This window comes from Peromyscus maniculatus, chromosome 9 (assembly GCF_049852395.1).
Source record: "Peromyscus maniculatus bairdii isolate BWxNUB_F1_BW_parent chromosome 9, HU_Pman_BW_mat_3.1, whole genome shotgun sequence".
Classification (NCBI taxonomy): Eukaryota; Metazoa; Chordata; class Mammalia; order Rodentia; family Cricetidae; genus Peromyscus; species Peromyscus maniculatus.
The window spans coordinates 66,769,340-66,913,518 of record NC_134860.1 but is presented as its reverse complement, the minus strand read 5'-3'; the positions used below and the strand labels follow the sequence as shown (position 1 = coordinate 66,913,518).

Sequence of the window (144,179 nt, the reverse complement as noted above, 5' to 3'; positions counted from 1 at the left end):
TAGGTAGAAATTTCTGTCCCACCAGCAGCTCCCAAATAAACACACTAAGGCTTATATTAATTATAAATGACCAGCCAATAGCTCAGGCTTGTTACTATCTAATTCTTACATTTAAATTAACCCATATTTCTTATCTATGCTTTGCCACATGGCTTGGTACCTTTTCTCAGTATGGTGTGCCTATCTTGCTTCTCTCTGCATCTGCTCGTGACTCCAGACTATGCCCTTCTTCCTCTTAGCATTCTCAATTTTGCTTGCTTGTCTAACCTTAACCTGTTCAGCTACTGGCCAGTCAGCTCCTTTATTAAACCAATCACGGTGACATATATTCACACAGTGTAAAGGAATATTCCACACTTGAACTAAATTAAATTTTGGGGTTAATAAAGACCCTACTAAATTCGTTGCCATCCTCAGAAATCCACCATTCTGTACCCAAGGTATGAACTCAAAGTTTAGTCAATCATTACTTTTTGTCAACAGCACATTGATGTACAAAACAACAATGCCAATACACCCAACAAGGTCTCTGAATGAAGAAGCTTGATCATTCTTAAGACAAGTAAAATCTTCTTTCATTAAAATAGAGAAAAACACATTATAAAGAAATAGTTATAGGCCCATATTGGCTGATTAAACTGGCTTTTATTTATGAATAAAAAGAAAGATAATAAAAAGCCTAGATAGATGATAAGTGTAGGTAAAGTATACAAGTGTGCCCTATAGGCAGCAGATCAGTCCACTAGGGAACACAGATGGGAAAGGGCACTCTACCAAACAGAGAGGAAAATGAAGTATGTACCTTTAGATAGAAACAGTGGCAGCTCTAGAACATGGTCTGGGATCCTGGTAGCAGAAGCACAGAGGTAGATGATTGAACACTTATGATCTCCTTTCATGAATGGAAATTCCCAAATTAAAAAAAAAAGCACAACTTACTTATGTACTTCTTAACTGTCAGGACCTGGTACATAAATAAAAAATAGATATGTGTATGTACTTGACAGGGAAGCTATTTAAATGAAGAAGCCTATTAAACTCATTTTGTTTTCACATTAGAAGAAAAAATGGGCATTTCATGAAAATAAGACTCATCAAAGACCTATGCCAATAAAGCCTTGTGGTGCAATACACAATGGAGAGCTAGTTTCACAAGGGTCTTGGACAATCAAAAGAGCTTGACCCCTGAGGTATGCAGGCAGGGTCATGGTGTCTAGTCTATTGTAACTCTGGCTTCTTCTGTAATATTAACAGAACTTGTAGTTGAATTGCCTTATTTTAGAATAACAAAAAAAATATTTTACTAATTACTAAAGCATAACATTTCCAGAAGTTTTCAGACATCTAAAATGTTCACAAACTTTCTTCCTCTCCTTCTCCTTCTCCTTCTTCCTCTTTTCTTCTTCTTCCTCCCCTTCTTCTTTTCTTTTTTTTGGGGGGAGGAAGAGAATCTACACTTGACAGTAAAGTCACAGTATTATTAGTGAGGACTGTGATATTTATTTAATGTTCCCATTTTGATTCAGACAATCAACCCTGTCCATCTATGACACCTAAAGTTAGATCTGGCTAGAGTATCCTTAAAAAAAAAAAACAGGTTACCTTCATTTATCCACTGCAATTAGATCCCATAAGATGGGGGAATGGAAGGAGACCATAAAAGTAAAATAAAACTACTTTCCCCCTAAAAAATAAATTAAAGACCATCCACACTTCTGGCAGCTAATCCTTGCAACTACTATCATTCATAATGCTTTCTACTTAAACCATGATGTGGAAATGAATCCAAGTAGAGAGCCACAGCTTCTAAGCATTTCACAGTGACCTAGAAGATACTTCTTGCCTCTGCTCATGCTTTACAACAGTGAATCAGGACAAGACATAGATTTGCTAATGTGCATGTAATCACCAAAGATGGGGATACCTGGGCTTTTATTCTGTAATGTTTCTAAGACTGTGTTCATTAAATGCAAACAAACAAACGAAGAGGAATAAGTCTTGTCAGAACAGGAGAACTGGTGTACACCTGATGATCCCATCGGCTTAAATATTCCTGGCACATGCCAGCACTGTTTCTATGGGTTGGGCTCCATTGGCCTTCCATTGCTTGGCTGCAGCATTTACTAACAGATCATTTGGATTAGGTGCACTCAACAAAGCCTGGATTGATAGCAGAACTATGCGGATCTACAGTTCTGAGGACCACTTATCTTTCAAAATATCTAAACAGATATTTAATAAATGAAGGTAACCTCTTTCCATCTTGTCTACATTAGGATGACACATTTTGGTCATGCAGTATACCTTAGATGCTGCCATTAAGTATTCTTCTGGAAGGAATAGTTCAAATTTAAAAGTCCTTCCCTCCAAGAAGGAATTCTGCAGGCCAGCAATGACCACATGAAAATAACAGGTGTTGTTCTCCTCTTGTTTTACTTTGATGCCAGGAACCTGTTCTGCCAGCAAACGCTGGTTTTCCTTGGTAATTCTGAGAGGCACCCTGGGCATCTTGTCAGATTCCGAGTTCGGTTTCAGCTCTTGTCTCTGGCTCTACACACCTCACAAACGAATCGTCAAATTGCTTTTTGATGTAGTACAGGTACAATTAATGAGGTTACTTCAAGGAGAATTTTTTAAACTAAAATCATGATAATATTGGTAATCATCAAATGTAGGAGATTAAATTAGAACCTCTATAAGGTGTTTTTTTTTTTTCAACTGAACTTGATAGGGCAAAGGAGATTCTTCATTTAGTTAATTGTGACTTTATTGGTCTACTGAATCAACTCATAGATACCCTTCCTGAAGTGCCCATTGCAGTGGCAGAGGGAGGTAACATGCATGCTAAGGTGGAGGAAGGTTACAGACAAGTTTGCACTGGAATCTTCCGGAATTGCTGATAAACTGGATGTTTCTTTAAAGGTATATACACATCTCTTTAGTGATGTAGATGACTTGAGTAGTTGTGATTTATTTCATTCTGTAAGTGTGTGTAAGAGAAGGCAAACACCTGAACAACTTAGCTTTACTATGCTTTGACCAAGAACTGGAGGGCAAGCATAGAATGGAATTTGTCAGAGCTGGAATGTGAGCAAACTGCTTTAACCTTTGAGGATATGTGGAGGTTTGGATGTTTTTGACTCTTGACTAAGACAAGATCAATAACACTTGTGGTGTGCTGTTTAAGTGTGAACTATCCCCAGCAAATTCTAAGTTTCCCTTCTTTATTGGTGGCTAAGTACCAGGTTTGATAAGCCTGCTCTGATGGAAAGAGCTGGTGGAACTTTTTTTAGGGTACCCCTTAAAGTCATACACAATCCCTTGAATAGATCTTTGTGGTTCAGACCATATGCACAGCCTAGTTCTGTGTGCAGGCAGAGCCCAAGGGAGTTTTAACTGTCAATATAACTCAGACTTCTGGTATGTTTGTTTTCATCTTTTCTTGCTATGATGCATTTGTCTTGAAGTAAAAGCCTCCTTTGAGTATAGTATGTAGAGTTTGTAAATGCTAAATATCCAAATGAGATATGCACGTGTAAAAGATGTTTTGTTGGAAGAAGGTAGAGATTACCACAGAAGTTCTTGCACAGCACACATTTGAGAACTATTTCCTGATCAGAGCCAATAATGCACAGGACTAGATGGGTTTGGGGTAGGGCTGCTATAGAAACTTCATCAAGCAGAGTACTAGCCTAGGGAAATTAAAACTAACAAAATTTTTATAGCCCTCTGGTATCAATATAAACTGGTAAAGTCACCATGAAATTCAGTGTGAAGATTCATCAACAATCCACAAACCGAACTACCATATAACTTACCTATACAACACCCTACTGTGTACCTGAAGGTCTAAAAGTCAACACAGTACAGAGATAATTACAGATTCATATTTACTGCTGTACCACTCACAACAGCCAAGGTAGGAAGCCCAATCTAGATTTCCATTGGCAGAAGATCAGAGAAAGAAAATATGACATAAAGACAAAGTGGAGTCTTATTTAGCCATAAAGAAAAAGGAAATGATGTCATTTGCAAAATAGAAAGGATGGAATTGGAAATTATCATGTTAAATGAACTTAAGCTTAGAGAGACAAATATTGCCTGTATCATATGTGAAATCGAACTTCAAGCATATGTGCATGTGTGTGTGCACGTAGGTGCACTTGGTAAACAGAAATGGAGGGAGAGATAAGGGCCTAAAGAGGAATAGAGAGAGTAAAGGGGACAATGCAGTGCATCATGTTTTCTGTCGTATGGAATTTGGATAAACAATGTGTTTATCCAAGGGAGGGAGGGGGAGAGATGAAAATATAAGAGGACTGCTAGGGATAGGTGGCAGGAAAATGGAAGGGGAAGGTAAAGGTGGAGAGAGAGGATTGGTATGAACAAAACACAATTCTTTATATAACTACTATCTTAGTCTAGTTAAATCCACCTATTCCTTATGAGCTAAGAATCCTGTTCAGAGGCATGCTATTCCAGAGGAACTCACATACCTAATGCATCAGTGCTTTTGGGTACTGAAAATGATGAAGATGTTTGTTACCAAGGGGGCAGTTAGTAAGATGTGCTAAGTGAAAGGAGTTGAAAATAGTGTAGTAATGAGCAGATATAAAATGGAAAAGCATGCTTTATAAAACAAGATCCAATTTATATAAGATGGGATTTAAAAACTTACCTATCTTGAAAACAATCAGAAATGTTTTATAAGAACAAATACAAGTAAAATCAACTCATCATTTTTAAAAGGTTGCAAGTTGAAACAAGACATCGAAAGATATGGGGAAGATTGGGTGAATATACAAATGGAGAATGGATGAATGGGTGATTTAAAAACCCAGAGAGCAGTGAGTGCCCTACAAACCAATGAGGGCAACACACCATAAACGGGAGAGTATTGTCTTTCTTGACAAAGAATTCCTCTCATCACCTCCACCCAACATACAGATACAAAAATGCATATAGAGATTTCAAAGAAATAGTTCATCTTCCTTCCCACTCAGTATCATGACAGAACTTAAAATTGTTTTTAAGTTTTATACAACACATGCCAAATCTGCTCAGTTACACTCACTTGACCTTGGAAATCAGGTGTTGGTCATGAACATAACTGCTGAGGTAATTCCCGAGGGCAATGAGTTTGCTCATTTGGCTTCTGTTTCTGGCAAAACAGAAGAAAGCCATCTTCCTACCTTAGTTCAAGCCCTCCTCTTCAGAAAGGGGCTTATGGATGTGATTGCTCGCTATCAGGACTCATTGGTTTCCTGTTCATGGATGCTGTATTCCAGATGTTGTTCAGTCTTCGCAAGGTGTTTTCAAAAACCCATCACTTTCTTGCATTTATCTCCAGCAGAAGGGGAAGCTATGGCCAAGGTTCCTAGTGCCATCTGTGCTCCGTGCTGTGGAAATCATAGTCCTCTTTCTTCTGTGCTCTTGTATTTGAACTACAAAAGTCCTTTCCTTTTGTGCCGTAAGAACAGGGTGAATTTACAAAATTTCACATTCTGGTTGTCACTTTGCTGGTACACTTTGTCACCAGCAGCAAGAAGAAACTACATTGTGCTTGCTCGCTCCCTTCCTTCCTTCCTTCCTTCCTTCCTTCCTTCCTTCCTTCCTTCCTTCCTTCCTTCCTTCCTTCCTTTCTTTCTTTCTTTCTTTCTTTCTTTCTTTCTTTCTTTCTTTCTTGTCTTTTAGGTAAAAGTTATTCTCCCTACTTTCAATTAACATGGTATTCCTTTTCTGGCTTTCATTGTTCCTGAGGGGAACACAGCTGTGAGTTTTATGGGGTTCTGTTTTATGTGGGGTCTTTTTCCTTTTCCTTTTTAAAGTATTTTCTTTCAGTATTTTTCTACAGTATGTTCAGACATGGATGTGCAGAATTAAGTTTTCCTAAATATTTCACGCCTTTTTTTTGTCATTTCTCTTATTTTATTATTTTTGTAAAGTGTTTGCTGGTACAAATACTGAGGGATATCTGTGTCTCTGAGGCTCTTCATTTTAATTCATTTTTCTCTTTGCTGTTTGAATTGCATGCACATATTTTTTTGAGTTTGTTGATTGTTTTTGTTGCCATTTCACATCCATTATTGAGCCCCTCCAATGAACTTTTATGATTATTTGCCTAAATAACTCTGACATTTCCATTTTGTTCTTTCTTAATAAATTTCTCTTTTAAGTGATGTCATTCACCTAAGTACATTTCCTGTTGCTGTAACTGAATACTAGAATGTAGGTAAATTTATAAAGAAGAAAGGGCTTATTTAGCTTACCTCTGTAGAAGTCCAAAAGCACGACACTGACATCAGGTGATGGTCTTCCTGCTGGGCCATAACACACAGCATAGGAAGGTCAAGCTTGCTAACTGGGCCTGTTTTCTTCTTTTTACCAAGCCCCTAATGCTATGAGGGCCCCATAGTAGGGATCACCTAATCATCTCTCCAGTGTTCTACCTAAAAAGACTATTAACACAGGACTTTAGGAATTCAGTTTTGTCATAGAGTTTGGAAGGAGCAAGCACCCAGACCATGTAATCATCATGTGTTTCATGACTCACAGAAGTTACATCTTCCATAACTTCTGTCAGTATGGCTTCCTTCAGTTCCTCAAACATATCGTCTGTGTGAAAGTCTTTGTCTGGTAATTCGGATATCTGCACCTTCTCAGGTCTCAGCCACTTTCTGCTCCCTATCTCTGCTCATAGCTCTGTATGGATAACACATACTTGTATCCTTAGTGAAGTGGTTCTCAACCTGTGGGTTGTGACCCTCTTAGGGTCACATATCAACTATTTACATTATGATTCATAACAAGAACAAAAATGCAGTTATGAAGTAGAAATGAAACAGTTTTACAGTTGGGGGTCACCACAACACCAATTCTATTAAAGGGCTGCAGCATTAGGAAGGCTGAGAACCACTGCTGTAGCCGGAAGCTTTCTCAGGTCCTGCCTGGCCCCGAGGTCTTGCAGTTGCTTATAAAATAATCACCCAGAGACTTAATATTATTTGTAACTGTTCAGCCCTTACCTCAAGCTTATTACTGACTAGCTCTTACACTTAAATTAGCCCATAATTCTTATCTATGTTTAGACACGTGGCTTGGTACCTTTTCTCAGTTCTGCCTTGTCATCTTGCTTCCTCTGTGTTTGGTTGGTGACTCCTCTCTCAGCCCTTCCTCTTCCCAGAATTCTCTTAGTCTGCTCACCCCACCTATACTTCCTGTCTGGCTACTGGCCAATCAGCATTTTAGTAAACCAATGTACAGGAGCATTATCCCATAGCACATTGCTTTATTATGTCAGACTTTGTTAAAGACTGAACATTGTAGTACTTATGTGTATGATTTAATTTTCTGTTCCCTGGAGCTTATTTTTGTTGTTCTCTTGCTTATTTGTTTTGAACTGTGTCTAATCCATGTTAGTGAGCTCTGTTTTCTCCCATGATGTGAAGTCTTTGATATGTTTACTAGAAAAGCCAATCAAGCCATGGCTTTGTATAGGTCTCTGTGAGGATAATTGTTTTAGCAATGGCTTTATTTCACTACCTCTCTTCTCCTAATTTCCTTGTCCAACTGTCTCCTTTATTGGATATGACCCTTCAACTCTTAGTCTGCAGGGATAGCAGGTGGGCTTTTCTAATTGTTTTTTTTTTTTTAATTCCCCAGGGAAATAATGGTTCAATAGTCTGGACCAAATATATTTATCTGGCAAGGATAGGCTTCAGGGCTGGTGAGTGAGGTTGGTTGTATAGCTGCTAAAACCATCCTGTGTTTTTAGACTCGATTACTATATTTTAACATAAGAATGTGTTGGGCTGAAGAGATGGCTCAGCAGTCAAGATCACATGCTCTACTATTCCCAGCATCCAAAGGAATGACTAAAAACCACCTATAGTACCAGCTTCATAGAATCTAATGACTGTGGACTCCTTGGGTACCCATGCTCACATGCACACACATGCACGAGTGCACACACACACAGTGATAGTTTAAAATAATTTTTTTGCAAAATCAATGTGTTGCATTGTTATATATACATTATATATAATGTTTTTTTTTTCTTTTTGGTTTTTCGAGACAGGGTTTCTCTGGGTAACTTTGCGCCTTTCCTGGAACGTGCTTTGTAGACCAGGCTGGCCTCGAACTCACAGAGATCCACTTGCCTCTGCCTCCTGAGTGCTGGGATTAAAGGCATGCGCCACCACCGCCCGGCTATATAATGTATTTTGATCGTATTCATACTATCCCATCATTGCCCTCTCTTGTTTGATGACTACTATGTCCTTCCTCTGCCCAATCAGTCCATGCCCTACTTCATCTCTCTCTCCTCTCTCTCATGTCTGTCTACCTGTCCGTTTCAATATGTTTAATAAGGATGCCTCACAGGAGCATGGACCAGAGGTTGTTTACAAGAGCCTGGACATCAGTGCCTACACCACTGAGGAAAATATCTTTACTTATTTAGCGACATTAACTCAGTGAAGCATTCTTAGCTGTGGTTTTCTCTGTCTCTACAGAATTGGTGTGTTGTTGGCAGTCCTGGTAGTTTGAATCATCACCTTACCCTTGAACTTCCCATACTATTTCAAACAAACAAATAAATTCATTTCCTCTGAAGAGAGGTACCGAATCTTTTCCTCAGAAGCCCCTTCTCTACCTGTTCAGCCTGTGAGCGGCTGTCCTGGGTGCTGCTGGAGGTAGCCTCCAGTTTCTAGCCTTGCCTGTTGCTCATCCTGTAATGAAACTCTTCTCTACAAATGGGGTGTAGAGAGGAAGATCAGGGCCTGTCTTCAACTAGTGCCTGAGGTTTTGGAGTGGAATATGGGTAGTTAGCTCTAGAAGTCTTGATTAAACTCATCACAAATGCATCTTCTTCTACTTGGAGTACAGAAGACAAGAGTTGCTGTTGATGGGCCTTGCCTGGTTAGAACAGGGTAAATCTTTGTGTGTGGGGGGAGCTAGAGAGGGAATCCCAGCAGCTTGACCTCTCTGCCCAGGATGGAGAATCTATCAAGCTGAGCATGGGAGGAGGGGAAGGCAGGAGCAGACTGTAACACAGATGACAGGCTCTGGTTAAATGTCTATTTCAAAAACAGTTTACTTAAGGAGATTTGTATTTGGGAGTAAGGGTAGGGAGATAACATTCACTGAGATCTTCAGAATGTCCCTTTTGGGTGTTTTGTCCCTCCCTGTTCCTCCATTCTGCCTGCATTTCAGTCTGGAAAGGTTTTTGTTTGTTTTGATTGACCTATGTGCAATCTCACTGTTTCCTTCTTCAGCCATGGCCCTGTGCTGGTGAGTCCATCAAAGGCATTCCTCACTCCTCTAAAAGTGTTCTAGATTTGGAGCATTTCCTCTTGGTGTTTTTTCTTTCTTAGAGTTTCCATCTCTCTGATTGCATTACTCATTTGTGCTTGCATGCTACCCACTTTTTTTTCCATTAAGGACCTTAGCATATTAATCATAGTTATTTTTAAAGCCCCGTCTGATAATTTCAAAATCTCGGCAGTATCTGAGTCTAGTTCTGTTAGTTACTTTGTCTCTTTGGACTGGAGTTTTATTACCTTCAGCATTTGGAGTTAATGTTGAAAGTCTGACATTAAATATTAAAAAAGACAAACTGAGCTTAATAGGTCTTCCGTGTGTACACTATATTCATTTTGATAGATAGTACTGTGATTAAGTTTTGTTGTGGCCCCACAGGCCATTCTTATCATTTCTCTAGTTTGTCTTTTTATCTCCCTTTTTTGACTTCAATCTAACCCTGCCTGACCTGGAATTAGCTATATAGACTAGGCTAGACTTGAGTTTGCAGTTCTCTGCCTACATAGTGCTGGGCATGTACCACTGCACATGACACGGGGAAATAATTTTTTTAATATTGTGTAGAGCAATAAAGGAAGGCACCAGGTATCCTGCTCTGGCCTCAACACGCCTGTGAAAGAACATGCATACCTATACAATCACAAAAATCACATCCATAGCCCCCTCCAACAGCACAATTTCATTCTCTGGTTGGCCTGTGTTTCTGGGCTATGATCTTTATGGGTGTTTATTAGCTGTCTTTGTCCTCATAAGTGAAATAGAATCTAGAGAGTGACAGGGCAAGAGAAATGCACTTCTCCCAAAGTTATGCTCTGGGGAAGGCTTGCTTTCCCCTGCGGAACACAGCAGATTTTGTGGAGAATATTTTAATCAGCATAATTAATATCTAGTCTTGCTCTTTCTTTTTTAGTGTGTGTGTGTGTGTGTGTGTGTGTGTGTGTGTGTGTGCCCATGCACGTGGAAACCATAGTCTGATGTCATCAGACCTCTTCCTAATATCACTCTCCACTTTATTTCTTGATGAAAGGCTTTCCACTGAACTTTGAGCTCACTGGTTTACAGGAATCTCCATGAATCCAACTGTCTCCACCTGGTTCTCTGGTGACGGGGTTATAGGAGCATGCTATGTTCATCTTTTTATATAGGTTATAGGGGTTTAAAACTCACGTGGTCATGCTTGTGTGACAAGCGCTTTGCCAACGGAGGCATCTCCTCAGCTCCCAGCCTTGCTCTTTCCTTACAAGTGCTATGAAGAGAGTTCCCTTAGCTCTTTACCACCAGAACAATGTGAATTGTTAGGAAGTAAAGCCCAGGGAAGGCCTATAGGATGACTGCCACCAAAAGGCCTTCTCCTACAGTCTGTGAAGATGAGTCTCTACAAGATTATCAAAATTGCTATTCACATGCTGCTACAGTTTATAGTTCCAGTAGTAATAAACAGATCTCAGCTGTCTTTCTCAGAAACCACTTACTTGACTGGTTTTATAGTTGGTAATTTTCTCTGCAAACTCAATGTATTAGTCAGTTTTTCATCAGTATAAAGCAATACCCCGAGGCAATTGACTTACAAAAAGGGAAGGTTTGTTTTAGCTCACATTTTAGAGGTTCTGGTCCATGGTGGAGGGGTCCCATCGATTTTCACATCTGCAAGGCAGCACATTATGATAGAAGAAAGATGTTAGCCTCATGAACCAAGAAGCAAAGCCAGAGAAGAAGAGTAAAATATTAGAATTCCACCATCCCTCTTGAGGGCCTGCATCCAGTGACTGGACTCCTAAAGACAACTCTTCTCCTAAAGACTACCACCTCCCAATTTCATAACCAGGGCAATGAGCCTTCAATTCCTAACCTTCGACAGATGCTTGTAGAAACCATAGCTTTCAGTTTTCTGGTGGTCCCAAGAAAAACTGTCAATTTTTAGTGGAGCCTTTTCTTATTATAAAGATGAAACGATGACTGCATGTCAGAGAATCTGGAAGAGACATCTTGACATGTAGATTGCCACTATGTGGCTCTTTGTTCTCTAATGTCCAGGCTGAATGCTTTATTCTCTTTACAAATGCTTTCTCTCAGTTTTTCCTTTTGTTTGCAGGTGGCTGACAGTGCTATTTATGCTACCATTTGGCTTTATAGCTAAAATAGAAGGGTTTGAAGAATGGTGAATTTTTCTAGATGTGTGGGACAGAATGTTTCACCTAGCCTTTCTTTAGGTCTCCACCTGCAAATAAGGTAACTTTTATCTGGAAGTGTGGATCACATTTATAGATGATCAGTTACATGTACTACATATAAATAAAACATTGCCTCATAAAAAAATTCTTAATGAATATTGATTGCTATTAGTTTCCCAGAGATGTGTGCATGTTTCTTTCTTGGTGAAAGAGTATGAGTATGTGTTTAAGAATTCTTGCTTCAGAATTTAGAGTCCAGGAAGATTGGCAGCTGATATAAGTCACCAGGCACTTTCAAGTCAGGAGGCCAGGCTATAGAAATGAGTTTTCTAAGGGACACGCCCTTGTCCCTGACAACACGGGCAAAAGTCCAAAGCTTTGTTTAATGCTGTTGGAATTATTTTGCGTTTGAAGAAGTATCTTCATGGATAGTTTATAGATTCTGGAAAACTCCCCATAAAAATACAACTTTGATCCGCATGTGTTTGTTTTTCATTTTAAAAACAAAACAAAGACAAAATAATCACCAACATAAAAAATTGAAAATAAGACAGGAAAACCAACACAGAACTGCAAAGTAAAAATTTTGAGGCACTTTGACGGCCCGTCCTCCTCATTGCTATGATTAAACACAACTGTATCACTATGACTGGGAATAAGATCCAGGTCCTTGAGGAGCAGTGGCGATAAGGATCCTGTGAAGGAAGGCTGGAGAGTTCAGGGTTCTGAACTGAATGGTTCCATACTGGCATTTTGTCCATCCAGGACTGCCTAAAATCAACTGCGAGGTTTCAGTTTGTCTTCATGGGACCTGGTCTTCAGTGCTTTCCTTGTGGGTTCTGTTGAGTCTTCAGTTCTGTAGCTGCTAGCCTACTCAGTAATAAAATCTCATAACTGCTCCTAGGTACTTGGAAAACTGTGAAAGATTCATGTTGCATCTATGAAGTGTGATTGTTTGCTAATATTCAGAGTAAATGGAGATATGACATGGTCAATATTCACTGTCAAATTGGTCACATTATGAACCCATTTCTCACATTATTAAAATGCACCTCTGAGGGTGTCTGTGAGAGCATCTCCAGGGATGAGATCATAAGGGCTCTCTGACCTAATCATTAGTTTCGTGTCATGATACTTCCCAAATCTGAACAGACTAGTGGCAGTTGGGGAACTGTGACAAGTGGGACCTTGTTGAAGGAATTGATTGCTGTGGGCATGCCCTACACTGGAATAACTTGACCCTGGCCCCTCCTGTCGTTTCTCTTCATTTCAGTGACCTCCACAGACGTCTGCTGCAGTGACGTTCTTCTGAAGACAGTGAACTACAGGTGGTAACCACTAAAACTGAACGTCCAATTAAGCCTCCCTTTCATTTGATTTTTTCTTTGGTCATTGCAGTGGAAAGCCTGGCTAAAACAAGAAGTTATCCACTATGACTGGATTCGAGCCCAGTAATATAGAGTGTGAATTAAAAAAAAAAAAACAAAAAATGAAAGATTCATTTCCTCCCAGCAGTGGAGAAGTGATTGTAGAAGGCTCTGGAGGTCAGGGCTAGCCTTGGCTGTGTGAGGAATTGGGGGTCACATTGTCTTAAAAGAACAGCAGCTGCAGATTATTTCTGGATCCAGCTCCTAGATCATTCTGGAAGACCTTCCTTGCTCTTCCTCTTCTGTTCTGTGAAACTAAAGCCACAAGGCTTATTCAAGGAAGCCATGACCACAGTGCTGAAGGAGATTGGCTCCAGGATGATTTCCTGGAAGAGTGCAAATTTATGAACCACGAGTTGGAGAAAATCCCCAGGACTTTGTATATCACAACACAACTGTTATTAGGTGAACTCTCTAGGTGTTAAGGCTGTTGCTGAAGCTATTGTTAAATTTACATACAGATGGTAGAGAAAGAAATTGCAGATCGCAGAAATAACCTATTCCAAATTGTGACTTCATGCCAAGACTAAAGCTACAAGCTTATGGTCCCTAATTTAATGTCTTTTATGTTTAGTATACCTTTCCTGCTCTTGTCTCAGCTAGCTAGAAATAAAACAAAGGGTTTAAATGTACGAAACTACCACTGGATTATTTGATATATAGTAATTTCGCTCAGTTACTGCTTCTCTACATTTCATAATTTCTGAATTGCAAGGCAGTAATTCCTTTGGGCACTTGGTGCTGATCATCTCAACATGTTCTCTAACTGATGATTTAAAGAGACACTGCTAAAAAGGGAAGACGTATATAGACCTTAGACAATTACTGAAAATGTAAAGTGTTATCCCTTACTTTCTCTACAGACTCAGCCCATTTGGGGTTCCCAGAGGTCACGTCTTTGGGTTCAAGTGATAGTCACATGGGTCTATGAACCTTTTTAATTCCATCCATGGCTCCCGTCCATGCCAATGAGACGAGTTGGACGGTTAAAGGTATCTGACTAACGGAAATGACTTGGGGCCAAAGTAAACTGTCAAAATGAAGCTAAATTTAGCTTTGCAACAAAGCAGATGTAAATCTCAGTGGGGTTCTCACCGGCAGCTAAGAAAATAACAAAACATCTGCATCCCACAGCAGCATTAAAAAAGGTTGAAGACAGGGTGAGGCTGGTGACCTGTTTCCTCTCAGCTAAGGGCTGAGACCAGTTCCAGTAAATGCTGACTGTTCCTTGAAGAAATCTGACTTGTTTAACAGCGGTGCAAAAAAGGGTTCCCAAGCAAAACTCTCCCCTTCTGCAGCTTGAAAGTAGATAGCTGCGTGTGAATCAAAGAGCATGCCAGCCTGTGTCAGCGTGCCGTCTCCTCAGATGCTCCAGGGAGCGTCTGAACACTGCCAGGGAGAGAAAGAGCAATTCTCTTTCCCAACTCCCTTTTTCCTGCATAGTGAAATATCTGCATACAAGTGACTCAATCGAAAGCGAGCTGATTGTCTGTTGTTATGAAATCCTAACATTCTTCCACAGTGGGAGAACAAACGAAAATAAAGCAAGAAGGAAGGACATTTTAAAATCTTATAAACAAACAAAAAATACTAATTTTTCCTTCTTCTGCAAACATTTTTCCTTAAGAAATGGCTGGGACTCTGCAGCTGTGAGGAACTCTATTTTGGTTGTGATAATAGGTTTGGTGGGGTGTGCGTTTTAAGAAACAATCCTTGTTTGGTGCCTGATAGTTCTTGTTTAACATTTGTGAAATAATTGCACAAAATAGCTTTAAAAAAATATTTCCAGACACCTCTGCCAAGAATCTCCAAGCAACTTTTCCCACTGTTGTTATAAAGGTCTTTCTTCAGAGCTGACAGACTTCCTTAGTTGCCCCACGGCAGGGCCATGTGTCCAGGCAAATGTAGGAAGACTTCTGAGATGTGTTTGTCTATGTAACTTTGGCATTGACCTAAAAATAGATAAACAATATACTACATTGTTTCTATATAGCTATTCTCCTACAAAAGATATCTATATAATATAGGGATAATTACACACAGATATTTCATCATAGAGAATGCCCTAATATGAGCCTGGGACCAAGGATCATAGAATATGTGTGTGTGTGCGTGCGTGCGTGCGTGCGTGCGTGCGTGCGTGTGTGTGTGTGTGTGTGTGTGTAATAGGCATGTCATATATACATGTATATAGCATTAATTTAAGCTTTGATTTGAGTTGTGAATAAGAGAACACAAACATCTTATGTTCTGTTAAAAGTAAATGCTATTTTCATTCAATTTTCTGAACATTGGAGGCCTTGCGATACTTAACCCCCAGTACTGCAGATGCTTATGTTGACTTTGGGCTTTGAGCTAGAGGGCAGGAGCTTTGGCCAATCAACTAAGGAAGCAGCCTCAGTTAGGACAAGCAGAAACCCAGAGGAAAGACACGCCTGTTCTCCGAGGGAAAAACAGATGGTGAATGACATGATGGACCTTCTCCCATGGCCATTGTCCGTCTTTTCTCCGCCTTGTGTGTTATTCAGATATAGGCGGTCCCCAACTTGTAAGTTCACCAAGTTCATTCATCAAGAACTCAGAACATAACGTCCCATGAAATCAGTGTTGTGCTGGTGGTTACTAAGGTTGATGATGACTTTTTCTTCTGCCTCAACCCCTCCCTTTTTCTGCTGCAGACCAGGCCCACTTCTCTGCCTCCCGTCCTGTGTTTCCCGTTGCTTGCCTCTGTATCCCTGACCTCAGCTCTTTCGCCAGGTTCAGCGACTGGCCAAAGGAGTGCACTCAGTTCAAGTTGGGGCAATTGTATAGTTCTCCCTTGGTGGCAGGTACATTAAGTTACAGGGACTGGGAGCTGGGCCGGGTGTGTGTGTGGGGGGGGATACACCCACCTTCTCTGGTATGAAACTGTGAGGTTGTGAACCCTTTGCTGTCAGTCTTCAGTGTGAAGACATTGGCTTATCGTAAGGAAGAAGAAAACCAATAGGCCAAGAGCAACATAAGATAAGAGAGGAAGGGCAGGGAGTGTGCCGACCCCATCGGACCCTGGGTTCTCAGGGCAGGGAGTGTGCCGCCCCCATCGGACACTGGTTCTCAGGGCAGGGAGTGTGCCGCCCCCATCCGACACTGGTTCTCAGGACAGGGAGTGTGCCAGTGTGCCGCCCCCATCGGACCCTGGTTCTCAGGGCAGGGAGTGTGCCAGTGTGCCGCCTCCATCGGACCCTGGGTTCTCAGGGCAGGGAGTGTGCCAGTGTGCCACCTCCATCGGACCCTGGGTTCTCAGGCCTGAGGACAGAGCAGTGTGGAATCCTGTTTTCCCGTGTTCACTGCTTTAACTCTCTCAGCACAGAAGCCCTAGGTTGTCTCAAAACCAAACCAAACTTACCTCCCCAACTCTTTCTTTTTTCCCAAGGTCTATTTTTTTTATGGTATTTCTGCCTCTTAGGTTCTCTTATTAAGAAATACTTGCTCAGTTTGCAGTGATTTTGCAGGATAACATCGAGAAAAGCCCACCCTACGCACGCTATAAGAAAAGCACCCACTAGGGTTTGAGTTTAACAGCATTAGGAGCTCAGGCCTGGACTGTGGCCCATCACTCTCTGTTACTGAAACCGTAATATAAACTATTTCCTGAGACTGGAATGTCCAGAGCCACGATGCTTCTCCCTTTTGGGGTTCTCAGCTTAAGGAAAGCACCCCCAAAGAGACCTAGAGTCCTGCTGGCAGGCTCTTCACAGCCCAGCATGCATGAAGGGCACGTGGAATTGTGTAAATGACTAACGTGGCTGCAGCTGGCATCATCGGCTGAGGTCTCTCAGGGCACACTCACTCATTTGTACTTTTCTGTTTCTTAACATCTGAGTCATCTCAAGGCTGGAAATGGTTTTTTGAAATATTGCTCAAAATTGCAATTACTGTGTGGTAAGGGTGGTAGCGAGTGTCTAATCAACACTTATTAGATTAGTGCATCTTGGATGAGAATATTGGTCATTTCTTTAAAACTATGCATTCTCTAAAGTCCTAAGACATTTGTCACATTCTAAAACAACACATGTGATCATTTTAACTGCAGATGTCTATGTTTTATGTGGAGTACACCTGTGTATATTTTAAGTGCAGATGTCTATGTTTTATGTGGAGTACACCTGTGTATATTTTAAGTGCAGATGTCTATGTTTTATGTGGAGTACACCTGTGTATATTTTAAGTGCAGATGTCTATGTTTTATGTGGAGTACACATGTGATCATTTTAACTGCAGATGTCTATGTTTTATGTGGAGTACACCTGTGTATATTTTAACTGCAGATGTCTATGTTTTATGTGGAGTACACCTGTGTACATTCCCTTCCTTTTTAAACCAGTCTCCATGTTTCTTAGTGTATAACTGCAGAGAAAATAGCATCATTTTATCACCGTGTTCTGATTCTCTATCCAATGGATGGCTTGATTTCTCTAACAGATATACTCATTTATTTGAAAAGGAACTCTGGGATCTAACGCTGGTTGTTAGGCAGCTACTATATGTACCTACAAAAATCACAATGGCCCTGAAGTGGGCAATTTGACATACTATCTTTGCTTATGCAATAAGACTAATGTTAAAAATAATAATTAAAAAATAAAAACAAACTCTAAAGTGTTTGTTTTATATTAGATGCTAAGCTAGACTCTAGTCATTCAAGAGTTAAGGGAGCCGGGAGGTGGTGGCGCACGCCTTTAATCCCAGCACTTGGGAGGCAGAGCCAGGAGGATCTCTGTGAGTTCGAGGCCAACCTGGGCTACAGAGTGAGTTCCAGGAAAGGCGCAAAGCTACACAGAGAAACCCTGTCTCAAAAAAAAAAAAAAAAAAAGAGTTAAGGGAGTGATTGGCAATAAGTTCTCAGCCTACTCACAAGGGGCTGCTACACAACTGCAGACCTTCAACAGTTCTATTCAATGTTGAATACACAAGAGGGCATCTCACTCTGACTTCAGTCATTCAAGTACACACACCAGAAAAAGTGGTGGCTTAATTGCCATTAACAGGTTGAGTGCAATTAGTTATGACAAGACTATGAGAGTGGAATACTCATAGTCACGGAGGTGTGGCTGGAAGAGGAAAGGGGGACATGCAACTTAGAGTTAGGACACAGGAAAGGGAAAGTAATGTGATAGGTACAGTGTCTGTCAAGCAGTGCAATGCTGTTGAAGAAACGGTAAATGTGAAGTAGATCAATGCATGTAAAGTCACAGACAGGGTGGATCTGGGTAAGATGCCAGAACTTCCCTTGTACACCCAGGTTCATAGGCTGGGGTATATCTTCTCTGATTCTGCAGAGGACCCATGACGATTGTAAAAATAACCAAAGTTGATAAACCCAAAGTCAGCAGAAAAAGAAACAGAATTAACTTCTCACTTAGGCATTAAAACTCAACTTCATTTATAAAAAGGAAGTTAAAATTTCAAAGAATCATTAATTTAACCTGTTGATAGAGATTCAAATACTATGATCATTCTTTGAGAGTAAGAAAATACTAGACTAGTTGTATGTGTGATACATTTTTAAGTTGGGAAAGTATAGCAAAAAAAATCTAGGTATTGAATTGCATTTATTTTTTGAATCATGATTTTACTTCTAGGAGCTACAGTATACTTCCATGTGTAAGGAGATTTCATACAAGAATCCAATATATATATATATATATATAATCAAAAGATCAAGATCATTTAAGAAAGGATAGTGAATAGTAGACAACATGTCTATATGATGGAATAGTATATCTCACTAAAACAAAAATTGAAAGCTTTTTGTTGGCGAGGGAGAGGGAATTACCCCCCCAAAGTGATATTTTCATAAGAAAAACATATGCTAGAGTATGCTTCACATGCCTCTAGACCAATGGAATTATGCACATGAGTATGTAAGTGTATAGAATATTTTTGGAAGAAAACACAGGATATAAGAAACAGGGTGATACCAGTGAGAGACACGTATAGCACATATTTGGTTATGGAGGTGATATTTCTAACAGCAGTTAAAACAAGAGGGCTAAGGAGAGGACTCGGTGGTGGGAAAGGGGACAGCAGTCTCAAGGTCAGCAGTCCCACAATACAAAATTAGCATAAAACTTAGTACCTTTTCTATGACCAATAGTTATTTTGCTGTGAAGAAAGTCAGAAAAGAAAAACCTCATTCATAATAGATCCAACACGCCTGCATATAAACCGAACTGGAAAGTGAGAGGTCTGAACAACGGAAACTTCAAAACATTGAAGAAAGGATTTGAAGGAGACACCAGAAGACTGGAAGACTTCCCATGCTCCTGCATTGACAAAATTAACACGAAAACGGCCAGATTATCCAAAGCAATACAAATCAAAACAATCCCCACAGGTGCTCACATGATATCTTCACCGAAATAGAAAAAGTAATCCTAAAATTTGTATAGAAACACAGAAAGACCTCCCAAAGAGCCAAATCAATTCTAGTTAAAAAGAGCAATGTTGGAACTATCACACAACTAAGCACAGGCACCTACAGCCACCTGATTTTAGCAAAGTTGACCAACACAATTAAAGTAAGCTTCTTTAACAAGTGGTACTGGGAAAACTGGCTAACCATGGACGATGCTAAGTCCCTGTATAAAACTCAATTGAAAATGTATCAAAAAGCTTAAGACCTGACCCTCTAAACCTGTGGGAAAGCACTTCATGATGTAGGTACAGACAGGGACTTTCTGAAAGAAACCCCGGTTGCTAGAATGGATAAGCAGGTTTGTGTGACATTCCCAAAGGAAGCAAGGAAACAGAGGAACGAAATCAGCCTGCAGAATAGGAGAAATCTTGGCTGAGTCTACATGTGATGGGGACACATATCTAGAAAACAAGCAGAAACAATTTGACAACAAAAGGCCAAAGCATCAAATCTAAATTATAAGTAAAACTCTAAAAAAATGAATACAAATAGTCATATAAATATATGAAAACCATTTGAACATCCCTAGTTCTCAGGGAAATGCAAAGTTAAACGACACCAGCATTTCATCTTAACTACAGTCCCGATAGCTCTCATTGATAAAAACAAATGAGAAATACTGGTGAGAATGTGGGAGAAAAGAAACCTTGGGCACTGGTAATGGGGGGGACTACAGGAAGCAGTTTGGTAGTGCCTCATAAAATGAATGTAGAGCTACCATATGGTCCAACTCTCCTTCTTCTGGGTATATATCTGAGAGAATCTGAGTCAACATACCACAGAGATACATGTATGTAACCCATAAACAAACATATGTCTCTGTGTATTGGAGCACTGGTCACAAAAGCCGAAGTGTGGAAGTAGCCTAGATGCTCATCAACAGAGATAGATTGAAGCAAGTATGACATACCACACTGGAATTTTGATTCAGCTGCAAAGAAGAAAATTATGAAATGGGCAGGAAAATAGATGAAACGGGGGTGGGGGGGCAATATGAGTGAATAAAGCAGACTCAGACAATTATTGCATGCTTTCTCTCAATATAGAATCTAGATTGAAGCCCCAAACATAGAGTAGAATGGGTATATTACAAAGGAGGATAAGAGAGAGTGATGAGGTAGAGAGATAAATATCAAACATTGCCTCTCATGTGCAAAATACAGAGTGAAACACACACACACACACACACACAATGGACAGAGAAGCAATATGAATGGAGTAAACATATATAAAGCACAATAATGTACATATGTGTATACATATATATGAAAATATAGGGAAACTCATTATTTTGTATACTAATGCATATACAAAATAAAAATACAGATTTTTTTTAAATCCAAAAAAGAAACCCATTATTTCATACAATGAATACACTAGCACATACAAATCCATCATGGGAAAGAAATAAATGGGGGCTCAGGGGATGGCTCAGCTCTTGCCCAGCATGCCTAAGGACTTGATAGCAGACCTCCAGTGTCCACATAAAGCCAGATGTGAAAGCATCTTTATAATCCTAGCATGTTTATGGCAAGATGGCAAGTAGGGATGCAGAAGCATCTGGTAGAAACCAGTGTAAGCCTATCAGATCCCAGCAACAAATCCCCCAGAACAAAGAGGGCATGGCCTGAGACAAAGCACCAGGGAGCAAATTGCCTTGGTTGAGAGTCAATAATAAAATTAGGTCTTCAATATCACACAAGACAGCCAGCCAGTCAACAAGAACACTTTTTTTTTAAGGAATTAAAACAAAAAGATGACTGTTATGGTTTGAATATAACATGGCCCCACAGACTCATGAACACTTGTCCCCTATCTTGTGGCCCTATTTTGAACAGTTATGGGAACTTTGGAGGGGATGGGTCCTAGAAGATAGAAGTAGGTCAGCAGGGGTGGGCTTTAATGGCAGGCCACAAGCTCTTATCTTGCTTTCTGATTCCTGGTCTCCGGTGATGTGAATATTTGGTCACATCATCACACCTTCTGTACCATGAACTGTGCTGCTCTGCTATCCCTTCCCCATGACAGACTGGAGACTTCTGAAACCACAAGTTAGCCTTTCCTTAAGTCTTTGGGTAATTTGGTCAAAGCAAGGTGAGAAAACCAATGCAGTGATACAGACTAAGGAGGTGTAACACTTGGGCGCTTTACACTATGTGCTATCATGGGCCACCAAGTAGCATGACTCCATTATGTTTTCAATCTTATTTTTTGGCAGGGGGAATTCTCCCACCTAGTCAAAAATCAGGATTAAAATGAATAACAGACTTGAAGTCAAATAGAACTTCTAGATTAAAAAGAGACTCTAGAATTAATAGAAGGGGGTTTTAGAGCCATGAAGGAGATCATAAACATACTTATTATCACTTCAGAAAATAATCTTCCATTCTATCAACTGAAGAAGTTAAAAAACACTGCTTTGGAAGAACACCAAATAATTACTTTATCTAACATACATTTGTGTGGCAAAAAAAAAATACATTAAATTTCTTAAGAAAGTTAACAGGCTTATTAAACAATATATGTCTTAATTTTTGCACAGAAAGCATCTTTATAGCAACACAAAAATATGTGAAGCTATAACTTTCATAGGACTATATGTTGACAGATTATCAAGCATGATGAAAATAAACTATTACTTTGTCCTGAGTTTTTGTTTATGAGCTAAATACTTTGGATGCATGATATACAAATGTATACATAATCTATGAATTGTAATAGGTCCACAAAATTATTTCTCTTTTATTTATTTCAAAGGTTCACTAGTTTAATAATAAAAATAAGACATAAAATTTGACCTTAGGCAACTCTCCATCTTGAGAAATTATAAAATCTGGAAATGATTATAAAATTTGGAAATAGAAAACTCCCCATCTTGAGATATTATTAAGCTTACAATATATTTAGACATGAATGAGGTCATATGTGATTATTTACTGTTATTGTAGATAAACAATGTTTAAACATTTTAACTAAGTCTGATGTTTTTTTTTTCACTAATGAGATTCACTATTTCTTAGAGTGATATTATTATTATTTTTATTTACTTCACATACCAAGCATGGTTTCCTTTCTCCTCTTATCCCATTCCCTCCTCCATCTCCTCTCCCCCCCCCCCAACCTGCATCCACTCCTCAGAAAGGGTAAGGCATGGGAGTCAACAAAGCATGGCATATCAAATTGAGGCAGGACCAAGCTCCTCCCTGCTGCATCAAGGCTGAGCGAGGCATCCCACCATAGGAAATAGGTTCCAAAAAGCCAGGTATGTGCCAGGGACAGATTTTGGTCCCACTGCTAGGGGGCACAAACAGACCAAGCTACACAACTGTCACCCACATGCAGAGGACTTAGGTCAGTCCCACGCAGGCTCCCAGGTTGTCTGTCTAGAGTCCAGGAGCTCGGGTCAGCTGTCTCTGTAGATTTCCCTATCATGATCTTGACCCCCTCCCCCTTGCTTATATAATCCCCCCTTCCTCCTTAGAGTGATTTTTTTAAGTAGTAAAGTGATATAAAGGGGTGGTCTATCAACACACATAGGTATAAATGAAGAGTAATATATTGATTAGTCAGAGTTCCCAATAGACAAGAATCCGTAGAAAGTGGTAGAAGCCTAAACAGAAGCATACATTAAAAAGATTTACTCACCACTTTGGCTGGGATTGTGAAGTCTCTGAGTCCCATGACATGCTGTTTATTAGTCGGGAAAAAAAAGAAAAAACAGTGGTATAATTTGTTCAAGGCCAGAGGCCTGAGAGTCTTGGCAGCCATAAGCCGGAGCAGAGAGGAATTGGTATAATTTCTAAACTTTGACAGATACACACAGAATACTTGCTTGACCAATTATCTGAGTATCCTTTATCCCAGTCAAGACACTACAAAATTAACATCCATACACAAAAATGTTCGTAGGTGTCCTTCCACCACTGTGCGCAAATGGTGCTGTCCAGGCACTGCTAGGCACGCAGAAACCATGTCCGGAACAAGAGAGAGTAGTCCTAAGGTGTTAACTGGGAACGCGCTGTGCGATGAAAGAAGCCTTTGTATCCGTTCTTGGAGGAAAGGGGCGTGGAAAATGGTGTAAGCTTCCTGTCACCTCTGTCTTCCACACTCAAACCCTGTCTACTAGCCTGTACCACATAATGTTGATGATGGCTTCTGTGCAACCCACAGAAACTCATGACAGTTCAACTTAATTGTTTTTTTTCTTTCCTTTTCTCTCTCTGCTTTCTTTCTTTGTTTCCTTCTTTCTTTCTTTTTTAAAGTTTTATTGATTCTTTGCAGATTTCACATCATTCATTCCAGTCCCACTTATCTCCTCATCCCCTCGCATCTGCCCTCTGCCCTTGCAACCTTGCCCCTGAAACAAAACCAAATTTAAAAGAAAAACCAACCAACCAAACCACAAAGGAACAAGACAATAATCTTGTGGAAGCTGTACTGTTGGTGGTAGAGTCACACAGTTTACCCTTTAGTCCATTCCTCTTTACTTGCAAGTGTTCATTGTCACAAGTTATTGGTCTGGCTTGGGGTTTCTGGCTTCTGCTGGGTCACTGATAAAGGGTTCTTACTGGGATTCCTCTTGGATATCCTGTTGTTGCCCTGTGTTGTGGAGATCCTGCTGTTTGGGATTTGTAGATTCGTTTCTTTCACCTGCCCCAACAGTTAACAGATGAGGTAGATGTTGGGGTGGGCCAACTCATAGCCTTGGTTCTGGGCCTGGGTAACAGCTGGGCTTGGTCAGCCCACCAGCTTTCCCTCATTGTTACTACCTGGGCGAGCTCTCCAGCACTGCCTCAGCTAGCTCACCCAAAGCAGCCTACAGCAAGGGGCCGGGCTGGTTCTCCTGCTCTCAGGTCCTCAGATCCCTGTCACCCACATTCACACCACCAAGGGCCAGCTCTACTGTTTTGCCCAGGCAAGGTGCAGGGCCCTCTCTTCCAATTGCTGTAGAGGGTATACAGGAGGTGGTGGTGGAGTCAACTCTCCTGCTCCCATGACCTCAAGGCTGGACAACAGGGTCAGCTCTAGTGTGCTGTCTAGACGGGGTGCAGAGCCCGCTTTCTTGTGTACTGCAGTGAGCATCAGGGCTAGCTTGTCCACTCCTGTGACTTCAGGGTCAGCTCTCTCACCTGCAGCAGGTGGTTATGGGTGAGGGGGGAGGGCATATGTCTCTCACTCATATCACCACATGGTAGTTGGGGGGGATGGGAGGGTCAGCTTTTCTGCTCTCACATCCTCAGAGCCCTTTCATCTGCGTCCCAACTACAGGGTCAGCTCTAGAGTGTTGCCCAGGTGAGGTGCATGGGTGTAGCGAGGGGTGGGGATATCTTTCTCCAGTGCAGAAGGGTGAGGGGTGAGGGGGGTGGTGAGGTTGGGGAATGGGGGAGGTTGGGGGGTTAGGTTCTTCCCTGCCTGGCAAGACCAGCTCTCCTGCTGCTGGGCCAGCTATCCTAGGGCCAGTGAAGGGTGGGATTGGCTCACAGCATGGTTCCCATGATTCTCTGTGCTAACACAGCCACAGACATCATCACAGCCCACAGCGGCAGTAAGACCAGGGACCCAGACCTGGCCCTTGGAAGCAGCTTGGGTCCAGATGTCACTATGGCCCCAGGGGCAGCAAGGTCCTCAGGCACCAACATGGTCTCAGGTAGCTGACCAGACCCTGGCCATCTGCAGAGCCCTCAGTCGTAACAGGATCCATGGATATCACCCCGGACCCTGGTCACTGCAGGACCCAGACATGGCCCTAGGCAGCAGCTGGGCCTGGATGCCTCCATGGCCTCAGGTCACACAGATCAGTATGGCCCCAGCAATGCCATGGTCCTCAGACACCGACCTGATCTCAGGTGGCTGACCAGACCCCAGTCATCCCCATGGCCCTTGGTGGTAACAGGATCCATGGACATCAAGTCAGACCCTGGCTGCTGCAGGGCCATGAACCCAGACATGGCCCTTGGCAGCAGGGGTGGCCCAGATGACACCATGTCCCTTGGACACCCACAGGGCCATAGGTTGCAGCCCTGACCTTGGGCATCTGTGTGATCTTTGATGGCAACATGGGCCATGGACATCGATGCAGATCCCAGCTGTGATAGGACCATGGATCCAGATGTGGTCGTAGGCAAATTGCTTTTTTTCCCTAAGGATGCATAAAGGTTTCTTGCTGACTAAATGGCATTAATTTTAAGATCAGATATGTAATTATAGATTACACCATGTTGGCACTGAATATGGAATCCCTAGTGACAATAATTCTTAAATGTACTCATGTGCTCCTGTGTATGTGAGTGTGTATGTGTGTGTGAATGTGTGTGAGTGTGTGTGTGTGAATGTGAGTGTGTGTGTGAGTGTGTGTATGAGTGTGTGTATGAGTGTGTGTGTATGTGTATGTGAGTGTGTGGTGTATGTGAGTGTAAATGTCTGTGTATGAGTGTGTGTGTATGTGTGTGAGTGTGAATGTGTGTGAATGTGTGTTATGTGTGTGTGAGTGTGTGTGTGAGTGTGAATGTGTGTGAATGTGTGTGTATGTGTGTGAGTGTGTGTGTGTGTGAGTGTGTGTGTGAATGTTTGTATGTGTGTGTGCACGCACACGTGAGTGAGTGTGTGAGTGTGTGTGTGTGAGTGTGTGTATGTGAGAGTGTGTGTGTGTGAGTGTGTGTGTGAATGTGTGTATGTGTGTGTGAATGTGTGTGTGTGGTGTGCAGGTTGATACACAGGACTTGCTAGAGCACGGGATCCAAATCTGGAGCTTCTTCTGACTGTGTCTTCAGCTATGCTGGTGATTAGAGCGATGGAAGAACGGGATGGGGAGAATGGAGAAATGCTCTGCTAAGTGCAAGGAATTTTCTCAGAAATGAAAGAAGACATGAGCATGTCAGATTCAGGAAGCCTTCGGAGCCCAGTGAAGGGTAGACAAAACTATATTTAAGTCCATGCGTTATAATGAACTTCAGGACATCAGGAGGAAAAGGGTTTTTTAAATACTCAGAAAGGAAAAACAAATTTCCTGAAAAAAAAAAACACCTTACTATTAGCATATGCTTGAATAGATAGATGATATAGACATATAGGTAGATATAGATATATAAATATAGATAGATAGATAGATAGATAGATAGATAGATAGATAGATAGATAGATAGATAAATAGAAGTATTTATTTCTGAGAGGAATATAAGAGACTCCCTTTTGGGAGGATGGAAATATGCACTATGGTGACCACGGGAGTGGGTAAACATAAGGAAAATATAAATGAGCATTAGCTGTACAGAGTTATAATTTTAATAGATAATATACATTAGCCAATAACTTGATATGAAGGGAAGATAACTGCAAGAAAAGCAACCTAAGACTCTTCGATGTTTGGGGAGACGAGTAGAGCTTATGATCAACATCAGCCCCTGTTTAGGATATTCATGCTACAAATGTGGGGCAATTAGCTAGCAACAGAAATAGAATGCATAAATGTTTGGTTTACTGACTTAGAAACAGTAATAAAAAAAAGCTCCCCTGGAACCATCATCATATGCAAAAACACAAAATAATGTTAGCTAAACACCTGGCAAATTTAATAGGAAGACATGAGAGAGAATGCCTGTTGAAAAGCACACCCCAAACAAAGCAAATAAAAAGATTCACCCTGGACAAATCGTAGGAAGCTAGGAAAGTTGTAGCACTATTAGGAGAAATATTTTAAGATCATAAAACCATCATCTAAAAACCATGCATTGTCCTGCATGGGTGATGTGCCCATTATCCTTTTGATAAGGGTACTTCTGGAGACCTGCACAAGATTGGGCCCATTAACATTTATCATGGAGCAGAAAGGACCCCTTCTGGGGGATGTATGTGCAGCTGGTGGTTGCTAGGAGAGAGCTCTTTCCTTCAGCGGTACGGCTGCTCATGTGCAGTCCATGCTCCTGTAAGTAACCCCAGTTAACCTCCCTGGTTCTCCAAGCTGCAGGTGTGTGGAAGAGTTCGTCTCTGTTGTTGGTACAGTCTCAGGGGTGAGTAGCTATGTTTCCAGATCCCCAGAAAAAAATCCGTACATCTTAGAAAGGTCAACTTAGCAAGATGCAAATTTGTTTGTAACTAAGAATAAAACTTCAACCTGTACAAAGAAAAGATGACAGAATTACAGAAAAAGTACAAAAGCATCACCATGGTGACAGGATTAGAGTATGTTCCTGAGAAGATTAAAAAGGTCTGTCAATTGATATTCAATTACATGATTCCAACAGTCTTGATGCGATTCAAACTGGATATAGAAAAGCAAATCCATCAACTACAGAGTGTCAGTTCTGCTGAGCAAATGTTCAGTGGGCCCAGGTGCCTGCTGTGCAAGCTTGAGGCCCTGAGTGAAAAATCCCCACCCCAAGAAGCCAGGCAGGGCTGCATTTTAACAATAACATTTTGCATTTATTTTTGGGAATTGCATATGTGTATACAAAATATTTTTGTCATATCTACTCCCAAACTCCTTTCTCCAACTCCTCCCAGAACACCCAGCCCAGCTGCCTCCTAACCCCATATCCTCATTTTATTTATTAGTGGTTATAATTCCCTGAGTCTCATTAGTGCTGATCATATACACATGGGCATGAAGCCATTGACACTGGCATGAGCAACCTGCCAGCCAGTGGCAACATCCTCATCTTGGGATAGAACCTTCAGTGGCCTCTGCTGGTCCTGAGGATGGTTATTCCCACTTGCATAGCTGTTCTGAACAGCTAATAGTGAAGTCACAGTGGACAGTCCTCACAAAAGCTTCAGGCATTCAAATGCATCTCCTGGGGAAGCTGACCTTCAACCCCCAAACTCCTTTGTGTCTACTTTGCACAGAGTCCCCTACCAAAACCTAACAACCTACAGCTGGGATTGGTTGAGCTGGTTTAATATGAGCAACTTTTGGAAATCCCAATCATCCTGACCTAGTGCAGAGGGCATTTTACCAGATAATTCAGGAAGCATGGAGAAAAACTGAGGTTGAGGAAGCATAGGGCTCCTGAAGAGCAAAGAACAGAGACTAGGGAGAGACTGAGGTCACCTTTACCTGAGATTTACACTCAATTGAATTGTAATTTAGATCTCTAAATCTTACGCTGAAAATGAAGGTATAGGAGAAGGGGGAAGGGGAAGAGGAAGGGGGGAGGGAGAGAAAGGGGGATGAAAAGGGGAGAGAGGGGGGAAGGGAGAGGGAGAGGGAGAGAGGGGGAGAGGGAGAGAGAGGGAGGAGAGAGAGAGAAAGAGAGAGAGAGGGAGAGAGAGAGGGAGGGAGAGAGGGAGAGGGAGAGAGGGGGAGAGGGAGGGAGAGAGAGGGAGAGAGGGAGAGGGAGAGGAAGAGAGGGGGAGAGGGAGAGAGGGGGAGAGAGAGAGAGGGAGAGAGAGGGAGAGAGAGCAGGAAGTAGGAGAAGATGGAAGAGAAGGGGACAGGAGTGAGTAGAGAGAGGAAAGAATTATTCCCACAGAAAGAGTCAGCCTCCTCCTGTTCACAGCCTCTTTCACCTGCACATTCCAGTTTTTAGACTCTACACCATACCCAACTTCAAGGTAAAACGGTGTCATAGGCCAGTGACTTGGGCCCTGCTCTCTGCTAAAAGAAATTTTCTCTTTGTCACCGGCATGTTTCATTCTTTTTTCATTTGACATCCAGATTCCCAGAACACAGTTGTGTGTTTTCAAAGACATAATTTATTTTAAATTATGTGTGTGTGTGTGGTGGTGGGGGCGGCTATGTGTACTTGATTGTAGGTGCCAGCAGAGGCCTGAGAGGACTGTGAGATGGAGGCACAGGTGCGTGTTAGCCTCCCAGGGTAAGGGCTGAGAATCTAACTCGGGCTTTTACTGCAAGAGCAGTAAGCACTCTTAAATGCTAATTCATCAGTTCAGTGCCCATACTAAAAGGAATTTTAATTATTTTTGTGACTGGTAGCCAGCTGCTACTGTTACTGTTCCCTTCTGCTATGGAAGTAATAGCCAGGCTTGAACGGCTCAGTCCCTGAGGTTGACTGAGTTCGGGCCATTTGGGGTGATTTAAACACACACCATCTCTGTCATCATTTGTGCTAGTATCTCTGGATCCCAACATCAGCCCCTCCACATCTTGTCTTTGAATGTTCTCTCTCTCTCTCTCTCTCTCTCTCTCTCTCTCTCTCTCTCTCTCTCTCTCTCTCTCTCTCTCTCATCTACACACAATTTAATTCTGATTTCTATGTGATTTCTGTTTTCAGTTGTCAAAGATAGTCTCACATGCAGGCCATCACACGTTTACACACATTTTGTCTGTATGTGTAAAGTATGTCCAGTGATCTTACATCTTAGGGATCCCCATGCATTACCTGCGGGTGTTGTTCCAAGACTTACCCATACTCTCTTGACCAGTCTCTAAATTACTTGCCTTGAACAAGTCCTCTTTAGTTCTCTGCTCACAAAGACCACTTTTATTCATGCAACACAATGTTCAGTCTCAGACTTAACACCGTGGCTGGGCTGAGCCTTTCCTTTAGCAATTATTGCTCATAAAGACATTTATTGGTGTGGGAGTGTATGAGTGCCATGGTTAGTATGCGGAGCATAATGAATGAGTAGGGGAGGGGGTAGCAGCCCTTGAGGAACAGAAAGGTAAGTGCTCCCAAGGCCTTAGAGAAACAATGCCATTGGCTTGGTCATGTCTGTCATGGCAAGAAACTGAAGCCTTCAGTAAAGATTTAGAAATGGTCTGGTCGCCATAACAAGGAGGGTCATTTTGTGCTACAGTTCGGAGCTCGCGTGTCCTCCACAGGCCCATGTGCTCAGTAGGCTTAGTCCCCAGCCTTCCCTGCTCCTGGGAGGTGGCCGAACCTTTAGGAGATGGTGTCTAGAGGAAGAAAGACTGTAAGAGATGTGTGCAATCTCTTTCTCTCCCTCTCCTTCCTGGTGGACAAGGGGTGAGGAGGACTTTTATTTTATTTACTAATTATCCCTATGACTTACCGTCCACTGTAAATTTCTCCTTTCCTGAGTTCATAGATGCAATGACCCAGGAGAGCTATTTCAAGGTTTATAGGGTTTCTAAGAATGTCTTCTGCTTTCCACAGATACTGAGTGTTTCCACTGAGTAACTTTCACCAAGATCACATTTTCCTATTAGACCCTTCGGTGCAGGCTTTTAGATATCACTCAGGTCCCAATTTAAGTTACCACAGCTCTACAGCAAGTGGTAAAAAATTAAATTATTACAGTTTAGCTTTGCCAGGCCATGCATCCTAAACTTTTGGTGGAAATAGAGGGGGAGAATTCTCTGTAGGCAGGTTTTCTCCTGTGCTAAAAATCTTTTTATTTATTTATTTTTTTTATATAGCTATTATGTTGCCCTGAATATGACCTCCCTGGTCATATTCTTCTCTAACTGACTAACCTCATTAGCAGCCTGCTGGGTATCACTCCAACTTTACCGAGCAACTCCAGGAGTAAATTGAAAATATGAATTTCTTCGTTCCCTAAGTGAGACTAAAGTCTGCTTCTAACAGTTGCCCTCACGGACATCTTCCCTTCTGCTGCTTTATTGCCTGAATAGAAGATGGTATTGTGGTTGCTAGGCAGCGAGCGTTGTTTTATCACTTTTTCTGTTAGGAGGAGAAGGCGAACAGCGGCAAGACTAGATGCTTCTATGCTTTCTAAGTCTGCTGTGAGCTTATTTCCAGTCCCCTTCAGGGTCACACAGGGCTAGCGTGTGAAACTACTCCTTTGTTTCGAGTGTCAGCACACATTTTCACTTACTTTTATTCATTGCGATAATCCCCCACCTCCACCCAAAGGAGATTGACGGCGACGGCTAAGACACGATTCTTTCCATCTTACATTAAATATTTTTAAATGTTATTCACTGGTGGTCTTTTTTTTTTATTTCTAATTAATGATTTTGGAATCCAATTCCAGTCTAACACCAAAGTTATTCACTTAGTTCCTGTGTCAGAATAAGCACGTTTACGCTTCAGTCATCGACGAGGCAGCCGACGAGTGGCGCAGCTGTAGTATTTTATTCGCTGGGCCCGCCCTCGTGTGGGTGGCAGCAGAGACTGGGTCCCACAGTGTGTCACGATTAGTCTTTAGTTCTAAACCACGCACTAAACCTTTAGTCAGCATGGCACAGGGGTTTTGAAAAGGGGACATTTCCACCGGCCCTCAAAGCTTTCGGTAGGAAACGACACACGTGACTTCCAATTGCATTTCATTATGCTAACCAAGTCAGGGAGATGTGATCTGTCCTGTGCCACAGAGCAGGAGGAGTTAGCTTGAGTATTTGCGGACTATCTTAATAGCTACCACATTCCCTATCCTTTTTAACCTTTGCAATCATGCCAACCCAAACCTCTAAAGATTTTCTTTCTTTTCCACAACACAAAATGCCAATGGCTTCTCTTTCTAGCTCACTGATTGTTTTATTGTATTTTCCCCCAAGCTCTTTCTTTTTGCCATGACTTAAGTGCAGTAGATTTTTAAGTGCCCATCCTGGTTCATATTTCATTTTGTCTTTTCTCTCTGCCCTCGAATGACCCTATGATTATACTCGGCTAGAGACGTACCCTCCCAGTCATCATTTGTGGACTGTGCATCACGTGACTGACTTGGTCAATGGAACTTGTGAATAAGAACATTCCTACCTCCAGGGAAGTCCCAGATTAGCTGGACAGATGAAGGTCAGACAGTTCTAGCAAAATGAGCTGCATGTTCTACCTTATGTGTTATGTGATAGACAGCTTTGTAATACCCAGGAAGCTGAAGCAGGGACATCACTGGGAGTCTGCAGTCAGCCTGAGCTATGGAGTAAGACCGTGTCCTCCCCAAAAATCTAAAATTCCAATGCGTGCAATAAACAAAACTTTGAAATCTGATCAATTCAAAATTACTCTTATAAAACTCTACTTAAAATGATGATGATGATGATGATGATGATGTTAGCTCTCAAAGCTTGAATGAAATCTTTTGTGTGGTCACTTTCTGGTGACATTTGCTCTACAGATGTTTGTACATCAGAACTCTGGGGGAGAACCATTGCAAAGAGGGAGGACCAAGGAGTTGGACATTTTTATTTTGATTTAAATAACATGTGAAATATTTCCCAGCTGAGAAAAAAATTTCAAATCGGCAAGTCTGAAATGACAGATGTTAAAGTTTAGCTTTTCTTAATTTTTCTCAATTGATTAAAAAAGTAACAATTTGTTTTGAGTTATTGTGTGTTAAAAACTCTCAATTCATTTCTATGGTAATAATTTTCTTTGAGACAGTAGATGTGTTGAACTGGATTAAAACATTACACAGTCAGTCTTCATACTTATCAAACCATTTTATGGTACTCTATAGACATAGCTAATGTATATATTGTTATGTATCAGTTAAAAATTAAGAAAAATCCATTTGGAAGCCATGTGTGATGGTACATGCCTGTAAGCCCAGAACACTGGAGGAAGTATAGAGGACTGCTGTGAGTCTGATGTCATTCTGGTCTACACAGCAAGTTCCAGGCCAGCCGAGGCTAAATAGTGAGACCTTATCTACTTAAAATAATTTAAAGAATTATTTTAGAAATGAAGTCAACACAGAATATAAATAAGAGGAATAAGCATTAGTTAAAGAGACTCACAGGCTGGAAAGGTGGCTCAGTGGTTAGGTTGGAGCTATCACTGATTTTGCATAAGATTCTGGTTTTTTCCTAGAAACAAAGTCCAGGGCCAGAGTGCTTCCAACAACCTGGTAACTCCAGTTCCAGGGGCTCTAATATCCTGTTCCAGCCTCCGTGGGCAAATGCATTCCCATGCTCATATACCCACACAGACACACATTCATACCCATAATTCCATAGTCTTTCAGAAGTAAGAGCCTTCGATGAGAGATCTGGATCTGTTACTGGCTGTGTCAGGACAACTTTGCCTTGCTGTCACTTGGTTTTCCAGCATTAGCATTGGTGAGGTAGGTGATTTGAAGTCATGTTTGGGTGACAAAGAGATGTTGACATGGTGGCACTTGTTTCTTCAGCTGTCAGGGTCTAACATAATAATCCTATTCTTCTGAGTCAAATCCTTCTCGTAGGTCTGTGTACAGAAAGGAAGGGAGACACAAAAGGAAGGAGGGAGGGAGAGACGAGGGACAGAGGAGAGAGAGAGGGAGAGTGGGAGCAATTGCTGCAGTCAGTTTAAGTTGGAGTCAGACTTTACCTAAATCAAACCAGACCTCTGAAGTAAGCACCCAGATAAATAAAATAAAACCCAAGAAATCTTTGGAATTCCTGAAATTCAGTAAACATGGCGGAGGAAAAAATGATTACTCATAAAGAACGACATATGCTTCCTACTTTAGGACACGGAGTCTTCGAATTGTGTAATTTCATGAAGCAAAGCTCAGTTCACCTCGAACATGGATTGTCTATCACTTTTGGACAACCCCTTTTAGAACAGACCTATATGAGGAACCTATGAACTGTTTAGGAACCATATTAAAGAACCTTCTGAAATTTAAAGAAAAGAAAGTATTGGTGAAATCAGAGGGTAAATCTATTGGGATTATGTCTATAAAGGGGTAGTCAACATCTGACATCCCAGTTGTGAGATAGACAAAACATAGCTAGTGCTGTAAGGGAAGCGGGGAGCGCCGGTGTGTGTGTGTGTGTGTGTGTGTGTGTGTGTAGACTTTCTATTAACAGGTGTGATGGCTAATCTTGTCAACTTTACAGAATCTAGGATCTAGGGAGATAAGACTCTGAGTATAACTGTGAGGGAGTTTCTAGATTAATTCCAGGTTAATTGATATGGAGAAACCTGCCCTAAATGTTGGCGTTGCCTGTCCATGAGCTGGGGACCCAGACTGCAGATAAAGAGAAAGTGAGCTGAGCACCAATGTTCTTTTCTCTGCTTCATGACTGTGGAGGCAGGGTGACCACCTGTCTCTCCTGCTGCCCCATACCTGAGAGCCCAGATCAAGCCTTCCTTCCTAAGCTGCTTTCGGAGGGCCTTTCCTACTATAGAGACAAGTATCATACAGTAGATGCTGCCCTAAGTGACTCGGGAGGAAAGGAGACATCTTAATCATGCCTCACCCACCATTCCTCGCAGATGTTCTCATTGGAAGCACTCACTAGGCAATATGCCCACGGTGACCAAGCACAGACCTATTTGTGTATTAATCAAATCTGGGTTACCTGTCACAATGATTCTCTACTAAACTATGTTGCCAAGTAGCATTTTCTCTGTGCAATAAAGATTTATTTAGCTTTTAAAATAGGAGTTCATTGTCTTTGTGTGTTGTTAATTATTTTGGGGGTCCGTTTTGGCAGAGTGTGGATGAACAAGGAGTACTTTACATTAAATTTTTAAAAAGATTTGCTTAAAAATAAAAATTTGCTTAAAAAAAGGATTATTTACATTTTTTTAAGATGTACGTTGGAAAGTGATATATTCAGCTTGACAGACACACAATTTATACAGTTCTATTTTAGTTTTTCCTTGGCTCTGATATACGTGATCCCTCCCTCAATGAGTAGAATTTAGAAATCTTTCAGTTTAACCCGTTTCAGTTTGGGGCTCCTGACTTCTAACCTTATTGTCTCTAAGGAAATGACCAGGAAGGATCATACATCAGCGTTTCCGAGTAAGAATAATGAATGGGCATTTGGAATGAGTAAGAATTAGTCTTCCACTCTGTCCCACCTAGGCCACGTGTTTGCCTTGTGCCTCATTTCCCACAACTGGAAGCTCCCAGCTGAATAATCATATCCAAACACGCTGAGCTAATTGAAGAAAGGTGCTATGTAAACACTAGATACTGTTATTATGGTCATTTTCCCAGACCTTGGGCTTCCCACCCACTTCCTCTACAGTGACTGGCACCACAGCCTCTTCCTTGTGGACACAAGATTGGGAGCAGTCCCTCTGCTGCCCCCTAGTGGTGTCCTTTTATGTCGCTGGAGTCTGACAAATTCTCCTAAAACATGCTAATTTTGAGGGGAAAGGACACATAAAAACTGTCTAGATCGTTTTTTTAGATCTCCATTTCCTACCTTCTCCTCCTCCCACCTCCTGGGACACTGGAGGCATATAGGAGTGTGCCGTAGCACCAGGTTTAAGTGACGCTGGAGACTCAATCCCGAGCTTCCCATGGGATAGGCAATTATCAACTGAGTTAAATCCTTAGCCCTAGATTAATGCTTTTATTTTTTAAGATTTAGTTTTAAATTTTACTTCCGTGTATGTGTCTGAGTATGTGCACATGAGTGTAGGTGCCGGATGAAGTCAGAAGGAGCCAGCCCCTGGAGCTATAGGTACAGGCAGTCGTGAACCCCGTGACTTCAGTTCTCAAAACTTGAGTACCCGCAAAAGCTACCTGCATTTTTAACCCCTGATCTCTCTCTTCAGTCCCCTAGGTTAATATTTTTAAACAAAATTATTTTTCTCTGTGAAAATGCCGCACAGCGTTTGCAATTATTTAAATGGGACTCCAGCCTTCTTCTGCGCGGTGAAGGTACAGGCATTTTTCTTAGTAATCCAACCACTGAGACTGTTAAGGCAAATGTTTTGGCCCTTAAATGAGAATCTGTGTTACAGACAGTTTTAGGGGACATGAGGTACTTGTTAAAGAAATAATGTTTTCTGCATGTTTCCTGGAGTTCCATCTTATCTCTGTTGTACCACAATCCAGCTGCGTGAGACCTAACAAGACAAGCTACTGGTCCCCACCGACCCCAAAGATCATTAAACTCTTAAAAGAAAAGCTTTGAGATGAATGGGGTATCAAAGCTATTTACTGCTTTTGACAAGCATGGCTCTCTTTTTTTCTCAAAGGACCGTGAGCCATTGTGGCTCGGGGCTCCGGAAGCCGAGCCTGGCCCTGACCGTCTGCACCGCTTTGTCCCAAAGGTTCGAAGAACGCTAGAGCTTCACGGAAAACAGCCTAAAGTCCACTGGCCTAGTTAGCTTTGTTTTTCACCAAAGACCCAATTAAAAGGCTTCCCATGAATGTGCCTGCGGGTAGTGAGATCTTCTATAATACTTTTCTATTACTCTAATTTAGTAAATTGATTTCACTTCAATCATCAGTGATGCAGGTAATGAAGCAAAAAAAGAAAGAAAAAGAAAGAAAAAAAAGGAACCCGAGCCCCCTCTTTGCTCCTCCTTTTGATACTTTCTGACTGTACAGACACTTCTGCTGATAGAGCAAACTCGGGAAGTAGCTGGCTGAAACAAGGCCATGCAGCACACAGTATACACAACACACCAGATGACACTAACGTGCACCTGAGTGCTGAGATTCGGCTACTTGGACTTTTACAGCTGTTTAGAGGGTGGAGACTGGTGGGTTTGACCCGGGCCTTAAAGACTTGGAATGGACAGCGAGTATTGGAGTCGGATCAAGCCATTTAACAAACCCAGAGCAGGACTGGGCCTGACAGGGTGGGGCTGTGTATAGAGAGGAGAGATAACAGTTTTGGGACTGTGAACTCTGATGAAGAGTCAGAGGGAGAATGTTCAGACACAGACTATCAGGTGCCCAAACCCATTCATTTCTTCCCCTAAATGACGATATCAAGAAGAATAAGTCCACTCATATTATTTTTAACAGGTGAAAGATGGAAGGTTATATTTGTTGTCATTTAAGTTTCAAGCTTTGCTATGAGCATATACTTTGGGGAAGATAGTTCTGTTTTACTCTTGGCTATCCGATGTGAAGAGATGTTTTATTTTATTCAAATGCGAGTGAGTTTATTCTGCGAATACTTTCTCCCTACCAGTTATACATGCATATGGCACTGTGCGTTCCAGGCTAGCAACACTCTATACAGACAGCATCAGTTACCAGCTAACAGGCACCCAAGAAGTGAAATCCAAACTTTCAAGTATACGATGGAAAAGCAACTTTTTAAAAAGAGTTCTTCCTGTGTTTCTGTTCATGGGCCACCTTCAGGGACAAAGCTCACTCAGACACCTAAGAGGCAACATGGAAGGAGTTAATTCCTGTGACAGAACCATAGATCTATTTTCTTTAGTGAGGGAGCACAAAAAATCTCGTTCCCAGGTAACACAGTTAATTTCTACGGCTTGCTCAGCTTTAGTTGCCATGGTTACAAGTTTCATTCCGTGCCCTGGCTCACAGGCCTCTGGCTCTGGATGGGAGTGGACTGAGAACAGGAAACAGTTCTGCCCGCCCTGTTTCCTCCCAGCTCAGCACTAGGAAGTGCTGAGGACATGAAGGTGTCAATTCAAGTCAGCTCCTGATATTTGCTTACATCAGTTTAGTGCCCTGACTTGTCTTGGAAAAATATTGTGCTCCCAACCAAGGGGGGGAAAAACATCGGGTGAGGTCGTCAGTTCACATATATCACTGTAGTTAGGCCAAAGGAAACACAAACAGGGGAATCCCAAAGATGCTAGAAAGTTATCTGAAAACAAGATCTCAGTGTCCACATTTGAAAAATATTTTAGTACCCTTGGAATTAAAATATATTCAAATAAACATTTTTTTTTTGCAGGAGAAAATGATATAGAAATATTTAAAAGGAGAAAGTCAACACAGATTAAATATCAAGCAAGAATTTAATCAAGAAATTACTGGAGCCTAATGTGGTAACTCATGCCTGCAATCTCAGTACTCAGGAGGCTGACACAGGGGGATTGCTAGTAGCTTAAGGACAGCCTAAGCTACATAGTACATACAGGGCTAGCCTGGGTTACAAAGTGAGATCCGGTCACCAACAAAAAACAAACAAACGGGGCTGGAGAGATGGCTCAGAGGTTAAGAGCACTGACTGCTCTTCCAGAGGTCCTGAGTTCAATTCCCAGCAACCACATGGTGGCTCACAACCATCTGTAGTGAGATCTGGCTCCCTCTTCTGGCCTGCAGACATGCAGGCAGAACACTGTATACATAATAAATAAATAAATCTTAAAAAAAAAAATGAATGTAAAACTAAACCATGTCAACCAAAAAAGAAATTTGGTGACTCTTTAGAGCCGATTTGATTGTAACACTTGTACATAAAAATTGGCAGATATTCCTATTTGAAAAGCAACAACAGTTCATCATGCGAAGGGGGAAATATCCTGTGAAATATAGCTTAGAAAACTATTTAATAGTTGGATCTTATCTTAGAGAAAATGATTTCAAAGGACAAAATTAGTAAGGAAAATATACTTGTGGGACCACACCTCTAACCTGGAAAACTTGTTTCCTCACATTTGGGGGTGCAGATGATAAAAATATTTCAGTAGCTATCAGAAACTCTCCACCTTGAGCTGAATTTGAGGCTTTTCAGTTGTTACCACCTGTTCAGATTGTCCACTATCAGAAGTAAGTAGTTCACCTAAAATGCCCAAGAATTTCTAGCTTTTGCTTCCTCAAATCCACCGGTGCTCCACCTCTAAAACTTGATGTTCCATGGGTCGAAGGTCACAGGGGACCTTAACAGCCCATGCATAGCGTTCAGCCCTTAATTGTGTGGATATTTTTATTTTTATTCTAAAGCATCAACAGTATGGAAAATGTCATGCAATAAATCTTAAACTTTATCAACTTCCTTGGTGGGAAAGTTCTTGGTTGTAATCATTTCCAGGGGTAACTTATTTATTAGTTCAGTTGTAATCTTGACTATCCAATTTATAACACTGGATATCCAAGAAGAAATTCTAAGCAAAGGACTGAAGCATTTATGTCAGGAAACAAGGATAGGTGAAGAGTGTGGTAGTGGAAAGTGTCTTGGCAATTAGAATCTCCTTCCAAAAATTAATCTTTTTCATCTCCAGCTTTGTCCAGGGAATCTCATGTGGGAATGAACATGGCCTACCTCACTCATCTATTATATTTCTATATTTGCCTATGTATGTCATTTTATTGATAGTCTGCTTATTTGTAAACAATTACTTGGTTCTCTTCAAAATTAGGACAGTCATTTTTATTACATTGTGTGTGTCTCTGTGTGTGTATGTGTATGACTGTGTATGTCCGTGTCCATGTCCGTGTGTCCGTGTGTCCGTGCGTGTGTGTGTGTGTGTGTGTGTGTGCGCGCGTGTGTGTGTGTGTGTGTGTGTGTGTGTGTGTGTATTTGAGTATGTGCATAGCCAGAGTATGTGTCTAAGCCAGAGAACAACTTGAAGGAGTCGGTTCTTTCCTTTTACCACAAATCCCAGGTATCACACTATCAAACCCTAGTGATCAGGCTTGGCAGCAAGTGTTCCCAGCCTCCGAGCCATCTTCCCAGAACCCCTTCTTTCTATTTTCTTATAAATCACTTCAATTATTGAAAGCATTCTGGTTTTACTTACCTGAGAATGTTTTGGTTTCTCATATATTTTGGATGCATTTCTCAGATGCAGAATTCTTGATTGATGGTCTGTTTATTTTTTCAATACTTTCAATGTGGTAGCCTCATCTTCCAGCATCCTCTGTTTTGATTTAAAGAGAGAGAGAGAGAGAGAGAGAGAGAGAGAGAGAGAGAGAGAGAGAGAGAGAGAGAGCCGGGCGGTGGTGGCGCACGCCTTTAATCCCAGCACTCGGGAGGTAGAGCAAGGCTGATCTCTGTGAGTTCAAGGCCAGCCTCGGCTACCAAGTGAGTTCCAGGAAAGGCACAAAGCTACACAGAGAAACCCTGCATCGTAAAAACAAACAAACAAACAAAATGAATGGGTAATTTCATTAGCAAGTCCTTGTACATGATGAGTTAAAAATACCTTCTCCTTCAAATTCAGCTTTTGTCTTGGATTGGCAGCTTATGGTTTTTCAAAGTTTGCTTTTGAGAACTGACTGAGCTTTTTGGATGGTAACATTCATGATTTTTACCACGTTTTGTGGATTTGGACTCTTTTTTAAAAATATGTTATTTTATTTTTTTCATTTCACATACCAATCACAGTTCCCCTTCTCTCCCCTCCTGCTCCTCTGACCTCTCCTCTCCCCCACCCCCATGCACTCTGTAGCACAGACACCGAGAGCAACAATTAATAAATGGGATCTCCTGAAACTGAGAAGCTTCTGTAAGGCAAAGGACACAGTACATAAGACAAAATGACAGCCTACAGAATGGGAAATGATCTTTGCCAATCCCACTTCTGACAGAGGGCTGATCTCCAAAATATATAAAGAATTCAAGAAACTAGACATCAAAATATAAAATAACCCAATTAAAAAATTGGGTGCAGAGCTAAACAGAATTCTCCACAGAAGCTTCTATCTCAGATGGCTGAAAGACATTTAAGAAATTGCTCAACATCTTTAGTCATCAGGGAAACACAAATCAAAATGACTCTGAGATACTATCTTACACCTGTCAGATGGCTAAGATCAAAATCACTGATAACAGCTTATGTTGGAGAGGATGCAGAGCAAGAGGAACACTCCTCCACTGTTGGTGGGAATGCAAACTTGTACAGCCACTTTGAAAATCAGTGTGGCAGTTTCTCAGAAAACTGGGAATCAATCTACCTCAAGACCTAGCAATACTACTCTTGGCCATATACCAAAGGATGCTCAATCATACCACAAGGACACTTGCTCAACTATGTTCATAGTAGCACTATTCATAATGGCCAGAACCTGGAAACAACCTAGATACCCCTCAACCAAAGGATAGACAAAGAAAATGTGGTACATTTGCACAATGGAGTATTACTCAGCGCTAAAAACAATGACATCATGAAATTTTCAGGCAAATGGATGGAACTAGAAAAAAAAATCATCTTGAGTGAGGTAACCCATATCCAGAAAGACAAACATGATATGCACTCACTCATAAATGTATATCAGATGAAAAGCAAAAGATAACCAGGCTACAACTCATAACCCTGGAGAAACTAGGTAACAAGGAGGACCCTAAGAGGCACAGGTATGAAATGTTCTGGGAGGGGGAAATAGATAAGATCTCCTGGGTAAACTGGGAGGAGGCCGGGGGAGAAGATGGGGATGGGGGATGAGAACATGAAGGATTTGGACTCTTACACTTCTTCCACAATTCTATTGATTAACTTATGATGGTAAGAACAAAGAACCATAAAGCTGACATTCAGCTAACATCACAGAGGTGAGTGGGTCATTCTGATGGGAGTTTTGAAACCAAGAATGCTAACACAACTGCGCTTAGAATAATTGAAGGATTGGGCTAGAGGCCATTCATGTTCTATTCTGATTAATTCAGCTTGCTGTTTGTCTTTGCCCTGGAAATGTGAGTGAGGCTAAACTAAAAAGTAATTGCTTGGTGAAGGAAATTCAAAGACAGCATAGCATTCAGGCTGTGGCATACTTACTGCATTTACCTGGAGTTATCATGTGATTCACATGAAATGTAGTGGGGAGACATGAAAACATGCAGTTGGGCAAAGAAAGGAGTATGAACTTAGTTAAAGTTGAGGACAGGGTGGATTTGGACCGAAGTACCTATAATTATTAAAACACTTGCCAGTATAGCTGTGCTAGATAGTTTTATGTCAACTTGACACAAGCTAGAGTTACTTCAAAGTAGGAAACTTCAATTGAGAAAGTGCCTCCATTAGATAGAGCTGCAGGGCATTTTCTGAATTAGTGCTTGGTGGGGAAGGACCCAGATGCTTGTGAATGGTGCCAATCTCTGGGCTGGTGGTTCTGGGTTTTGTAAGAAAGCAACATGAGAAAGCCATGGAGAGCAAGCCAGCAAACAGCAGCCTTCCATGGCCTCTGCATCAGTTCCTGCCTCCAGGTTCCTGCCCTGTTTGAGTTCCTGACTTCCTTCAATGATGAACAGTGATGTGGGTGTGTAAGCCAAACATTCCCTTTTCTCCCAAATTGCTTTGGTCACTGTGTTTCATCACAGCAATAGTAACCCTAATTAAGAGAGTAGTATTGCTCACAATATTGCAAACTTGAACTCGGCCAGTTCTTGTGCTGTCTTCAGAGAGTTCCAAGAGAATAAACTTTATCACAGTTAAACATGTAAATAATGTCTTACTTCACAAAAAAGAAATTATTTTTGTTTATGCATACATGCTTGTATGAGTGAATGCCATATGAGCAAGTTCCCATGGAGAAGGGAAGAGGGTATCCGATTCCCTGGGCTGGGGTTACAGGCATTTGTGAGCTACCTGACCTGGGTGCCGGGAATCACACTCAGGGATTTTGGAAGAACAGCAAGTGTTCTTAACCACTGAGCCATTTCTCCAGCCCAATAATGTCTTCCTTCAAAGTGAGATTTGAGGATTACAAGTGTAATTTGTCTTAAGCACAAAGCCCACTGCAAACCACAATAGAGAATGCACAGACTGGGAGTCATTCCTACATGTGTTGATGTGAAAACTGCCAAAGTAAGGTGAAAGCATGAGAATTTGTGTGCTATTAATACTGCATGCTTTAACTTTTTTTGGATCAATAAATCTCAAACTTTATTTGGGTAGCATCTATGCATGTTCCAAAGAACCGGATGTGTGGTTTATGTCAATAGTTACTCAACACATTATACCCCTTCCCCACTTGGAACGTTCACATAAGCCTAAAAGTAAAGATAATTTAGCAGTTCTTAGATTTCCCTTATCTTGGTGCTTCTCATAAATATTTGCACACTAGGTGGCAGCAACATGTAGAAGATCTGACTGGTGCTGGGGAGGTGGCCGCTTCTGTCTAGGCAGTCAGGTTGTCAATCTCCCAGTCTTTGCTATAAACCCCAGTACTTCCTGTCAGTGAGAATGCACTTCCTGGCAGGTGCCCTCAGAGTCTTTCTAACGCTTCCACAGCAGTGTCAGCATGCCATTGGGAATTTCAGATGTTTTCAGTGGCACATATTGTCACACAGGACACTTGGGATGCTTCCATTTGACATGACATGCTTGTCCATTGTTGACTTATATTTTTATAGCTGTATCATAAGCTTTTAATGGGGATGTTTCTTATAGGTTTTGATTTATGTTTTTGAGACAGTATTTTCTATTAAGCCCTGTAAACTCAACTCACAGTCTTCCTGCCTCCTGTGAGCTGGGATTACAGTGTCTTTTTCTGTTTTGACAAAAATGTTTCCATTTGTTTTCTTAGGGGTCATCCCTTAGTTTAAAAAAACAAAAACAAAAACAAAAAACAATCCACATCTGACCTTCATAGCATACCCTTACCATACTCACTATTACAAAAAGTTGTACTGAAAATCTGGGCCACCCTGCCTTTCACATTAATGAAACTGTGGTGGCTCCTAAATAAAGTTTCAGAAGACGCTCAGTCTAGATGGTCTCCACTACTGTATACATTGTGGGCATCTTCCTCTGCTCCAGTGGAAGTTATTTCTGCCTCTTGTCTTTCTTTAACACAGTTCCAATCTCTCCTTTCATCATGTCAGTGCTCAGTGGATCATTTAGGGGTGGACAGAGTCCCTTTTCAGGGAGGACGTAAGCAAATCTTGGGATTCACTTTTCTCTGTGCTTTGAACTAAATATTACAGCTGCTCCTGAAAGCATCCAGAAGCAGAATGTAGGGTCCAGAAGCAGAATGTAGGGTCCAGAAGCAGGATGTAGGACTCAGAAGCAGGATGTAGAATCCAGAAGCAGGATGTAGGATCTATTGACTGACTTTGAGTGACTAATGTCATTCGTATAGATGGAAGGGACTGATCCCTTCTAAGCCACAAGCTAGAATAACGGCACTCAGGATCCTCTGAATACTTTAAGCAAAATAAGTCAGTTAACTGTCCCTCTTTACCGTGCCTCTCATTTCAGAGTTGCTCAACTACTCCCCGCCAGTTTTTACTTCTTCATGTCTTCTCACTTATAGCTAACCTTTTCTCTTTACATTTTCAGTAGGATTTTTAAAAAAAATATGTTTTTCCTTATTACCAGGACCCTTCAAGAGGAATCATATCTAATATGCTGGATTTTACTAACCAGGAACTAAGCACGTAACTACTGAATAGAAGAGTTTTCATCAGTGCAAATAATGGATCTTAAACTACTTGAATTGTGAAGAACTGGGCCATAAGAGTAGAAGTATCTCTTAGATAACCAATTCCCATTCTGTTCAGGGACTGAAGGGGATGTGCTGGGCAGTACTGCTCCAGTAGAGACTATCTTATGGGTTTTAATGGGTTTAGGGACAAAACTTCTTCCCAGAAAGCACTGTGTCTGCTTAAACCTGATATCCTCAATGACTTTCTCAACCGGAAGTGGTCCTGCTAGAGTTCTTCCTTCCTCTACACAAACATCCACTCACCGGGAATGAAGCCACTTCCCATTTCCTCCCCAGATCAACCAAAATAGCTAGGGCTTCACTTCAACCCTTCCAAGAGATAGTTCCAAGTATCCCAGGTATTAAGAGAGCACCCACTGAGAGCCTTACTGCTCAGTATTGGCTTTATATCTTGGTAATTTCAAGTCTGGAAAAGGGGGTTTCTGAGACCTAAGATATGAAGGTTAACAGCCAAAACCACTGTTCATAAGGTCCTAAGTCTTCAGTAATATTCCCCAAGTGGGAGAATGTTCCCTTATGGACAATGTGGAGAATCTATGTTGATGTTCACAAATAGACAATGATGGTAGTGCTGACATCTAGAGGTTAAAGTCAAGAGGCGCAGGTAAATATACTACAAAACACCGACACCTCCAACAAAGAAGTTCACAGTTGTAGATAAGGAGACAGAAAACACAATTGCCCCTTCTTAGGACTGCCTTGGAGTTGTCCGTGTTCCTGTAAGTATACCTTCACTCATACCCATGTAAGTAACCTGACAAACCGATTACTTAGAAAAGACAGACTTCGGTGGGTTTTGTCCTCCCCCACCCTTTCATCTTCCTCCTGAGCTTTGTCCTTTTCCACTAGGTGACTTTCCTTCTCACCACACCCCCAACAACACACACACAGCTTTTATATATCTATATAAAACTAGAACTACGTAGAGATTCCAACTCACCATAGTCAGAATGGCTATCACAAAGCAAACAGAACAGAACATGAGAGTGGGGAGGTGGGGAAAAGGGAACCCTTATACACTTCTGTTGAGAACATAACTTAGTCCACCTGCTATGGAATTAGTATGGAGGTTTCTCAGGAAAGCTAAAATTTGGACTTTCATATAGCCCAGGTCCAGGGTACATACCTGAAGGACTCCAAGCCTACACATTGCACAGATATTTGCACATGTGTGTTTACTAGGGAGTATTTGTAATATCCAAGGTATGGAATTGGCCTAGGTGTCCATCAATAAAGAAAATGTGGACCCCTCCTCAAGGAAACTGATCTTTGCAACAGATGGAGACTATAACAGAAAACCACAACCAAGCACAATGCAGAGTTGTGGAACTCTGTCCCAATAGATACAAAACAATTTCTGTACCTCTGGCTCAGGGAACATAGAAAGACTATAAGAACCAGAGGATCGGGAATTTGCTGTGAGATTGCCTCCTAGTGATGTCAGAAACTACATCAATGATGTCTCATCAACATGACTACCTAAACATGAGAAGAACAAGGCCAACAATAGACATGTCAAAATGGACCGGGAAAGCTCGAGAGGTCTGAGCGTTACTCAAAGAACTACAGGCAATTAAGAAATACTGAGAGTGGGAGAAATAGTCTTGTCCAGGGAAGAGCATAATTGATTATCCAATACATGTTACAACAAGTAATGAAAAAGAGGCCATGAATTAGAAAGAGAACAAGAGGGGGTATATGGCAGGCTTTGGAGTGAGAAATAGGAAGAGGGAAATGATGTTATTATATTATAACCTCAAAAATAAAAAAAATGTGGTAAAAATGCATAATGGAGTTTTATTCAATTACTGTCTTCAAAGGTGTTACATGGTAGTCGAGGCTAGAAATAGCTCTCAATGTCGATGCCACTTTAGGAACTCAAGTTTGCAAGGAAAACAATCAGTATGCTTCCTGGAGTTTCTTGATGAAAGTGTAATAGTGAAGCACTTCTGGAATTGTGATGAAGCGTAGCACAGCCATACTTGTTTTCTCCTGCAGCCAAGAGTCAGAGAAACATGTTTGTCAAGTAGGTGAGATAAAAGGTTGAGGTGGCCTTAGGGAAATGTGCTGAGTGTTTCAGGTGGGGTCAGGGAAGGGAAGGAACAGAGTCTGTCACTGGGGTGGTTCCTTCCACAATTATTTTTATACTCCTAACTGTGTTCTTGTCTCCCATCACAACTAGATATTTATTCTGTAATGTTACCTTTCCAAGCTGGAAAGAAATCTGGCTTCCAATTCCAGAATTGTTATAGCATAAGATGCCAAAGCATCTGGACATTGTGCCTTGTGCGTCAACAGTCACAAAACCATTCCTGACTCCTCTCCACCCCCTGACAATTACAGAGGTGGAACTTTCCAACCTTTTGTAATTTTCCGAAGTCTTGTGAAGCTAACTTTTCTGCTCCTAGTTGTCAGAGAGCCACTGGGCATTTATGTAAGCTGTTGCCCTCTCAGAACTCCATTCTTAAACGTAGAAAGAAGAAAGACACTTACATATTTTACTACAAAGCAACAGACACGAACTCATCAAAGGCCATGTGGAAGAAAAAGAACCAACTCTGAAGCGAGGACTTAGAGCTGAATGAAGCCTCTGCTTTGCTCTTGAGTACTCGCCTGACTGATGTGAAGTCCTGAGTGGGATCCCTATTTCCTAAAGCAAAACAAAACAGGAGAAGTATCTTCCTACATCTATGCACTGTTAATTGGATCACTAGTAAAATATATTTTCTTGAGTGCTGAGTCAATGGTTCCATCAGCAAAACGCCTGCAGTATGAGCAGAGGGTCTTGAGTTCAGTCTTCAGCATGGAGCATAAAAAGCCAGAAGTGGTGGCAGGCACTTGTCATCCCAGCACTGGGAGGCAGACAGAAGGATCCCTGGTCTCACTGGCCAGCCAGCTTAGCTGAACTGTCAGGCTTTAGGCTCCAGTGAGAGGCCCTGACAACCAAGGCCATCTTCTGATCTCCACAAACTGTACACACATATGCATATGCTTCTGATAGAAGCTTCTTGTAGAAGAAAGTGAGCAATTGACTCCAATCTGGTAGAAGATTTTTGGTGAGTTTTGGTTAAATCTTGTTTTGATACCAAGATATCCAGTCGATTTTTAAAAGTCTTCTAACTTTATGTAAATAATTAGGAAATACACTAATGAATAATCATTAGCACAAAATTTCTAGAGGGTTCTTTCTTTTCTCCCCCCTTTTTGCTTCTTGGGGTCTAGGATGTGCTTTTATGAGTGTGTGTGTTGTCTCATAATTGTGGGAGACATTGGTAAGGATAAAACATAAAACATTAAATGGGAAGCAGGGTAGACTAGAAATAAATATGAGAGAATGCTGTTTAAGAACAAAATTAGTTTTGCTTCTTTCGTTTTCAGTAAGATTACATACACATCTCTGATTGTTCCTACTCCTTTAAGAAGAACTGGCATTTCTGAAAGTGAAAAAGTCCATGGTGGACTGTGCATTGCAGGAACTATGAAGCCCGTACGTAGCTGGCTCATTTGTGCTCTTCTCTCTTGAGGCTGTAGCCTCAAGCCTGTGACCTGGAGAGTCACATCAGTGACAGAAGGCAGGACTTGAGGCTTTCTAAATTCTCAAAATGTTAGTAAACGGTTCTTGTGAAATAGCCTGGTCTTTGTGTACTGGAGGACGTGTGTTTTTACACGTCGGTTTTCAGTTTCCACCTGGGAGACTTTCCCAGGGAGGTGGAAGGAGCCGGCTTTCATTCGATTTCACCCTCGGAGTCACGTCTCTGTGTAGTCCACAGCACAATCTGGGAAGGCGTGACAGTGTGAACCAGGGAAGCAAGAGCAATGGATGGCACCAGTAGTGGGTGTTTACAAAGTGAGGTGAAGAAGCAGAGAAGCAAAACCATCATCCTACATTTTTCAAAAACTGGATACTTTGGCCAAGTACACTGATGGGCCAAAAGACTGAGATTAAGGACCCTCAAATTGGGCTGAGTGTTTAACTAATTCGGGGAGCTTTAAATGCATACAAAAATCTAACTCTCACCCCTGGGGTTTCTGATTCAGTTGATGTGCGTGATGTCTGGGCACGGGTATTTTTAAGAGCCCTCCAGACAAATAGAATGTGCAGTCAGGAGTGAGAATTACTGGCCTTGGTAACTGTCTCAATTGTTCATGTGAAATAACCATGTGATATACTCCCACTGCTCTTTATTTGAGTTTTTACTGGAAGTTCAGATTAATTGCTCCTTAACTTCCTTCATTTCCAGTAAATGATGTCCTTTAAATACACAAACACAATAAAATTCTGGGATGATTCTGGGCTCTAGATAAATGCAGAGCATTTGATCCTTAGCAGGGTCTTTAAGGGTGGTTGCTCAAATTCTCCCTGAGGGAACAGTTATTTCAGTAATAACCACTGGCCTTTGATAAGCATAGGACTGCAAGGGTGTTCTTCCAAAATCAGACAGTAGTCCAAGTCCTTGGCCGGGGGGGGGGGTACAGGTAAGAATTGGCAATTATTTTAGCACAGGCTGCCAGTGTCCTATTCCTCATTTCTTCTTGAAGGTGCAGCGGTGACATGAAAAGTGGAAGTGAGCAAAGGGGTGAGGTGCAGCTCCCATCTGCCCTCCCCACTGGGAAAGTGCTATAGCTCAAAGTAGTGGGAGCCAGGTGTGGCTGCAGAGCCCTGGGGAACCAGTCTGTCAACAGCAGAGCAGAGGAGAAGTGGAAAAGTAGGATTAGAGTTGTGGGGTTCAGTATGACGAGCAAGATGTTGGGGTCCAATGCCTCAAATTTTCAAATATTTATTTTAAAAATCATTTATTCCTTAAAATTATAAATGTTATATATATACACATATATGTATGTATATATATTTATGTGTGTGTATATATACATATATAAATGTTCTAGTGTTATAACACTATTCTATAATTTCTTTAGGAAATTCATTGAATGTAATTTTTACATGGGAATGGATCAACACTGTTTCCAACAACATACTAGAAGGTACCTGAAACTCATTGTGTGTGTGTGTGTGTACATATATTTAATAGAAAAGTATTTTGAGAATAATATAAATATGGTGTAAATATTAGTATGAAATAAATAACAAGGAATGATTTCATTCACGTGCACTATATTCATAGGAAGAAAGGCATGAATTGACTACAGTCTAGCATACAACTGGCAAGGAACTAAGCAGGTGAACTATTTAATACAGTATATATTTCTCTCACAGTGCTATAATACCCAGTCTTTCCTGTATATTTTTATTTCATTTTAAATTTGAAGCCTCAGTGAGAACTCTGGTGTGTTTATTTCTAGTTCAGCTAAAGTCTCTAGCACATTGACTGCAGATAGTCCAGTAAACAGTCTGAAGTTACAGAGACATTTATTGACTGAGAAAGAATAAGAAAAATAGTTTTCCCCAAATTGAATGGCTAGAGGCAGAATTATTAACAGAATAAATGAGTTCAAAAATGATTTTGTTTACTTACTCATTATTGCCAAGCTGAGACACAACATTGATGTCTTTATCAAGAAGAAAATGAAGTTACTACAAGATATAAGTTCTACTGTGTGTTTCTATTATGTATTTCTTATAGTCTCTCCATTTTCCTCATTATTGGAAAGTTCTACTTTTGATTTAATTATTCCTTCTTCCAAAAATACCATGAGATAAGTTTCTTTCTGAAACTTGAGTAATTCTACTCCACAATTATCGCTAGTCCTGAGAACAGCTAGTTAATAAAGAGAAGCATCAAAACAGGTTGAGTAGCTCCATGGCATCGTGTGTTGTTTGGAATGTGGTGGGAGATGGTCCTGAAAGAGCCTGGGAATAATAGATTTCAGACACTTTAAAGCTATTTAGGCCAAGTAATCCTTAGAGAGATGCTGTGGATATCACTCTGTATAAATAAAATGCTGATTGGCCAGTAGTCAGGCAGGAAGTACAGGAGAGCGGAGAATTCTGGGAAGTGGAAGGCTGAGTCAGGGAGACTCCCCCAGCTGCTGCCATGAAAAGCAAGATGTAAGCCATGAACTATGTGGCAACTTATAGATTAATAGAAATGGGTTAATTTAAGATATAAGAACTAGATAGCAAGAAATCTGAGCCATTAGACCAAACAGTTTAAATAATGTAAGAGTCTGTGTGTTTATTCTGTAAGTGGGCTGTGGGACTGCCGGGGCTTGGCGAGAGCTGGAGAGAAGCTCTCCAGCTACAGGGAGACTAATACCCGACATTGCAAATTTCCTTATGAGCTTCCAGAATTAGCTACTGAGAATTTTTTTAAGAGAAAATTCCAGTACTTACAATTTGATTTTGGAACTGGGTTCCTGTTGAATCACGTGTTTTTCATGGTTGGCTTTCCTCACTTTTCATGTGTTTTCTTGACACTAGCTCTGAAGACATGCTTAAAATTATCCAGCAAATGCAGTCTCTTGTTTTAATGTCAGTGATGCTACAAGTACACGAACTGCCACATCAATAAACAGACATTCTTCTCTCACTGTGAGAATAAGACTCACATGTGCTTTTACAACTTGCTGGACACAAGTGTGCAGGTGTGCTGTGTGCTTACTGCTGGTGACCTAAGTGAGTTTGACATCCAGGACCCACGTGGTGGAAAGAGAGAACCAGGTCCCACAAGTTTTCCTTTGACTTACACACACACAATAAATAAGTAAATGCAAAAAATTAAATTTTCATTTTAATGTAAATCTTGTAGAAGTTTTTGAATTGATACTTTGAATTTTTATTTCTTATTTATTTGTTTATTTATTGCACAGGACACATGACATACTTTATCAGGCAAGAAGTGAAGTTACAAAGAAATGAACAGCAAAAGAAACAAAGTGTCCAAGGATGAGGATTTTTTCTCCGATTTTCATGGTCTTTTTAACTTACACTGGAAGAGTAAAATGTAGAATTAACTATCAAGGATGCATTCTACAAACTTAAGTCAAATTAGAAGAACTGTCAATAAAGCTTTGTAAGATTACATATGGCTATCTAAATCTTAGGGTCCTTATAATAGGTGTAATTTATAGAAATATTGGTGATATGGATCAGCTCAGGGCACAAGTTAATTCTAATACAGACAGACAGCCACCTTCTTGGTGCCTGGAGGGATGCTTTGTTTCATTTTCAGGAGGTAACATATTTTATCCTTGTGCCACTGGCTCCAAGACATGGAGTTGACATATTTTAAGTGTGCATTTGTGTATGCATGTGTGTATACATACATACTAGATACACATATACACATATAATATATGTGTGTGTATATCTTATAAAAAAAAGGACTGTCATTAAGTTTGTTATCACCTTAAGAGTGACAGGGAACTGTGTCTATTGCTGTTTCTGTTTTGGAAAATATTTAATACCAACTTCTAACTCACTTTTGAAACATAACAAAAGCTCACAAAAATGTGCACTTGACTACCTCTCCTGTCGGTTAATTCTATGTGACTATCCAGACTTAGGACTGGCATCTTCTGGAGTCATTCACAATTCAAAAAGGGAAATTTAAAGTCATCTTAAGGCTGGAGACAGCTCAGCATTTATGATCACTTGTTGTTCATGCAGAGGACCTGGGTTCAATTCTGAGCACCCACATGGTAGCTCACAGTTCCTGTAACTCCAGTTCTAGACAATCTGATACCTTCATCTGACCTAAGTGGGCACCAGGCATACATGTGGCACACAGACATACATACAGACAAAACAATCATACACAATAAAATAAATACATCTAAAAACAAAACAAAACAAAAGCCCTGATTTAAAATCATTTCATCTGGATGCATTCATGTCCAGAAAGAATTTTAAGACAAACAGGTTAGTTAAAGTGTCTAAAGTCATATGGTCACTGCCCTGAAGCAGAATCCATATCAAGTCAAAATTTGACGCTACTTAAGATCTTGACTTTCCTCTCTGAGTGTACAGAGCTACCTGGTTTTTGAAAATGACTGAGTAATTGCAGTTAAGAAAGAGGATGTCCTAGGAAATGGGTGAAATGATCCAAGACCAGTCCCCCAGGCCTAGCAAATCTCCTGACAGGAAGCTGAGTGGGAGTCTCTTTGGAAGTCAGCCCTCACTCTGTCCTGCCTGGCTGGTTTGCAGGGGTGAGGACATTAACTACAAGCTGGTTGCAGCAGCCTCCTGTGTTTGCCTTTGATACCCAGAGAGTGTGTTCCAGAACACTGATTTAAAAAAAAATTATTTTTCTTATTTTAATTATGTGTATGTGTGTGTGTGTGGGGGGTATGTGCACATAAATGCAAGTGCCCACTGAGGTCAAAGGTGTGAGATCCCCTGGAGCTGGGGTTACAGGCAGTTATGTGCCACCTGATGTGAGTGCTGGGAATTGAGATCAGGTTTTCAGGAAAAGCTTCATGTGCTCTTCACCACAAATCTACCTTACCAGTCTCCAGAATGCTGATTTTGAGATGTGTCCACAGATGGACATCATGAATGCAGCCCTCCCCACATGGAAGTCTATGAAGCAGCCTGTTATTTTTTTTAGGTTTGCATTTATGTGAGATGATGTCCACAGCATTGTTCTCGTTTTCTAAGTGTTTTCTGAACCAAAGGAGATTTCACCGTTACTTACCCAGACATCAAGGGCAACTGAGCCGTGTTGCAGAACTGAAGCTCAAGCGGTCATCTTCTGATTTCCTGGTCTCTTGATGCTATTTTATGTGTGTCAATGTGGTAACCCCATTCAATTTCAAATTCTCAGCATTGTCATAGTGTGTCTCATCCTTCTCAGAACTCATCTCAAGAAGAAAAAAATCATTAAAATTCTGCACTTCCACCTGAGATATAGATGCCCATTAGCATCTATAATTCCCTATCTACTCTTCCCTGCAGAGTTAAGCAGGAGGTCAGAGGCAAACCGGCAGCTTCCTGCTTTGGTAATGAGAAAATGTCCTCCATGTGCCTTGTCTCTTTGCCGCTTCTTGTTGAGAACAATTTTAAGCCCTGTAAAGGGGGCTTAGCCTCTTCCTGTATTTATGCATTAACCTTATATACAATTGGGAGACAAGAAAGAAGTTTGATGTTTCTTTTACACACATGAAAACAGACAAACAGAAAATCCAGAGGAAACAGATATGTCTGTTCAAGTTCTAGGGGAAAAAAGCAACATATGGTAGTACTTGGAAATTTGAAGAGTTTACCAAGGGAAGTGTAGACAGACAGAGTTGAAGGTGACTAAAGTCTATGCATGTGTTTGGTAAAAGCAGGGAAGCATTTCTGCAATAAGCTCAATGAGGAAGGAGAAGAGTTCACTGCAGGAACCCACAGAGAAGGGTGATGAAAAATCTCCCACAGAGGTGGAGTCTCCAGTAAAGGGCTGCAGCCAGCTCACAGAAGCCCTGCATGGAAGGTACAATGGAAAATCCCCTGGCTACACTCTCACACCATCTTCCTATTTCCTACCAGTGCTTTCCTTGGATATCTCCCTGTAAGCCAGAAACAAAGTTCATCACTGGAGGCCTCACGGATCAATTTAGTAGGAGACACAGCAGAATGGAGCAGGTTATTCAGTGGATCTGAGCAAACAAGATGCACAGTCTAGGGAGCATTGTGATTTTATAGAAATAATCTCAGGTGCTGGACAGGGGTCATGAGAGGCATCGAGAGTAGGAAAAAATTGAAGGAGTCAGCAAATACAGTATGAATAGGGGCTAAGAAGACAGGGCCAGGATCTCAGCTCCAGGGGGTGGGAGTAGAACACAGAAAGATAAAGTCCAGTTTCAGAGAAACTTTCCCAATGGAAGGTAGGTACTGTGATGAAGAAGAGAGAATCCAGCCATGACACAGCAGCAGCAACAGTGACATGAGTTCATCCCAGCGGGCAGGGGCCCCCATCAGGGGTGTGGGGTGACACCAGGAGACATCATCACTCTATCCAGCTATCAGTCAGCTCCTCTCAGAAGTCAACACCCGTTTTCACATTTGTCCTATGGGAGGCCAATTGCTTCCAAATTGCTCGGGAATCTGTCTTAGCAAAAGCTTTATCCATGACTTTGTAATACATTAAACTTTGCATAATATAAAATTGATTGTAGATACCTCATCTATCAGGGAAGTGAATTTGACCTTAATATCGTCTTGATGATAGAAGGATGGGGATATGTGTGGTCAGATATTTGTAGAGAATGTTAATGCTCAAGTCTCTGAATTGGGCAGGTAAACTTCTTCTAGCCATTTGCACAACTGAAAATCTGTCTGAAAAGTTGGTCAAATATCTTGTCAGAACTTAAATTATAATGTAAAGAACAGTATAGTAAAAAACAAACAACACAGTAAATTCAATATGGATTAAATACTGTTATATTCAAATCTAAGAGCATGATTGTATGAAAAGAATTCAGTTAAATGTATTTTAATTTTTTTATTTTTCATGGATTGTGTCTGAAATGTTCTTTAAGAAGGTAAGGAATAATTATTCTCAGGGGTTAACTGAGTTTCTAGGCAAAGGTTAGAGGGAGAGTTACTTTTAAAATGTAGTGTTTTATGTCATATGTATTAGCTATTTAAAAACTATTCTATAAAACAAAAAGTTTTAATTTCCTCAGAGGGCTAGAGAAAGGTCATTTATGACAGAATTTTACCCAGTTCATCTCAAACCCAGTAATATGAGCTGTAACCTTCCATTCTAGAACCAATGTCCCTCCCTCCCTCTCTTCCTCCCTCTCTCTATCCCTCCCTTCCTCTATCCCTCCCTCCCTTCCTTCATTCCATACTCTCATTATCTCTTCTCTCTTTCTTTCTCGGATTCTTTTGGGCTATAATAATTTTCAATTAGAGGGAAATGTTAGCTTGATATTTCTCCCACCCTTTAAAGCAAAGCTTTACAAACATTATGTATTTATGAACAGTCTCTGCTCAATGTGCCTCTCCATGGAAACTGTCTTTGAGAAAGACATCTGTGGCCATCTCATACTCAGTTTCTGGTTCTATAGTTAATTTGTTGGGAGATAGCTGGTGCTGCTGAACACTTTATTTGTGTAGGAAATGTCTTCTGCAAATCCTCTCCCTAACTTCTTATCACTTTGACTTATTTATTCTTTAGGGGTTTCTTCAAGGCTCAGTTTCCCCTCATTGTATTCTTTAAGTGAATGCAGTTGTTGGATGCTGTCATGAGTATTGTTATAGCATGCTCATTTTCACACCCAACAAATTTCTGAATGTGATGGATGGGAGAATATTTGTGAAAATATTATGTACATCTTTTCTGGTTTTCATCTTAAGTGGTAAAAAAAGAAGCCTGACAACTTATAAGGAGAGTGTTATATTCATGATATACTCTATATCAATAAATACTTCAAAGAAAGAAAATCAACTGTTTGGGGGCAATGCATGGATTTCCATATATATGGTAATTACAGATACTTAAATGCAAAATCTTTCACAGTTAGCAGAAGACTGGAAAATCAAGAAAGGCTAAGTTTAGGTCCACAGGAGTTCCTGACTCAGGGAAGTCAGTTTTGTTGTGTTAAGGCTTTCAGCTAATTAGACAAGGCTCACTTACAATGAGGATAAAAATCTGCTCTGCTCATAATCCACTAAGTTAAGTCTTAATCACATGTTAAATTATCTTCACAAGCTTCTCACACCCAGAGTCCTGCCTCTAGGATCTAGGCCCTGGGGTGCAACCTGTGCCCAGGAACCCCCACCCATTGCTGCCCCAGTTGCCAGCCAGCAGGGAAGACTCCTGCAGACAGGTTTCCCCATCAAAACCCCCCATCAGACCCTGCAATCTATAAGACCCACTCCTTACCGCCAAACCACCCATCCAACTGCAACCTCACTGGCTTCCTGAGACAAAAATCTGCCAGCTCCAATTAGACCAAGAGCTGCGATCGGACCAAGAGTGGCCCCTTGAGACACAGACACAGGAAACACAGATTGGACCAAGAGCAGCTTGCTGAGACACAGGCACCTCTTGCACCTACTGGAGGAAGAGATGGGTATATGCCAGTGCAAAAATATATTCAACAACATAAAGAGCAATGTGGCACCACTAGAACCTAGTGGTTCTAAAACAGCAAGACATGAACATCACAACATGGAAGAAGCAGAAGAAAACGACTTTAAAAATAACTTTATAAAGATACTAGAGGTCCTTAAAAAGTAAATGAAAAATCCCCTTAAAGAAGCTGAGGAAAAGACAAACAAAAATTGGAAGAAATCAATAAATCCCTTAAAGAAAGCCAAGAAAACCATGAAAAAGCAATTAAACAGGTTAAGGAAACAATTCAAGACCTAAAAATTGAAATAAAAGCAATGAAGAAGACACAAACCAAAGGAATGCTAGAAATAGGAAATCTGAAAAATGAACAGGAACTACAGATGCAAGCATAACCAACAGAATACAAGAGATGGAAGAGAGAATCTCTGGTGTGGAGGATACAATAGAGGAAATAGACTTGTCAGTCAAAGAAAACACTAAAGCCAAAAAAGTTATAATGCAAAATGTCCAGGAAATCTGGGACACCATGAAAAGACCAAACCTAAAAATAATACAGATAGAAGAAGGAGAAGAATACCAATGCAAAGGCACAGAAAATATATTCAATAAAATTATAGAAGAAAACTTTCCCAACTTAAAGGAAATACCTATAAAGATACAAGAAGCTTATAGAACACCAATTAGATAGACTAGACCCCTCCAAAAAGTCCCCTCACCACATAATAATTAAACCACTAAACATACAGAAAAATGAAAGAATATTAAGAGCAGAAAAGGAAAAAGCTAAGTGACTTATAAAGGCAGACTCATCAGAATAATACCTGACTTCTCAATGGAGACTAAAAGCCAGAAGGTCCTGGACAAACATAATGCAGACACTAAGAGACCACAGATGACAGGCAAGACTACTATACCCAGCAAAACTTTCCATCACCATAGACAGAGTGAACAAGGTATTCCAAGACAAAGCCATATTAAACAATACCTATTCATAAATCCAGCCCTTCAGAAAGCACTAGAAGGAAAACTCCAACCTAAAGAAGTTAGATGTACCCACAAAAACACAGGCAATAGATAACCCTATAGCAGCAACTCTGAAAGAAGGGGAAATACACACATACTACCACCACCACCAGATAACAGGAATTAACAATCACTGGCCATTAGTATCCTTTAATATCAATGGATTCAATTTGCCTATAAAAAGACAAGGGCTAACAGAATAGATAGGAAAACAGGACCATCCTTCTGCCGCGTACAAGAAATACACCTCAACTTCAAAGACAGACATTACCTGAGAGTAAAAGGGCTGGGAAAAGTCTTTCCAGTCAAATGAACTAAGAAGCGAGCTGGTGTAGCTATCCTTATATCGAACAAAATAGACTTCAAACTAAAATCAATCAAAAGAGAGCAGGAAGGAAATAAGACAACAAAAAGAGTTCAACTGGATACAAATTGGAAAAAAAGATGTTAAACTTTTGCTATTTGCAGACAATATGGTAGTATACATAAGTGAGCCTAAAAGTTCTACCAGGGAACTCCTACAGCTCATAAACTCCTTCAGTAATGTGGCAAGATACAAGATTGACTAAAAAAAAAATCAGTAGATCTCCTATATACAAATAATAAATGGGCTGAGAAAGAAATCAGAGAAACATCACCCTTTACAATAGCAACAAGTAATAAAAAATACCTTGGGGTAACTCTAACTAAGCAGGTGAAAGACCTGTATGACAAGAACTTTAAGTCTCTGAAGAAAGAAATCAAAGAAGATATCAGAAAATGTAAAGATCTCCCATGCTCATGGATAGGTAGGATTAACATAGTAAAAATGGCACTCTTACCAAAAGCAATCTACAGATTCAATGCAATCCCCATCAAAATCTCAACACAATTCTTCACAGACCTGGGAAGAACAATACTCAACTTCGTATGGAAAAAAAACCCCAGGATAGCTAAAACAATCCTGTACAATAAAGCAACCTCTGGAGGCATCACAATCCCTGACCTCAAGCTCTACTATAGAGTTATAGTGATAAAAACAGCTTGGCACTGGCATAAAAACCAACATGTGGACCAATGGAATCAAATTGAAGACCCAGACATTAATCCCTACACCTATGAACACCTGATTTTTGACAAAGAAGCCAAAACTGTACAATGGAAAAAAGAAAGCATCTTCAACAAATGGTGCTGGCATAACTGGATGTCAACATGTAGAAGATTGCAAATAGATCCATATTTGTCACCATGCACAAAACTCAAGTCCAAGTGGATCAAAGACCTCAACATAAATCCAGTTATACTGAACTTGATAGAAGAGAAAGTAGGAAGTAGTCTTGAATGCATTGGCACAGGAGACCACTTTCTAAATATAACACCAGTAGCACAGACACTGAGAGCAACAATTAATAAATGGGACCTCCTGAAACTGAGGAGCTTCTGTAAGGCAAAGGACACTGTACATAAGACAAAACGACAGTCTACAGAATGGGAAAAGATCTTTGCCAACCCCACATCTGATAGAGGGCTGATCTCCAAAAATATATAAAGAACTCAAGAAACTAGACTGTGGTGATATTGTGTCCCCCAATATATTGTGCACCCTTATCTGGGGTCAGAGAACAGAACAGCCACTAGATAGACATAAAGGCCAGTAAGTGGTGGCACACACATGTTTAATCCTATCACTTGGGTGGCCGAGATCCATACAGATTTCTGTGAGTTCAAGGCCACATTGAAAATAGCCAAGCATGGTGACACACACCTTTAATCCCAGGAAGTGATGGCAGGTATATAAGGTGTGAGGACCAGGAACTAGAGGCTTTTAAGCTTTTAGGCTTTTAGCAGCAGTTCAGCTGAGATCCACTTGGGTGAGGACTCAGAAGCTTTCAGGCTGAGGATTTGTAGAAACAGAATTGGATGAGGAGTTGTCAAGGTGAGGTTGGCTGTAGCTTGTTTTGCTTCTCTGATCTTTCAGAATTTACCCCAATACCTGGCTCCTGAGTTTTTTTATTTAATGAGACCATTTAAAATTCATGTTACACTACACATCAATATACCTAACAATCCAATTTAAAAATGGGCTATAGAGCTAAACAGAATTCTCAACAGAAGAATCTCAAATGGTTGAAAGACAGTTAAGTAATTGCTCAACATCCTTAGTCATCAGGGGAATGCAAATCAAAATGATCCTGAGATATCATCTTACACCTGTCAGAATGGCTAAGATCAAAAACACTGAAGGCAGCTTATGTTGGAGAGGATGTGAGACAAGGGGAACACTCCTCCACTGTTGGTGGGAACGCAAACTTGCACAGCTACATTGGAAATCAGTATGGCGGTTTCTCAGAAAGTTGGGAATCAATCTTCCTCAAGACTCAGCTATACCTCTCTTGGGCATATACCCAAGGAATGATCAATCATACCACAAGGACACATGCTCAACTATGTTCATAGCAGCATTATTTGTAACAATGAGAATCTAGAAACATCCTAGATGCCCTTTAATCAAAGAATGGATAAAGAAAATGTGGTACATATACACAATGGAGTACTACTCAGCAGTAAAAAACAATGACATGATGAAATTTGCAAGCAAATGGGTGGAACTAGAAAATGTCATCCTGAGTGAGGTAACCCAGACTCAGAACGACAACAACCCACAGCTCCAGAGAAGCTAGCTAAAAAGGATCCTAAGAGGGATCCATAGATCACCCTGGGAAGGGGACATAGATGAAATCTCCATGAGTAAACTGGAGATGAGAGAGGGCAATGGAGGGTAAGGGATAGGGGATGAGAACATAAGGGAACAGGATGGTTGAGCTGGAGCAAGGACAGAGTGGGAGAGCAATGAAAGAGATACCATAATAGAAGGAGACATCATGGGGATAGAGAGAAACTAGGTGCTAGGGAAGTTCCCAGGAATCTACAAGGACGACCCCAGCTTAGACTACTAGCAATAGTGGAGAGGGTGCCTGAACTGGCTTACCTCAGTAATCAGATTGGTGAATACCCTAACTGTCATCATAGAGCCTTCATCCAGTAACCGATGGAAGCAGATGCATCTATCCACAGCCAAGTACCAAATCGAGCTCCAGAAGTCCAGTTAAAGAGAGAAGAGGGATTCTATGACAAGGGGCATCAATATCATGATGGGGAAACCTACAGAGACAACCAAACCAAAGTAGTGGGAACTTATGAACTTTAGACCAACAGCTCTGGAGCCTCCATGGGACTGAACTAGGCCCTCTGCGTAAGTAAGGCATTTGTATAGCTTGATTTGCTTAAGGGGCCCCCTGGTAGTAGAGTCAGGGTCCATCTCTGGTGCATGAGCTGGCTTTTTGGAGCCTATTACCTATGGTGAGACACTGTGCACAGCCTTTATGCAGGGGGAGGGGCTTGGACCTACCTTAACTGAGTGTGCCAGGCTCTGCTGATTCTTCATGGGAGGCCTTACCTTGTTGGAGGAGGGAATTGGGGGTGGGTTGAGGGTAGGGAGGCTGGAGGGGCAGGAAGAGGGATGAGAGGGGGATATGTAGCTGGTATATAAAATGAATAAAAAATTCCTTAATTAAAAAAAAAGAAAAAAATGTCATGTACTCTCATTACATTTTGCATTTTTGTTTATTGTTAATTGAAACTTTTTATGGTTGGAAATTATTTTAATAAGGTTTTAACTGAAACAGAATTGTATAACTTCCCCTTTTCCTTTCTTGCCTCTTGCCCATCCCAGCTACCCTCATTTGAACCTATCCCATGTCCCCCTTCAAGTTGATAGCCTCTTTTTCTTTGATTATTGTTACATACATATAGATGTATGTATGCATATGCCCAAATATATATAAATAAACAAAAATATATACAGAAGAATATTTGACCAAATATCTGAATATCAAGTTGATTATATGAGACAAAACACCACAGTTTCATGAGTTAAATTCTAAACTTTATTTTTTCAAACTCTTCTCTCAATTCTTAATATTTGGTTGCATTTATTTTCTCTGTTATTGAACCACTTTCAGAAATGGCTTTATTGTTGCTCAATTCAAAATGAATAGAATTTATGAATATGTCAATATCTGTCATCCATACAAGATGCTTGCATAAATATCACATATTGACTGGAGAGCATGTGGACAACTTTGGAGAAAACGAGACACAGATCAGAAGGGATGATCCACTCTTCTATTTGAATTCTCTCTACAACTTACTGCCAGCCCCATTCCTACCTAGACACACATGACACACAAACAGGTAAGAAGAGAATGCATTTATGCAATACTTGTGGAACATTTACATGCTGGGTTTATGATTAAAAGAAGGATAATTTGAAAAAATTAGAACCAAAAGACCCCAAGTCAAGAGCTGTTGATTCTCAGAAGAAATGCAGGGAAGGGACTGTGAGACTTTCACTAGCAAAAGCAATTTAGAGCCTTACCGTTTCTTGTTCAAATATAGGTTCCACCTGTGGGAAGCTGAAACTATTTGATTTTCAGCTTAGTAAATACATTTTTACAAAAGAAAGCCATGAGACTTTGTTATCGGCTTTCAGGTACCTGTATTTGCACAAGCTGATACTTTCTTGCTTAGGCTCTAATTTTATGATTGGCCAACAAGCCCTCAAGCCCTGGATTACAAAGCTAAGTATTTAGCCATGCCACGTTCCATTGGGTCCCCTGGAGGAAGACAGGACTTCTCTGATTGTACTATGTTGGTTAAATCTTGGTAGCTGGTAGCTGATCAGCAGAGATGCTCTGTATGTGATCAAGCTGACACATCACTTACATCTTGGCAGAACACTGCTATCTAGAGTGAGGGTGGATGTTGTCCATCCACAGAGTTGTGATACATTTGTGCTCTCTTCCTTCATTCTCAGGTGGTAGAAAGGCACAATTAGGCCCAATATTATGAGCATGTTGGTGCTTTTGAATCCGGAAGGGAGCAAGATGGCCTAACCACAAGTTGTACTCCATCCCCACTCTGTTCCCCAGAGATGTGGCTCTCTGGTCAAAGAACTCCCCTTCTCAGTTCCTGCTCATTCATGAATGCTGGGATTCAGTTCCATGCCAGCTACAGAACTACTCAGGTAAGTCAGTCACAGGAACTAGGCTTCACCTCCCTTTCTGATGCTAAAAGTCTTCTTCCCACAGCTCTGATTGATCAGCATTTCCAAGTAGGCTGGGTGGCCCTGCATGGGATATGGTGTCCTACTCCCTAGAAGGTGAGACTATGGGACATGGACTGTGTGGATCTCACCTGCCAGTCCCTAGAATGTCCTGTGTTCAGCTGTCTCCTTTATCTTGTCCTCACCAACAGGACACACCAAACACATGAGGTGTTATCCTGTACTGTGCAATCACCTGTCGTCTGCCTCAGGGAAAAAATGGGGGTCAGCTCTTCTGGTTCAGGACATGAAGCAGTTGGTCAGAGGTCAAGATCTTTCATTCATCTAAGCCAGTGGTTCTCAACCTCCCTAATGCTGAGACCCTTTAATACAGTTCCTCATGTTATGGGGACCCCCCAACCATGACATTCTTTTTGTTGCCACTTCACAACTGTAATTTTACTACTGTTATGAATTGTGAAGTTAACATGCAATATACAGGATATCTGATATGCAACCCCTGTGAAAGGGTCCTTTGACCCCAAAGAGGTTGCAACCCACAGGTTGAGAACCACTGATCTAAGCACTTAAATAGTTGACTTTGATAAGTACTTTAAGCTCTTAAAAGTAAACACACAGAGAACACAGCACAGCAATATGCTTGTTGACCCAGAGCTAATCTGTAAGTCTTGAGAAGTCAACCCAAACTGGGCCAGTTTTTCCTTCGCCGTTATCTTCCCACTTCCAGGTTCGGGGAATCGTCACAAATACAGTGCATTTAATTTTGGTTTGGTTTGGCAGGGAAGTGCCCTCTACGGGCTCATGTGTGTGATTGCAAGGTCATCAGCTTGTGCCTTTGCTTTGGAAATTTTGGGGGAACTTTAGGACATAGGGCCCCAAAGTGGATATTAGAGGGGTCTAGCCTAGTCCCAAGGCCAGCCTGAGTTCCCCTTACTACGTGAGCCAATGAGATGCGAACAAAGCACACCACCGTTTCTCCCTGCTGTGGCTACTCCAGTCACGATGCCTTTCCCACTAGGATTGAACCGGACGCTCTAAACTATGAGCCACAACAAATGTCCCTCCCTTTGGTTGTTTCTGTCAGGGATTTTGACACCACAACAGTAACAGTAAACAATGCAGACCTTGAATACCCTTTCTCCACTTCTCTGGGTCTTTCTCCAGCAATTTGTTTCTTGAGATGGGCACCAGAAAGGGGGAAGGGGGGGCGAAAGGGGCCTTGCATCCTACGGCAGATATTGTGTTTCAAGCCTGCTTTTCAAAACACAACAAAATGCAGGTTCTTAGGTCAGGTATGCACAGAATGACTCCACAGCCTCAATTTCTCTCTCCCTTGTGATGTTCGCAGGGTGATTTCTCTAGCATGAACATCCCAGCCAGCATCCCCGAAGGACTGTCTCACAATGACCTCCCAGGGGACTGTACCTCTTCAATGAGGGGAACACGAGCTGGATAGACCCTCTGATAAGTACCTCAAACTCCTACAGTGCCACTGGGACTCATTTCTCCATATGTCACCAAGGTTTCCAGTATCTGAAAGCTTTCATAAGCATGTGGTGTGGGACTGGAGAGAGAGCCCCACAGTTAAGAGTGTTTATTCTTCTTTCAAGAGGACCTGAGTTTAGTTCAGAACACCTAACCCTGGACACACACAACCTCCTTTAACTCTACCCCCAGGACATCTAATGCCCCCTTCTGGCCTCAGTAGTCACTGCACACACCTGGGATACATACATACATATAAATAAAAAACAATATAAAAGAGTTAGTGAAATTACAAAAATGTACTCCAAATGGCACTAGGCACGTATTGAAGGAGGTGGCTTTCCCAGCATTACCTACACAAATTACAGCAGACAAGAAGCTGTACTATTGCATCAGCGTTTTGAAGCCCTGATGACCTTTACATCCAGGTCTGGTTTCATTCCACTGTTTTTAAAGTGATTCATGAAAATGGGTCATCTTGCAGAAATCTTTGTTCAGATGACCTTTAGCTCAGAGAAGCTGGTGTTTACAGGGACTTACAGGGAGTCATTTTATAAATACTTGTCCAATGTACACTGCCATTGTTCCCCCATTAAGTCTTTTGAATCAACTTTTCATTGAACGTATTGTGCAAGATTGGAACTCACTATTACCTATTGAGATTGAAGACAAAGTAATTCAGGGAAACATGGAAAATGATACAGTGAAGAACTGAACCCCGTATTCATTTTCGGAGAGCATGTGCTCCTTCTCCTCCTGCTGTTGAATCAGCTTCTGCACCCCTCTGGCTTCTGGGGAGGTGTGAAGAATGTGCATTTGCAGCACCATGCAGGGCTCTGGCACTTCTTAACTCTCCCAAAGGTGCACTTTGACAATTTCTGTCCTTATTCTTCCCCCTCACTTTTATCCATCACTATATTTTTATAAAATGGTAAGTTTAGCTCAGTCTGGAACTCTGCTCTGACAACATCTTACACTGTAACTGTGGAACACTTCATCATGGTTCTAAGTAAAACTAGTTTGTCCTATGTCAGAAAAATGCTGGGCAATGTTACTTCTGTGTATGGCTTGACTCCTTTAAGACAATCAAACCAAACTTGTGGGAACTCATGAACTTTGGACCGGCAGCTGTGGAGCCTCCATGGGACTCGACTGGGCTCTCTGCATAAGCAAGACATTTGTGTAGTTTGAACTGCTTGAGGGATGCCCTGGCAGTGAGATTGGGATCCATCCCTGGTGTATGAGCTGGCTGTTTGGAGCCCACTACCGATGGTGGGACACCTCAAACAGTTTTGATGCAGAGGGAGGGGGTTGGCCTGCCTCTATTGAGTAGACCAGGCTCTGCTGAGTCCCCATGGGAGGCCTTACCTTGTTGGAGGAGGGTATGGGGGGTGGGTTGGTGGGGAGAGGCTAGAGGAGAAGGAGGAGGAAAGAAAATGAGACTGTGGTTGGTATCTAAAATGATTAAAAAATTCCTTAATTAAAAAAAAAAGAACATGACTTTGATCTGGTATCAGAGGTCTGTGTACTGAGCCAAGAAAGCGATCGTTCCCAATCTCCCCTGCTTATGAATGACTCCATATTCTTGTTCCTGTAAGAGTTACAGTTACTGAAGTAGTTGTGTGGAAGAAAACTTCATAAAAATATATTTTTTTTTGTTTCTCTTCTTCCACCACCTCCTCTTTCTCCTTTTCCTCTTCCTTCTCCTTATTGTCATGATCATCATCATCATCATTATTCTTTAGCTCAGGATGGCCAAGAACTCACCATGGAACCCAATCTGGCTTCAAACTTGTTGCAATCTTTCTGCCTTAAGCTCCTTAGTGCTGGTGTTATAGGTAGATGGAATTTTTTTTAAAATGTTTAGTAAATAAAGCATTGCCCAGCTCACAAGAGATAATGGGTATTGATCCCAGTCAGGGATGTTGAATTCTAACTGAAGAAACACTTCTTTATGTATAAAATAACATCTCAAGAAAGCCCATTCAATGTAAGATGTGAAAGTAGAAGCGGCAGTGTCTACAAGAACAAAGATGACTAACAGTGGCTTGGAAAACCCTGGCCTCCATTTTCCCTGCTGCTACTGGAGGCAAAAAGAGCCCGGGAAGGTGTGTACTCAATATCCTCTCCTTGAAAGGAACATTCTGAGTGGTCCCTGAGTGCATCACCTTATCTTGTTTTGTTTTGTTTTTTTCGAAGGGATTATTTCTTTTGCCTGCTCTCTTGCTCCAACAAGATAGTAAGCTTTTGTGCTTTCAGAGGTTTTGCCTCTATGTTCAGAATGTTATAGCTAAGGCTAATTGCACCAGTTAGTTCACAGTAGACACTAAATAAGTATTTAGTGAGAAATCTATGTCTCTTTAATTTCTGCTCCACTACACCTAGCTGCTAACTCTACTACATTTGTTCTCTAAGTACTTTTCAAATTCCTCTGCTTCCTTCCATCTCTTTTGCCCATATTCATGCTTCTTTCATTTTGACTTGCAGCTAGTTCCCTCTTTTTTGCTGTAGTCTAGCGTCAGCCATTCTGTACTGATGCGAACTGATTGTTTTTATGTTCAAAACTTGGATGCTAACGTATGCTTTTCCTTACTCTACTGTAGTATTTTGTGTTTACCATGTGAATATTTCTCTGCTCTAAATGTCCTCTTCCTCTTACCATTTATTTTATATTCTCCCAGAATTTAACCAACAAAGATGATAAAATATATAAGTAATAACAACTATTTCCATTAGCAAAAAGAGAAAGGGAAAACTAAGCTGGCCATCAAAACTTATCCACTCATCATTCATTATGCTTACTTGGCACATCTTCTAGCAAGTAACGGCAAAGTGGAGAATAAAACTCATTTGGATGTTGGTGAAATTCTTTGCTATTGATGGGCTTTGTAAATATAGCTAGCTCTGAAGATTAATTCAAAACTGAAAATTATAGCTGGAAAGAAGTCTGATCAAAAGCATGTATGATCATAGGAAGTCTAAAGAGTACTGAAGAATAATTGACAGTTTAAATGGCTACGCATCACTGTGTTTCTCCAGGGTGTTCTTCCAACACAACCAAGCAGATGAACAAACTAATCCATCTGGTCTTTATTCTCTACAGGGCCAAAGTCCAATGTGAGCCATTTTATTCTTAGCAAGATCCCTGTTCCAGGTCCCCATTGCTCCAACTGCTAAAAAAAATGACCAATCCTAAAATAATACATTGTAATATGCACATTTCAGAGTTTCTTACAGTTAAGTCTTCACTGACCATATTGTTCTAGACCCCAGGAAGTTCCTCTTGCACAGCTGATGAAGACCTCTGACCTCTATCTATAGCTCTATCCTAGAACTAAACAAGAGACTTTATAATGATACAGGGTACATAATCACATTTACTTTCTGTAATTCCATGGAAGTGATCTTGTTTGTCTCTCTAACCAGACTGGAAGCATCTCAAAACAGGATTGGGTCTTTTAATTGTGTCCTCAGTGTGTGAAACATACTATATACTAATTAATGTGTAGTGAAATTAATGGAGAAAAATAATAAAATAAAATGAACATAGCATTAAACTAAATCCTAATGATTTATTATTATACCCATATATCAATGCATTTCTCAAGTCTCATTACATAAGTTTCAACTTGCTGTAGATTGTGATCAAGAGAGACCACAGCTGATCAATACAGAGAGGACAAGAGACTAAAGAATTCTCAGCTCAAAATGAGATGTCTATATCACATCCCCTACTTCCAGGCTCAGGGATCAATTTGGAAGAGGCAGAGGAACATACAAAAGCCAGAGGTAGTGGATGACTACAATGAAACCATGTCCTGCAGACGCAGCAAGGGTGCATGTGAACTCATAGCGACTGTGTCGGAAGGCACAAGACCTGTGCAAGCTCAAGCCAGGCCAAATCCCAGTATGGAGAATGGAGGTGGCCAGGAAGTCTCACCCCTAGCTGATGAGTCATTGGCAAGTGATAGCTGCTGGGAAAGGGAGCCAATTTTCTTTGAGAGTGTAGCTCATGGTAAGCCAACCACACTCTAGTGGAAGGCCACACACCCAAGATGATATGGTCACATACATACTGGACTTGATGAGTCAAAAAATAAATAAATAGCCGGGCAATGGTGGCGCACATCTTTAATCCCAGCACTTGGGAGGCAGAGGCAGGTGAGTCTCTGTGAGTTCGAGGCCAGCCTGGGCTACCAAGTGAGTTCCAGAAAAGGCGCAAAGCTACACAGAGAAACCCTGTCTCAAAAAACAAACAAACAAACAAAAAAATGATTAAATAAATAAATAAATAAATAAAAGAGGACACAAACGTTAGATGGACTGGGATGGAGTGGTCTGGAAGTAGTTGAGGGAGGGGTGAATATGGTCAAGACTCATTGTATGAAATTCTCAAAGAACTAATTTAAAAAGTAAATATAGCCTCCCTGTTGCCTGGAAAAGGGAAAGCTGTAGAGCGTGGGTTGAAGAGAACATCTCCCTACTAGTAGATGCTCAACCTCCATTTTGAAATGCTGTGCAAGCAGACCGCCCTCTTGTGGTCATGTGGTGCTTTTACAGCCCCCCAAAATAAGTCCTTTTTACTAACATCTCTCTAGCCCAAATTGTGTTCTATATTAAGATGATGCATAACTTATGTGTCCTAGCTACAGGATGTGTATTCACAACTTGTTCTCAGGGCTATTTCTATTCCATAGGGATCTTATCATTAGAAATAAGACTGTGTGTGTGAGTCAGATAACTAAGAAACATGAAGGTGTGTGGCCAAGAGACAGCATCGAGTTCAAATTCCACCCCTTCTATTCCTGCATGACTAATGTGAGCAAACAGCCTAATCCTCTTAACCTACACAAAGGAGACAAGGGAATTTTAATCTCGTGGACCCTTTTATGTTTTTAAACTCCATTTTTCACATATAAAATGGAGGTAAAATGGTACTTGAAAACAAACATGTCAGTAGGACTAACATAACGAGAATAATAGACTGCGAGGGCACCTAAAATTTAATAAGCAGCCAAATGCATGCATTTTTTAGTTTTAGTGTATGATTTCTGTATATATCCAATTTAGCCGCACAACAGAGGTGACAGGCCCTGCGACTGCTCCTCCTCCATCCTTAAGATGTCCCCCCCATCTCACCCAGGTCCTTAGGGTACAAACACCATGGTGATCTGGAGAGCCTTGTACTTGTGTTGTCAAAATTCTTATTTCAGGAGAAGGGGTGTTACTCAATTGGCAAAACACTTGCCAGGCACGCATGGAACCCTGTATTTGATCTGTAGCACTACATCAAAACTGAGTGTGGAGGTATGCCCTGCAATCCCAACACTCAGGGGTTAGAGGCAGGAGAGCAGAGAGTTCAAGCTCATCCTGTGCTGCACAGTAGGTTGGAGCCCAGCCTAGGATTTGTGAAATTCTGTCTTTAAAAACATCTTATTTCAAAATAGTCAAAGCTTCTTGTGAATATCATTGTGTGAGAATACAGTATAGAGTAATTGGAAATAAGAATTTCACACAGATATCAGAAGGAATTAGAAATTATGTATAAAACAAATATATATGGTAGAAGAATAATAGTCTCCATAATTTTTTATCGATTTAGCTGAAAATGATAAATCCATATATTTAAATATAATATATATAACACATGTATACATAATATGCATGTGTGTATGTATATGGCATGTGCATATTCCAAATATAATTATGTACATGATATACAACCTGATCCACATATCAAGATATGCCAAGGCATGCAGTTACCTTCTTGTGAACTACTGAGCTATAACAACACATTGGAAACTTGCTATTTTACTCTTGAATGGGGGACGTAGAGAATAAAGAGAGGGAGACAATAGCTGCTAATACAGGAAATTTTAGAGCCAGCCAAGAGGCGGTCAGGACTTCCGCCTGCCCTGCCATTGCGGCAGGACCACAGATCCCAAGTTGTGCAACACCTTCAGTAAACACTTGCTCAAGCGTACACAATGAAGCAGGGAGTTTCATTCTGTCTCCCTTAAGAGGCGGCTGGGCCAGAAGCAACCTTACAGGTGTGAGCGGAGGCAGGCACCGCTCTGGGACTGCAGCATGTTGCAATGGAGTCTTCTGGTAGTCTCTTTCCTACTTTCTCCAGTTCCAGGTAGGCGCTAATCCTTCTCTGGGTTCTATTCAGCACGTCACAGGACTGCATGCTACCCATCTGCTCCTGGTCTTATGGTATATAATACATTGGCTAGCTGTTTCTTCCCCTTTAACCAGTTTTACTAGGCATTTGGGCTGTAATTTTAATCTGTAGTTTGGGGGCTGTGATAGACATGAAGGAGAGCAATCAGAGGTTTGCTTGAAACATTTATATGCCAGCTCTGGTACCTTTAAAAGAGAAAAGGAAGCTCCCATGCATTTAAACCATGAATGTGATCCTTGAGTCAAAAAAACAAAATCTATCAAAACTAATTGTGTCAATTTTTAGTTCAATAAAACAGCAAATTTGACTGATTATGACCACCAAGGATTGGAGAAAGTATCTGCTCTTATACTTGGGGCCGGTTTAGCAACTTGTGTTACTTTGGATTGCACATTTTTATGCTTAGTGATAATAGATAGAGTTAATTGGCAAGATGCCATACTCATGTTCATAATTATAAAGCATTGCGACGTTATTGGTGAGGAGGAGTTTCAGTTCTGTGTATGTTGATGATACACTTCCCTTTTGCGGGTTATAGCAAACATCTAAGAATTTAGATGGAGTGAATACTACTTCCTAACATGTTAGAGCAAGTAGGTTGCTCCATTTTATAAATTCTCAGCTTAGTTTTGCACGACTGAGATCTGATGACACATTTCTCCAGTATGTCTATGTCTGTGTCTAGAGTCTGAATCCTCACCCTAGCTGGCAAATTTTCTTGGACCATAGAATGTTTGCTGGGACCCAGGAATGGATGAATTATGAACAAAAGTGAGAGCATTGAGCACAAAATGCCTCCCTAATCCTCTCTGCACCTTCCTACTAAAAAGGGCTTGTCCTTTGTTTTTCAGACTTGTAAAAATTACACTTAACACCCTTAAAATTTAGGATACTAATATATCCTTAAATACATGAGCTCTTGGCTTCAAATTCCTGGTTTTGATTTGCAGGTATTAAAAAGTTTGTAGGAATTCTTTCCTCACATTTCCTGAAAACACTGTCTTCAGTACTGTTGGGGACATCACTCTCAGGAGAAACAGAGGAAATGCTTGGGAACCAGCTCTGTTCAGGGGGAGAAAGATCACATAGATCCAGTGACAGAGTCTCATGGTTAATGGTGGGACATATGCATGCTACTGTCATTTCAGTGAATTCAGTTAGAAATCAGCAGAAACCAAACTGTTTCTGCTCCCCCAACTCTACACCAGGATGTGGAAGCCGGAGATCTAAAGCCTGGAAGTGTGACATCATCTCAAGGATGTGCTAACAGAGGTTCTGACTGCTCTCCAGTGAGGGGGCATTCATCTCGAATAGGATGCCACACCCTGCCTTTCTTTACCATTCGTGTTGCCCTTTCAAAGGCATCCCCCCCCCCACTGTACCCTTGGTAGACTCCCCATAAGGATTGGTTTTCCAGCCAGAATGCATGGAACAAAAGATTTGTTTTCTTAACTCTTCATTTCTCCCTCTGCATCATTGGTACCCTAGGCATGTGCCCTCTGGCCATAACCTTTGCCTGGTTCCACTAGAAATAAAAGAAGAATATATAAAATAGGGCACGATGCTCGTAATGAGCTTCACCATCCCCTGAGAAAAGTGACATGGGATTTCATCATAGGAAAAGTGAAAACAAATATTTAAAAGGACACAGAAGGTGTTTGGGGAGAAGAGGAAATAAATCAGTGCATTGACAAAAGACAAGTCTCCACTCTGTTTCAGGAGTATGCCTAGGGATGCAGTGGCTTTAAAAATATGTTCATTTCAACTAGAAGTTATTTTTACCCTTTATAAAATGACTGGGAAAAGTAAGCCATTATACACAACTGAACCTATAAAGCCAAATAATAGACTTCATTAGAATATGGGTTCCAGTTTCCCTCAATACTTATTTTTACTGAATAATGTTTAAAAGTAGAAGAGTCTGAGGGACAGAGAGTCAATGTCATTGTATAAACTTGCACTAAAGATTTGATGCCTCCTTTGGAAAGACAACCCTGAAACAATTTCTAACAGATTTGGAGCAAAATGCAGATGCCAGTATTATGCATAAATGTCCCAAAATGGATCCAGATAGAACAGTATTCTAGACTGAGGTCAGCTACACCAGTCTCATTAATGAGCTTTGTTTTATTTTTTAAACTAATGAACAGTTAAAGAAAAATCTGAACCACAAACCACACACTCCCATACCTCTCTAACTCAAACCAAAATAACTGTCTTCTCTCTAGATCTCTAGATCCAGTTTTGCTAGTCAAAACTAATCCAACACATGAGTTCTGTGGGAGAGAGAAAGCAAGCAAGCATTAAAACAAATTAATAGAAACATATTGTGTTACGCCTTGGATTTGTGTAATCCCTGGATGGCAGTTAACGCTGTTTGTGTCACTGGCTTCTAAATAATTAACTCGATTTTATTCACCTGGGAGGAGGTTGCCCCGTCTCCATCAAACGAAAGGATGCATGAGACAAACAGTACCATGTCTACTCCGTCCCTTGTTATGCCGTGGAAATCCATACACCTCACATATCCTATTTCTAGGGCCTTCTAACTTTCAGGAGAATCGGAGCCTTTTAAGAGAAATCCTATCTGTTTTCTTCAGAGAACTGACTGTTGTGAGAGTTTGGAATGAACTGGAAACTTACTGATTTCATATAGCTAAGAGAAGTTGCTAAAGACCTTAAAAAGGAGGATTTGTGTTTGCTTTGGTTTCTATTTGGAAGTGCTCCCCCACCAAAGAGTGAGTTGGAAATAAATTTTGTAAGTAGTGTTTGTATGTTTTGACTCCATAGTTAAGAACTATTTGGTGACTTTTGGTTTCATGAAATATTAGGCGTCAGACTAACCGGAAGTGCGGATTCAGCACGTACAGCACAGGAAACTGCTTGCTGTTGGATGGGGTGACCTAGTTTGCTGTTCACGTTCTCCTTAAAGAGAAGTGGGGCTGTCATTATGTTCGTTCTTTATAGGAAGGATCAGGTGGGTGCTGTCATCACTTTATGACTCAAAGGAAACTTCACCTCATTTCCTGTTAAAATCACACACATTGTGGTTGAACCCCACTGATATGGCTTTTTGTCATTAAAAAACAAACAAAAAAAAAGTTTACGTATATGAGTCTTTTATCTGCATGCATATCTGCTTGCAGAAGCCAGAAGAAGGTGTTGGATCTTAGAGACAGTTGCATATCACCAGGTGGGTGTTGGGAATAGAACCTGGATCCTTCTAAAGAGTAACTTAAACACGGCACTATTTCTCCATCCCTCCAAAATGGCACTTAAAAAATTCTGTCTACTTCTTAAATGTGAGTGTGTGAGTGCGTCTGAGTGTGTACATATGCGCAGAATGCAGGTATCTGTGCAGACCAGAAGAAGGTGTCAGATGCCCCAGAGCTGGAGTTTCAGGCAGTTATGAGCCACCTAAGATGTGTGCCAGGAAGTGAATTTTGGGTCCTCTGGAAGAACAGGAAGCACTCATAACCATCGAGCCATCTCCACAGCCCCACCCCTCCCCTGGTATGGCACTTAAAGAAAAAAAATTGTTGAAGCTACGACGTCAGTGAGAGCTGGCTTCATAACTCAGTGTCTGTGTGGCTAATTGTGATGATTAGGCACCATAATGCACCAGGTAGCATACAGGCACCATATGGTGTGCTTGTTCTGTGTCAGTGAATTAAAGGAGGCATCGGGGAATTGCACCCATGCCATGAGCTCATTTCTGGCAAGAGCCGTTTCTTACCTCTTGGCATCTCACTGCTCTGTAGTAATCACAATTTTTTTTTTCATTTTCTAAATATACAGCCTTTAATGTTTTAAAATACCTCCCTCAATTGGTTGTTTAAAGTTTTTTCTTTTTAACTTTTATTTAATTAATTTATTTTTTTTATTCATTTTACATACCAACCACAGATCCTCCTCTCATCCTTCCTCCCACTACCTCCACCCCCACCTCCCCCTGATCCCGACCTACCCCTCCTCCCCTCCTCCAACAGGATAAGTTCTCCCATACAGGGAGGGAACAGTTAAGCCTGGTACATTCAGTTGAGGCAGGACCAAGCCCCTCTCCACTTCATCGGGGGTGAGCAAGGTGTCTTAGACCATAGGTAATGGGATCCAGAAAGTCAGCTCATGCACCAGGGATAGATCCTGATCACACTGCCATGGGCCCCTCAAACAGACCGAGCTACACAACTTTCTTCTGTATGCAGGGAGTCAAGTCCAGTCCCATGCAGGTTCCACAGCCGTCAGTCTAAAGTTCATGATTTCCTTTGAGCTCGGTTCAGTTATCTCTGTAGATTTCCCCATCATGATCTTGATGCCCCTTGCTCATATAATCCTTCTTCCCTCTCTTCAACTGGACTCCTGGAGCTTGGTTGTGGATCTCTGCATCTGCTTCCACCAGTTACTGGATGAAGGCTCTATGATGACAGTTAGGGTATTCACCAACCTGATTACCAGGGTAAGCCAGTTCAGGCACCCTCACTACTATTGTTAGTAGTCTTATCTGGGGTCATCCTTGTGGATTCCTGGGAATTTCTCTAGCACCAAGTTTCTCCCTTACTCCAGTATGTCTCCCTCTATCAAGATATATCTTTCATTGCTCTCCCATTCCATCCCTCCCCCAGCTTGACCATCTCATTCCCTCATGTTCCCATCCCCCATCCATTACCCTCTATTGCCCCCCCATCCTCAGTATATTTATGGGGATCTCCTATGTTTCCCCTTTCCAAGGTGATCTGTACATCCCTCTTAGGGTCCTCCTTGTTTCCTAACTTCTCTGGAGCTGTGCGTTGTAGTCTGATTATCCTTTGCCTTACATTTAGTATCCACTTATGAGTGAGTACATAGCATGTTTGTCCTTCTGAGTCTGGGATGATATTTTCTAGTTTCATCCATTTGTCTGCAAATTTCATGATATCATTGGTTTTTTGTTGTTGTTGTTGTTTTTTTGTTTGTTTGTTTGTTTGTTTTTTTTTTTTACATCTGAGTAGTACTCCATTGTGTATAAGTACCACATTTTCTTTATCCATTCTTCAGTTGAGGGGCATCTAGGTTGCTTCCAGGTTCTGGCTATTATGAATAGTGCTGCTATGAACATAGTTGAGTCTTTGTGCTTTGGTAATCACAACATTTTAACAGACAAGAATGACTGTCCCACATTTTAGAACATTAAAACAGTATTTTGTAACCACTACTACTACTTTTCTTTACCAACATTAAAATGAATTGCATTTAATAAAAGTTTATATTAAATTCCATAGAAATAAGGAGTACAGTGATTACCCTATGACTGCAAGAAATGAGTAACTTGAGAATTTTGTGGCCTGGACTTAGGGATGCATGCAGACAAGGCCACTTTGGGATTTGGAAATAAAAAGATCTTGGATTTGAGGCTAGCCTAGTGGGACTCTGGCGAAATGAAGAACAATAAAACAAAAAGAAAAAAAAAGAAAGAAATGAAAAGAAAAAGAAAAACTGTACTATTACTACAAAAGTGTGACAATGACTTATTTGTCACAGCTGATGAGAATGTATTTTAATGACAATGGCCCTTTTGAAGACACTGTAGTGTTTTGTGTTTGTTTGTATAATATTATAGACTACTTGGACACATCTTAATCTGCTCCCACTTTTCAAGCGGTTAAAAATTTCTAAGTCTAAAATTAAGATATTGTGGTATCTGCACCTGGCTTTAAGTGGGGTTTTTTTTGTTTATATATTTTTAAATTTTTGTGTATACAGATATTTTGCCTGTATGTATGTCTGTAGTTCACTTGCATGCCTGGTGGCCAAAGAAGCCAGAAGAAGCATCCGATTCCCTTAACTGAAGTTACCCACATTTATATGCTGCTTTTCTCATGTGGGTGCTGAGAATAGAACCTGGGTCTTCTGCAAGAGCAGCCAGTGACCTTAACTGCTGAGCCATCTCTTCAGCCTTAGCTTTGTTTTTGAAATGTTTTCTGAGAGTAAACCCTAAGCCATGGAGAGGAAGGTTCTTTCCTTCATTATCTTAATTGCCATTTTGACTCTGAGTGCATCCTTAGAGCTTAATGAGTTTTTCTAACCTCCCAGGTTAAATTGTTCTTATGTGATCACATGAATTAAAACCATTCCAAAATTGACATCACTGGATTTTTTTTTTTATTTTTTTGCTTTAATTCTCAGAAAAATAAAATAAAAAGGAATTAATATTATATTCTCTGGAAAGTCATTGGGCTAAGCTATCAAGTGCTTGTCACGCCCCCTTGGGTATGTCTGCTATTGGGTGGACCACGGTAGGAAAGGTTTATGACTTATTTGTCACAGCTGATGAGAATGTATTTAAATGCTTGGTGTGAGAGCTAGAATTACCCTCAGAGAAGCTCCAAATCATGGCACAGAGAAAAGAAAGCGTTTTCTAGATCCTGCTGCCAGCATCCTGCATCTGTCCTCTTAGTTCCCCTGGGCCTTCATCCCAAGTGGACCTTTAGCCCCCTGCAGCAGCCAGAGTGGGACCATTCATGTTTCCTTCAGAGCCACCCACAGAGAGCAGGGTCCAGACCATGTGGAGAACAAAAAGAAAAATTAAAAATCCATTAAAAAATATTAGAAAGCTCTGAATTTCCCTTTAGCCAAATTTCCAGAAAAAGCTTGAGCATGAGCCTGTGAGATGTGAATTGGTTGTTTGAGGTGACTTTCCACTTTCCTTACAGTGGCAGTGTGAATCCGACCTCCAAGAAGCCCTGCCCTGATTGATGCCTCTCTTCAGATTCTCTACTTCTCTGATTTCCATATTTTTCTATGCCCAAAATGAAGGCTTGTCAGGATTGCTCATGCCAGCCCTTTCTATGGGGCTTTTTACTGGGACTATTTAAATATTGCTGTTGAAAATTCCAAAGAACATGTATTTTGACCAGAAATGGTGTGCATCTGATTTCATTTTATAGCAGTAAGGTCTTGGAGTATTTCTACTTCATTATCATGAGAGTGATCGGCTTTCAGAAGAACTGGATTCTGCTTAACTTTTACCTTGTCTCATTCCCCTGCTAAGGAGTCACTGCCAGGATCCAGCAAAGCAAAAAGAAAAGGGAAAATTAACAAGAAATACTTTCATCAGAGAGGCACTCGGAAGTGCCTGAGAAATATTAAAAGACAGGGATTAAAGACTGGGGGGATGGTTTTCCATGTTGTTCAGCTCCCCTTGTGTCAGGACATAAATCATTGAAGGACTCTGTGTGGCATCACCCATCCTGATGGTCACTGCTGAGCAGCTGATTCTGTCCCACAGTTTTATCTTCTCTTTCTTTTTTTCTACCCCAGCAAGCACAGTAAAAGAACTCCCCAAGACCAAGAAATATGAAGTGGTTTATCCCATAAGACTTCATCCATTGCGTAAAAGGGAGGCCAAAGAGCCAGAGCAAAAGGTTGGTACATCTGTGATTGTCTTCTTTCTTGTACATGCAGCCTATGTGTATGCCTGTGCACATGTGTATACGTGAGAGAACATGTGGGGGAGGTCATAGTCATTCTTACGTTGTTTGTCATGGTATCCACTTTGATTGTCGAAACCGTCTTTCAATGGACTGGAACACTCTCATTCATAACTAGGCTGGCCAGGGAGTCCTGGGGTCTACCTGTTTCCATGTCTTCTTGGCTGGGATTAGAAGCATGGACCATTAAGGCTTTTTAAATAGGTGGGTTTGGGGCATAGAAATTAAGTCCTCATGCTTATATATCAAGTACTTTACCAACTGAGCCATCTCCCAGGGAACTCCTCTGGTTTTTCAGTGACTCCTGAATATAATTTAGATATTCCTTTGGAGACTAATAATATTAGTGATTTTATTAGTTTGTTTTCCAAGCTTTTATTCTTCACTACAGCCCGAAGTTCTACTAGCTTCATTTTATACATCAAGGTTCTGAGAAGCGACATTCATGATCCCTGGTCACAGAGTGTAGATTTTGACATTTAATAATAATTTATGCTGTATACTTCCAAATAATTGTATACAACTTACCTGATCTATTATTTATCTATCTACCATCTATTCACAAACATATAATTATTGCCTTAAATTAGAATCAGAAAATAAAACATTGAAAAAGGATATAAATTAGCATGTTATCTGAAATTTGAATCTTTCCTACGTAGATAGAATTAAAATTTGTATAATTCTTACATTGTAATGAAATAACATGTCGTTGGGCAACACTAGCTCATAGTTTTAATTAGTCACAAGGGGAAAGCTAAAACATGATATCCAGATGTGGGCATGGTAGTGCACACTTGAAATTCTCGGTGTTTTCTATATGCTTTTGAGTTGGATGCTGGCCTGGGCTATATAGTGAATTTTAGGCCATCCTGGGCTTTAATTAGAGAGCCTATCTACAAATTAAAATAGGATGTTCCATTCACCAGCGGTATTCTAATTACCTACATTCTGCAACATCTGATGGAAGTCAGAAACACAGAGATAAATGAGACGTAACTGATAATTAGAATAACTGAAAATGCAACTAGCCAGGAGTGCTTTTCCCCTACTAGAAAATTTCTTCCAATGTCAATTGTTGTTAGCAGAACTTAGTAGAGTCTGTGTACCAGGATTTTTCTTTGGGGCCACCAACCAGCTCCCAAATCACGACACAGAGACTTATTATTAGTTTTTGAATGCCTGGCCTAGCTTAGGCTCACTTCTGGCTAGATCTTTTAACTTAAATTAACCTGTTTCTCTTTATCTACCTTTTGTCTCAGGGCTTTTTACCTTTCTTTCTTTCCTTCTTTCTCTCTCTCTCTCTCTCTCTCTCTCTCTCTCTCTCTCTCTCTCTCTCTCTCTCTCTCTCTCTCTCTCTCTCTCTTGCTTTCCTGCTTTCAGTGTCTGTCTGCCTGGCTTCTGGCCCTAGCCATGTCTCCTTCATTCTTCTTCTTCTTCTTCTTCTTCTTCTTCTTCTTCTTCTTCTTCTTCTTCTTCTTCTTCTTCTTCTTCTTCTTCTTCTTCTTCTTCTTCCTCTTCCTCTTCCTCTTCCTCTTCCTCTTCCTCTTCCTCTTCCCCTTCCCCTTCCCCTTCCCCTTCCCCTTCCCCTTCCCCTCCTCCTCCTCCTCCTCCTCCTCCTCCTCCTCCTTCTCCCTTTCTCTCATGTCCAGATTTCTTCTACTTATTCTCTCTGCCCTCCAGCCTCACTTATCCTTTCTCTGGCTAGCTATTGGCTATTCAGCTTTTTATCAGACCAATCAGGTGCCTTAGGCAGGCAAAGTGAAACAGCAACACTCTTTTCATAATTAACCAAATGCAGCAGAAACAAATGTAACACACTTTCCACACTTAAAGTAATATTCCACAGCATAAACAAATGTAACACATCTTTACACTGTTAAAGTAATTGTCACAACAAGTCTGTTTCTCAAAATAGCTTTACCAGGAAACTATCCCACTAACTCTGATGGAATCCACCTGTACCAGAGTCTTCTTCAAGAAATTTTTCTTTAAATAATTTCTTTCAGTATCAAAAACATCAGCTACATTTTTTTCTGAGTGTTTTGAGGAAAATTTAAATACAGGTAAAGTGACTTTATCACAGCTATGAAGTGATTTCCTTACAAGTCAAACTTTTATTTGAAAATTGCAATTTGGTATGAAACCATAGATTAGTTACTGGCTATGGTAGATGGTCAATTAGTTCTAAAATTAGTTATGTGTATGTGTCATGTGTCTGTGTGTATGTATGTACATGTGCAAGTAGTTACCTGTAAAGGCCAAAAGTGGCCATCAGATTCCTTGGAGATGGAGTTACAGATGCTTGTGAGCCACACTTCTTGGGTGTTAGGAGCCCAACTAGAGTCCTTTGAAAGAGCAGCAAGTGCTCTAAAGGAACAAGCTATTTCTCCAGCCTCACAATATTGATTTTTAGAGTGATTTTGCAGAGGGATGTGTTTGATGTGGTATGCTTGGTTTTACTGCAGATGCATTGCTTGTCTAGGTTACCTCTACACAGCCACACTCAACTTACATTTACCTGATAACTGGTGACCTAATGGAAAGGGTGAATGTGTGTTCACATTTAGCTTTGGTAATTCTCCTGTTGAAAGCTCTAGCTTTAAATATTCCTTTGCCTTCAAGTGCATATAATAATGGTGATTTGTATAATGTATGGAAGAGGGCAGATTTAACTATGCAAAGAGAAGTAGGCTGAAAATAAGTGCTCCATGTTCAAGGCTATGCTGCCTCTGCCTGTGGTGCCATTGTGTCACATGCCTTATGACTCATTTTCATGGGGTTCCTGCTTTCTGTGAATGGGCTTATTTCATTTCTTCTTTGCAACATCGGCTATTTGATAGTCTGTTGGTGGTGTCTTTTTCTCTCCTCACCAATGTCTATTTCTGACTCGTTCTTATGGATTCTCTGCTACTTTAAATGTTTACACACACACACACATACACACACATACCCACACACACCTGTATTTCTGTCTCCCTCCCTCTCCCTCTTGATCACCTTATGTTTTCTGTAAAGCTATTGTGGCATATTTATGTGCAGATGAACAGAATCATTTCCTGAAATCACACTTCATGGATTGTCTTACACAATTTGGTTCTTGAATCTAAAAATGCTCATTTTACAAATATGGGCAGTGTGCACCTATTGGACGTGTGTGTGTGTGTGTGTGTGTGTGTGTGTGTGTGTCTGTCTGTCTGTCTGTCAATGAGAGTAAATGCAGCCTTCCCTTCTAGTTTGATGCTATCCACTTGGGTAGCTTAAATTTTTTCATTCTATCTATCTATCTATCTATCTATCTATCTATCTATCTATCTATGTAGTGAATGTGTATATGTATGTAAGTGCAAATGTGTGTGGGGTCTTCATGGCATGATGCTTATGTGGAACTCAGAGTCGAAAGGCAGGAGCTGTTTCATGCTTTCAACCACATGGATTCTTGTGATAGAGCTCAGCTTGTCAGACAAGTACCTCCATTCACTAAGCCACCCACTAAGCTGGCCCTAGTTAAAGCTACTTTCTATATCTTTGGCATATCCCTACTCTCCCAGTCTCCCTCATTCCATCTCCCAACCTATGCTCTGGGATGTAAATATTTGAAGTGTTTATCTAGTTATTATTTATCAATAAAGAATCAGGAGTCAGATATCAGGGTAAGATCCTGGATGATCGGAGAAGCGGTGGCAAATCCACCAGTGACCTCCTATTTCTTCTAGTCCCCCATCCAAAAGGGCTGAGATCCTCTCTCTGCCTCACACTACTATTTCCTGTCTCCTATCTTGTCCCTAGTCCTCCAAAACCTCTATGGTTAATATTGGCCAATATTAATAATAGTTAGCCAGCATTTTCAAGACCCTGGGGTCAATTCCCAGTACACATACACACACGCTCACGTACACACACACACACACACACACACACACACCCCACAGAACTAATATGTCTATTTAGTTGATGAATTGATCTGTTGCACAGGGTAAAGGCCAGTGGTTTTCAACCTTCCTAATGCTGTGACCCTTTAATATAGTTCCTCGTGTTGTGGTGACCCCAACCATGAAATTATTTTCATTACTACTTCCTAGTTGTAATTTTGCTACTGTTATGAATCATGATGTAAAAATCTGATATGCAGGATATCTGATATGTGATCCCCCTCAAAGGGGTCATGACCTACAGGTTGAGAACTGCTGGTCTAGAAAGACAGCCGGTCTCAGTGTCTGCTGCTAGAGAAAAGCAAGCATTACTTGCTGAGGATTAAGTCCATAGAAATTGCCACTTTAAGTAAATCTTGGTGTATTTCTGCAGGACACCTTTGAAACTGAGCTAAAGTACAAAATGACAGTGGATGGGAAGGTGGCTGTGCTTTATCTGAAGAAGAACAAGTGAGTATGTGTCCAGCTGCTATCGTCCTCCCCAACAACAGGCCAAGTGGGGAACGTGTGCTGGCAGAGACCGTTACCCGCTTTCATGCTTCCAACATGTGACCCACTGGTCTTCACTCCTAACGAGCCCAAGGAGTCAGTGCATGCTCTTTTCTCTTAAAGCAGTAGAAATGCATTAGGTAAAATAAGAGTTTACTAGGCTTCTGTAACTAAAATAAAACACAATCAATGGGGCACCAGAAGACAGATTTGATTATTTTACCATGTGCTGGAGTGGTTCCAATACAATTTGCTTTAAGTTTTGCTGGTTTGTGTGCTTGTGAGAAGGCCTCATGCCACTGGCAGCTGTCTCTTGGAAAGGACTGGGGTAGGAGTAATGCCTTTGTGCCAAACGGGTTACAAGCACTTTATTTCTGTCACCTTTGACCTCGGTTGGTTCTGACCTCGGTTCTGCTTTTTCTCAAGTTTCCCCTGGCAATAGCAATCAAGTCCCATGTGAAGAGGGGCTTGTTCGACAGACTTCTGGAATGTCCCTACCCCCCCCCCTGGACCCCCCCCCCCCCCCCGACCTCTTGGCCTGGCCAATGTGAGCAATGCTTCCTGTGTAGACTTGTCTGGCACATAGGAGAAGCTGAGGAGTTGAAACTTGTCTGCACAGCTGGGGAAGTCTTATTCATTTGCTGGACTTTCTCAGTTGACATGTGTAACCACGCTCTTCCTTTTTTTTTCTTTCTCCAGAGAACTTCTGGCGCCAGGCTACTCAGAAACATACTATAACTCCAGTGGAAACGAGGTCACTACAAGTCCACAAACCATGGTAAAACACCCTCCCAGGTCCCTTGGTAATGAAGTGTGCCCTGCAGGCCCACATACAGTGTCCTTGCCAGGCAAATAGGACTGTAACTGCCTTTACAGGCTTGGTGCTGTTTTTGTTTTTTTCTCCAACAGCAGTAATTACTTAATTGATCTTCTCAGATTATTATATTTCCCTAAGAATGATAAAGGATGACCCCAGTAACCTTTTCCAATTCTCTTGGGAGGCAGGCAGTAAGAGTGTATATTTTCATTACAGTTGTTTTCTGCAAGGGACTCTGGAATGTGATAATGAATAATAGATAAACATGCTTGCTGTTTTTAGCCATTTGCTATCACACCTCCAAATTACATGCTCGGTTATACTCAAGACTACTTCTTCAACATCAACTGTAGGATTCCATATCGCCATAAGTAATTTCACTCTTGATCTGTCTCCTGAGCTCCCATATGGAGCTTGACACATGGAACCCATAACTGTGTGGCAGCATCCTCCTCAGGTCTTCTGTCGATGTTGTGAGCCTTCAACCCTTCTGGGATCATGTAGCCCAATGCCACATCCCTTCCAAGATAGAGGGGTCTGGTGTGGAATGGCCACATGGAGAAATAACTCTGACACTTTGTTCCATAGAACCATGGCATGTTGTGCAGGTTCGTTTTAATCTAGTTTGACTCTTTGGACAAACACCCTGAATAACCCATAGGTTTAAAAAGGGGAAATTGGGGTGGGGGGGTCACTCCAAATTGGAAAAAGTACAAAGAGCAATACGTTTTTGAAGAAGGAAAGTGAAAGTCAGATTTTTGGAGACTCGGATTTTAAATTAAGATAACAATCCATTTTTTTCTAAATAGTCTTCTACTGCTTTGTACTGTTTCAGCATCACCAATGCATTATAATAATGTATAGAATATACTATATAGTGTATAATGTTATATATTACACTTTATTTACAGTACTATATATAATATACAGACTGCATAATATAAACATTTGGGGAGTCATTAACTATCACAAAGGATTTAACACATAAAATGCTTATATTTAATTTTTTAAAAAGTCTCTAACTTAATGACTGTGCAGCAGAAAGCTGTTCCCATTCCAGGATTTAAAGTTCTAATTGATCATGAAGTCTAAGACTTCTGAAGACTTTCCTTTACAGAATACTTTTCATTTCCCTTAGGATAGCTGTTACTACCAAGGACACATCATAAATGAGAAAGTATCAGAAGCCAGCATCAGCACATGTCAAGGTCTACGGTAAGACTTCAGAAGTATTTCCACCTCCCACTGATATAGAGCTCATTTTGATAAGTCTGAAGACCCTCAAGTATAACTAGTTATATAATATAGTTAAGTGTGATTCATAAAGGCTACAAAATTTTGAAATTTTGCATCAAAACACTATTTCTTTTTAAAGCATGAAAATTATACAACTGAACTGCCTTACATTTTGTTTTTATTCCTCTGCTCATGTAAAAGTGAAGATTTTGAGATTTGATTTTATAGTCAGACTCTTTGAGAGTGTAGGGTCTCTTCTGCTTTCTCTCCTCATTTTCATTTCTCTCTAATTTTTATTCTTAAAAACATCTGTATCTTTCAGCCTGTTAGTGACTCCCCATGTGTCTGTCTACCCTATGATATCTCATCAGTACCAAGAACTGACCAATTTCCTTTTCTGCACTTCAAGTTGGATACCGTAAAGAATCAAGTCTCAATGTGTTCTAAACCAAGCAAATCAATTGTCTCACAAATCATTATTTTTCCTGTGTTGTTGACCTCATGGATGAAATAATTAAGTAATAACTTAGCTAGTCAGGCATCATGAAGTCTTTGAAGATTCCATTCCTCATCCCTCCAGCTCCCATTTCCTTATCAAGCTCCTAAGATTATGTCTACTTGTTTCTTGTTTGTCCACTGTATCTGTCTCTACTGAAACAGTCTACATTAACTACCATGTACTTCAACTAAACCATTTAAAACAACACCCACTCTTGCTCTCTCCCAGTTCTAGACACTGCATACTCATGCATTTCTACTTCATACTAATTAGATATAGTATCATATATATCTTTGCTAAATTACATATACTTTTTTATTATTTCTCCACATTTTCCTCATTTTTGAATACAAGGTTCATGAAGGAAGAGACTGTGGACCTCTTTTATCCCTTGCATTTAGTACAGTACTTAATAGTCTCATTAAATATGATGCAGACCAATTTTAAAACATTGGAACTAAAAATGAATTAAGAAATAAAAATACAACAGCAATTACTCATTATTCGCACAATAGCTTATAAGCCTTAAAAATAAATCTAGTTAGCAGTCAGCCACTAAGGGGAAGAATCGAGTGGGGTGGTCAATGACTCAGCTCAGACTCCAGTACCAGAGTTTGTGACAGAGTTGGAAATCTGCCCTGACCACATGCTTCACCTGCTTTCTCTTTCCACCACTACCATCCTCCTCATAGCTAATCTCTTTTTCTCTTTTATAGACTAAAAAATGAGGCTGCTTAATTAAATAATGTTTCTCTGGATTCTTAGTTAATCAGAGACAGGCCTAGAACTGTAATCACTTACAAGACTTGGAAGCATTCCATTCCTTCCCTTTCAAAGCCCCTGTCTAGCTGGAGAATTTCTCTCCAGTTCCCACCAAGTCCTGACAGTCCAGGAGCCCATTTATAAAATAAACACACAGACTTACATTATTTAAACTGCTTGGCCATTAGCTCAGGCCTATCATTGTCTAGCTCTTACTCTTATATTTAGCCCATTTCTATTAATCTATACTTTGCCATGTGGCTCGTGGCTTACTGGTACCTTACATTTTTCTTGTCCTGGCAGTTCCAGGCAGTCTCTCCCTCTCCCTTCCTGTTCTCTCAATTCTCCTCTCTGTTAGTCCCGCCTATACTTCCTGTCTGGCTACTGGCCAATCAGTGTTTATTTATACAGAGCGATATCCACAGCACCACCGCAGTGTCAGAACAGGATGACAACTGGGGACTGAGTCAGGAAACATCTCTAGAGTCAGAAACAAATAAGTTGGGTTACTTTGTTACCAAAAAACTAAACTTCTTTGGCATTGGCTAGGAAGTGGTGATGACTTGGAGGACTCTGTGTCTGGGCAACTCCAAAAGAGAATCATTTTGTTAAGAAGCCTGAATGCTCATGTTTCTCAGGGGCTACTTCAGTCAAGGAGATGAAAGGTATTTTATCGAACCTTTGAGCTCTGTGAGCCTGGATGAGCACGCACATGCAGTCTTCAAGGATGACCCCAACGAAGACCAGGCTAACAGCAGCTGTGGCGTGGATGATGTGTTATGGCAACAAGGGCTACATCAGAGAGTGGTCCTGCCTGCCTCCAGGCTGATTGTATGTAGAGTTTGATTGTTAATTGGTACTTTTGTTTTGTTTCCTAACCTGGGCTCTAATCTTTGTTCTTCTTTTCATATGTATGTATGTTGTATGTGCATGCATATATGTATACATGACCCTATAGGTGTCTGTGGAGACCCCAAGTTGATGTCAAGTGTTTTCCTCCAATGATCCCCAACTTATATATTGAGTTACAGTTTCTTGATGAGCTCAGAGCCTGCCATTTTTGATAGTCTTCCTAGCCAGCTTGTTCTAGGAATTCCCCGTCTCTGCCCTTTCTGTACTTGGATTAAAGACAGGCTGCCACACCTTCAGAACTTTCACAGTGGGTTTGGGGATCAGAAGTCCAGCCCTCACATTTTCACATGGAGGGTTTTATCTGCTCAGACACCTTTCTAGTCCTTGGTTCTAATCTCAGCAGTGTTCTTGGTTCACATTTTATAGCCACTAATGAAACTAATAATTTATAGTTTTACTAATGGTAAAACATTGTTGTATAGTAATAATTTACTTAGTAGGAATTGGCAAAAACTATTATGATCAACCATATGCAAAGGCTAAAAAGAAATCTGAAATATGATACACCACATAGGAGCAGACAACACTCACAGTACCTTCTGAAGCTCACAGCAATGAACAAATGTATGAAGACTTTTCTTTCAAGGTAGAAATATGACAATGTGTCCTCAAAGATATTCACTGTACTAGGAATCCAGTAGCAAGGAATATAAACACACGATCTATCTCTAGGAGCACAGAATATTCCTTTTTCTGGAGAATAAGACTCTTAAAAAAGATTTATTTATGTATTTTATGTATAAGTGTCAGACACCATGAAAGATGGTTGTGAGCCACATGTGGTTTCTGGGAATTGAACTCAAGACCTCTAGAAGAGTAGCCAGTGCTCTTATCTGCTAAGCTATCTCTCCAGACCCATAGAATATTCTTATATGGAATCTTGCTTTTTTTCTTTAAAAGGTTCTAGGCATTAACTATTATTAAAAATATATATTCAGTCTTGTAGCCATGTAAATATCTGATACAATGTTAATATATAAAATAGAACTACTCTTTTTTATGTACCAAGCACAATATACTTCTTTTTCACTTTTTTCCACCCCAGTTAAACACTGTTCCACCCACTGTTCATTATTCATTGTGGACCATATCTGGGGATTATTGTTGATTTCTCTTTCCTTTCTTCACATGGTATGCATCTCTCAGCTTCCCTCCACTTATTTTAGCTCTTCAATGGGTTCTCAGGTATGGTCCCAAGATCACCATAACAACAACTTATATCTGTCCTTTCTATGTCTCCTCCAACCTTAGCAGGCTCTACTCTCCCTGGCCTAGGTTGAGTGATGTTTCATTATAAATTGCATCATGTTAAAGCCTTTGGATGGCTTTCCATTCATCATGTTTAGCATAAAATTCAAACCACTGCCATGAGTTATAGATGTCTGCTTGATTCTGTCTAGTATCCCTTACTTTGTATGTCTCCCCTATCAATTTTCCATTCCATTTATTCTGACAAAAAATCTTTATGTTTTTTAAAATATCTTTGTCAATTAAACATAGAGGTTTGGGTTTTACATTTTCTTTTCTGGATTGCATTCCAATTGTTTTTATTTCTTGTGTTTCGGTTTTGATGAGTATGCCTTATAGTCCAAGTCTTTAAAAGGGTAACTTCTAACTCTCTATTTTGAAATCATTATCTAATCACCCAGCTTCAATCACTCATCACATCCACTCCACAGTAGTTACTTGATATGTGTACGTGCGTGTGTGCATGCGTGCATGTTTGAGTGTGTGTGTGTGTGTGTGTTGTGAGTTACTAAGCTGCTGGACCAAGTAGACTTACCTATCCAGTCCCCAGAGTGCTGTAGCTGTGTAGAAGGTGCTAGTAAGTACCCTGTTCCCATGGACAATGGGAGATAGGTATACATCTCACTAGACAATATATGAGTTCTGCCTTCAGTCATTTTCTGTTTCTGATGATGGACGCATAAAACACAAGCATTTCTGAGCTTTGTCTTATGCAGGCCTGAATGTTGTGGTAGAGTTAAAATAGTAAAACTGTCTGTCTTGATTGTCAGATACAATCTAACCTCTTCTAAGGTGATACATGCTAAATCAGAGATCAACAGAGAAACATTGTCTTAATCGTGGTCTTCCTTTTATTTCAGAAGTTGAATGACAGGATTGTTCAAGAACCTAAGAAATACATTGAATATTATTTGGTCCTGGATAATGGTGAGGTAATTGATCAGATAAATGCATCTCACAAAATTCTCATGTACATAACTTTTTGTATGAAATAGAAATGTCTGAATCCATTTAGAAATCAAGAACATGAGCTGTACAGAGAAATTATTCTAAGTCTATGAAATTTATATATATATATATATATATATATATATATATATATATATATATATAACAAAATTTACAGATGTTTCTTCTCAGAAAGAAGCAACTGACAAATATACATAAATCTCATTGTTGGCCCTTTAAGTCTCTTTTCTTACTGTCTTTAGAGATCCAAATTTAGATTCCATTTAAACTTCTTCGTCATGTTGTTATTGGTAAAGCAGTTAATTTGTAATGTAGGATTTATGCTCTGGAGGGAACAGTCATAAATACAAAGGGCAAGTGGAGGGGTTCTTTGGAGAAAGGCAATCTTTGGTGATAGATACTATTTAATTTATTTTCTTTAATTTATTTTTTTTAATTGTGAGTTTCTAAACAAGTGCTGTGTTTAATGCCAAAAAGAAAATACTTGAATATCAAAACTATTGGGAAGTTTGTTAGCCCAGAACTCAAATCACTATTCTCATTTTATTGGATATATCTACGATGCACATGTTTAGAAAATGGTAAGCTATGCTTTGTTCTGATTCTGCACAGTTAGAAAATCAAGAAAATTAAAACACATTTAGAATAAATAAATCCTTCATTCTATTGTGTCATGGTTTTGCTTGAGACAGAGTCTTGGTATATAGCCAAGGCTGTGAAGACCATGGTCCTCTTGGTTTGGCCTTCCACTGTTGAGAGAACAGGTATGCCGCCAGGCATGGCTAAATTCCTAAGAGCTGTATGCTATCCTATTTCAAGGAAGAAAACATAATGTTATTTCCAAAATGTTTTAATTTCCATTAAAAAATGAGTTGATTTGCTTTTATCTTTTAAATATTAATTATAATCTTTTAAATTATATATTTTAATATATAATTTATATATTATATATTAAATTTATATATTATATATAATATTATATATTAATATATAATATTAAATTAAATATTAATTATTATCTTTTAAATTATAATTATAATCAGGGTAAAATAAATTAAATTGTCTTTTTAATCTTTCAATTATTTTAATTTCTATCAACCCCTATTTCTGTCTTTTCATTGCCTTTCAGTTTAAGAAGTACAATAAAAATCTTGCTGAAATAAGAAAGAGAGTGCTTGAGATGGCCAATTACGTCAACATGGTATGATATTTTCATTAACTGTAACTTTAAACACTTTGTTAAAAGATGTTCTTGAGTGTTTCTCTGAATGAACATGAGTCCAGGAAGGCAAGCCAAGTATCCTGAGGCTAAGGCTGAAAGGGACTCAGAGGAATGATGATGAATTTTGCTATTTCAGTCGATATTAACGCTTCTGAAAGGGCAGCTCTCAGCGGGCCAGAGAGACAAGAGCAGAGGTGTAGGGATGGTACAACTGCCTCCATACACAGGAGACTTCTGTGAGGACCAAGGCTTAATTCTTCATTATAGTTTTCTTTCTGTAGCTTGTTCTGTTCTACGTTTTTTCCCTTATCCCTTTTATACCACCTAAGACAAATATTTCTCTGCAAGGAAAGATTGCCTCATAACCACAAGTTATTTATTTTCCAAAAATAAATTAAAATCTTTACAGAAGAAGAAATCACATTATGATCACAAGTTACATGTTTTCCTTAGAAGTCCATAAGTAGTTAAACATTTTTCTTTGTATTAATTTTCCTACCATAACATCTTCATCCCAAAGCAATGGTTCTTTTATGACTGATTAATAAAGTTTTAAGCAAGCTAAGTATGTTTCAGCCAGTTCCTTTTGTACTGGTGGGCAGCTGTTGGCTATTTCACTGTAGCAGATTTCTATCCTTAATTCTACTTTTGAGAAACTTTAAACAAGTGGTCAGCTGGTCACTTACTTTTCTTTACACCCAATAGGGTAATTTAATTTCCCTTCATAATTTTTTTCAAGATGCATATCGGGGCCTGTAATTAATTCTGTTAAGTTACATGACCAAGGAACTCAGGCCAACCTTGGGTGTAGGGACATAATTGCTTCTTTAATCATCAGCCTGTTTTTCCACAGGCAGAATCCATGGGTCTATAATGCATGAAACTTCCTTATTCTTTTTTTTTAAATTTTTTTTTGTTTATCCTTTGTATTTATTTATTTATTTATTTAATTTTACAATACTATTCAGTCTATCAGGTCGAAACTTCCTTATTCTTATTGTCCATCCTCTGCAGATCTCACATCTAACAAAGGGGAAGGTTATTGGGGAAAATTATAAAGGCCACTCCACGTAGTTAAAAGGAAGATTTATTTAGTGGATGACTTACAAATGAAAGAATGGATAGGTCGCGGGGGTCTGGGGAAGGCGTATAGCAATCCAGCGGTGTTCTCTGGAGCTCTGCACAATCAATCTCCACCATCCAGGGTCCAGGCGCAGAGAGCGCGCCCAGAGCGAGCGCTTGCCCATCCAGCTCCTAGGTTTCCAGCACCTCCCCTCGCCCCGCCTCGTAGGCGTGACAGTTGCCAGAGTCTCAATGGGGGTTGGAGCTTCCAGATCCAAGCTGGAATGGCTACCCACTACATCTCCCCCTTTTTGTCTAAATAAGAAGGTTCTAAACTAATACAAGACTATATACAAAGGAATGGTTATCAAATATTGTCCAGAAATAATGAGGGATAATGACCTAGATAAGATGTAACTACAACCAATGCAAACAATATCAAGCAAGAAACACATTCTAAAATCCAGAGAAGTATAGAGCATAGGTAAACGGCATGTTATAAAGATCATTCAAAGGTGTCCTATCCTAAAGAACCTGAATCTAATACTTAATATGTTCTATCTAAGATATTATATATACTAAGTTGTAACTATAACTGCTAGTCTTCAATCCCATCAAAGACCTGAGAAGGAACATAATGGTACCTGAGAAATGGTAGACGGATGCAAGCAACTTTGGGAATCTTGCAAGAGTAGACCAAGACAGCTGGCAGCCTGGACAGTCACCTAATGTTTCTCAGCATTGTTGGTGCATTCAAATTGGCTACAGGCCTAGAGTATCTGACAGACCATTTTCAGAAGCAGGATTTCTGAAAGACCATCTTACCCTGTCTTGGCAGAGTACAGTGGTCACTTTCCTTGTGTCCCGCTTGTCCAGAAAGGACAGCATTGCATTTGTACTGTCAGCCATCAAGGCAAGGGCAGTTCTTTGCCCCGTAGGCCATTTTGTGCCAAAAAGACAAACTTCCAAATGGAAATGTCTTAGAAGCCCAACATTCTCTCGGGATCAATTGGTGCAGCCAGGAGCAATTGTGCCTCACGTCAACAGAATTCTAAGTTATTTAAATGCCATATTCTCTAGGTCTATGAAGTGTTTGAAGATTACCTGTCCATCTGACCTATGTATCTGTAAATCTGGATAACCTAACTAATGTAACTATAGAGATGACAGGCATAGGCGACCATAAATCTATAAATCTTATCTACCGAAATAACCTAAGGACTAAGGCTTCACGTAAATAAGGTAAACAGTCTATAAGCAAATGTATGGTGAAGAACGATGACTTAAAAATTGTGACAATACACAAGATATTTATAACAGAGGTAGGAATATATAGTGCGATATGGAATATGACAATAATCTTAAATATATATCAATATACCAAATATCCTAACAGAAGTAGAACATATATAAAGTATGACAGATATAAATTTACATTTGTATCAATATAAAAATGTTTCAAATAAGAGTAGAAATATGAGACTCTTAATCTCAGGGTCGTGGGTTCGTGCCCCACGTTGGGCGCCAGATATTGGGGAAAATTATAAAGGCCACTCCACGTAGTTAAAAGGAAGATTTATTTAGTGGATGACTTACAAATGAAAGAATGGATAGGTCGCGGGGGTCTGGGGAAGGCGTATAGCAATCCAGCGGTGTTCTCTGGAGCTCTGCACAATCAATCTCCACCATCCAGGGTCCAGGCGCAGAGAGCGCGCCCAGAGCGAGCGCTTGCCCATCCAGCTCCTAGGTTTCCAGCACCTCCCCTCGCCCCGCCTCGTAGGCGTGACAGTTGCCAGAGTCTCAATGGGGGTTGGAGCTTCCAGATCCAAGCTGGAATGGCTACCCACTACAGAAGGTGGCTTCTAGCCTAAGTTTGCCCCTTTTGTATCTCTTATTGGAGCAGCTGGCAGAATACCTCAACCATTGCCCTCACCAGCTTTACTGTCCTAACCGCCTGTATCTTTTAGGCTGACTCCAAAAGTCCACTTAAACCAGAGAGCTAACTAATCATCATTGCTCTTGTAAGAATTATCTTCATTATAATCTGCAAGTAAATTACCCAGTGGGAGTAGAATTTTCCCACAACACAACACAACCACAGTATGCTAGATAGAGTGGGATCCTTTCATGTAGTAACCACACCATGGCAGGAACAGCAGGAACAGGGCAGGCAGCAGCAGGCGGGAAGAACAGGGGGTGTCCTGGAAACAGTTCTCCTGGGGCTTTGCCTCTCTGGGATGTACCCAGCATTGCTTTTCTCTCCACTGGGCTGAATTCCATGAGTGCCATTGCTAACTTCGGCTCCTCTGACATGGCCACCAGCATATTAATACTACCCTGTTCTAAGGACCAAAAAAACAAAAAAACAAACAAACAAACAAAAAAAACAAAAAAACAAAACAAAACAACAACAAAAAAAAAACAAATGAACAAACAAACAAATCAAGCTTTGTTTAGTAGGATTTTGTTTCCCAAAATTAACTTAAGCATGTACTGATAACCAAATTCCAATAGAAAATTATTCCAGGGAGTTAAAGAAAAAAAGAAACAAAATAGACCCATCATGTCTGGAACTGAAGTACCTTTCTTACCTGTATTATTTCATTCAATCTTGAAAACACCTCTCAAGATGTACTTCAATGCAATTTTCAGATGAGCATTTTGTCTGGAAGAGTACAGCAATACTCACTGTAATGAAGGAAATTCACACATGATTGCTTTTGAAAGATAAAGTGCAGTGGAATATCAAAAGATAATCTCAGTGTTATAACCCATTGCTTTTCAATGTATTCTCTTTGGACAGCTTTACAAAAAGCTTGATGCCCATGTGGCCTTAGTTGGAATGGAAATCTGGACTGATGAGGATAAAATAAAGATAACTCCAGATGTCAACACCACCCTGAACAACTTCTCTAAGTGGAGAGGGAAGGATCTGCTAAAGCGAAAGCGTCATGATATTGCCCAGTTAATCTCGTATGTATGGTCTCCTCTTTGCAGTCTAGATGGTATGTACCATAGACTCTATTGTCAGAGCCTCGGCAATGAAAGTGATATCTTGGAGCATGTGTAAGATGGAAGGAGCTACACAGAGGGGAATTGAAAGGCTTTAAAAAATACTCAGATGGAACTTGTTGGATATGTTTTACTTTGTGTCCAAGTATTGGCTTTTTTAGATTATAAAGATAAGGCAATCTGTCATTTATCAGAATTCTGTTTTATTGTGTCTACACAAAAGAAGGACAAATTTATATCATGAAAAGAGGGATTTAGACTGTGTTAAGAAGAACTGATTCACTTTAGCCAGGAGTTAGGAAAAACTTTTAGAATCAAAGAAGTAAGAATTGAGTGTTATATTAAAACCCCACACCTAGACTATTCTGCTGAAGGGCCATTTAAAAACAAGAGCTAAAATAGATATAATGGATGAAAGTTGCATTGAACTTTGACGTATGAGATCAAGAATGTGCCTCTGCACAGGCGCATAGTTTCAGTGATGTCAGCTTCCTCAGGGAACAGTGCATGACAAGGAAATGGGCAGCTTACATCCTGTAGAATAAATTTATACTTTGTACTAATCATAACAAATCAATTCAGAATATGAGTTTAAAATGAGCTTAAGTCACATATATACGTACACACATTTATATAATTTATTATTTACATATATAATATATAAATTATGTTTTGTATTGATAACAAACCAATTTAAAACTTATAAGTTTAATATAAGCTTAATTCACACACACACACACACACACACACACGCACACACACACACACACACACACACACACACACCCCATCTGGGCTAGTATGACTGAAACTAGCCAGGCTGTATTCCTCCATATACAATCTTTCATATGGCCAGCATAGACTTCCTCCAGTATAGCCATCTCAATGTGGCAGGAATTTTTAAAAGTGTTGGCTTCTCTCACATCACCATTCCATAAAGTCTAGGAGAAACCTGGCTCATCATAACCTAGCCTTAAAGTTCATATTAACACTACAATGGATGTATGATCTGAACCACATGGATGTATCTTCTTAACCACAATGAATGTATGTTCTTAACAGCAATGGATATATGCTTTTAACCACAATGATTATATAATCTTGACCAAAAACCCCACACCCCAGTGTTGGGGAATATTATTTTAAGGTGTGTTACTTTTGTTTATGTTGTACTTGTTTAACTCTGTGTTACTGTGCCTGTCTAAAACACCTGATGGTCTAATAAAGAACTGAATGGCCAGTAGCGAGGTAGAAGAAAAGGTAGACGGAGCTGGCAGGCAGGGAGACTCTATAGGAAGAGAAATCTGGGAGGAAAGAAGTAGCTAGAGAAGGAGGAGGACATCAGGGGCCAGTGACCCAGTCAGTCACAGAGAAAGAAGGAAAGTATGATGTGGAGAAGAAAAGGGAAAAGCCCAGAGGCAAAAGGTAGATGGGATCATTTAAAGATAAAAGCTGGCAAGAAACAAAACAAGCTCAGGCCCAGCACTCATAAGAAAGAATAAGACTCTGGGTGTGATTTATTTGGGAGCTGGGTGGCAGCCCTCCCAAAAGAGCAAAAACAACCAACAACATTTTGGCATACCAAGGTGGTGCTTGAATATCCCTAGGGCCTGAGAATGCTGAAAAGAAAAAAAAAAAATATGGCTCCTGTAACTTTCTGCCAGACAGTTTCTGCTGGTCAGTGAGCCCTGGAGCAGCTAGTAGGTTAAGTAGGAAAAAAAAAAGTTTAGAACTCTAGGAAGGTTGAATACAGTTCTCAGCATGAATGTCTGATGGGGCTCCTGTCCAAATAGCCTCCAGTGCTTCTCCTCACCCCTCCTTAAAGACCCTTCTCCACCTGGCTCCTCCCTACCACTTCCTGTCAGCTAGTTGCTGACTCAGCCTCCTGAGGGCAGGTGAATTTTATTTAATCAAACACATCTTTGAGTCATTAAACAAATGTTCCAGAGCATAAACAAAAGTAACACACCTTAAAATAATATTCTACAACGCCCCAGGGCCCATCTCTTTCCAAGATAAAGGTGATCATTGGGCTGTGAGCACTACAGAGATGATGACTCACTGAACCGCATGGCTGGAGAATAGCAGGCAGACACAACTACCTAGCTTGGAAGAGTGACTTCTGGACTGAGCCACTCTTTTGGCAAGAGTCTGTTCCCTAAGGTAGAACTTAATGAGTTCCTGAGCTATGACCTTAGTTGCTGGAGAACCTAAGTGATTTGAACTCATTCCAGAGTGGCTCCCAAGTCAGTTGAATTGCTGTATATTTATATACTACAGAGCATTGGCAGAGAAATGGAAATCATAGACAAGACTTAAATGTGTATGTAAAGTTTAATGGAATGCTAAGAAGATATTTCTTGAAGAGATCAGAGCAAACAGGAAAAAAAATCTCTAATTTCCTAGATGGAAGATTTACTGTTCCATTTATCAATTGTAAGTCTTACCATTTACTAGACAAATTAATAAGATACCTATAATGTAGGGATAACCGGCTAAGAATATTAAAGTCCAAATTTACTCTATTCATGGAGAAGAGAAGCCAAAATAGATAATTACAGAGTGGAGGAAGGTGTTACTTTTATTTATCTTATCAATGGTGAGAATTGATGTCACACAAATGTAGAATCAAGTATCAAATCTTCTATGATATAAAGTTAAATTGGTTACTGATATGATAAATCTTTAAATATGCCAAAGTGAAGAAATATAATTTCCAAATAATATGTATGTAAAATTAGATGAGGTCAAAAGATAAAATATACAGGGAATGAACAGTGAGGGAGAAATTCTATTAATTTTCTAATCTTTCATGTCAGAATCATTATTATTATTCCTTTGATGTTTAGTGGAACGACACAATTTGAATCAACCGGGGAATTAAAGGTTTGACAAGAGCTTAAAATTCCACTACGTAAACAAGGGTCCACACCTTGTGCAGATAGGAAAAGAACATAGGCAAAGGAAGGCACTGTGACCAATGCTAATTAGAAATAAAGACACTCCAAAAGCAAAATTAAGTTCACTAAAAACCATTAGCAAATAAATGCAATTGGTCTAAACCTGTTTGTTTTCAGTAACAAAAATAACTCAGTATCACAAATACATTTCAAATCTTACTATAACAAAAAAATCATAAATAGAACGTAAGAATAAGTAGTTAAAATAAAGTATGAGAAAGATATAAATTAAAACAAAACATGAAATTTAGGTTATAACCAAAATATTATATTCAAGGGAACATTTGTTAGTACTAAAGAAAAAAAACAACAATAAAATTCCCACAAAAACCAAAACCAAACAAACAAAAACCAGTTTCTTTCCTTGACAAGGAATAAATTTAAAAGGAAAATTATAAAAATTATAATAGTCATGAACATGTCATAAACATTGGATGTTCTTACAGTCAAGTGCTTGACTTTCAAATTCTGTGGAAGACAGTATTAGAAAAAAGTCCCTTTTATGATTTCAACCCCCCCCCCAAATACTTAAGCAATGGCTGGCAATTTAAATCTCTCCAGTACTTGTTTAGAGTTCTAAATAAATTGTTTATAAAAAAAAAGGACAGTTTCCTTATTTGTAATTCTTTCTTTTCTTCCTTGTAGATCAACAGACTTTTCTGGATCAACAGTGGGTCTAGCGTTCATGTCTTCAATGTGTTCTCCTTACCATTCTGTTGGCATCATTCAGGTCTGTTTGAAGATCAAATGTTGGTTCTATGCATCTCACAAATTCATAAAATATTGTCTTAATGAACAATGATGATGCATCTTTAGGATCCCTGCCTCTAGACTCAAGTGTACTATCAGCCTACAGTTTTATTTTCATAGAATGTGATTTTAAAGGTTTTGTTGTTATTGTAAATTTGGCCACATTCAAGGAGTTGGAATATATTCCCAACTCTGATTTTCTGCACAATTGGAGTAGACTTGCTACTGTATCTTCTAAAATATTTAACACAATTCACCAGGAAAACTGTGTAGGAGTGTAGTTTTCTTTTCATTTGGAAAGAATTTTGAAATCAAATTTCAATGATTCAGTCAATTTTGGACGGTTCTGTATTTAAGCAACCTTGGTAGTTTCATCTTTCGGGAGGAAAAAAGATGTCTATTTATTTAGTGGGCAAAAACTGATTGATTATATCCCTTACAATCTTTGCTATATGGAGCTAACTTACAACCTTATCCCCTTTCTTATTTATGGTATTGATCATATGTGCCTTTTCTTTTTGTTGTGGCCAGTTTCAGTAGGTGTTTATCAATTTCTTTGATCTTTGCAAAGATAATTTGTAGTTGGATGTTTCTTTCCTGCCTACCTGTTCCCAAATATCTGGCAGCTGCTTCCCAAATAATTGATTTGGAGGCTTAATATTACTTACAAATACTAGGTCAATAGCTCAGGCTTATTATTAGCTAACTCTTACATTTTAATTTAACAATTTAGCCCATATTCCTTATTTGCCCTCTGCCATGTGGTGGTACCTTTATTAGTGTGGCACATTCCTCTCCTGCTCCCCCTGCATCTGCTGGTGATTCTCTGACTCCACCCTTTTCCTTCTCATCAACTTCAGTTTGGTTGCCCCACTTCTACTTCCTGCCTGGCTACTGGCCAATCAGTGTTTTAGTAATCCAATTCAAGTGACAAATCTTTAGAGTGCACAAAAGAATTATTCCACAGCAATCATTGATTCTTTCAGTGGTTTTTCCTCTAAACTTCATTGACTTCTGGCCTTGTCTTAGTAATTATCTGTCCTTTATTTATATTGTATTTAATTTGTTCTTCTTTAATGCAATCAATGCCTCACTATGTATTTTAGCTGCATTGATACATTGAGTATATTTTATTTCTTTCACTTTAAATATTTCATAATTTTTGTTTTTAGACCTAACTCATATATTATTTATAAGTGTTATGTAAAATTGTTTATTATTATTTTTATGCACTGGATTGTACTCTGTAGAATTTTGATTTTTGATACTTGTCTTTAGTTGATGGTTGCACCTAAACTGACATAAAAGGGTCTTCTGTTAGTGTTCTAGAATTGTCAATAATATCCAGGTAATTTTAGTGTTGTTTGGATCTGTTCAGTCTTAATGAAAAGTGGGCATTGAAACACATAAACATAGTTACTGGTTGGTTCATTTTTATCTTTCAACTTTGTAGTTTTGCTTCATGGGTTTTGAAGCTCTGTTGTTAGATTTTATATATATAAGTTTAGTCATTGTCTTCCTGAAGAGCTGACCTTTTGTTGTCTCACAATCCTCACAAATGTTTAGCCTCGAAGTGCTGATTATTCTGGTGTCCACTTTGTCTAATGTTGAAATGGTTACACCAACATTTTGAGATTACTGTTTGAATGATAAATCCCTTTCCTTATTTGTGTGTTTTTGGTATTTGTGTGCGTGTGTGTGTGTGTGTGTGTGTGTGTGTGTGTGTGTGTGTGTATGTGTGTGTGTGTGTGTAAGAGAGAGAGGGAGAGAGAAAGAGAGATCTGCAGCTGAACTCAACACCAGAAAGAGTATGTCACCATGAGAGGTACATGCCGTTTTCCATGTTATTACCCTTAGGACTACAGTAACTACCATCTTCGAGTTGCAGGGACAATGGCCCATGAAATGGGCCACAACCTCGGCATGATCCATGACTACTTGAGCTGCAAGTGCCCATCTGAAGTCTGTGTAATGGAGCAGTCACTAAGGTGAGGGTGTTGGGGACACACTGTGTGTCCCTGGTTTTGATGTTTTGTGGTTGGTGGTAGGCTCAAGCTCATAGTCAACACCTTGTTAAAGACTTTATGTCTTAGAATTAGAAGAATTTTAATAAAATCAGGAAGCTTACATTTTTATATCTTGGAGATATATATATATATATATATATATATATATATATATATATATATAAACACCTAATAATAAGCAAAGGAAAACGTCACAGGGACAAAGTTTTGTGTGGAGAATAATCTGAAAGCAAGGGATAACCCAAGTTTGCAGGAGCCACCATTGACCAGTGTGATCCTCTAAGTCACCGGCTGTGTTCCTGGAGTAACAAACACAGCTCAAGGAGCCTCTCAGTCCTGTGTCTCAGGACTCAGACACAGTGCCCACAGCCTTGGTGACACTTCTATGTTAAATCTGGATAGGTAACAGCAGATAAATAAATAAATAAATCATAAAGTTAAATCATATTGACCACCAAATATTACTGCAAATACTAAAAATTATTTACTTCAATTAATTCCATTTAATTTATAATTAATTTGATATTTGAATCCTTTACTGGTGAATCTGTGCCATATGAGCTTATCTGCACCTCTATGAATTTTTAAAATTATTTATTTAGATGTGGATGGTTGTTTCGCTTGCATGTGTGTCTGTGCACCACCTATACCCTTGGAAGACAAGAGGGCATCGTATCCCCTAAGACTGGAGTTACAGACAGTTGGGAGCTGCCATGTAGGTGTTTATAATCAAACCAGGGTCTTCTGAAGGATGAGCCGGTGGGTGGTCTTAACTTCTGAGCCATCTCTCCAGACCTTAAACCTAATTTTTAAAAAAACCAGTCATACTAGAGACACATTCTCTCTTTGGGGTTGGGGCAGCTCATCATTTTATTCTCGTGTTATCTACATGGCTCAAGCAACAAAAAAATTATTTTTGCCAAATTTTTGTAAAAATTTTGTCAAATATTCCATAAACTCAGAATGGGGAAGAGTTTTTGAAGAAAAATTTGATGATGTCCCTGAACAGAAGAATAAACAAAGAACAAGTGGTACATTTACATAATGGAGTATTACTCAGCTGTTAAAAAATGACATCATGAAATTTGCAGGCAAATGGATGAAACTAGAAAAAAATATTCCTGAGTGAGATAACCCAGACCCATAAAAACAAATATGATCAATCATCATCAGAGAAGCTTCCTGCAGCAGATGGGAACATATGCAAACATTAGAGGGTGAGAAACCTTGGAACATTCAGCCTTAAATGGGATGTCTCCTTCATGCTATTCCTCCTCTCAGAGCTCAGGAAACCTTGCAGAAGATGGGGTGGAAACAGTGTTAGAGCAAGAGGGGGTGGAGGGAACCAAGAAAACAAAGCATTGTAAATCAACATGAGCAAAGTGTCTATGAATTCACACTTAGGCAGCGTTCACAGGGCCTGCGCGGGTCTGCACCAGGCCCTCTTCATGTGTTCTGTGGCTTCCAGTTTGGTGTTTTTGTGGAACTCCTGAGTGTGTGAACAAGTGGGTCTTTGATTCTCGTGCCGTCTCTTGGGGTCTTTTCCTTCTGTTGGTTTGTTTTGCCCAACTTTGATGTGATAGTTTTTGAGTTGTCATATTCTGTATTATATTTTGTTATATTTTAGCATTATCTCAAGGAAACCTTTTTTTAAAATGAGAAACAGAAAGGGAGTGAATCTGGATGGGAAGGGAGGTGAAGAGGAACTGGGAGGAGTAGACAGAGGAGAAAACATAATCAGATATATTCTGTGAAGAAAAGGAAATTTTCAAAAACAGAAAAAAAAAACTTCTCACAGGAAAAATTTGGAAAAGATATTTATATCCCGGTCTTGCTGGAAAAATTTCCAGGCAATCTTATCTTGAAGGATTTCACTCTGTCTATCTATCTATCTATCTATCTATCTATCTATCTATCTATCTATCTATCTATCTATCAATATATGAATATATATCTCATTTTTTCTGTTCTTACTTTTCTGCTAACTCTATTACTGAGTAATTTTTTTCTTGTTCCTTCCCCCAAAAGTACCTGGCTTCTCTCCAGTCCCACAGTTAGTGTCATTTCTCCCAGATATTATTGCATGTTTAAACCTCACCTTCATTTATAAGATGAAAAGTACTTATCTAAAGGAATAAGATCTATGCATAAAATGTGCAAAGATGTTAGATACATGCATGAAATACAGTTGTTTCCCCAAATGATCCAGGGATGAGAGAGATGATCTGAGTTGGCCAAGAAGCATTTTTTTTTGTTATCATTAAAAGTGGTCATCATGCTACACTTTGCAAATGGTCATGTTTACCCACTAAGCTGAGATATTCAAATCCACACATGTGGGTGAATTTAGAAATGTAGATATTCTCATAACTTAGTACCTCGTCAGTGTGTTGTAGTTGATGTCTGTTGTAATTTGTACCATTGTAGTTGATGTCAGCCATTACTCCCCACATTTAAAGCATGGCTGTGCTGCTTTTTCTTCTTCTTTACCCACATAGGTTCCATATGCCCACAGACTTCAGCTCCTGCAGCCGTGCCAACTATGGGAAGTTTCTTGAAGACAGATTATTATCCCATTGCCTCTATAACACCCCCTTGCCTTCAGATATCATATCCATCCCAGTCTGTGGGAACCAGTTGGTAGAAATGAATGAGGACTGTGACTGTGGCACCCCCAAGGTACTTCTAGCCCTTTCTAAAATAAACTGGTTCATTTATCAGTTGCTAAGAACATAAAGTGTATAATTGTATAGCCCACCATAAAACTGAACGTTTTTTGGGACTTTGGATAGGAAGGTATTTTTCAGGCTAGTCTGCTAAGGAGCGTGCAGATCTTCATATATCTTTTTCTTCTTCACTAGATCCCTTTCCATCCTGACTTTGTAGCGCCCCCCCAACAATGTCCCTTACAAAGGGATTGGCTTTGCAATGTCTTTAGAATAAAATTAAATATTTATTTCTTCTATCTGCAGGGATAGTCTTTCTCTGATGATGTTTTGACTTAAACTTAGGGAAGTAGTTTTAACTCTAAAAATATTGTAATTCTTGAAGTCTCGTTTTTTTGTTTTTTGTTTTTTGTTTTTTTTTTTTTTCAGTAGGATTCTTAACAGGTACAATAGGAATCTCCTGAGGCTCCAGGTTCTCCAGTGCCTCTAAAGAAAGGATTTGGATCTCTCAGAAACAAAAAACCAAGATCAAAAACAATTATATTGCTTTCATGGGTATCCAGGCATTTGTCATTGCAATATGATGTCACTTACAAATGTATTGAGCTACATTAGTAGTTATTCTGGAGTATGTGCTAGAATTAAGTTAATGGCCAGAGTATGTATGTTAAAGATTAATTTAATAATATCCAGTATCTATGTGGAAGACAGAATTGAATTAAAGATGAGATAGAAACATAACTAATGAGTAGGGTTAATCAAGTTGGATTGTTCTAAAATCTATCTTTTCCTTTTGTTTTCCTTCATATTTTATCAAAAAAATAGAACTTAATAATATTCATATGAAGGACTTGTGGGGAATATATTTGTTCAAAAGGATAGACAGTATATGTCCGTTAAAATATATGTAAGTTAAAGTCAGATAAACACAAGCCACCAGATGCTCAGACTCTTTCTAATGTCTTTGTTTATCTTTATTTTTCTAAGGAAAATTTTAAGTGCTACCAAGTAATGTGTATATGTGGCAAATAAGCTATATTATGAATTGTACTAGAATAATATACCACTTTTATCTGTGGCTGACATTTTCTAGGAATGTACCAATAAATGCTGTGATGCAAAGACCTGTAAGATCAAAGCAGGTTTCCAATGTGCCCTGGGAGAATGCTGTGAGAAGTGCCGAGTAAGTTTCATTTGTTCCAATTTTTACAATTATGATTATTTTTCTATATAAATGTTTCAGTGATTATGTTAAGTCAAACAGGCAGAGCAATGTTTTTCTTCCTAGAAAATAATGACTCAATCACTCTTTTCAAATTCAACCCGTCTCCCAATAATGCAAAGGAGATGTTATCTCATTTTTCTTTTGAGTGAAAGGAGGCTTAGAGAGGAAAATATGAAAAAAATAGTATGTCTCCTATTTGTGACAACCAGGATAATCCAGGAGGGCATTATACCAAGTGAAAGCGAACAGACCCAGAGAGACAAGGGCTGCATAATCCCTTGTAAATCCATACTCTAAAAATGCTGACTTTAGAGCTGGGCATGTAATTCAGCTGGCAGAGTGCTTGCCCAACAAGCATGAAGCCCCAGGTTCAATCCCCAATAGAGTATGAATCAGGTATGGTGACTCACATCTCTAATCTCAGCATTCAGGAGGTAGAGTAACAGGATCAGAAGCTCAAAATTATCACTGGCTGCATGAAGGGTTCAAGGCCAGCTTGGAACACATGGATTACACACACACACACACACACACACACACACACACACACACACACACACATACACACACACACACACACACGCATACCAAAATGCCACATTGTTCATCTTAAATCCATACAGAATAATTTTTGAGAAATAAAAACATGATCATTATTCAGTAGGCAAACCAATGTGGGCAAACATGACCAGCTCCAAGACCATTGGGAGTTTCCCCTTTGGCTTCTCATACTGCAGGGCCTCCCAAGACTGCATCATATGAACTGATCAAACCTGCCTGTACTGATGGATCTGTTAGAAAAGTATTTTGAATTGAATGAGGCTTCTTGTACCTTAAATCAGGACCCAAATTCAAAAGCACATTATTCAAATCTAAATCCAAGGGCTCACCCTCACTGCATAGAGGATTAAAAGAGCAGAAGTCTATATTAGAGAGCTCAGAGGACACTTCACGTGAAAGGAGTATTTCCGATGACGAAGAAACAGAAATGAGTTGATTTCAGATTTAGATTTAGACATCAAAAGAAAGAACATCTAAATGATAAGAGAGGGCACAAAGAAGGGACTTGGTGAGGTTTGGTTAAGAGGTCCAGGCTGGTTGGAGCAGTAGAAATTACATTTGGAGGGTTGGTGAACTCTGGCTGCAGTTTTGGTCTGGTCCTGTAACTGGTATTAAAACAGTGGAAGTTGTTTGGTCCATGAAATGAACTGTGCCTACTCACACAGCCAGCAAAGGATGAGCCTCCTCTGATTTGCTGAAGTGGCAGAGTAGTTGGTTTTTATCAAGGTTTCTCTGAGGAAGTAAGGGCAAAATGTACAGTACTGTTGCAACAGAGTTCATATAGCAAGGGGATACTTGGTTATTTCTTTCTTCACAATGCAACATTCCATAACAAGAGTTGACAAGAACTGCCTAAATCTGCAATGAAAAGAACCCAGGAAACTCGATGCCTGGGAAAATCTTGAGGTATGCAGAGCTGGCACTTGCAAAGCTGTCTCCTTTTTCCAGAAGGTTCACTTAACTAGCAAATCCTAAAGTTGCAGACTTAAATCTTACAAATTCAACAAAAGGAGAGATATAACTCTCCGCTCTCTATCTGAGACATTGCCTGGCATGCCTCTTATGTTAATACATGTTTCTTTACTTTTTGTATTGCAAATTCAAACTATGAATTGCTTAAAGACTCAGAGTATTGGCCAACATCAACACTAGTGAGATGACATGTATGTAGTCCAAATTAAATTACAGTAAAATTATGCCATAACCCAGAAGACCAAATGGATTGTTTGTATTAATCTGAGGTGTCAGAGCAAGGGGCAGGGTGACATATATTTTCTGGTTTTATTTTCTTGCAGCTTAGAAAGGCTGGGGCTGTGTGCAGAACAGCAAAAGATGACTGTGATCTGCCTGAGATGTGTGATGGTAAATCCAGCTACTGCCCAGTTGACAAATTCAGAGTCAATGGTCACCCTTGCCAAAATGGGCGTGGCTATTGCTTGATGGGCAACTGTCCCACCCTGCAGCAGCAGTGCATGGAGATGTGGGGCCCAGGTAAGATGCTGACTAGATTAGTTACTTTTTTTGCTACTGTGACAAAATACCTAAAGAAAGACACTTAAGGAAAAGAGGGTTGATTTTGTCTCTTAGTTAGTTCCAGGGGAAGTCCTTCATGCTAGAGAAGCCCAGGCTACAGGAGTTTGAAGCAGTTAATTATATTGTATCCCTGATTGGGAATCAGAAGATGAATGCCTGTGCTCAGTTCAGTTCTCCTTTTTATGCAGTCTAGGATTATAGCTCATGGGGTGATGTCATTCAAGGTGGGCTTTCCCTCCTTAGACAAGCATTTCTGGAAACACACCCACAGATACACCCAGAAGTGTGTTTCCATGGTGAATCTAACACACATTAGGTTAGCAATGAACATTAGTATCACAGTGGCAATTCCCTTCCATGTCAACATCATCTCAGTGATGGTGTGTGGCCTTGGTCAAAGGACCAATCTCATTCTTCCTAGAAACGGTGTCACTTTTCAAAATCATAAATAAGTATATTTAAAATTTTTAATTGGACAGTTTCACACATGAGTACACTGTATTTTACATCAATTCCATCTCTTCCTTTAACTCCTCCCTCCCCACCAACTCCCTCTCAGACTCATGATCTCTTTCTTCTTTTACAATTGTTATTGCTAAACACACACAGACACTACAGGCTCCATTTAGGGTTGTTCATACATATACACAAGTGTCTAGAGCTGACCACTTGGGATTGTATATAGTGTGCTCATAGGTAAAGAAAACATATTTTCCCTTCTTCCACATCCATTTGTTCCTGTAAATTTTCATCTAAATTGGAATCTATTAGATTCTCCTATTCCCTTTGTGTGTTGAATGATGTGGTCATTATGCAGGTCTTGTTTAGGTAGTGGCAGTATTTCATGATTTTGAGATTTCATGGTGCCATATCTAGAAGACATTATCCTGCAGCAAACATCTTGGTCCTCTGGCTCTTACAATCTTTCTTCCCTCTTTTCCATACTGTTCTCAGAGCCTGAGGTGTAGGGGTTGTGTTGTAGATGTGCTAACTAGGGATGGGGACCCCATAGTCATGTATTCTCTGTGTTTGATTATATTTGGATTTCTGTAATAGACCCTGCCTGCTGCAAAACATAAAATAAACTTTAAAAAGCTTTACTGATGAGGGGATGAAAGCTACAATTGTTTATGGGTATAAGGATCAATATTTAAAATAAAAGTAGAAGCTGTATTGACTTAGAAAAATGGCAATAGTAATTTTTCTTTTAGTGTCTATGACCTTGCTAGCATGGATTGTTGGTAGTGGCAGGCATGAATTCCCTTGTAATAAACTAGCTATTAAGTCTAATTAGATAGATTTTGATTATCTCCAAGATATAAGTGCCTCTATTGCACCATTGGAGAAATCTTGTTGGGCTGGTCATTGTTGTGGTCAAAGGCACAGCAGCTGTGTAGAACTAGTCTCCCTTGGCAGCTTGCAATGCACCTTCCAATACTTCTGAGGAAAGGGTGCTAGATTATAGAGACATGTGCTGTATAATGTAACTTAAAAGTGTGTGTGTGTGTGTGTGTGTGTGTGTGATTATATCACAGTGAGTGATAACGTTTGCCCCCAAGAGCCATAGACTATCTAACAAGTACCCCACTGACAGGCAATGCAAAACCCCCTTGGAGTTGTAGCACAGGGTGTATCCCAAAGATCCCCCTTAAATATTCCATGCTTTGCCACTGCCCTTGATTGCCTCCTGGGACTTGAATGTAAGGTCCTATTGCTGAGGACACCATGGAGTTCAGACACAGGAAGTGGAGGAATCAAGCTGAATGAGGGCATTGTTTCAAGACCAAAAGTTCAAAGGTAGCAAATAAAAGGGCTGTTCTATTGAAATTCTACTTTTATTTTGACACTTTTTTGTTTTAATATCTGTCTGATCATACTGTGTTTGAGACAAGCTTTTCAAAAGTCATTTTTTTAATCTCAAATAATTCATCCATGCACACAGGAAGAGTGACCGTAGAGTTGGTAGATAGGCCATGAGCTCATGTAGGAAACACGTTAATAAAAACCCATGGAATGCAGAATAGCAGCGAGAAAACATGAGAACAATTCAATGACCATTTTTGTTGACTCCAAGTTTAGTGTCCACACTAAGGAAATCATAGCACAGGCTTTAAAATAAATGTGATGTGAACATAGCTGAAAACATTAAGCCCAAATTTAAACTGGATGAAAAAGCTTGATTATAAATTCAAATTTCTAATTAGAGTAATAAGTGTGCTCATTTCTATGTGAAGTCTATAAAGATGTTGAAGTCCTGGAAGGAAATAGCAAACTGCTTGTGAGGCTGTGGGGAGGAAATAGGGAGCCACTGGTCAAAGATTACAAAATTCTACAAAATGAAAGAAAAAAAAATTAACAAGAAAGCAATTATTTGTTCTTCCTGGATGACATGTGTATGATGCCATGTATTGAATTGTCACAGCCTGCATTCTTCCAGATTCCTACATAAATGACACAGGAAATATTTATTCAAAAAGGAATGAAGCTGCACATTCCTAATACTACTTCAATAGTGTTATTGCATGCCAGAAACGTCTCAAAATTTCTGAAAATAAACTTCAACCAAAACTGAGAATAGAACAAAAAATAACCTGTTGTCTACGAAAAACCCAAAAAATCAAGATACCTTAAGATCTTCTAAAAAATCCTAGATAAGCCCCTCTAGATTCAGCAAGGATAGACTAAGATACAATCTGAGGAGCAATGCCTTTAAACCATTGAGAGGTGCCCAGATGTGCTGGAGACTGGCCTCAGCAATTCTGATTACACTTCCTGGGAGCTGGTATTCTGAACTAAAGGTAACAGCAAAACTGCTTCTGCTGGTTACTCTCAGATATCCTTGACTATTGTCCTCAGGAGACAGAAACCCAAGGAAAGAAAACCCTATGTGCATAAGTGGAACTCAGCATGTCCTCTTTATTGCTCAGTAATAAATGAGTATTAACTTTTTCTGTCTGACTCTATTGTCTGGCTCCATCCCAAGTCTTGTTACATCCTCATTCAGAGACCCAGAATATTTTCTCCATAGTTTTTTTTTTCAGTGCCTGATTTTAGTTGGTATCAAAATTATCTATTGAATTAATATGGAACATATTTATTGGCTATTTGATGGAGAAGACCATTAAATTGTTCATTCAAAGGTAGCCACCATAAAATTCTAGATTTGTCTTCAAATTCCCAGTTTTGTGATTCATAAAAGATCATATTTATTTTAAATTAATCTGAAAAGTTTGTAACATAAATTCATGAAAGTCACACTTTTAGCCTCAAGATATTCCTGGGAATCAAAACTCAAAGTCCTGAAAATGTGATCATGCTATCACAAGTACATTGTTATAGTAAGGAAATGAAAATGCCCAACCAATAAAGACTAAAACTGCCTTTACTCCACAGCTCTATAAAGGGTATTAATGAACATAAGCTAAACTTTAACCTTCTGCATTTATAAACCACCAAAGACTGGTTGCAGGTTTTAGGAAAGATGGCACAGAATGTTCACGTACTACCACACACTACTGGCAAAATGTGGATTAGGGAAATGTTTACAGAGATGAAGATTTGGAAAACAACACACACAGCCAAAGGCACTGCATTGCCCTGCTTTGCCCTAGCAGCTAAACTCTGAAATATTTATCAATGAAAAGTTTTCCTCCAACATTGTCCTTTATGGCAATGAGTAATTGAAGAGGAATTTAAAATCCAAGAATAAAGATGGATCAAACAAATGATAGTGCATTAATCTAACACTGATTCTTCTTCTTTTAAAGATTTATTTATTTTATGTATATGAGTGCTCTCTCCTCATGCATGACCTTACGCCAGAAGAAGGCATCAGATCCCACTATAGATGATTGTGAGCTACCGTGTGGGTGTTGAGAATTGAACTCAAGACCTGTGGAAGAGGAGCCAGTGCTCTTAACCACTGAGCCATCTCTCCAGCCCCATGTTTTTGTTGTACTGTAAAATGTTTAAAGTCTAGGAAAAGCATAAGGATGTTACTGGCTGGCAAAAGTTAGCTACAAAGGTACCTGATTGCGGGTACATGAATGATACTTTCAAAAATATTAGAATCTGTAACTCAGAAGTTAGGGATTTTTACTATGACATTTCCTTTGTTTATATGTTGGATTATTTGTTCCCAGAATATATCTATATTGTTATAATAAGGAATTAATATGTTGCTAAGGCCCAAATAATCCAAGAAATATAGTTACAAAGGTTTTATTATCTTGAATAGTAAAACATGGAATTGATTAAAAATATTTCAAGTTTATAAATCAATATCATGTTTTTTTCCTTGAAAACAGAACAAACCCGCATAAGCTTTTGCTCATTTTACTTTTATTGATTATCCCTCAAAGGTTTATATCTAGCTTGCCAGAGTTTACGAGTTGTTCATCACAGAGTGGGATAACTTGAGTCAGGGCCTGAGTCTGTGGCTTGGGGAGAGGTGGGTGAAGCTGGCTTCTTATCTTCCTGTATAACTTGAGGTGGGTCTCCACTTCCTTGTGGATAACCCGAGAATGGCAGTAAGAACCCACATACTACTGAACAGGCCCTGTTCTTGGTGGCTTACATAGATCATCTCATCAAAACTGAGTTTATGAACTACACCACACACCCTCATTTTATAGGTGAGCAAGCTCAGTGCTTAAGTAAGATACTTGCCAAAGTTCAAGCACTTGCTAAGTTGTGCTTAAAGCCTGAGTTCTGAACCTTGGAGCTTTGTGCCCATCTGATGGCTGTCTGAGGCCAAGTGCATGGGAAATGGAAGGTGTGATTCTTGGCACTGTACTTGGCACACAGGAGGCATTTGGTTAAACATAGCTGCTATTTGTTGTGGCTGCATTTCATACCTGACTATCAATGCTTGTTGGTCTTGAACATAATGATGCAATGGCAGCAGCCCTCTGGCTAAGTCTTCTATTTGGGTGAAATTTTTAACCTTCAGCAACTCCTACAGATATTTTCAAATACCTAAATAGCAATTACAACAGAATATTTAAAAGACCACTTTAAATTCTACCTTACTACTCTGACATTAAATTATTGAGGCTTGTGTATCTGCAAATTCTCAGTAGAAGTATGCCAAAATAGCACAAACACAATATATCCCTGATCTCAAAAATCTGAACACTAGATGCTCCAAAATACAGAATTATTTTAAATGTCAACATCTACTTATGATCTTCATATAATAGGTTAAAGTTCAGGTACTCTAAAAATGAGTAAAATGACCAGTAGCTATGTGTTTAAAATACATATAAAACAGTAAATGAATTTTACTTTTGGGGTGGGTTCTATTCTGTAGCTATCTCAAGGTATATATGAAAATACCTCAAAGTATAAAAAAATTTGCAATCCAAAACATTTCCAATTGCAAGGACTTTGGATAAGGGATATTCAATCCGTACTTTTAATGCTAACTTTATATTTTGTACTCTATAATATTACATTTCCTATCTATTTTCTCTCCAAATATGTCACTTTCATCTGTGCGTGATCCCAGGAACCAAGGTTGCAAATAAGTCATGTTACCAGCATAATGAAGGTGGGTCAAAGTACGGATACTGTCACATAGAGAACGGCACACACATGCCCTGCAAAGCAAAGTAAGTGGCAGTATTGTTTGAATCTTCTCCCCACAGTCTCCTCTGGGACAATGGCACATTTTCTCCCACATTTGTTGGCTTATTCTGGTTCAAGAGAAAGTGACTTCTCGGCTAGAGAGATAGTTCAAAAGTTAAGGGCACTTTCTGCTATCGCAGAAGACCTGAGTTCAATTCCCAGCACCCACATGGAGGCTTCCAAACAGCTGTAGCTACAGTTCCAGGGGAACTGAAACCCTCTTTTGACTTCCTCTTGCAAGTGGTACACATATACACATGCAGGCCAAACAGAGTCAGTCTCTCTCTCTCTCTTTCTCTCTCTCTCTCTCTCTCTCTCTCTCTCTCTCTCTCTCTCTCTCTCTCTCACACACACACACACACACACACACACACACACATATAAAATAAATACATCTAGAAAAATATTTTTAAAGAAAGTGGATATACTTGAGGTACTTTTTAAATCTAGTGCTTTTCATTATGAGTTTTGTGGTAGAAATTTTTTATCTATCCAGGAAACAGCCATTCTAATATGTGTGTGTGTGTATATATGTATTATATATACTACATATATATATATAAAACAGGATATATAATAAATAATATAATATATATACATATACTACAGGATAAATATATATATATATATATAATTGTATTTCAATTTGTCGTGGCATTTGCATGAGAAAGAATATACTAAGAAAAGTGGCCAACAATTCACCTGAAGCACTCATTTTAATTTCAGTATTAATATCCTCAAAGATAGGTAAAAATCACACCAAATGAACTTGAGATTTTTGTATAAATTTTTATTCTGCCACTTTAAGAGGACCTTTAAAATTCAACTTAAATATGTTGTTTTTTAATTTATTTTTAGTTATGTATATTAGGATGTGTTTATGTGTGGATGCCACACGTGTGCAGGTGCCCACAGAGGCCAGAAGAGGGCATCATATCCCCTGGAGCTGGAGTTAGAAGGGTGCTGCTCGGAAACAGAACTCCGATCCTGTGAAGGAACAGCAAATACACTTCACAAACAAGCGCCTCTCCTGCCTTCTAAGGGGTATAATAGTGGATCAAATGTTTATGCCCGGTCCAAATTCTGTAGATATCACTTATAACAAAAGGTTGAACAGCAGGAGCATTTTTCAGAATTTTCCTACTGAACACTGATATTGCTAGACAATATTAACAAATTAGTTGGGATGTAGAGACCCATTGGAGGGATCTGAGCCTAAAGGACAGACTATGTAGAATGACCTTTTCTTCATAGAAACTCAGGGCAGATTGAAAAATGAAACAGCTATGGAAAAGGCAATATACAGGGTTCAGCAAAGCAATACATGGGGTGGGAAGGGAGTAGGGCTGGTTCATCCCTCCTCTATGGCCAGTGAGTATATTAACCTTTATAGCTGTGCTAGCAGTGGATAATGAGTGTAACATGATGCTCAGACACTTGATCCTCTTCCAGACACCACCTAGTCACTTAGTAGTCATTGCCTGTGGTGGGCAGTTATCTCCACATTTCCTGTGCCCAGCACCAGGCTTACAGGTTTGCATGAATCATCCTCTGGTTCTTGAAGAACACCCAGTGGAGTTTGGGAATGCTGTGGCTTCCTAAGGTTACCATCCATATTTTCTCTAACCACAAGCAATAACAGAAAAGTCCCGTTCTCTCCCTAGACGACTTATTCACAAGATCCTCTGAGTAACGCATAAAGCACTTAACTGTGACCTTATTGGCTTTGACTTTTCTGGAATTTTCTGGTGGTCAGTAATGGCTTCCCTGAGTGTTGAGCAGTTAAACCTACAGACCCAGAGGGAGATCTCTTAGGGCCACACTTAGTACTTTGAGATGTAAGAGACATCTGGCTTTGTGCAGACCACTTTGTTGTGGAAAATGAGGCGTTTATCTTTTAGAGTTTATCTAAGGGAAGTAAATAATAAAAATAAATGGCTGTCCAGTCACCATTGTGAGGTCAGGGATCTGCCCTTTGTATATCCTCAAGCTCCATCCCCAAGCACTTCTCTCAGTCAGAGATTGCTTCCCCAACTCCACCGATAGGACATTCGGTCCTAGTTTGCTTTCTATTTCTGTGATAAAACACTCTGACCAAAATCTCCTTTTGGAAGAGAGGATTTGAATGACTCACACTTTGATGTTACAGTCCATCACTGAGGGAAGTCAGGGCAGGAACCTAGAGGCAAGAACCTGGAAGCAGGAGCTGATGCAGAGGCCGTGGGAGAATTTTAATTACTCTCTCCACTCCCTCTGGCTTGCTTATCTTGCTTTCTTACACATCTCAACACTGCCTGCCCAGGGATGGCACTGTCCACAGCAAAGCTGGGCCCACCTACATCAATAGTCAATCAACAAACTATCCCACTCACAAACCAGTCTGATGGGAACAATTCCTCAATTAAGATGCTCTCTTCCTAGGTGGCTGCAGTTTGTGTCAAGCTGACAAAGTCCAGCACACACTCCATCATCTAAACTGAGGGAAAAAATGCCCAGAAATGGGGCGTGTTCCCTTATTCAAGGCCACCTTCTAGAATTTAGGCTTAAGATTCTGCCCTGACCTCCATTAGCCACAACTTAGGTAACTGGCAAAAATTAGTTGTAAAGGGATCTGTATTTGAAAAACAACACATTTTGTTACTATCCGAGGGTCCTGTTAGTGCAGAATAAGGTCATTGTATATAGATACAACTAGAAGTTACTGCTGCACGGGAAATATTATTTTTTAAATATTGATAGGCAAAGGCTGCGTTGCATTTGTATAAGACTGAAATTTGAATCCTGGGATAAAATTTGTAATTTTGTTGTTGCTGCTGTTGTTTGTAGAGATGCCATGTGTGGGAAGTTGTTCTGCGAAGGCGGGTCAGGTAATCTGCCATGGAAAGGACTTACAATATCTTTCCTGACATGTAAGTTATTCCACCCCGAAGACACCAGTCAAGGAATAGACATGGTGGCCAATGGAACCAAGTGTGGAAATAATAAGGCAAGTTGAAACTGTGCGTCCACAATTCATTGTCCTACATACTTATCTGGATTTTAAATAGCTACTGTTCATTGTGATTTCTGTAATCACAGTCCACATGCTGCTAGGATGATATAGGCTGTAGAGGAACAGGAGAAGAACTAGGAGAGACAGAAATAATTAGGACAATTATTGACTCACACAGTGAGTTCAGAGATACAACAGTCTGCACGGTAAACTCAGTGATGCAATGCTACCACCAAGGACCAAAACTGTCTCTCCTGCCTCCTGCCGTCTTCAGTATTGCTTCTCTTTGCATTCACATACATGCTCACCATCCAGCACTGCAGAAGCAGGAAACACCAGGCGTCCTTTGTGCATCTTTCCTTAACAAGAGGAAATTTTACTCTGAAGCATAATTATGGCCACTGACATGATGTGAGTTTTCATTGCCCAGACATTTATCACCCAGTCACTGGTAGCATACCTGAAAAAGGACGGGGAAGTACCACAGTTAACCTATGTTTGTTTAAGCTTGCCCACAGGACTAAGGAAAGTCTTGGTCTGCCCAGGTGGCATATAGATACCCATCCCATTAATAAAAGTCAGATGTCTATAGCCATCTTCATTGTGTGTCAAATAATTCAAATTAGTAATGACCCTTGAATTCCACTTCAATGCATTTGAATCTTTACTGTTGAAAGTTTCCCATTTGCTTTTAGCAGAGCATTTTTATTCAAATGCAATCATACAAGGAAGCTAAATGTAAGAAAAAAATGAGAACAGCGCCGCATTCAACACCTGTGGCCACCTGCTATGTTCCATGAAGCTCCATGCTCACGATACATTTTTGCCTTTGATTTGTACATGCCATCACCCATCTCTCCAATAGTGTTTAATAAGTGCCCACCAGATACTTAGGATCATATTATTGAACTTCATAAATATTTTGGTAGGGCATCTTTCTTTTTTATTCTTTGAGAATTTCAGACATGTATACAGTGAAACATGATCAGATACACCCCATTTCTCCTTCCAACTCTGTTAGTATCCTCTCCAACACTTCCTCTTATAACTTCATTATTATCCCCCCACCCTCATCATTTTCCTCATCCTTCTCCTTCCTTTAATAACTCACCGAATGTTATTAGTACTGCTCATATGTGCAAGGGTGTAGGGCCATACACTAGAGTGTAAACCTACCACTTGTCACACACTCAAAGAAGAACAATCCTCTCTTCTCCAATAGCTATCAATTCCCAATAGCTCCTTAATACAGGCTAGGGCCTAGAGATTATCTACTACATCCAGGCAGAAATGTTGGTTTGCTTGATCTTGTGTAGGCTTTGTTCAGGAAATTGAAACAACTATACCACTCCTGGACATAAACACAAAGGAAATTTATATCCTACTATAAAGACATTTACATACCCATGCTCATTGCCACTCTATGCACAATAGCGAGGAAATGGAATCAACCTCGGTGTGACTCAACAGATGAATGGATAAGGATGATACAGTATGTATACAAAGTGGAATATTAGCGGCAAAGAAAAATAAAAGCACACAATTTGTAGGTAAATAGATAGAACTAAGACAAATTATTGGGAGTGAGGTAACTCAGGCTCCTAAAGACAAACTTTATCAATTTCCATGCTTTAAAACTGGCGGGTGCTCAGTCAATGCCCGCTCCTCCGATAATGGTACAGAGAAGAAAAAGAAGAATGGCAGCTAATTTCCACTCCCAGTTGTTACTGTAATAGCATTGTGTGTAATGTGATCTCAGAACTTCCTTCCAGATGTTAATTATAGCAATGCTTAGTTCTGTGATCAGTAATAGCTCCAAATGTGAGGAGCTGTTAGATGAAAAGAAATACCTACCAGGAAGGAAGCAAGGACATCTTTAACAGAGCTTTCTACATATTTTATTATATACTAAAAATGATAGAGTTTGATCTTTCTCAAAACCTGCTAGTGTTTTCCTAAAATGTTGAGGTGGGCTGCTGTTAACTCAGGGGTTAGCAGCACTTGCTGCCATTCCATAAGACCCAAGTTTGGTTTCCTAAACCCATATAGCTCACAACTGCATACAACCCCAGTTCCAGGGAATCCCACACTCCTTTCTGGCCTCTGCAGCCACCTGCATACATATGATATTCACTCACAGACATATAGATTAATAATAATAATAATAGTAATAATAATAATAATAAATCTTAAGTTAACACAACAGGACATCTGCACATATGAACTCAAAGCTGTTGTGACAGCATGAACAGGACCAGTGTAAGCTCAAGCCAGACAAAATCCCAACAAATAGGAGGAAGGCAGGCACAAAGCCCCGCCCCTAGCTGAGGTATTACTGGCATTCGGTGGTTAGTGGAAGACAGATAATTTTCTCTAAAAATGTATTCCCTGGAAAGTTGACCAGACTCTGCTGGAAGGCCACACATTCAAGAATATTTGGACAGCATAAACTGGTTCTGATTCTTTTGTTTTAAAGACACACAAAAAAAGTTGGGTGGGTAGGGGCTGAACTTGGGAAGAGTTGGAGGCAGTAAATATGATGAGAACATGTTGTGGGAAATTCTCAAGGAACAATGAACTAATAAAAAGTTCCTTAAAAGGGTGAGTTTGATGACATAGCATTGATGACAATTTGAAGACTCAAATCCAGCCAGTCATTGACAGAGATGAACCCACTGGAAATGCTCCATCAAGTTCATGTTTCCATGTCGTTTCAGGTGTGCATTAATGCAGAGTGTGTGGATGTGGAGAAGACATACAGGACAGCCAACTGCTCCTCGAAGTGCAAGGGACATGCAGTAAGTTTGGAAAGCAGATATCCCCAGCTTGATAAGCCTTACACAATTTCAGTTCTGTCGTGATGATGCTGAAATAATACCTTCAGCACACAGTGATCACAGTTAATTAGGTTTATCTGACACTCAGGAGCACATAGCATGATGCACGGCCTCTGAGAGCCCATTGCTGAAATCTTTGCATGCCGTTAATACTTCACCTGAGCAGATGCAAGCCAGAAGAGCAGGGGTCCCTCTCATGTCAAAATCAACTTCATTGTGAAAGAGTGGGTGGGGCCTTGACTGGCGCACTAAGTCTCATGGTGACACAGCATCCTTCTTCCACTAGGTGTGTGACCATGAGCTGCGGTGCCAGTGCAAGGAAGGATGGGCCCCTCCGGACTGTGAGGATCCCGCCACAGTCTTCCGTAGGTAACCCTGCATCTCTGGCCTGAGAACCTGTCCCCTTCTGCCAAGCTCTTCCTCTGTGTTTCTGTTAGTCACTTTCCTGCTGCTGGGACAAGAAATGCCCAACAAAACTGACTCAAGAAATGTGAGGCTTATTTGGGACCACGGTTGGAGGACGTCATCTCTTATGTTGGGGAAGTCATGGTATCAGGGGGAAGCATGAGGCAGCTGCTCACATTGCTTCCACAGTCAGGAAGCAGAAAGATGAATGCTGGCGTTCACCTCTCTGCCTCTTCTTTTTTAAAAACATTATTTTATTAAAATTCGTTTCCTAGAAGGTACTTTGAATGTATTCTTTTTCCCAGATCCTCTCCACCTCCCTATCCACCCAGCTTCATGTTCTCAATCTCTCTCTCTCTCTCTCTCTCTCTCTCTCTCTCTCTCTCTCTCTCTCTCTCTCTCTCTCTCTCTCTCTCTCTCTCAAAAATCAAAACTAAAAAAAAATAGAGCAAAACAGAAATGAGACAAAAAGTACCAACACAAAACAAAAACTGCACAGAAACACATGGAGTCCATCTTGTGCTGGCCAACTACTCCTGGGCTCTGGGCTTGTCCTGGAGTGTAATTGCTAGACCCAGTGAGGCTCTACTTGAGACAACTGACTTTCCCTCTCCCAGCAGATATCAATTACAAAGAGCTTCTTGGTTAGGGGTGGGACTTGGTGACCACTCCCTCTTCTCCCTGCTGGGAGTTTGTCTGGTTTGAACCTGTGTAGGTCTTGTGCATGCTGTCACAGTCTCTGTGAGTTCATGTGTATCAGTCCTGTTGTGTCTAGATGGTCTGTTTCCATGGAGTCACACATTACCTCTGGCTCCTGCAGTATTTTTGGGTCCTCTTCTGAATAGATCCCTGAGCCTTGAGGTGAGGGTTTGATAAAGACACCCATTTAAGATTGCTCTCTGATCTTAGTCTCTGGCCCTACCAACATTTAGGGTAGGTCTTTCTACCTCATTTAATTTAATCTAGTAACTTCCTCACGGATAGATACTCCTAGAGCTTTGTCTTATAGATGGTCCTAGATCCATCAGGTTGACAGTATTATTGACTTTTATCCTAGTATATAGGGTTCATTGTCTTCTTTCTGTCCTCTCAAATATCTGTTCTGTAGCTATTGACACATAAAATTCATCCCAAAGTCTCTTTAGCAACATTCAAATCCTATTTTCAACATCCTTACATTGTCAATCTTCATATAAAAAAGTATTTTCAAACTTTTCATTTATAACATTATGTGAATATACCATATTTTTTGTTTGCTTTATGTTTTTTCCATTTTCACAGTAGACATAGTGCTAGGTAATATTAATTCATGAGACTCTCTGAGAACATGACTTGGAGTATGATGGTAGTCTGGGTCCTGTTCACTGAGTTATTTTCCTTTATTTTGAGGTATGCTATCCTATTCATTCAAACGCTGTCTACAGGTGCTGTCCTGTTCACCCGCATACTACTTACACATGCTCTCTCATTCACTCACATGCTGCCCACATTTCATTTGACTCGTGTTCTTTGGCATGTGTTGTCTTTGTTAGACCAGGGAATAAGCTGATTCAAACTGGCCCACATGGGTCTTCCTTGCATTTTGAGTCTTTGTTGCTCCTCCTGACACTTCCTTGGGTAGAAGACAAGACTGTGAAGGGGAGGCAGGCCACCCTGTAGGCCGTCAAGGAGGGAATGAGCTGGCGTGGGAACCTTTGCTTTGGGTTGCCATCATGAAGAGTACTCTAAGCTGAGAGAGAGCTCTTTAGGAATTTGTTGCTGGAGGGCTTCTCTCCAGGTTCCACCAAACCCCGCAGTCCCACAATCCATGTATAAAATAATCACTCAGATGCTTCTATTACTTATAAACTGTATGGCCGTAGCAGGCTTCTTGCTAACTGTTCTTATATCTTAAATTAACCCATTTCTATAAATCTATATCTTGCCACGCCGCTTGTGGCTTACCGGTGTCTTTACATGCTGCTTGTCCTGGCCGTGGCTGCAGTGTCTCCCTCCTTCTTCCTGTTTCCCCAATTCTCCTCTCTCCTTGTCCCACCTATACTTCCTGCCTGGTCACTGGCCATCAGTGTTTTATTTATATAGAGTGATATCCATAGCAGGAATTCCCTTCCTATTTTCTTGAATGCACTCCTTAAACTCCTTTCTCTATGTAGTAAGAGGTGGACGTCTGGGGTCAGATCCAACCAGCTTTGGGTACTCCTGTACCAAGTCCCAGTGATGCTAGGGAGAGATTCCCGGAGCTTTGTCCCAGGGTTCATGAAACAATACCACTCTGTGTACACAGAGGATGGGAATGGAGATGTGGTTAGGGATGGGCCCAGATGAACTGTTTGTCCCAAGGTCAAATACTTTTTAGCCATTTCAAACAAAAGAATAACATTTAATTTTAATGTTTATGCTTCAACTTACTCCTTCTGTTTACTCAATTCCTTTGCTTCCTATCTTCTTGGAGATTCTAAACTCCATTACCTTTTAAGGTTATATGATATTATAATACAAATATATTATTATCTGCAATTTATCATGCTTGTGGTGGGGTCTGGGGGTACATTCAGAAGCAAATCAACTATTTAATTAGAAAGCTCTTTGATGATTCCAATTTTCACTAACATAACCTTCAACTGTGGCTTTTCCCTTCTTGAAACCTTTATTTTTATTTATCTATTAAATTGTGGGAGTTCTGAACTCTTATTTGGTTGGTAAAGGTTACACATACAAATTTTACATTATCCTCATTAATCCATTCCATAAAGTTCAGAAGAAATACTGACACCCAGTGGATCATCCAGCCAGTCCACAAGCACAGAGAGAGGCCTGACATCTGCAGGCTGCAAGAGCTATGGCTTTGGGAAGAGCTCCACCATGTAGTGTGTGGTTCTTACCATCCAGCTTGGAGAAGACACAGCACTCTCTGCCCCCACTGTCGCCATTATAAGTAATGTTTGTAGCAGAATTCATACCCAATAAACAAGTTAAGACCACAAAACTTGGTAAACCTATGAGTAATCTTTTAGAAAGTTTGTCTTCACCCAACTTTCTAAACTGTATTTAGGAGCATTTATTTATGTCACTAAATATCTCTATTTATATAGAAATAAATAAAGAAGCTATCATGGAACCCACAGAAATAAGATTAGGTTTTTAAGTCACTTCTACATTCATAACTGTATTGGAATAGACACTGCTTTATTTTGTCCTTATTCAATTGTCAGGGAAAACCATAAAAGTATATACTTATGAGATTCTGTGTGATATTTTGGTACATGTTTACATAATGTAATGTTGATGTTAATTTAAACACAACTGCATCTTCAAATACTTATCATTTCCTTTATTTTGGCTGAGAAAATTTTATTTTATAATCCGCTGTTATTTTTCCTGGCTTCTACTGAAATAATTAAAATTTACTTAGTGAAGTTTGAAAAGTCATACCACACAAATTTTTTTTACAATGAATCAGTTTGTGCCCACAAGTAGGAAAAAGTGTGATTTGCCAATATAAATGCACAATTATTGTTCCAGCTTGATGTATAGCTTTTAAGTAGTTAGGTATTTGACAGGAAACCACTGTTTTTCATTGGACCCACCCTAGCAGAAGTCAGGGTCAGGCTTGTATCTGAGAAGACTCTAGTTTCTCTATAAACATGGCTGTCATGTTTCAATTTCACTACCCAGGGTTTAATCACAGGCTTTAAAAGCATGGGCAAAACTAACTTCTTATCCACATCAAAAGAGCCATAACATGTGTGTAAAAAAAGTAAACATGCTGCATACATACATTATCAGATAAAGTACAATAAAGAACATTCATCATTTCTTTATGGTCAAAGGTACTCATAAATCCCGGTTCCAAAATTTTCAACTGTATAGTGAATTTCTATCTATACTGTCCCTAGTGTGTGATACAGCAGGGGCATTTATAGCTGACTATTACATATCCCACTCCCCCTCACTCTCCCCATCACTGCCCTACTACCATTTGCTTCCTAACATGCAAGAAAATTGGGGTTTTCCCTACTTTTTATTTAGTTAATACTTAGAATAATCACATGGTAATCAGAGAATATATTATGTGGAGCATATGCTGAAATTCATTATGGCTTAGCACATAATCATGTTTACAGATTTTCTGTGTATGATCAGAAAACATGTAAACATGAACTTTGCATTTTGTGTCCTCCTGTGCACATGTGTTCCATGTGCCAGGTTGGTCTATACTGTTGCTCATATATAATCCCAACTATTAGTTTATTTATTTATTTATTTATTTTTGTTCCACCAAATACCATGTAGAAATCTTAAAAATAACCACTCTAAAAGGTGTAGTTGGGGGTTGGCGAGATGTCTCAGCAGTTAAGAGCACTTGCTACTTTTATGGCCAATGATGGTTTAATTCCCAGACCTCCTGGTTCACAACCATCTGTAACTCCAGTTCTAGGGGATCTGTCACCCTCTTTTGGCCTCTTTGGGTACTACAATCATAAGGTGCACATACATACATACATGTAATCATATACATTCATACATAAATAAAATAAAAATAAATGAACCTTTGACTTCATTTTGATATTATGACTTGGTACTGTCTGTGACTATGTAATTAGAAATCATGGTATTATCTGTATACATATTTGGTATGCTCATGTCACCACAGTGCCCTGATGCTGTGTGTCTCTATGGCTTCTTGCCTTTTAAAGTCTACAGTTCCTGGAGACCAAGATAGCTGAACCATAATTCATCATCTGTTGGTGTTGCTATAATATCTTCACATTTACATTCATCCTTTTTTAATCCTCTTGAAACTTGAATATTTTAAGAAAATGGTGCATTTTAAAAATCCTTGCTATCTCACATTCCTTGGGTTTAGCTTTATTTTTCAAAATTTATTTGGGGGAACAAATTACTGATGTACTGGGACACAAGCCCTCAACATACCGTGTAGTTTCTCTGTCCCTTGCCTCACTGAAGTGTCTTTTTACACTTTTTTTTAAAATTTTGTTTTGTGTTGTATTATAAACCAGTTGGCCATTTTATTAACTGTTTTTTTGTCTTTTATGAATTTGGAGGGTGTGCATTTTTTATTTGATATCCTAAAATTTCCCACATCTCTTAATTTGTTTAACTAGATTTTCCTTTTAGAGCGATTTTAGATGCATAGCAACACCGAGCACAATGCACAGGGGTTCTCTTACACTCCTGCACCCCCAGTATAGAGTGGCGCATTAGCTGTAGTCCATAAACATATACTGGGACGCCACTGTCATCCAAAGCACAGTTCCTGTTAGGATTTGCTCTTGGTTGCTTTTCTGTGTTTCTAAACCATTCATCCTCCCCTTCCTCCTGCCTCTCAGTTTTGGTTGTCAGTCCTGGAGATTGCACCCAGGACCTCGTGCATACAAGGCAAGCATTCTCCTACCAAGTTACATCTGAACCTTCTTTCTGGGGTCATTTTCATCTCTGCCTTTTTTTAAATTACATTTGTATCACTATGTTGAGGATCCCGTACAATGCATTCTGACAGCATTGATCCCTCTCCCCGTCCCCCCAGAGTCACCCCCTCTTACCTCCCTCTCCACACAACTTCCAGTCATTGTCATCTTCTTCTACTCTTCTTCCTCATCTACTCCACTTTTGGGGGCAGAGGTAGGGCCTGCCCCGGAGTGTGCTGACCTGCTGGGGGTCACACCATTAAAGAAACTGACTCTCCTTCCTTTATATTTTTCTAAATTCTTACTACCTCATCAATGTCTATAAAGAAAATCTTCTATTTTTTTAGTACTTTCATGGATTGAGGATGTTGTTTTGTAAAAGCTTCATGCTATCTGCTGTTGAAGACCTCTGTTACTAGCAATAAAAGAAGCTAGACTTGCTGTTCAATCATTTCTATCTGAAATTGCACATTTACTGTCTGTTATTAGTATTATTATTTTACCCCAAGCCACAACTTTGTCCTCTCCGATTTGGAGTGTTTGTAAGCACTGACAGTATTCCAAATGCTCTGATATAATGTTCGTAAGATACTTATTATTCTGACATTAGTTCAAATGTGCCCACTCACCCCATTCTGAAGCTAAGCTGTATCTAGCAGAAATTCCACAGCATTTGGTTTTTCTTTGATTTCCTTGAACAATGATTTTATGGAAGCTAAAGAGAATTATACATTTGAACAAACACCATTTTCTTACCTTGATTTCTGCTTTCTGGGGTGTCTACCTCTACCTGCGTGTTTTGTCTTCACACGTGTAAGCTTTTCTTTGTATTTTTGGAACTGTCAATCTTGCTACCAGACTATGTACTAAGAGCAGTGGCTCCTCTGCTCTTCAGATGTTTGTGCTTTCCAGTCTCTGTTGGTTTCAGACGATTAGAAGAAAAAGGAGCACTTGAGATTGCAAAGGATCCAGGATGAATTTATTACTTAGACGCAGGGGTGAAGAACAAAGGCAAAGGATGAACTCTGCCCCTATCATGTTTTTATTCATACTTCTGCTCTTTATTTGCCAACATCTCACAGCTACAATTTCTTTCTCATTTCATTCCAAAGCTGGGTTTAAAATGTTTTTCCTGCTCTGACATCCTCCTTATTCCATATCCTCCTGTAGTCTCCCAGACTCCATTCTATTTCTGCAGCCACCTTTCTTCCCTTCCACCCTTCTCTTCCCTTCTTATTTCCAGTAAGATATTTAACCCGCCTCCTGTGGAAGGTCTCCTATTGGATTTTACTTGCTGTTTTAACATTAGCTCCACAATCATGATCAACACTGTTTGCATTTACCAACTCTGTTAGTGTTCTCTTCCTTCCTTCCTTCCTTCCATCCTTCCTTCCATCCTTCCTCCCTCCCTCCCTCCCTCCCTTCCTCCTTCCCTCCCTTCTTTCCTTCTTTCTTTCCTGCTTTCTTTCTTTCCTGCTTTCTTTGTTTCTTTCGACAAAATACTTGATGGAAGTGGCTTAAGGGAGGAAGGCTTGCTTTGGCTTACACTTTTGAGGTTACAGTCCATCGTGGTGGGGAAGACACAGTAGTGGGAGAACAGAGAGGTGGTAGGTCACATGGTCCCTGCAGTCAGGGAGCAGAGAGATGAATGGATGCAGTACCCATAGGGTTTTCAGCTCATTCCCCTCTTCAGTTCAGCCTGGGAACCCAGCCTGTGTTCAGGGTGGGTGTTCCCTCTGCTCCCTCCATAGACATGATGACAGTGAAGGTTGACCATTATATATAACTTCCCAGGAAGAAAGGTTCATATGGTAAAAGCTAGATAAAATTTGTGGCAAATAAAATATTCAGACCAGATGCAATGCCATTCCATTGTAATTCTGTTACATGGGAGTCTGAGGCTGGAGGATCACAACAAGTTTGAGACCAGCCTGGGCTACATAGTGAGTACAACACCAGCCTGGGATATGTGGCTAAATCCTTTCTGAAAAGGAAAGAAGAAAGGGGGAGGGGAAGAAAGAGGAAAGAAGGGGGGAAGGATGGAGTAATGGAGGGAAGGAGGCAGGGATAGAGGGAGGGAGGGAGGGAGGGAGGGAGGGAGGGAGGGAGGGAGGGAGGAAAGAAGAAATGAGGGAAGGAAGGAAGGAAGGGAGGGAGGAAGGGAGGGAGGGAGGGAGGAAGGGAGGAAGGAAGGAGAGAGACAGACTGAAGTGTGACAAGATCCTTGGTCCTCAGTAGAGTTCCTGTGCTCTCTTGTAGATTTCTCCATCGTGGTTGGTGTGCTCTTCCCCCTGGCAGTCATATTTGTGGTGGTTGCTATAGTGATCCGGCACCAAAGTGCCAGAAGGAAACAGAAGAGAGTTCAGAGGTAAGCCTTCATGTTCTTTGGGGATCCTTTAACCTCTACTGTATTTGACATTGGATTCTATGACTTAATCCTTCAGGTTTAATTTTATTTTACTTTAAATATTAAGAAAAGCTCACAGGTATGTTTTTCATCAATCAGAGGCTAGGTGTCCCTTTGACTAAGCAATCTCTCGCAGCCAGATACACATCTTTTTCTCCTTGGAGTGGCTATTTTTGTAATACATAACAACAGTGACAGTAGGCCTCATTATTAAATATTTTTGCATTTACTATAAGAATAGAAGAGAGCACATTCATTGATTGACAGTTGTCTAGGATTGCTCTGAGGCTTTTCTATCATCTCACTTAATCTTTGAGAGGACTTCATGCCGCGTCTGTGGTCTTCCTGCTCTCTGGATGAAACATGACTTCTATGTCTCTTAAGGCTATGGAACTCACTTTTAATGGGAGACAGAAAGGTTACCAAAGGCCTCTGCATTCTTCCAGAGTGAGAAGTTGAGGCTTGATTGGCATGCAGATCCTTCCTCTTACAAATGCCATCTTAACACAGCAAGATTATTTTCCATCTTTTCCAACACTAACTTATTTTGGTGGAACTTATTTCATACAGAATGACTCTTAGGGAAATACTTAATGAATCAAAAATAATAAAATGCCATAATTTAGATAAAAGTTGGCTTAACATCATCATCATTAGGGATCAAGGAACAAAAAGAAAATGTCTAGTAGTAGTTACAAATCACAGGGTAATAATGGTAGGTAACTTGCAACTAACAGCTGAGGAGTGTGCTGGGAGAAGACAGAAGCCTGGTAGTGGAGCATGGAACAGTGAGCAGAGGAAGTTGTCCGCCCTCTGTTGAGTCTTTCCAGCATGTTGATGGTGCTGTTTAGTTTACAGGACCTGTTTTCACTTACAGGCCACCGTCCACCACAGATGCCAAGCTGCATAAGCAGAAGTGTAAACCCCAAAAGGTGAAGGCAGCTCAACCCCAGGAGGTGAGTTCAGGTTTGGACTGTTTTTTTGTGATGGCCCAAGTTTATGATTTACTCCCTTCTTATATTATTCTGACCATGTGTCTGCCATTTGGGCACAGCAGTGCCTACCCCACATCAGCCGATAGCAAGGACTGTGAGCTCTATGCTCATGTACACAGTCAACTTCCCCTAGTGTTTTGTTAACACAAAAAAAAGCCCTTGATGAAAGGGCTCATGAAAGACAAAGAGAATAAAGGAAAGAAAGGTTGACAGCTTCTCCCTCCCTGCCTTTCCCGTCCCCCCCCCCATCCCTCTCCCCTACCTATCCCCCTGCACACTCCCTCTCATTCTGTCCACTTTGACTCATTAATTACTACTACTGGTAAACTCCTCTATACATAAAATGATGTGTATGTTTGTATGATCAACCATGTAACATGCATGACACTTACAGCCCTTGCCATGTCTTATGCGTTTAGGGCTTTGAGCTGAAGCAGATCGATAGCATAGTATCAGTACTGATGGTGGTGACACTTTCCTGGAATTGCTGGGGAGATTCTCCTATAAATGCTACAACTGGGTTGCTGGGGTCTCTTCTGCTGGCTGTGCTTCGGCATCTGGTGCTTTTGGTGTAAAGTTGGACTTCTTTATTTTAGATGAGTCAGATGAAGAAGCTCCATGTGTCTGATCCGCCCATGGAAGAGAATGAGCCTCCACCAAATGTTGTGAGTTAGCAACTTCTCTTCTCTTTCATCCAGCCAACCTCAAGGGAATGTTCCCGAAAGACATAACCCACAGTGTTCAACTATTGATTCAGAAGAATGTTGAGATTTGCGTGCATTTAATGTAAAATATAAATTCTTCTGCAAAACTTTTTTTTAAATGCTAAATGGAGGAATATATGCCTCTATGTTTTTACTTCTGAATTCATCCCTTACATTAAGAACCTAGAAGTGGAAGTTGATAATGTAGAATATTCATTTCTTAGCTGGGGTTTCTATTGCTGAGTTAAAGCATCATGACCAAAAAGAACTTGGAGAAAAGGATTTGTTTCAGCTTATAGCTTATATGTCCATCATTGAGGGAAACCAGGGCAGGAACTGGAACAGAAGCCAAAGAGGAAGGTTGCTTTCAATGGCTTGCCCAATCTGCTTTCTTATACAAGTCAAGACTGCCTGCCTGTCCAAGGGTGGTACCACCCACAATGAGTTGGGCCCTACCCCATCAATCATTCATCAAGCTGATATTCCATAGATCTGCCTAAAGGCCAATCCCAAAGAGGCACATTCTTAATTGAGATTTTTATCTCCCCATATATATATCCAGGTTTGCATTAAGTTGGCAAAAACCAGTCAGTACAAATCTTCTGCTCCATAGAATCCATTTTTAGTCCAGGTTGATACAGAAAAAAATAGCACAGGCAATATAGATTAAACAACATTTATTTCTGCCCATTCTTGAGATTAGGAATTCTAACATTGAGGATCTGGAAGATCCTGGTGTCTGGTGAGGATGGCTTCCTGGTCTATCAGTTGGGGGTTGGGGTGGAATGGAGAGAGAAAAGTGGGGAGGGGAGAAAGAATAGGCAAAGGAGAGATACAATCATCTCTTTGTATCTTCATTGATCCAATTCTGAGAACTACCCCCCCCCACACACACACACACATGCACAAGATGTGAATGCCACCAAACCTAACCATCATGCTGGGGATTAGGACATTAACATATGGTTTGTGTGGATGCAGAAATTAATCCACAGTAACCATTGTCATCACAAGGCTGTTGACACCGTGCTTATGTCTAGATTATATGCAGGCAACTAAATGAAAGTGTCAAACTCATGGGTTTAGAATTATTTGCATGATTAAGTTTCCAGAGTCTCTGTCCCTGAAGAACAGTTAAACATTTTCAGTATGTGCACACATTTTGAAGAACCTACTCCAAGCTGATTTTCCCTTTTTATCTTCTTACTAGCTAATCACAAAGCCAGATTTCCCACCACCACCAATTCCTGTTTCCTTGTAAGTATCAGACGGTCACTGGTGGATTTTCTGTCTGCTGGCTCTAATCCACAGTCTCTTTGTCATCGCTCCTGAGGCTACCCTAACCTCATCATAGCACATTTGTTCTGGAGAACCTGGAAAGGCGAGGCCTCCTCCTATAGTGATTTCACATAGCTACTGAATCTTTATTATGACAAAACAGTTCTTGTATTTCATAACTGTTGAGAAATAATTAATATGTCTATTGTATAAGGTAAATGTCGTCCAAAGAATTGTTTCTGGATGCTCATTCTAGAGGATTAGATATTTATAAGTTGATGGTTATTTTTATAAGAGGTGGAGGATGGGAAGCAGATACATGAAGGCAAGTTGGAATAAGTCAAGTGTTTTTTAAGTAAAAGGTAGAATCCATCTACTCAAGAGTAGTTCCTCCTGCCTAGCCCTCTGTTGTATGTAAAAGAGGAAGAGCCAATGTTCCTTTCGTCAAGATGTTTTGCAGTTTTAGTGAGCAAACAAGTCACACATGCCTGGTGTGCCTAGCTCATCAAATATTATTTGTGTCAAAGTGTGCAATGTTATTGAGAAAACATTGTGATGTCGTGTGAATGGAGCTGGTGAAGCAGAAGACCCTTGGCCCTTGTATTTGGAGAATGAACTGGCCCCTGAAAATTGGGTGGCTCCTAAGTGAGTAGTGAGGAGGTAGGCAGTAATTTCATGAAGGAAGTAAGCTTGGCTAAGATGAAATAAACATGCCATATCTACTGGCTGACTTATTTTTCTGTTTTACCCTAGTGACACACAAATCACTTTATTTTCCTATTTTCAAAATAAGCCCATTTCTTCCCCCACTTAAGAGAACTACAATGAGACTATTATTGTTTTGTATCACCCCAGTGCCAAGGAGAAAAGCACCAACCATGTATTCTAAGGTGTTTACTCTGGGGCAGGGACTGACATCAAGTGTCTTGATTGTTTTTCAATAACCAAGAAAGAGGAGACTGAAATATCACAGCTACAAAGCTGAGGTGACCCCACTTCCTTACTTTCTCATACTAATGCACAAGAACTGTGTGAATAGATACAACATCTCACAGAAAGCTCGCCTACATCCTTAACTCCTTCTGCATCTCATCTTCTTAGTAGGCTGCTTGCCATGGTCTGCTTTCCTATGGCCATAATGCCTCCTGCCCCTGTCCTCCTTCTGCTAACTGCCCACAGGAGCATTTCAATCCCAGAGTGAGAGCTGTCTCACCTGCCCTCCTGACCTTCTGCTGTTCCTAATTCTTCATTGTTGTTGTATTAAATTGTTTATACAACGTAGAGAGCAGGGTTTCAAGGAATTCTTTTAGTTTTCTTATTAGCTTCACCTTATACCTATTTACTTCACTAAATTTTTAGGATGCTTTGATGATCCAAGAAAGTCTTTCTTTCTTTAAGGGACTCAAACACAAAAGTCTAATGCAGGGTTGGTGATCACACGATCAGGATGGAAGCCTGGATGTTTTGGATGGAAAAGAGATACGCTCACTTCCTTATTACTATTGCTCTCGACACTCAAAGATTAGCATTGCCTGGTTTGTGCTCTATTTGGAAGAGATTAAAATTTTCAAGAGAGATACACTTTTGAGAATCTTTGTCATAGTTTAAATAATCTCCTTTCTATATGCATAGGTAGTTGGCTAAGGAAATACATAAAATATAAAACTCTAATTAGTTGATCACCTACTCCTTTGTTTTACTATGATGTTGACTGCTTAAATATCTTTGACAACCTTAACTTCCTCATTTGGGAGGGATTGATGTTCCCTCTAATGAAAATATAACATAACAAAATCATAAGAAACTGGGGGGGGGGTGCATTCATTATTAAGTAAGTAGCAGTGTCTTGATTCTTTTAACTTGTCAAATCAGAACATCAAGTTAAGAAAAAATGTGTAAGCACTTTCTCTTCTATATGTCTTTGATACCCTTTCTTCTAAAGTCTTGACTAACTATGCTATTTTGGAGTTTTCTACAATACAGTAAAATGTTTTGGTTAAAAAAATTAATCACAGATTATTTTTATGCTAACTACTGGTGTGGTTAAAGTGAGATTCCCTTTTTAAATAGAGAGTGGTTCAGTTAAAGAAATGAACATAAACCAGAAATTATAAACTGGTGACATACAGGCAAGGTTTGGATTGCAGATGTGTTTTATTTGGTCTAAATCAAAGATCCTGACCACACATCTCTTTTTTTTTAAATTGTTTTGAGTTTATAAGAAATAATTTTTAAATTGTGAGATCTTGCATAAACATCCAGATTCCTGGATTGTAAAAAATAATCAGATGGCCTGTCAACAACAGAATCACACTACCCATAACATCTTCAGCTTCATGGACAGATGGTAGAACAAATATGGTTGGCTGGGTACCAGACACTCCCCTGCCTTGCTTTCAGAATCCTGATTTTATCTAGCTGTTCATTTTTAGAACAATGGATGTAACTCCATACATGCTATGCTAACCCACTTGTAACAATCAAAATTTCCTTGCCAGCGATTTGTAAGTGAATGGGTAACCGCCCCCCCCCATTTTGTCCCTGTGAGATGAGGGAGGGGGTATGTTGGAGAATTTCTGAGGAATGTTTCCCCATTCGTCCTTTCTTCTGGTTGTTGACATCTGGTACTGCTACAGCTGTGCTGTGATCTGAAGACAAGGATGGTGTGGACAAGATAGAGCAGAAAGATAAACAGAATTCAGCTGGACTTCCTAAGATGTTATTGAACTGGTAGATTAACAACTGTTGAACGGGGTCCACTTTTTGCTGGGACATTTTGTACAATCAATAAATTTTCTTTGTTGTCCAAACCATGTCGAGTTGGGTTTTCTCTCGTGAAGTTGCAGTCACTCTAATGCATGAATTAGCTTTGCCATTACCAAGGTGCCTGCTCTCCTGTTACCAAGCTCTCATTTTCCTTTATTATATTTGTGCTGTTACGTTCATTGCCAACATGATTTGTCCCTGACAGTGTTTTCAGTCTGCATCCAAGAGCACAGTTCAACATCCAGTAATTCTAGAGTCCACCTATCAAACAATTCTCATTGTTGGAGCCCTTTTTTTCCATGAGGAAGTTTCTTAAGTATGGAGCTACTTAAGTATGGTTGAATCTTGGTGATAAGACTATAAACTTAGAACACCTTATTCTGGCCTGGATATACATTCCTATTTCCTATGAAGTCTAAATTTGCTGATGAGGAAACTTCACACCCCCGACCCCGTTGTTTCTGTTCATTTAGTTGCATGTTTCCTTGCGTTCATAACTCTTCCCAGCCACAGATTTACTTTATCCTCTTTAACAACTACATTTATTTGCTATGTATGTGTGTACTGGCCGGAGGACAGCTTACAGGAGTTAGTTGTCTCCATCCACCATCCACTGTGTGGGTCCTTTACCCACTGAGTTATCTTGCTGACTCACACATTATGAAGAGTGTGCATGGGTGATGTGATGTGTGTATGTTTTTGTGTGTGTTCACATACCCATGCATGCATGCATATGGAGCTCAGAGGACAATTTAATAAAGTCAGGTATTTCCCTTCATCTTTATGTAGGTTCTAGGGATTAAATTCAGGCCTCCAGGCTTGCTCTGCAAGCTCCTTTACCTTCTGAACCACCTCACCAGGCCTCACATTATCTTTTACGATGTTGACTAATTAAAAATCGTGAACCTAGAACTCTCAAGTAGCCACTTGTCATATGTGGAGCTAGGAATAAGTCATACACTCACAGAGAGCAGTGTTTGGACATGCTGTGGTTTGGTAAATGATGTTACTTTCTCCTTGATCAACCAAATAGTTCAAACGTTCCTAACACATCTAAAAGGTTCTAATCACAGAGGACCTCTTTTACATTCTCTCTTTCTCTGTTCTTTATTTCTCTCTTTTTGAAAATGTAGTAGCACAACCAATCTACTTGAGATTGCCAACAGCCAGTCCCTTCATTTATCTCACCCACTCTTTCACCGTTCTTCGCCTGACTCTTTGGTGGCTTTGGAGAACTTCAGTTTGTTTTCACAATTACTGGTTTTATGTTGTCAGTCTTCTTCCTTAATTTCAATTTGTTTTGTCATTGTTCATCATATTTACTTATTCAGCAGCAATAATCAATTTAAAAAATGTTTAGTGCTAAAATTAATGCATTAGTCGCTCTCAGACTTTTGGCTAAGGTAAAGGGCAAATTTATGTGATGAACAATCATACATTATCTTCCAGAGGTTCCTTGTGTTGAAGTCAGGTTTACTGGAGGAGTAGGCTCTGTCTGAAAAGGATGACTAGCAAACTGATTATGGAGTGTGTTCATGCTCCCATTAGTGTGATGGGAAGTGAACAAGCAAGAGCAGGCGGCATGAGGAAGGGGCCTTAATATGCCTCAGCGAAGGCTTTAACTGACCACATTCCGGCTCTGACCATGGAGTCCTTCTCTAATGTCAATCAACCACAAATACCAGTTGCTCCCATCAGAGATGAAGCCTTGGGCAGAATGACTTTTATAAGTGGGAAGAACTTCCAAGAAAGGTTAAACACTCTTGTGGACAACACTGGTAACCACGGGGAGTGGGGGGGGGGGGGGGGTCGATGCTGGATAGGTATCGTGGCACTCATGCTAGCCGATTTTATTATTTCTACTTATTTCCTTGAACTTCGTGGTATCTGATTTGCCTTTCAATGAATACTTTTCAATGTGGCTACCTGTCAGGCAGTAGCCAGGGATGACTATCAGCTGACAACATGATTCACTAATGGCTCATGCCACAAGAGCAAACCCCAAATAGTGTTAGTTCTACTTAAGCATAGTTCATCAAAATTACCAAGTTTCACAAGAGCCATAACACAAACTGCAAAAAATAAATCATGGCAGTGGCTATTTCCCTTCTTAATATCCACCTCTGATACCCTGCCATGATTGGAAGAGACCCACATTGAGCATCTTGGTTGAGACAGGGCATCTCTGCAAGTATAGCACTTAAAATGTATTCCTTATGCTCACTCATTCCCAGCCTCATTGTGTTGATTAATGGGTCTGAGGATCTGCTCTCCAGATGCACCCTTCCAGAGATAAAGCAGCAGAGTTGTGTATGGTGGTGAACAGGATGTTGAGTTTTAGTGCTTCAGGAAGCCCAGGCAGTGGGGCTGGATGCTGGTTCAAGTTTGGTTTGGTGCAAATAGTACCATCACGCCTGAGGCAGAGATGAGATGGGTACCACTCTACACGAGGTGAGCTGGAAATTTTGATTACATAGCCACCAAGTCTCCTTCTCTACACTCTTGCTTCAACTACCCAAGTTAATTTCCTACTATTTTTTAATTTCATAAAATTTCTATAGCATAAAAATACATGACTCAGTGGCTTTGCCTACATTCACAATACCATGCAACTGTGACCACTATAAGTTTCTAGACTTTGTCTGCTCTCTCAGAGGGTCTTTATCCATTAAATAGCAGCTCCTTGTTATTTGTTCTTTCAATCCCCAGTAATCCCTATTTTAGTTTCTAGTTCTGTGAATTTACCACCCCAAATACTTGTACTTGTGTGAGATTGTGTGTGTGTGTGTGTATTTACATGCCTGGATTATTTCCCTTAGTAGAATGTTTCCAAGCTTCACCCATTGTTACAGCACTTACCTTGGGCCACATCATTTTTTAAAGCTTATTCCACCTAATCCCTCTTACTGTATTTGTTTCCTGCTTCAGATCACATATTTTATATATATGCCTCCATGAGCTCGTATACATCAACACCACTTTCATTCCTGTTCATTTTTTTTAGCCAAAATAATGCTTTCTGCTTTTCATCTTGACTTATATTTCTTGGAGACAAACCTAAGTTGATGATTTCATACTTTCTATTCCTAGTAGTATACAAACTTCATTTTAAATTTGAGTTTATGACATCCTCTTCTATATGCAAGGTTGTTTGGGGAACAACAACCAAGTGCCTGTCTTCACTCATGTGTTGACATCTTAGTTCTGTAACCATCATGGGAAAGACAATTTAAGGAAGTTCACAAATTCACTTAAGTGAAAAAAATAAATAAACAGAAAAAAATGACTATGGTTATCAGTTTCCCATAATGTCCCACTAACTTTCTTAAAAGTGACAGTCACTGACCTGCAAAAGTTGTGATATTTCTCTTTGAGAAATCTTCCATTCAAGCTAAATATTATGACTCAGCAGAGGGACCCCCAGCCCCCTTCCCCCTCGTAAGTCAATGCACACCCACTAAATTGATCTTCTAAACTCTGGCTGCCATGGTAACTTGCAGAGACATGTGTGTCTTTTGTGCCTATAATTGGCATGGGGCCTTCAGCATCCAGCTTCAAGCAAGATTTCTTTAATTTTTCATGCTACTAGCAAGACTGAGTAGAGCCACCAAAAAACTGAAGGGTCAAATGGGCAGAAAAAGGAACTTGAGAGGAAAATGTACTAGAGCAATGCAGAGGAGAAATAGGAAGACAGAAAAGGAGAACGTCCATGGCAGAGGGTACACAGCACCCAGGCAGGACCAACAGTCATCCTTCTGCTGTCAACAGCCGGCTTCCAGCCTGGTGCAAATCATTTAAACTTTCTGAACACCTTCAGATCTGTTCATCTATTAAATGAGATAAAATTCATAATTTTTCAACTGGCAAGGATGGTTCTATAGTTTGAATGTTGAGTGTCCCCAAAGGTCTATCAAGTAAAGACTTGGTGCTTTTGGGAAGGGGTGTAACTTTTAAGAGGTGGAGCCAGAGGGGAGGTAGTCAGGTCATTGAGGATCCTGTTGAAGGGAGTTGTGAGACCCTGCCCCACTACTTGTTCTCTCCTTTGCACCTCAGACATGAGGTGAATGACTATGTTTTCTTCACTGTAAATTATGGGCTCAAAGCAATATGGCCAACTAACCATCGACTGAAACCTCCAACAAATAGACATCTTTTCTTTATTAGTTGATCATTCTGGTGATTTGTCATAGTTGCCTCTGATTAGCACGGAGCATTTTCTAAGAATCATATATAGGTAGTACAGAAGATAAAAAGTGCTGGGCATGGTGGCCCACGCCTTTAATCCCAGCACTCGGGAGGCAGAGGCAGGTGGATCTCTGGGGAGTTTGAGGCCAGCCTAAGCTACAGAGTGAGTTCCAGGACAGGCACCAAAAAACTACACAGAGAAACCCTGTCTTGAAAAACAAAACAAAACAAAACAAAAAAAAAGAAAAAAGAAAAAGAAAAATATATAGGGAGGTATTCTGATAATTTGGAAAGATAGAAGGTATATATACATTAATGGCTTATCAAAAAGATGAGTATTATTAAATGTCAATCACAGAGCCACTCAGTATAGGTTCTTATGTCACACATATTTGTGGAGGATGTAGACTTGGAATATTTAATAGTGACTGTTATTTTTTCATACTGATAAGCATTCTTTGATTACCCCTTTATTCCCACCTTGGTATGCTTTTAGAATTTTCTTCATATCCCTTGTCAGTTTTCCATTTTTTTAATTAAATTTAAATCTCAGTTAGAACTTCTACATCAAATTGAATTCTCTTCTTGCTTTGAGGCTATGTGGAGCAATGGTTTTGGATTTCTATCATAGGGACTCAGCAAACAATAAATTTGCAGAACTTTTTAGAGAGTAACATTGCAGCCAGTTGTAGATTTGTGCTTTTAAACAGGGTAACATAATGTAGTGACACAAGCATACACATGCACCGTGCTTTATTTGTGTGGTATGTTCATTTAACTTTAGAACAATGTTCTATAAAAATTGTCACATATTTCAAATGAGGAAGTTGAGATAAAGATGAAAACAGGTGATTTTTCTCCCACATCATGTAGCTACTGTGTTGAAACAGCACACAAACTTAGCTACCCTTCATCCATACTTTTTCTTTCAGTACCAAAGGTCAAACTCTCAAGGTCATGCATGCTAGGCAAGAACTCGAGTCACACCCTTCCCACCTCCTCCAAATTCACTATCTGCATCACCATGTTGCCAATTGCAAAACTATTTTGCACAAAAAACCACATGTAATACCATAATGTTAAATATGCAAATTCTACTACTTTATCTCTAATAACAATGGTAATAGACATTTCATGATTAATATTCACTGTGTCAACTAACAAAAGGCTTCCTTTAAAGCTTAACATGTTTGCAATTTTTGCTTATCTGGTTCTTTTCCTTAGTTCTCCAACATAAATGTTTACAAGCCTCTACTTACCATGTTGATATTAGGGCCAAACTGTTGAACCTCTTTTCATGCTGTCCATTATGGTTCTTAAGCCTTGTGTAAATAAATATAGAGATAAAATAATTGCTGAAATAAGGATAAATGTCTACAAGGAAGCACAGAGAGGATGTTTATGAGAAAAGGGCAGAAGAAACTTGTCAATGGAGTTACCATGCGAATCTGGAATTATATTTGGTCGCATACTTATAAAGAAAAATGGCCTTCCAGAGAGATACTAGAATTAATAATGGTCATGCTCCCAACAAAGGTATAGCATGTTCAGGGTACTGCATGCAGATCATTAAGACTACTAGTAAACCCAAGAGTTTTGTTTAAAGTAGCATTTCTGTATTTATATATGACACTCTTTAAATGTACACACACATTATACATACATAAAATTAAAAAACAACTTTATAACACAAAGGAAAAAAAGTTAAAAATGAAGAATCTTCAGGAATTTTAAAGCCAGACCAAATGAGATGCTTGAAGTATCAAACACAGTGCTACATGTTTATGAGCAACACTCGTTACCCAGAACTACTCAGAAAACAAGTATTAATTAAAGAGGAAAGAGAAGCCAATGCAAGACTCACGGTGCCCTTAAAGGGGGAGCAAAAAAGGCTGTGATGAAAAACAGGAAAACCACAGAAGGGAAGCAGGACCAGTGGGCTGGAACACACAGAGGGAGCCTGGCTCTTCCTGCTCTGAGACCTGAAACTTTTCAGGACGTCTTTGCTGTTGGATAAAGCTAGATGACCTGTCTATATCTTTTGCCTCGATTCTCACCTGGTGGCCTATGGACACTCTGTAAATACAGTCAGTGGTTCTTTACATGATCAACACTCAGATCACAGGATCACACCCATTTGGAAAGGCACCATAACAGAGAGTTTACAATAGGGCATCCATCATGTCATCCATCCCTTTCATCATTAGCTATGAATAAAGACCCCTGCCATTCATCTTCCCTTCCTTTCTCTTCTTTCTTTGTTGAGACAGTGTTTCACTGCGTAGTCCAGGCTGCAATAACTCATGATCTCCCTGCCTCAACCTTAGTGTTGGAACTACAGGCAAGTGAATAAATGTTTCCCATTGAACTGAATTCTGTGGATTGAGAACCCAAATAGTAGCTTTAATATTCATAGCACTGAGCAAATAAAAAATGATGCTTTCTCTTGTCTATGAAGTTCAGTTATAGTGATTTTATTGATTGTGGCTACATTTTGTATCACTGTACAGTCATTATTTTCAACATCTTAAACATCTACATTTTGGTTCCTGAAATTATGGATAGCAGAAGTAGAAATTCTGAAATCTAGATAATAGGAATATCAAAAATCATGACATTCTCCCCTCCCCACAAAATCAAACATAAAGAAATACTTAAAAGGCCCATGTCTAATTATTTGTTTATTCACCCTTAGACTTATTGGGCTTTTTGGATAATATAAACTTATTGAGGGTAGAAGAATACTTATACTCCTATCCTTATAATGACTTTATTTGTCATTAATTTTGTTGGGAGTGATATTAAATAATGAAGTAATAAAAAAATTCCTTCATGTTCCCAAACAATCAACTTTGAAAGGATTTATCATATAATGATGGTTCCTGACCAAATGTAGACATAAAAATTTTCTGTGTAATATTACAACACCAGCATTTCATATTATTAGTATTCTGGACCACCTTGAAAGGGACCTGTGCTTTCAATGTGGAATTCCTAAGGACTTGACTGTAAAGTGTTTCTCATGTGCATATTTGTCAGACATGGCCTCTTGAACTGACCTGCTTTGTTGAAACTGGAGTTTCAACACTTCCTGTTTTGTTGAAACTGGAGTTAATATACAAATAGAAATTTTGAGTTCTAAAGTTAATCTACAGACTGTGCATCTTTCCCTAAGGACTGACTCAGAAGACCACAGAATAATTCAGCTTCAGCAATCAGTGAGGTTGCATGCATCAGGGTCTCACCACAGAAACCATGTGATCTGTGTGGTCTAGACTTTCTTCTTAAAGTGTAAATGGAGAAATACAAAGGAAGACTCCTTGCTGGAATGGGATAAGTAGATTTCTACCAAAAAGGGCTGTTTTAAGGATCCACTTCACAGATCAAAGTAAAGTTGACTATGAAGAGAAAACGGGCAACTGCACCATTGTAAAAAAAAAAAAAAAACTCAGTGGCCACTAGCACATTGCTATTGTGGCATAGCTCAAGTTTATTTTTGTTGTAGAACCGAGACAAGCTTGAAAACGTAGGGTAAGCTATGGGGACCTTCCTGGGCTCTGGCTTTGAACAAGAGCAGCTGAAACTCTCTCAGAGGACACAGAAGATGTCAAAGCACCCAGATGCTTCTCTGGAAGCTTGATGACTCTGCACACACTATTATGGGTTTTAATCCCTGCAACAGGGACTCTGCCTGGTGGGCTCAGGAGTAACAGTGAAATAGAGAAACACCTGCAGTTTGATGACTAGGGTAATGTGTCTAACAGATCCATAGCAGGTGGCTTGGTACCCATCCCCTCTAAACCCAATGATACAAGAACACTCAAGTGTTTATGTTCATAATGCCACAACTCCAAGGCCAAGAGGTGAGAAGAGGACTTGAAGGCTCTCTGTGATGGGAAGTAGTGGTAGGGTTCTAGTGTGTCTAGGGTTTCCATACACACTGGGGAGAGCTTATTCATGCCTTCCTTATAGACTAAGATTTTTCTGAGAGATAAGGTCTGCCCTTCTTTCACTCACTGCTAAATAGAATGGAAACAATCTCATATAAAAAAATGAGATATCATGCTAGGATAACAAAATAACAAATAACAAAAAAATGAATCATGAAAGGAAAGGTAACGCACTGATAACACAACTTCTACACCAGTGATGGTAATAATGGTGATGATGATGATGATGATGATGATAATGATGATGATGATAGCAGAGCATTACAGTCACAAAGGAGGGTGTTCAAAATGTGAACTAACAAGAAAACTTCAAAAAAGGAAAAATGTTAGTTCTTGAAATTTGAATGCCAAAAATATATAATAAAGTATGTGGAATGCATAGGTAGGTAGATAAAATTGAGGAACAAGTCAGCAAATAGAGAACAATTTCAGAAGGAAACAAAACATGCAAAGAAACTTTGGGAAACCAGAGATTATAGAGGATGCAAATGTTAAAATTGAAGTAACAGAAACCCCAGAAATAAAAGAGATTTCAAAAAAATGAACATAAGGAAACATGAAAGATGAATTGTCTACACTTAAAAATAAATACAAAAGGAAAGAAGAAAACACCATGGAAAGCCAAAGGAAATGAAAAATAAAGCATGAAATAAAATATTTCCTCTTTGAGAAACAGTAAGACAAACGTAAGAAAAAATATGATATGGAGGAAGCAAACGAACCTCTGGGAAGATGAAGTATACCACACAGAGAAAAAGCCAGGACTTAACCAGCTTTGGTCTTCAGAAGCAGTCAGTCCAAGAAGGACATACAGCAACAGAACACTTCTATAGCAAACATTCACACTTAGTCTTTACGTATTTATATTATATATGTATATAACCTGTAAACACTGTGCTCCTATATTTAATATATTGATGTTTTTACTCCTCCAAAGTATAGGAAGACTATGTTTTCAGCGATCACTCTTTTTTTCTCTCAGAACAGACATTTTGCAGCCTAATTTTAATTTCAGTGTCTCTGTGACAGTATTAGTAATTTAATTGATTTACCACAAATTTTACTGAATACCTACAATGTACAGGAGAAAAAGATTCTTGTAAGAATTTAGAATGGCATCTAGATTCAGGCTCAATGTATTTTCTTTACTGTGTCCACAATAACCAAAAGAATTCATCTTCACACACACACACACTGTATGTACACACTATATGTATGTATGTATGTATGTATATGTACATACATACATATAGTGTATGTATGTATGATAAACTGATTAAAATAAAACATATTTGATAAAACTAATTAAAATATGGTCACAGACCTTTTTCATAACTACTGTGATACAGATAGGAAATGTTGTAATGTGATCATAACGTTTGAGAAGATAATCAAAGTTTCTTCTGAGTATAGTATGGGTAAGTGGGAGAATATAGCCAGGGAACTGGGCAGAAGGAATGAAGGATATACGCCTGGAGGACAGGGTCCTACGAACAATCATTTTTATGGAGGCATTTTATTCTAAATCGGCCTCACAGGATTCTTGTTGCAAACACTATTCAGGAAATGAATGGTGCAGGACGAGAAGCTCTTATCAAACAAAGGGGCTGTGGTTACTAACCGATGTTAGTCATATGTTTACTTGCTAAGAATCCATGATGAGGAATCTTCCAAGAGGTAGTTCATAAAAATAAATAAATTCGGAGATGGGTCAAGGCACTATGTAAGTTTCCTCAAAAGAAGAATCCTTGTCATGATGCTGAATGCTTTTGATATTTTTTGTGAGGGTTCCTTATCTATTACTAATTAGTCTGAGAGACATTTTTAAGTTTCTTTAATATAGAATATTAATTATGGAACATATTAAAAATATAGTCACCAGTTTTGAAAGACATGAGTGTTAAGTAATAATATGCTCTTAAGTAAAAGCATATTATTAAAAAAAAGCATATTATTATAAAAAAAGCATATTATTAAAAGAATGTGTCAATACACAGGATATTATTGTTACCAAGTCAATTTAAATTCTGTAGGTATAAAACTGAAGTAAAATAAAGAAAAGATATTAAAAAGAGTATTTAGGGACCTATATGGCTAGTGGGAGTTGCAATATTAATGAAGAGGTGAATATTTCACAAGGCAGAAAGTTCATTAAAGATTGAAGGAAAAGAATTTAAAGCTTAGGGTTTCATATCTAATCAAACTCATGAGAATATGATGGTTGCTTGAAAAGAATTTGGGGGGCATTTAAGGCCGAAGAAATTTAACTTCATTCAAGCTTAAAGCCTCTTTACATTAAGGGAGGGATCCTGGGCTCAGAAACACAAATTCCGAGTACTCTCTCTCAAACACAGATCCTTGATCCAAAGGGTTAAAAAATGTCAATTTAAGTGAAAGCAAGTGTGAGGAGAACTCAGGAAATTTGGAAAGTATCCATGAGACTGGCAAAGGAGTTTTTAAAGGATAAGTATGGGATGAGCAGCAGGACCCGGGAAACAAAGGGAACAGGACACTGGGGGAAGATACAATGGGGTGGAGAGGACAAGAGCAGGTGGGTCACATCAGTATCGAATCTGTATATTGGTCTTTCTCAGATTCCTTCAATTCTATGTTCATATAATGCTTACAATGTATTAGAGCTTATAAATAAAGTAATGTACAAACAACAGGAAGTCTTTTATATACATTGATGAGTAAAAATAATAAATCCATATTATACTGTAAAAGGCATAGGAAGCCGGATATTATAAAAGCAGAAATTATATTCATAATTACAGTGATTCAAAAGCCCGGGTTAGTTGTATGTGTCATGATTTCTCGTGATGCCAGAGAGCTACATGTTCTCCATTTCCACTGCGCTGCACGCTGGCTACTAACCAATGGCTACTGAGCATTAAGCTATGATTTCTATAACTGCAGAATGAAAATTTTAATTTGTATTTCATTTTTAAGCCCTTTGCTTCATAGCTACATACAGCCATTGACTCCTGGGAGAACAATACTAGTTTATAGGTTATTAATAGAAGGAAGGGCTGGGGAGCACAAGGACATGAATGCAGGGTGAAATCATGTGTTATATGAAAAATGTATATAAATACAAAATAGGAAATATAGAAACTGGGCCAGTGAGATTGCTCAGTGGGTAAGGGGCTTGCTGTCAAGCATGATGACCAGAGAATGACTCACAAACCCACACAGAAGAAGGGGAGGATTGACTTTGCCCAAGATGTCCTCTGACTCCACACATGCACATGTGAGAACACAGACAGAAAAAATACCTAAATGTAAAAAAAGACAAAACAATTAAAATAGGCAAACCTAGATAGTTGTATTAACAGTAAATATAAACACACCAGTAAATGACAAAACTGAGACCATGGGGAAAACTAAATGTACAAACACATTGCTTACAAAAAAATACATATAAAATATAACCCATGCCAAGACTGAGGGTGAAGAATAGAGTGTAGGCATTTAATTATCGAATTGACTTACTTTTTGGATGCAAATGCTATTAGACTTGAGGGACTAAGGGACAGAGAGGAAAGCTGCTATGCAATTTCGAAGGTCACTCTTACTTTTCACAGAAGAATACAGGAATTTTCATACTTCTACAAGTTTGTAAAAAAAATCATAAATTGGTATTCTCATTCTTATTTTGATAAATGTAATTATCCTCATGATTATGAATTTGACAAAATTTTTCAAGTGACTTGAACAATAAACTGATCATGCTGGGCCTATTGTATTTCACATAGAGTTTCATCTAAAAACAACAAAAATACACACAGTATTTACAATGAGGCATATCAAATATTCAATAAATGAAGCAAAATGTAATACTAATATTTAGACATGCCAAAGGAAGCAAGTTCTTCACACACACACACACACACACACACACACACACACACACACACACCAGAAAAATAGTATGTTTCCTTACTATACCAATAATAAAATATGCTGTAAATGGGTAGAGTAAATGGATAGTGCACAAATTTTACAGAGATTTGAAAAATGACTAGTTTGAACCCAAGATAAAATCTTACTATGCAAATGTGCTTTATGGGAAAGCGGTTGTTTAGATAAATGTTAGTACAAGTGTTTTTAGCACGTTGCAGCAAAATACAGGCATTTCTTATTAATCAATTCACCTTAAGATGCCATAGTCACCAAATTATGTGCTAAGTAATTAAGCTCAAAATACAATATAACCAAACTGAGAGAAAATAGCCAAATTCCTGGTAATAGTAGTCAACTTAATTTTTCTGTAAAAAATTAGTAGATTGACAAGGAAAAATATGAACAGCACAAATAAGGCTGTTGACTAGGCAATTAATATAAGTTTATTGTTACATAAAAGTATTGTGTTGGCCACAGAAAATACACAATTTTCAAAAGAGCATAGATCCTACATCAGGACATAACATGAATACCAACCTGCCTCAGATATCCTGAGAAACAGAACTATTACGAAACATTTTCCCAGAACACAACAAAAATACAACAAAATTTTCTTTAAATATGAGATCTTGGAAAGGTCTAAATTTTCAGAAATCAAATAGTACAGAACTATTATAAAAATTTTTCCCAGAACACAACAAAAATGCAATGGGATTTTATTTAAATATGAGATCTTGGAAAGGTCTAAATTTTCAGAAATCAAATAGTACAGAACTATTACAAAAATTTTTCCCAGAACACAACAAAAATATAGTGGAATTTTATTTAAATATGAGATCTTGGAAAGGTCTAAATTTTTAGAAATCAAATAGTACAACAATGTCTCAAGAGTCAAAGAAATATATTCTGAAATAATGTTCAATGATTAATAACAAGAAACACTGTGCTGAATAATCCAAGGAAGTATACAACCCCCAATATTTATGTTCCACAAGTTTAGACTCAGTTACTTGAAATAATAAAAAATAACATAAATTGACAAATTAAAATAAATACATAAAATATTATTTTAAAGGTAAAAAATAAAGTTGCCTACAATAAAACATTAAAGGCAATAACAAAGTCAAACATAGATTATTCAAAAGGAAAATTAATTGACAAGCCCTTACAAAAACACACCAGTTATGAAGAGTAAGTAAAGAATGCTAGCACAGGGAATGGTAAGTTTGAGGATGGATCTTTGGATATCAAAACAACAATTAACAGGTCTTAGTAGACACACAT

At 39.8% G+C, this 144,179-nt stretch overlaps 1 protein-coding gene and 1 pseudogene across 1 annotated transcript; one reads left to right on the top strand and one right to left on the bottom strand.

The window, feature by feature from the left end:
- Positions 1-2,043: 2,043 nt before the first annotated feature.
- Positions 2,044-2,508, bottom strand: LOC102908362 (ubiquitin-conjugating enzyme E2 N pseudogene; annotated as a pseudogene).
- A 67,356-nt stretch (positions 2,509-69,864) lies between these two features.
- On the top strand, positions 69,865-130,901 carry Adam28 (ADAM metallopeptidase domain 28). The gene is made up of 23 exons (XM_076545267.1): positions 69,865-70,020; positions 77,362-77,465; positions 81,837-81,913; positions 82,652-82,730; positions 83,908-83,984; positions 85,905-86,097; positions 88,287-88,358; positions 89,525-89,596; positions 93,483-93,652; positions 97,297-97,381; positions 99,259-99,389; positions 101,927-102,107; positions 103,188-103,277; positions 105,176-105,371; positions 110,923-111,025; positions 113,868-114,027; positions 116,751-116,831; positions 117,157-117,235; positions 124,964-125,072; positions 125,989-126,067; positions 126,703-126,771; positions 128,021-128,067; positions 130,725-130,901. Exons 1-23 carry the CDS (start codon positions 69,969-69,971, stop codon positions 130,738-130,740), a joined length of 2,322 nt encoding a protein of 773 aa, XP_076401382.1. The 5' UTR covers positions 69,865-69,968; the 3' UTR covers positions 130,741-130,901.
- Positions 130,902-144,179: the final 13,278 nt, after the last annotated feature.

Bases quoted from the DNA above. Each gene is read 5' to 3' on its own strand.
- Adam28 (XM_076545267.1), top strand. From the start codon at position 69,969: ATGTTGCAATGGAGTCTTCTGGTAGTCTCTTTCCTACTTTCTCCAGTT. The intron at 105,372-110,922 runs GTAAGATGCTGA...GCGTGATCCCAG, and splicing joins CATGGAGATGTGGGGCCCAG to GAACCAAGGTTGCAAATAAG. The intron at 117,236-124,963 runs GTAGGTAACCCT...GCTCTCTTGTAG, and splicing joins GGATCCCGCCACAGTCTTCC to ATTTCTCCATCGTGGTTGGT.